We start from the raw sequence: 144,179 nt of genomic DNA, 5'->3' as shown, positions 1-144,179 counted from the left end.
GAATTTGATAATCCTTCAAAACTCGTCAAATATTACTGAAAAAAAATTTCTTCTGCCGCAACTCATGTATTAGTTTTGGCGATAATTTCCAGTTTTCTGACTATTTGATTTTTTTTTATATACTCAAATTATTTCAAATAGAAACGAGTAAATCATATTCATGAAAATAATAAAATTATGCCTTTGTATTCATTTTACTTTGTTAAAATAAAAATCAATAGATATATATATTTATTTAGAAAAATATAAAGAGTAGCAGAATTAACTTCAAAAAATTTATTATGCAAAATTTTAAATTTGAAAAAGAAATTCAAAAGTAAAAATTAAAAAAAAAACATTTTAAAAATTTAAAGAGTTACTTAAGATGCATTTTCCATTTTTCAAACTTTTACTTTGAAGTATTATTATCCACGTTTATCTTATATTCTAATTTTTGATGCCTTAGATTAACAGAAGAAATTGCAATTTTTTTTAATAAATTACCAAACAAAAACGCTTTGTTTATTTTTTAAATTTATTTTCCGTAAGACAATTAACAAAGTCTAACTTAATTGAGGAATTTTTTACGGAACAATACTAAGCCACATAGACACTTGCAATGATGTTTCTTACACTTTCTGGTCGCTGTGGAGCTTTCACAGCGAAAAACATTTTAGGTCCCATTTTTACCAAGAATGTTTAATAAAAACAGATTCCATTGTCAGTTTTTGCACTTTCCAAAAAAAAATTATATTTTTTATAAGATGGGATTGATTTATGATTGGTACTATTGTTTTATGACAATTTGGAGATGAGTTAAAGCAATACACATGATGATTTTAAACTTCCTTGTCTTTTGATTTTTTGGGACACGTTTAAGGAAATTTTAACTTCTTTAGAAAACTTTTTGTTTATATTCATATTATTTCAAACAGAAATGAATAAATTACGAATAATGAATTTGTGTCCTTTTATCTTTATTTTTTTTAGCTTAGTTAAAATCAAAAATATAAACTTTTGGAGAAAAAGAAGAAAAAAAAAGACTAAAATACCTTTATTGTTCAACTTTTAAAAAATGAAAGTGTTTTGTAAAATTTTAAATTTAAAAGTAAAAAAAAAAATGAAAACTACATTTTCTTTTTTAATTTTTGAGTGGAAAGATAGCACATAGATGTTTTTCCTTTTCTTTTCAACATCCTTAAAAACATTATAATTTTAGTTTGAAATAATAGTGGCATTTAGTTGAAATAATAGTGGCCCTCAGGTACATTATGCTTAGATTTTAACATACAATTTTCTAAATAAAAAAGGGCAAATAGAATACCTTTAAAATAAATTACTAATCAAAGACGCTCTGTTTATTTTTTAATGAATTTTCTGAATTCTATCACCAGTAACAATTTCAAATTTAGTTGAGAAATTTTAATTTAAAAAATTTCGTCAAACAGATGTATCACTTGCAGGATCTATGTTTAACAGATTGATGGTCGATAGAGAACCTTCTAAATGAGAAATATTTTATGGCTCAATTTTCCACAATTCCATTTAAAATGTACTCAGTTGTCTATCTCTGCATTTCCCAAAATCTATAGCATTTTTTTATCATTTAAAGGTGATGAATTAATTTCATCCTATTTATTGCCAACATCAGCAAAAGCTGCTGTCGATACTGCTACTTTCAGTGGAGGCGGGGTGGTCGGCTGTACACAAGAAGAAAAAGAAGCATCAGCAAAAGCAAAAAGGTTTTTAAGAAGATACTTTTTTTCATTACAACTTTCGTCCTTTTTTGGAATCTGATTCTTTAATTTTATATACTATAAATAGAAATTCTTTATCTTATAACAAAAGATACTAATTTTAAAGATCAGTCAGTGAAACAGAAAGAAGTAATTTTTTATTAATACATAAGGTTCAAAACGCAGAGAAGTGCATGTTGCACAAACTTCAAACCTTCTTCAAGGGGAAAAAAAAGAAAAAAGAAGGGTAGGTGCAACAAGTGTATTTTGTCAGTGAATTAAATAAAAAAAAAAAAAAAAAAAGGAATATACAAATATAGATTTAATGGAATATAAACTTTCAATAACCAAATAACATGATTCCATGAATGAAAAGAGTTTATCACTTCGAAGATCAAGTTGTTTCAATAATCAAATTATGTGTTTCAAAGATTTATTGCTGATATTGAAGCTTACTTGCTATTATCAATCTGTCAAGCTGTTTACGACTTTTAATACTGCTTATTATTCATACTACTGATATTATTGTATAATTTATGTGCCATGAAATTTCCTTGTTGTACATTTTATCTGATGTATTGTTTCTTATTTTTTTTATTAAATACATTGTCAAAGAACTCAATGTTACACCTCACTTCCATTTGAGTTTTGCACCCCATGCAAAAGTAACTTGTTTCCATACACTTTATCTACACTTAACTTTGTTTGCCTAAGATATATTCTAAGGATATAATTTTTATTACGATGTAACTGTTCAGTATTCCTTACAGTTATGTACTTGAATTATTTGATCAATTATGCTACTAACATTATAATAACATAATTCAGTGTATCAGAGTTCCCATTTATTTTTATTGGGAATATTCAACTTTTTGAATAGTAACTTATTCAATAAAAAAAAACACCTTAAAAGCTTTTCCCTCTTTAATTTTTGAATATAATAGAGCATTTTCCGGTATTTTCTGTACAATTTAATGACAAATAAAAATTATTTCAAATTAATCTTCAATTATTATTCTGAGAAGTTAATAATGTGTTTTAGATCTGTAGACTAAGAAAGGATTAAGGACAAACTTGCAGTTAGAAAACATTCTACTAAACGTTTACAAAGTAAAAGTCTGCGCTGTAACAGATTTGCTTTAAATAATTAAAACAAATGTTATGTTAGGCTTAAATTTTAAAACTAAAATTAGAACTTTAGTTTTCTTTCATACTTTCATAATTCTAAACTGAAAAATAAGAAATAAATCATTTTTTATAATATGAACTAGACAGCAAACAAACTAAATTTGAGAGAGAAAAGTTTTGTGCGTTGTATTAAAAACTGTTCGATATTGTGAACTGAATGTCTGCTTTAAATGTTTATAATTTACTGAAAACATTGTGAACGTGCTTTTAGAATCGCAGTATGCTTTAATCTTAGTTAAGCAGTGGTGTAAATGTCAATGCACAACAAGAATATACTGCAAAAATAAGATATTCGGAGTAAAGAGAAAAAAATTATATCTGAGTATTAATGACATAGAATTATTATTTCGTTTGAACTTTATACCATTCTCTGGGATAGAGTTAAGCCTTTAATTTTTTTTAAAATTGTAAATGCTCATCTCTAAGCATTCTAAACCATCATTAATAGATGAAGCAGGAATTAACATATGCACTAATAAAAAAAATAAGACAGTTTCATATTTCTTCAATTGCAATTAAAACCAAAATATCTCAGATGTGTAACGGGAAGAATTTTTTTTAAATAATTAATTTATATTTAGAAATTAGATTTTCATTCATAATTTCACGTATTATTTCATATTCAAGCTATTTTTACAATCATTTACATTATTACTGGCAAAAAAGAAGCTCCCAAGCATTATTATATTTAGCGTGCTTATTTAATACAGTTAACTTGTTGTGCAATAAGCAAAAATGACATATTTGCTGTAATTTCTCGTACGCTTATTTAAATTATGAAGTCAGGTTTTATAAAGTATATTTAAATTTAGAATTAATTAAAAAATTAGAATTAGGTTTAGTAAATGATTATAAAATATCTTTGAACCCTTCCAACAAAAAATTTTCAAAAATATTATTAATCCTTATTTATAAAACTAGATCAATTTAAATCACCTGAGATTCTATAATTGTACTTTTACCATTTCAATAATGTGTAGATAGGTCTTCATATTATATATCAAATGATTGCATGATACTAAAAATTAAATTAATATCACAGCCTATTAATCTTATAATTTGAATTGCACCACTACATCAGAGTTGTTTGATCGATATTTTTAAAGAAAATTTCTATTTTTCTCTCCTTACAAGGAAATGGACATTTTTTCAATATAATGAAACATAGCCATGGTTTATACTATTTAATAAATGCCTTAAGCCATCTATCTCACTAACAGATTAAAAAAATGCCTTAAAATATCTTGAGTAAAATGCAAGCATATTCTTTGCTTCAACAGAACTGGATAAGTATACTTAAGTAATATTCTTTAAAAATAATACATTAATTAAGAAAAATATATAAAAAATATCGATTATATTTAAAACAAAGAATCTTTGATATACCTATATTTAACCATGTAACATTTTTTTTTCATTTTTATTAAAGTTCAATTACATAATTAATAATAATTTTCAGAGGAAAAGCGTAATAGTTGATTGCATTTATGAAAAGCAAGTATTTATAAAATTCTCACTTTCATTTACAAATTTTCTTAAATAATTTCTTATCTCACTTTTTTTTTTTTTTTACTAATGAGCTTTGCTTTATTTCAAATCTTCCTTTATTAAAAGTATTCACTTTATCAATGAACAATTTCATTAAGAATTCATACTATTAATGCATAAAACTCATAATTCAATTTTTGTATTTTTTATTTTAAAAAATTGTTATTAAAATCTTCAGTGCTTACCTTCTGATTTCTAACTTGCAGGAGATGCACTTGGCAACAGCAAATGACAACCATGGGCTCGGAGTGAAAGTCGCAAAAGTGGCCCTCTCAATTTTCAGGAATATTTGAGGACCGCCCACAGACCAATCCCTACACCTGAAGGAATCCTCATTAAAGATTCAATACTGGTAGCCTCACCCCGGTGAAATAACTGCAGAGATAACGTTCCTCTCATGATATATATCCGCGTCCGACCGACGTGAGAGGGGCTGGTTTCCATTTACAAGCACAAGGGAAGGTCTAATCCGAAAATTGCAGCTCTGGAACTTTAATGGCCAATCGAGATATTGCTATCAGATCCTTGATTAAAGTAGAGGCTTCTAATGGCTTTCTTATGTTCCGAGCTCGGAATTTAGATGATAATTTTTGTGAAGCGAAGCACAATTTATGTTTTTGACTTTCAGTGCAAAAACCATCGTCTATCAATACATTTTTACTACAAAATGAAATTCAAATCTCATAAGTTAATCTGTCTTATTACTATTTTTCTTTCACAATTATTCCCTTGGATCTCAAAAAAAAAAAAAAAAAAAAAAAAAAAAAAAAAAATCTTAAATTATTATTATTGCTATTACAAGAGGAACTCAATATATTAATTTCAGGTTTGAAATTAAAGTTCTAAAATGTCACTGACATATAAGGGACCTGATTTGGGATCCATAAATGAAATTTGGTCCAGATATTTCGATCTGAGGCGTTTGGCATTTCAAAACTAGCGCGTTTATCTAACTTTTTAAGAAGAATTTCATAATTTATTATGTAGCACAATATTTAAGAAAACAAAATAAATAAATAAATATAAATAAATTTCATAAATACACAAGAAAGTATCTAGTATAATTAGATATTCCAATGTAATTTTGCAGCCAATCAAACAAAATAAGCAGTTTCTTCCATTGCTTTTTCTTTCATTAAATTCTTACTGGAATTTTTAAAAAAATGCTATACAAGCTTTAAATTCCGAAATGATAAGATTTCAGAATAGATTTCAAATATATTTACAAAAGGTATCATAACTTTAATTAGAATGATTCTATGTTAGCTACACGAATAGGAAAATATTTGAACATACTGCTGCAAATACTTTTAGTTTCCATCCTTATACATAAACTTAATTAGGATAGTGATCTTAACACAGAAATATTTTTTCGGATCTTTTTCTTGGAAATTTAACTGAAATAAAAGATTTAAAATGGAAAATTTGACCTGACCTTAACTCAATGTATGAAACACATTATTTTTATTATTATTTCACGTCGGTGGTGAGATTTCAATTAATTTAATGAAACCAAAATCATTACACAAAGGAATCAAAGAATAAAACAAGAAAAGCTATCTTTAATATTAGATATGGAAAAATTTCTATTTTAATCACATATATTTTGAGAAAAATGGGTCAAAATATGATAAGAATTTCGAGACAATATTTACCAAAATATATAACAATGGCAAAAGTCACGGAATTTGGGTTAAATATTTATGAGACATGGGAAAATTTGCATATAAAAGTCATTTATTATTTTTTAGATTTGAAAATTTAGTTATTAATTCTCAGCTTCTCATACTGTTTACTTAGAAGTTATCTTACTTTTGTTTTCATTTTATTTGTATATTTAATTGAAAATTCTGAACGCCGTTAATGTTTAACTTCCTTAGTTTAACACACAGCATTCACATTTAATCATAATTTATTTCAGTTATGAAATAAAACACCCTAACATAAAAATTAGAACAGCAGTTTGAATGTCGATGATATATTTTGGAAGTTAATTTTTTTAATATTTAAGAAACTATTTAAAAGTATTAGAAACCTGAAAATATGAATTGTTACTTTTTTTAATTCTCAATTGCGTATTTTTTGAAGTCATTGGTAGAAATGAATTTGAAATTTCAATTGACTACTGTGGGGACATATTTAGAGTTGAATTCAAAATATCAAAAGTGAAATTTGTCATAGAAAATTTATTTTATCAGTGATAAATCTCTGATTCTTCACTTTAGAAGGAATAACTTATATGAAAATTAATTTTGCCTCATAATTTTTTTTCATTCAAAATATTTCGCTATCTTATTTTCATTTGTACTACAATAAATACACTTTTCTGAGAGCCTAATTAATTAAGTAATTATTCTGATGACGACCACTTATGGTTGGGATTCAAATTTGGAATAATTCAAATTTCAAATTTAGAAGTGTTATCATTCGATAAATTCGGATTGAAATTATATAGGGTGTTCATTAATTATTGTCGGGGTTTCCGTACCTCATAACTTTCGAATAAAAAATATGACGCAATAACCGATTACGTATTCGTAAATTACAACTCAAAGAATTTTATTAATGATATTAAAGTGTAAAGCTTGCCCAATTTGCACTTTGTAGGCATTCAGCGGAAGGCGATTATGTATTCGTAAATTCGCTGAACAAATTTTGACTTTTGATAATCGTGCGGGTTCTCCGAGCCCCATATTCTACAGTTATGTTTATTCACTTTTTCTGACACATGAAAAGTGGATTCGTCACTGAAGAACCATTTCCGAAGTTAATTTTCATCATCCTCAATTCGAGTCAAAATTTGTTCAGCGAATTTACGAATACATAATCGCCTTCCGCTGAATGCCTACAAAGTGCAAATTGGGCAAGCTTTACACTTTAATATCATTAATAAAATTCTTTGAGTTGTAATTTACGAATACGTAATCGGTTATTGCGTCATATTTTTTATTCGAAAGTTATGAGGTACGGAAACCCCGACAATAATTAATGAACACCCTATATTTTATATAACAAACTAGCATTTAAAGAAATAAATAAGTATTTAATATATTAAAAAAAAATCTTTACAACTATAATAGTAACGTAGCCAATTTCCACATGAATGGCAACATCATTACGAAGTTTTATGATTATGATGGCTTTAAATTAATTTTTGATTCATTTGACAATGAGATGCGAAATATACATGACAGAGTTTCAAATGTTTTATCATCAGTATGCATCAATTATTTTTTATCGTTAACAACGAACACGTTCTTTTTTTATCATCAATTTATTTTATTTACGTTTAAAAGAGTCAATCAAAGCAATCTTCTTATGGAAACTAACCATAATAAAAACTATTTGCAATAATAATAATAATTTGAAGATATTATTTCTAAAAATGCCATTTATTTATCTTTCAGAAATCTTCATATGGAAAGTGAAGTTACTAGGAATCTAACAAAAATATCCTAAGCATGAATTTGCAGAGTGAGAGTATTAAGAAAATTCAAGTAAGATTTACTTTTAAATTATTTCTTTGTGACTTACATATGTCGCGGAAGAAAAATATTAATAAAATGATAGAATCGCAACGTAATGAAAACTCTAGTGGACTGAAATTTTTATAAATGTAAAAGGTATTGTTACAAGCATACAAACAAATATTTCTTAAATGGTAAAAATAAAACCCACAATAAAGTTGACATTATTTCAAATTATATTTCTGAGATGCAAGATGTATTACAGAGAAAGTTATTTGTTTTAAAATTTGGTATTTGAGAAATTTTGTATGCGTTATGACATTTCACAGGCAAATATAGTTCGAATGGCTTTATTAATGCCACTCGTCGTAATTGAAATACGTTTCAAATAGCATCTAATAATATTTTGCATTTTTAGCAATGAGAATAAAAGAAAGAAGAAATATTTTATATTGAAAATATTGCATTTGGTTTTGAGATGTTTATCATCCTCAAACTTAAATATCAAATAGTATTTCAATTTTCAGAGAAAATTTACGGTCATATTAAAGTTTTCTGAAACATGAATATAAAAATGTCACTAATTGCCTATTTTAATTTTAATCTTTATCTGCGACAATACGCTGCCCATTTACTGAGATTGATCCATTTGTCTTCTTGATGCTGACTACTACCGAAAAGATTCCTAAATCTCATTTTTTTAATTAATTTTTTTTTCCTAATACATAACTTTTTGGTATGAAAATGTATACAGAAAAAAAAATTTTTAATTTTTTTTATACATTTCCAACAAATTTTAAGAGAAAATATTTGAATTTCGAGACAAACTTTTAGTATTTGAGACATTGAATTTTAAGACAAAATATTTTCTTTTTGGCATATCTTTTCTTTTTTTCTTTTGGCATATTTTTCTTTTCAAAATATAACTAAATGTAAACACAGCGGGAAGATTAAAATACAATAAAAAGTGCAGAAGTTAATGCCATTTGTTTTAGTTCTGGGTGAAAGCAAATTAAATACAATTCATATCTTATAGGAAGGTGGAAACTGATTTTAAAAGCACCGATTGTTTATGTTCAAAAATTATATTGGATCCTAATTCAATTGCCTTTTTTTTTTTTTTTTTTTTTTTTCTTTTTTTTTCTTTTCTTGGCATTAATAAAAAATAAGTTTATTTTGTGAGAGTATATATATATATGTGTGTGGGTCATGGTTATGACACAAATTAACATTAAGGAATATTTCAATTAAATTTCTTCGAAAATAATAACATTATAATATAAATATCAGATTCTCTTATCTGCTACCACACTCATTAAATATATTTAAGAACATTAATTAATTTAATTAAAGCATTCTTAGATGTTCCTGATTTTCCTTGTTCTGTATTTTTTAAGAATATTTTTCTCCCCTCAACGGCGAAAAACTTTCAACCATGTTTACTATTTTTATATGACAGAGCACGAAATTTAGTGACATCTTTATTGAAGTACTACAATTTGGTACTGCGTACCTATTTTTTCACCATTAAATAATTCTTCAGTTCACTCAATAACGACATTTTACAATCTTTCGCATAGACACACATCAGGGTTAGTTGGGCAGGTGGTTCTTCAAGTCTTCGCATCAAAAAAATTGACTCTAATGCCAACTTTGTCAACTTTTTTTGAAAAATTAGGTGATTATTAACAAACAAAAAAACTATTAAAACACAAATCTATTTTCGACACTGGTATCACAAACATCGATTGATAGACACTCCTATAAAAGAGATTCCATTGCATTTAATCAAATAGTATCGTTTTCATAATATGAGTTTATTAGATTTCTAACAAAAAAAAAAAAAAATAGATGTCAAAAATTTCTCAAGGTTTCAGAATTTTTTTTAATTGGTTAGTTTTCTGAAGTGTTTATATATTTAGAAGCATAGAAATGCATGATATATGCAATGATATTTTGACACAATTTTCAATCTGAAGATTGCTTTCGAAATTCATAAAAGCTCAGAATTTTCGAGCTTCAACTATATTCAATGCATATTCATGCTGGATGAAAATAACATTTGTACCATTCCGCAAACAAAGTAATTTTAACAACAGATTTTACTTGTACAATAAAAGGCTGAGGCATTTTAAGGCTGAGTCAATTTTCTCGTGAAAATTAAAATCATTATAATCAATAATTACATTAAAAATATCGTTATATATATTTTTTTTCTTAATGTATATAGTAAGCTTCCTTCATTACTTGGATTAAGACATTGAAGAACTTTTAATTTCGGAAGATAAAGTTATTTATTTAACTATTAGCCTTTCCTCCCATTTTCGTCCTTCAAATCATTTAATTATTTATACCTATTATAAAAAAACCCAATAAAGTGCAGAATTCCTCTATTATTTTATTGATTCCATTCTCTCTCTATTATTTTGTTATTTCTTAAATTTTGTTATCTCTTAATATTAAATTGAAGTTATGAACAATTTTAAACAAAAAAATAATATACTTGTTTATGATTCGAGCATGATCCATTGATATATTTTAATGATTTCAAACTCTTTAGAAATATCTATCTGAATGCTACTCTTGAATAACAATACAAAAAAAATGAAACTGTATTAATCATAATTCTAGAAATCTGTATAAATTTTAGCAATAAAATCAAAGTTAAAGAATTGTTTGTAAACAAAAATTAACCCTATCCAAATAATAGCGAAGCAGATGTTGGAGCAATGACATATTCATTGTTTTAAAATAATTCCAACTCAAATTTCGGTTCATTTTCCTTAATTGAAATTGCTGTAATTTACCGTTTGGTATAAGCAAATGTAAGGAAAGAAACCAAAGCAATCGCTTCCACTTTTATATTGTTAAATGTAAAGAAGTTTTATGTGAGTTGACGAACATTTAAAAATTTAAAGGAGAACCGAACTTGTCTAAAACATCGCAGTATGATAATTTTTAGCATTAAATCATTCTTTTATTTTCTTTTATAGTAGCGATAACGTGCACACAAAAATCTTTAATTAATATTTTCACTGTGCTCATAAATGCAAGTCCAATAATTAAAATAACAAAAAATATTGCTGTAAAATATATTTAAAATCTCTGTAAAAATTCGTTAAAATTAAAGTAAGAAATAATACTGAAAAAATGGTACCACTGAAAAACTTTTCTTTTTTAATTTTGAGGTAGTGTAAAAATGATTTTTAATTTTAATATGCTCCAAAGATATTGAAGACAAATGTTAAAGTTTTATTTAATTTTTAATTGAAAATCTAAGTAAATAGTAAAAAATAACCTTTCTGATTAAATATCTACTACGCAAGAATAACTGCGTGAATAATTTTGTAGCTCTATGCCCTCTAATTTTTTTATTTTTCATCATGCATATGGCAATTTGTAGAATACCATGCTCAAAACATCATCATGTTAAAATCAGTCTAACTATCTGAGATATATGTGCAAAATTTAATCCACAAATTTTTTTTATTTAAGTAAAAAAAAAAAAAGATATAATTAACAAGCTTTGTTAAACTGATAAGTTGCTTGATTCAACATATAAGTTACGATGCTATGGTATCTAACAAGAGAGAGAAATATTATAAACAAACTTGAGAGAAATAAATAATTTTTTAAAAATACTTCCAAAAGAGCAGTTTTAGTAATTTTAATTATATTGTTGTTTTTTATTTTTATCATGCAAAGTTGTTTTAAAATTATATTTTTATCATAAAATAAATCTATACTCAAATAAGGGTTATGCAAATTAAGAAAGAGAATAAAAACAGAGTATAAACTTATCTGAAAAATACTAAGTGGTTAATATTTTTTGACTTCATCAATTTTTTATTACTCCGTTATTACTCCATTTATTTATAATACTCCATTCATTTACTTAGTAACAGTTCTTAAAACAATTGTGTTTAACAAACCATAATAAAAACATAAACTTTCGTTCCAATTTGTTTGGACTCGCTCTCACATCGGCAAATTAGAGGAAAGTCCCTAGACGGTATCCTGTTCTTTTATATGAATACAAAGGGAGACCGCCATCATTTAATGAAATAGCTTACGAAATTTTGAAAGCAGTTTTGACCAAAGATGCTTCCAGAACAGGCCATTTTACCTGTCAGAAAGTTGATTCACGACTGCAAGAACGACAGTAGAATGAAAAACAGTCTCTTTCTTTTATTCCTCGCAAGAAATTTATAGCGCTACAGATTTGTAGTTTTTAGAAGAGTATTGAGTTTCACTCTTTGCTTAGACTCAGAAACAGATATAAAATTTTAATGACCTATAAAAATAAATCTTTTGAAAGTTATATTTTTGTTGTTGTTGTTGTTACGTTTTGGATTTGATTCACTTTTAAATGGGCGAGTATCTTGTTTTTGTTGCCTTTATTTGAACTTGGTTAACTTTTAAATTGAATAGGTTTCTGGAGCAAAGATGGCTGATGTGAAGAATTCATGAAAAATATTTAAATAAGTTGGCAAGCTTAATTTCTTCTTCACTTTAACAAGGATTGTAAATTTAAAGCAGTATCTATATCAACAAAAGGTTGTGTTTCTCCGTGCGTATGCTGAATCTGAAGAAATCTATCGTATTTATAGTCATAAAATTTAGTGCACAAATAATCATAATTATGACTTTTTTTAGTGTCCGTGCGTGTTTATGTGTGGTTGTTTTGAAATATAAGGTTTATGCCATCACTCCTGTGACTACCCATTCCCTGAAAGAGGAAATTGAGTGCCGTATCAATGAAATTCAGCCACATTTATACAAAACGATAAATTGAAAGAAAAAAAAAAGAAAGAAAGAAAGTCCAACAGAATTAAGTCGCATGATCTATCCAGCCGATTCTGACCCCAGAATTATACAGACAAGAAATTATACACGCCCTAATTAAATTGATTCTCGGGGAATATTGCAAGTAGCACCGATCATGTTTTGTACGAAAATTGCGAACAGTAGCTCCCAAACCTTCATTGTTCTTAAAATATTGCTCTACAATGAAAACGTGCTATTCTTTCATACAGCGTTTCATTTTTAATAACTCTGAAAAGAAAGTTGAAAAACTTTCTTGCCGAAATGTTTGCTCACTCTTTATTTGTGGAAAAGTAAGATACGAACAGTGCTTTCGGTTAAAACACAAGATTTACTTTGTATTGTCATTTCTAACTTTGTATAAATAGAATGGGACGGAATGATTTTAATAATCTCCAAATTTAGCTTTTTTGTTAATCAAACAATTGAGTCACGTTAGTAATATATTTCAAGAACATTTTAAAACTATTACAAACCCAGTAGGAAATTTTTGTTTTAAATAACATTTCAATTTTTATGTTACGATTACAAAAATACGAAAAAAAAAATGCTTGAACTAAAAATCCATTATTATGCAATCTTTTAAACAATAATTTTGATAGATATGATCCATAAATTTAAAAAAAAATCCAAGTTCATGTAAGAAAATAAATTCATATCATTCTGTTACGATCATTTTTTAAAAACCACCCAAAAGTAAATTTTAAACGAAATTATTGTTTTAAATGCAAGAGAGACAATATTACATCGCATTATCTTTCGCACTGAAACCTTTCCATTTCATAGAAAGCTCTATAGGTTTGGTCTGATTAGTTCATCCAAATGTCCTGTTTGTAATGAAATTGAAGATATAGAACATATTCCATTTCGTTGTAAAAATATTTAAGCTTTCATGAACAACTCTGGAAGCGAAAAGAAATTAGTCCACCTTCTTTCTCTCGCTCTTTGATTTAACAGAAGATGCAGCTCGGAAAACAAGTGACATCATCAAATTTCTTCAGAAGTTTTACTATTTATTTTTTTATATTGTCATGGTTTTCAGGAATTTAGCTTTACGTTTCTCCTCGTTCCTTTTTTATCGTTTTAAGTTTAGTTTTGAGCCATCTTTTCCGTTATAAAATATATGTCAAGCTTCTACTCAACACAACATTTCTTATTAGCAGACGAAAAACATGGAAATAAAGCGGCCGAATGGTAAACATAAATTTCAAAGCACTACTGAACTAAACATCGCATTAGATTTTTTTAGGATTTGTATTTGTATCATTATTTATTAACACAATATTTATAAATATACAGACACACACACAGACGCTATATACACACAAACACGCTATTAAATATTTGATAAAATAATGAAAACGGTTTCAATTGCAGAGCAACAATGTTATCTGTCGTTGTGCATTAGAAAATAAATAAATAATTAAACAATTGCCAAAATTCAACAGAAGTCTGCATTACTACTAAATTGGTATCATTAAAAAAAGATTTTTTTTAAAATTTTTAACGATGTAAGATTCATTTTTGTGCTATAATATTTTCGGAAGTTATCGCGGAATACCATCAAAATTCAATCTAATTTTAATTTATTAAAATTCTAATTTCAAAAAGTTGTTCCGCGGGGCACATTTCTATCCTCCAAGGTATATTTGGGCCAAATTTTGTAGCTATTGCTAAAATGGTCTGGCCAGTAATGCGCTATTTCGTACACATGCTCACATTCTAACTCATATACATGCTTCGAATAACTTCTTTGAGACAGTCAATGGAGTAATCTAAAATTGAGCGTTTTTATAAGATAGTAATGTTCAAATTTTCATAACTCACTCAGTTTTCGTTTCAAAAAAGTGAACTTTTCTTTTTCTTTAATATGGTGGGGTCTCAAGAATATTTTATTAAATATAATTCACAGAAACGAAGATGTTTATTCAAAACAATAACTCTTAAAGTGAATCGTTATTTATTTGAACATTTATTGGCTCCAACTGCATAAAATCGAATTTTTTACTTCATTTCAATCATTTTTTCCATTAGATGTATATGCCTAATACTAACTGTTTATAAATTGGATGTTGCGACCCGATTAGAGTGGACATCCTGTGTATATATAAACCATGTTTATTTTAAATACTACAGAATTATTAAATTAATAATATAGATATCTTAAAAGTTAACATAAACCTTCTTGTACTTATCTTTTTAGAAAATATCATGTTTCATGTTCATTTCATTTTTTATAAACATGTACTGAAAATCATGTTTCTAGATTTAATTTGCAATGAGAATTAGCTTCTTAATCTTTTAATTCGATTTTTTATCATGATGGGATCATGTTAATAAAAGTAAATTTTTCCCTTGCAAGCATGACATACTCTTGGAGGCCAAATTATATTTTCATGTTATGTAAAATATATTGTTGGAAAATATGCTTAAAATGGTTTATATAACTTGATTTAAAATGTAAAGTTAATTTATGTATAAAAATTGTTTTATTTGAAAATTTTAAGATGATGAAAAAAAATCATTTTTGTGCTATTATATTTTCGGATGTTATCTCGAAAAAATGGCAAAATATTACTTAATTTTTAGTTAATTAAACTAAATAAAATTTCAAAAAAAAATTGCTCAGAGGTGCTTGTTTCACCCTCCATAGTACGTATGTAACAAATTTTCGAATCTCTAGGTCAAAAGTTTATTCTGTAAAGCATCAATATACATACATATTAATCATTTTCAAAAGCTTATTTTGTAAAGCGCCAATACACATTCATCTTCATTTTCAAAAGTTTATTCTCTAAAATACTACAGAATAATAATGAATTAAATTCATGCAATGATTACATAGAAGATCATTGCATGATCTTCTATGTTGGTTCACTTGATTGGTTAGTTTTTTCCCGACAAATTAGATATTTTGTATTTTAAAAGATATTTTGTATTTCTGTTTTGTTTTTATTGAGAACCCATAGAACCCTTGATATGCTTATGATTTCCACTTTTTGAATCAAATTAAAACATTTATAAAAAGTGAAAACGTTCTTTCTTTTATTAATAGTTTAAAAAATATAACTCAATTAAGGTCCGATTAGTGCGCAAAATAATCTGGCTAATAATGATTACAATAAATAAACTCCGGTTTATGTGTATATTAGACGATAATGTGTAAATTAAGACTTAATTTTTGAAGATATTATTAATTTTTAATCATTTTAAATCCTATACAAGCTTTGATTGATTTAAATAATTTTCATTCAATAGTGCTTACAAATATCCCCAAATCCCTTTTCATTTCATGGGTTTGAATACTTTACATTTTAATGTTTTAAGCTGTTAGCTGTTCGAATCATAATCCAAATGACACTTTTGATGGATCTTTAAAATGGGTAGTGAGACGGGGCCGTTTGGATTTTGATGGGCCATCTTGAAAAGTCATAAAGAGGTCTGCACAACGAAATGTGCCTAATAATTACTTAAGAGGGAAAGATTAAACAGTTTTATGGAACTCTGTATAACAATCTTTCAAAAGTGAGCTCTCAGTCGGGCCCTGAGTTTTGGAAGCACGAGATGCTTGATTGTTCTCAAGATGCTCTAAAAGACCCAGTGCGTGAGTTTTTGGATTTCGAATAGATATTCATACTCTATCCGGGCTACAATCTTCTCTCTGCTGAGTTTAGTGTATTTATATCAATATTCAGTTTTGAAATTACAAAAGGAACTTTTCGGACAAAAGTTATAATTTTAAACAGTGGTCAGAAAATGAGGACGGCAGTTGAATTTGTATCTCTTTCAACTCCAGACAAAAATAGTATACTCTACTCTTGACAAATTTCATAAATATCAGGTCTATTTACATAGCTAATCTTCCGTGGAATATCGTATCTCGAACCCATTACCTTTCGATAATGAAGCCGAGGATGCCACAAAGTCAAAAAAGTATTGCTTTCTTCAGAATCGCAAGTCATTTTAAGACTAGCTAGCGGAAGCCAAGAAAATAATTCAATTTTTGTAATGAAATCTGGGATGTTTGTGAAGATATTGTTTTCCATCAAATTAGTGTTACCAGCACCTTTACTTTTTTCACTATTTTGAACATCTTTGTGTTATAAATAAAGAATGCCCTTGATATTGGAATATAGTAAGATCAAATTTAAAGTTTATAGAAATATTTGACATGATGGATTTTACATAGATGGATTTTGTGGATGATGGATTTTACAGTGTTACTTATGTAAAGTGTTTGCATATTAATTTGGATGTAATTCAAGTGATCTAATATCAAATTTATCTCAAAATTTTTTTTATATTTTTGTTGATAATATTAGCTGCTAATTTACCAATTTTGGATTACATTTATATCAAAGGAAAAGCAGATAAGTTATGCAACTGTTGTCTCCTTTTTAGGATTATGAACATTCTCAACATGGTGAAGTTTGAATGCTCATAAGATCTATTCAATATCCAAAATAACATATCCAGATCTTCTAAAAATTGTTTCTATCTTTTTACGAGAACGTACTTCCATTTATTAGTTACCAAAACTACTAGTAAAGCCTCACCAATGAAAAAAAAAATGTTATGTAAGTATTTGAATTGGGGGAAAAAATTTTAAAAGTAAGTATATGAATTGAAAGGAGAAACTGTGCTAAAATTTATAATAGAATATTAGTTTTTGATATAGTAAATTTCCTCGCATTCAAAATATTGATGAGAAAGTGTGATATCTGGATTGGAAACTGTCTAATCCATCCATTGATACATTCTTTTCATTCTTAAAGGACATTTTTTAGCATTAATCTTTAATCAATTTTAATTCTCTTAATATGGCACTTAATTTATATTAAGTTTCATTTCCAAAAATTAAATCTTAATCACATTTTTTTTTCAGAAAGTAGAGGTATGTATTTATTCTCAGATATTAAACCACTGATTAAAAAATTTAGTGTATATAAATTGACGATAAGACTAATACAACAAAACTGTGATGATTCCAGAAAATTTCAGTTTTACTATTCAATTTTAATTTTCCTCATTCTTCAAAGCTATTCTTATTTGTCATCTGACAATTCTGAAAGTGAAAATTTAGTTACGATGAATTTTTCTATTAATATTATTCAATTAAGTATATAAGAGTTGCTATATATATATATATATATATATATATATATATATATATATATATATATATATATATATATATATATATATATATATATATATATATATATATATATATATATATATATATATATATATATATATATATATATATATATATATATATATATATATATATATATATATATATATATATATATATATATGTATATATATATATATATATATATATCTTTTGAATCTATGTAAAAATTTGTTTGTATATCTTTTGTTCAAATCTATAGCTTTAATCCGATCGCGATGAAATTTGACACGTCTGCTCTTCAAGACAAAAATTAATTAAAGTATAAATTAATTAAAAATATAGTAAGTTTTTGGAATTTCTCAGCTGTATCTTCCAAATATAATATCTCTCCCAAAAGTAATTTTTGCGCTAATTTAAAACACAAAAAATACACATTTTTAATTATGTCAATTTCATTCTCTAATTTTAATACAGTTTCTTTATTTAATTTGATTCACAATCTGTAACAATGTTTTTATTGTTGCAACGAAATTCAAACTAATGTCATTGCTTCGTCAAATCTTTCCGTTATGAGCTTCTTCCACTGTCAAAATTAGATTTTTTTAAAAATGCTTTTGTTTTTCGATAAGTACGGTTTCGCTGCTATTTTCATTTTGTAGTATATATACTTCCTAATATAAGTCCGCAGTTATCTGTAGTAGACTGATTCTATTCATATTTTTCAATCTTACAAAATTACACACACACACACACACACAAAAAAAAATCAAATATATGCTCTCTTTATAATTGATACAATTGTCATGAAACTTAATATTCCTAGCAAACAAGTTAGTTGCCGAAGGCGACTATATTTACATAAAGCAGAATCTTTCTCCCTCTCTTTTTATGCTCCTTATCCAAATAAATATTTTTGTCTAATTTTGATAAAATTTAACATGTGTACTCTTCAGAACAAGAAAAAGGTTGCTTTTAACTTTTCCGAGATAAAAAGATAATTAATATATTGTTTTTATTAAAAAATAAGTGAACCACTTATTCGGAAAATATTATCTCATAATCATAAAAATAAGTTTTGCAATTACCTAAAATTTGAAAAATTAACTCTTCGAACTTTATTTTATGCATTACTTATAACAATATTTTCATTATGAGAAATTTAAACTTATTTCTTTGTTTTAGCAAATCATTTGATAGGGTAGTTTTGCCAAGTTATGATGAAAAAAAAATGCTTTCTTCAGATATAAAATCAAAAGAAATATTTTCATTACTGCTTTTACTTCTACTATACGCACTTTTAAATATGCAGTCGCAGTAATTTAGCTTTTAACCACTGTATTTTAAAAATTAATTAATTTCTTCTGTTATTCAACTTATAACTTATACTGTCAGCATTCCAAAAATAGGTATTCTTTTATATTAATATAGAAAATTAGCAAGATAAGAAGGAATTAAGTGGAGTGGATTCGTGGAGTGGGGATTAGTGAAATAAGTGGGTATTTACATTTCTAATGATAAATTATGAACTCAAGAACATAAGAATAAATGTAGATTGATTTAGAAAATAAAAATGTGATTTAATTTGAACTTCTAGGTGAAACTTGTAGAAATTTTTAGTTAGATTCGTTTATTGTTATTTTCTAAAATTTACTCTTAATTAGATAATAGCGATAACATATACATAAAAAAATATGTTTCATATCATCACAACGTATATGAGCATAAATCCAATAACTAAAATGGTTAAAATATTGTAAAATATGCTTACAAATATTTCTCAAATGTATTCATATCAGATAAAAAAAAAGTGCATAAAAATAAAATCGGTATCATATCATTGAAAAGCTTTTAATTTTTAAAGTGATGTAAAAATTATTTTAGTGCAATTATATATTTCGAAATTAATATAAAAAAGTAAAAAAAAAGTTGAAAGATTTTTAACTAAAACAATTAAAATTTTGAGTAATCCTTTCTTAAATTTAGAATAACCATTTCTTAGTAAACATCTACAGTTCGTGAAGAATTATTTGTAGGATTTAATGATTTGCTCTGTTGGAAATTTGAGCGATAATTACATACTGCATGTCGTATGACACAATTTAAAGATAGTATGCCAAATTGTAAATTTAATTAAGTGAATTAGATTGTTATATAAGAAAGCGAAACTAAGTAGGTACTGTAAAAAAAAGGTACAGGTAAGGTACTGTATAAAAAAATTGTGTTCATTATTATGTAATTTTTTTTTATAATTTTTCTTTAAACTAACATGAAAGGAAGAATATTATGAATATGCTGCAAAAGAGATTATTGATTTAATTTCTAATGATAAAGTTTTCTTAATTGATTGTCATTTCAATTAATCAAAATTATCAAACAAATTTTGTATTCCAATTCTTTAAAATGGATATTCAGTTAGATTTTAAAATGATTTCTTGAAAATTGTCCATATCTTCATTATTTGAAATTAAGAATGTTTTTTATTAGAGCATCGTTTTATTTTTGTCTTTCAAATAATAATATCTTCTCTATTAGTATTTAATACCTTTCCGTAAAAAGAATTCTTTTATTTGAATAGTATATAATTCTTATTTTTATGTTACAAAAGTTTTGACGATTTCATTGAAATTGCTTTCGCTATTACTTCAGCTGATACTTCGTAAATTTATAGAGAATAATTGTTTCGCTAAATAAAAATTTAATTATTTATATAATGTATAAAGGATAGTCGTAATATAATATTTTTTCACAGAGTAATTATAAAACAATATTATGTAAAGAAAACAGAAATTATTAACTATTCTAATCAAATTTTTCAAGGAAATAACAGTAACAGCTATAAAAATAATTGTAATATTTCTCAATTATTCCTTTGATTTGTCGAAAAAAGTCTAATAGTCACAGAGATAATAGATGTATCGCCAACACAATATCCATATTAAGAAGAATCAAGTTATTAAAATTATAATATAAAACAAAAATTTTGAAGCAAGCATATATCATGGAATAAAATCTTACAGATAATTTTTGAGTACTAAATTATTCAGTTTTCAAAGTATTGTTAGGAGTAAAATTATCTTCATTTTCGATAAGTTTATTGACATGTTTCTGTACAATAAAATCTTAATTACTTCAGAATTCATTAAATAAATTCAAATAATATTGTTTATTCTCCGAAAAATTCTAGAAAATTCTGTTTAGAATTGTAAAGTTATTCTAGAGTTATTATTGTAGAATTGTAGAGTTATGATATAATTAAGAAAATTATTTATATTTAAAAGTCTAAATGACAGTTATTATTTTGAAATTCCTATTTAAATTAATATTTTATCTTCGATTCTAAACTAGATAAGTTCTAGACAGAAAAATTACGAAATGATTGTCAGGTAATTCCTACAATAGTTTTCGATAATTTAGTAGAAAATTTTATGGAATTTCGAAGTCAGTTGAAATCCTTCCCTGCTATATTAGGAATTCTATTAAATATGTAATTCTAAAGTGCAAATAAAAGTACAGATAATTCAAATAAATTTGTAAAATAGTGATAAACCATTTTTAAAATATCAAAGACAGATTTTTTATTTCGTTTGATCAATTTCTAAATGCAGTAATTCGAAAATTTATTTTTGCTTCTCTAAGTGTAATAAGGAAACGATTTCAAAACATTTTGAGCTGTAAGTTGTTTTCACAAGGATATGTATAAAAAATTAAAATGCTGATTTCCCCCAATCAATTATTGCTTTATCAATAAGCTTTTGTGCAACTGATTACAATTTGATTTAAGTAGTAATACGCTTTTCAGTACAATTTAAATAATAAATTTTAAATCAATAAAAATTCCTAATCCTAAAATTATGCCCAAAAGAAAGAAAAATTTATTTACTTAAAAATAGTGACGGCTTGACTCTTTAATAGTTACGGCTCTCTCTTTTTCTTTTTTCTTTAGAAATTAGTCAATTAATTGGGATCTGAAGACTGCAGTTCTTCTTTACAATGTATCGTACATTTCGAAAATTGATAGTTTCTTTTAAAAACTTCGTCAATTATCTTCTACTACCTAGCAAATTTTCAATTTTTAATTAGTTAAAACTTTTACAATCAGTATGTTTGCTGTTTCTGCTGATTGCGGTTTATTTCATGCTATTTTTGAATGTATTTTTAATTACATCGAAATGAATTCTCGATTCTTAAAATTTATTAGCATGAAGGATATGAAATTTAAAACCCGATTCGAAAAATGATTTTTATTTATTAGTTTTACCATTCTACCCAAACTAGAAATATCTTTAACTAAATTGCAGCAATATAGATAATAGTCTTAATTCTTATATTATATAACTAAAAAGCCTTAGGTAACCAACTGATTCGCAGGGAATATTTCTTATATTTGATTTCAGATAAAACTCTTTAAAATATAATTTCATATTCATGATATCATGAAATTATCTCACATTAAAGTTATGTTGTTGTAATTGTCTTACATGAAATGTAATTGTATATATTGTAATTACTCACCTGAATCTTTACTTAACTTTTCACCTGAATCACCATTTTAAAAATGTAAATATGTGTTTCAATATTGCTATCCGTCTCTTAAACTACACAGATATTAAACAGAATCCTTCTTCTTTAGCTTTCAACAATAGAAGAAAACTATATTATTAAATATTTGATGAAAAAATGAAAACAGTCTGAATTTAAGGGAAACAATGTAATAGTTATCTATTGTTGGAAAACAGGCAAAAAAAAAAAAAAATACTTTAAAAAAATTGTCAACATTTAGCACAAATTTGAACGATTAATAAATCAGTCTCATTAACAAGACTAATTTTAAAAATTGAAACAGTGTAAACATCATTTTTTGTGGAAATATTTTCTGAAGTCATCATTTAAAAATGACTAAATTCAGCTTAATTTTTAATCAATTAAAATTTCAAAAAAAAAATCGCTCCAAGCACATTTCTTCTCTCCTGTGTATATATATATATATATATGCCAAATTTTGAAGCTCTAGATCAAACGGTCTAGCTTGTAGGATGTCCACACATACACATTCATCTATTTTTATTAGCATAGATAAAGATATATCCAGGAAATTTTAAAAGATGATAAAATTATTATCCCATCCTTTAGAAATGAATGATGGTTCCTATTTTAAATATTTGTTAAGGCTGTCATATTGCTAACTGAGTCATTATTTCTTTCGCTGTTAACGAAGAATGTCAGTAATAAAAAAAAAGTAAAGGAAAAGAAGTAACAATAATTATAGTCAATATTATGTTCAGCTTCATTAAGCAAATTTTTAGTCGAAAATCTTTAATGTTCGCTATATAAACCATTAACTGATTAAAATATTGTTAAAGAAATTATTTTAAGCATAACTGTCCAGGTACATTATTGTCTAGCCGCACTTTATCTTATGGGGTTCTGCAATTTCAATTTCATATTACAATCTAAACTGCGCAGAAAATAACACAGAATCTTTCTTTCTGTTTTCAACTGAAGAAGAAACTAGCATTAATAAATTAAATGTTTGATGAAATAATAAAAATGGAATGAATATGAATTTAACTACAACGATAAATGAAAAGTATTGAAAGTTTTATAAACTATCAATAAAAAATATTGGAAATTTTTAAAAATTAACAAAATCTATTGAGACGTTGTACAACTAAATTGATATTATAAAAAAAAAAATTTTTAATTCTAAAATTCTATAACTATTATTTTTGAGTAGTAATAGTAGAATTGCAGGAAAATACCCAAATCTCGCTTAATGTTTAGTTAATTAAAAATAGAATAACAAAAATCACTCCAAGGTGCATATTTCTATTCTTCGAAGTTCATTTTTTGCGAAATCTAGTAGCTCCAGGTCAAATGGCCAGACTTTTAGAGTACCAACACACATATTCTATTTTATCATTAGTACACATAAAGTATATAATATTCTATTTTATTCAAATTTTTCATACTTTTACAAATATTTTTTTTATATTTTTCAACAGCGGTTTATATTTCTCGATTTATATGAGTATATCACGTAAAAGTCTGTAATTTGACTACAAAAACAATAACTCAGCATATGTGCGTAAAAGTTTTATTTAAATTATATTCTGTTCAGAAGGGAAGTGTGACGGCCATTTGAAATAAACTTCGAAATTCTAAATCAATTTTATTGCAATAATGACTGTTGTATATGTTAAATCCCTCATTCATTCACTTGTTTTTGTCTCTTCACACTTCGTGACCTAAAATAGAAATTTGAAAAATTAGTTTAAATAAAACCTCTAAATCAGCTAAATATGTATGCAAGCTCAAAACAATATTCAGATGAAATAATAAATCAATTATTAGTTTGAATATATATCAGGATAATATGGTCATTCTTATTTCATTCTAAAATAGCGATAGTGTGGTAATGACGAAAAAAATAAAAAATACCTGATAATTAGTGTTATCTTTCTTAAAGATTTTTAAATAATTTTTATTTTCTCTCTTGTTTTTCATTTACAAATTCAAAATTCTGGAGAATTCTTTTTTTAAAGGATTATGTGACTATTTTCCTATTGTTTTTCAATAAATCCATTCCCGTAGAATTTTATTTCAAACGAGTAAATAAAGCAATGATAAAAAATCAGAACACGAAAAGAACTCACAAATTTTTTAAAAATAATTCGAAAGTAAAAAAAAAAAGGTCAAAATGCTGTACAAATTCAAGTGGAAGGTTGTCATGTCAGAGAACACCTTACATGGCACTGGCGAACAATACTTACGAATTATTAACTTTTGATGTGGTTTAAGCATTTCTATCTTCACAACTGAATCTATCGTGTGATACTTGGTGATATTTTTGGTGATTAATGAATGGCATGCATTAATAATATCCAAAAATCGAATTTCTGTTCTAGACATGCTTTTCTCAACCAATTTAAACAAAAATTTTGACACAAAACTGCAGTAGTAGACACAAATTCTCATACCAAATTTGATATATTTAAATCATGGCGTTTTTGAATTATCGCCTTTACAAACGCAGAAACAAATAATTCACACGGAGCTACAATTGTAGTCACAAAATTGCATACCAAATTTGATAAATTTAAAGCATTGCGTTTTTGGGTTATCGCATTTATATATTTCTGAAAGTACAGACCGACAGACAGTCAACATGTAATTTAGATTTGATTCAAAATTTGACAGGCGTCTACACTATAGATGTTCAATCTGTGTAGCAAATATTATCTATCTAGTTCTCTTCGTTTTGTAGTTACCGTGTTAATTTATATTCGAATTATCTTTGTTATGGACCTACGGACATTTTCCAAAAATGTGTTTTTTGAACTCAGAGTGTTCCAAAACGTGGAGATTTTTCAAAATCTCGAGTTCGAATTTTTTGAAAATTACTTTACTTTCTATATATTACGCATACGAGAAAGCAAAAATCTTGAATTTTGAATAAATAACAAATGTAGGTATTACAACCACAGTGGCTTTATTTCTCTATAGCCATGTATAAGAAATATTTTGTTATTGATGCTAGAACCATAATTATTTTCGACAGGCAGATATATTAAAAATCTTTTACTGGATGCAAGAGCCATTACTTTTTCAGATAGATATAAGAAATATTTTGTGACTGATGCAAGAACCCCGCTTATTTTGGGAAAATATATCATCATAATCATTGAAATTCATAAAAAATCCTAACTCGATCTAAAAACTCCAATTCTACGTTTCTTCAGTAATTACAGAAAAAGGTGTTAGCATGTGAAATCGAAATAGAAACAACCGTTCTGGAAGAGAAAGAAAAGATATTACAGTACATAAAATTTGAGGTCAAATAAAGCCGCTCATTTAAATTATCTCAAAAATCTTTTTTTTTTTTTTTTTTTTTTTTTTTTAACTTTCTTCGTTTGATTCTTAAAGTTCTAGTTCGACATATTGTAATGCTACATTTTAGGAATACCTTGATTTTAAATTAAGTATTATTGGCATAAGTTCTGCTTTATTTATTTTCCTAAATTCTTACTTCAATGAATAAAGAAAAGATAGAATAAACCACTAAAACCCAATTTGCGTTAAGAAAAAGGAGAAAAAGTCCTGTTCAAAAGCAATATTCAAGAAATACCTAAGTGCATCGTACAAGATCAAAATTTAGCTCCAAGTAAATGGAACAGCAATTTTAAAAAGGCTATAAAATGACTTTTTTTTTTTTTTTAATATTTTGATCATGCATTTTACCAATCTCCAATTTAAATGAAATAGATGTTGGAACATCGTAACAATTTTAAAATTTACGGTGAAATATAATAAATTAACTAATAATTGTCAAAAATGTGTCTCACTAACAGAAATATTTATTATTATTATTTGATTATCAATTTTGTACTCATTTAAGCATTTAATTTCTATCTTTTCACGTGAACTTATTTCTATCAAATATAATGCCTTTTAACTGTTATAATGAAAATAATATTAATTCGGAACTTTTATTTATTTTTAATGTTACAAACTCTGATTGCAGACTTGTGAATGCTTTTTTTTTTTCTTTTTGCTGAAATAAAATAATATATTTTAATGAACTTTATTTTTAACATTTATTTCTATTTCATTACGCAAACCTATGAAATAAAGTTACGGGCTTAAAGAGCCCCCCCCCCCCATCCAATACAACAGTTATTATAATATCATTCAACTGTTTTCAGTATCCTGTATGATAAGAAATAATACAGATTTGACAACAGTACTTTAAATAACCATTAAGGACACGTAGTTTAATTATGTCTGAATTACTTAAGTATACAAATCAGTAAATTACCCAATAAAAAATAATTTACTGATGAAAAAAATGGACAATGTTTTAAATACTTTAATTCCAATTTGAAAATTGCAATTTTATCCAATTTTCCTGCAACTATGCTATGTCATATTAAAAGGAATTTTATTTCAGAAAAAAATACCTTTATAAAATATTATAAATGGTATTGCTTTAAATGTATTAAACGAGTTTCTTTACACAATTTTTTCTGCCTCCTTACACTATACACCACAGACAGCATTTCATTTGCTATTGCGATAGATTTCACTTATGGTTGGTTACTACAGCTCCATAATACATTGATCCCAAGTAAGTCATCCAATAGGAAAGCAGAATCCATGTTTATGCAAGACGAATGTTAGAACCGAACCTCGCAGTCTTCCAGCATTCCAAGCTTAACGATTCACCCCAAAGAGAAGTCGTAAAATGGTATTTAAGTTCCTTTTTTTATGGCGCTTTGTGGCGCGTCGAGATCCATTAGGAAGATTTCGGGGCCCCCAACCATACAATTTGCACGACATAAATTGATTTATTTTATTTCTGCAACAAATTGCTTACCTGAGGCTTTCTGCTTTCAGTTTTTATGAGGGAAGGGAACACTCTGTAAATAACTGACGTTTGTGTGCGTTCCTTTATGTAAGCAGCAGTGACTGAGCAACATCATTGCAGCCAAAAGTAAAAAACATTTTCTATCAGTAAAAATATTAGATGTTCTTTAGGTGTAGGGAGGAAGAATTAATAGCTACAACAAAAATTGTAAAATATTTCAGTTGCATAAAAGATAGGAAATTGAATTCGGTTCTTTTACCCTATATTAGTATTCAAATATAAAACAGCGTCACATTCCATGATACAGTATATCTTGAACTTCATGTCGCAACTCAAACAGCAGAAGTCTTACTTTCAGCATTTCTCTCTCTCTCTTCTCTCCCTCTCTCTCTCTCGCTCAGTATTTTCGAGTACAAAATCGTTTTTCATTTAATTAGTAGTTCAGTTTGGTCTGCATTATTTTTTCCCTTCATCATCGCGGTGGTAAGGTGTCGATTTTTGAACCAGAGGGCTTCATGCTCGAGACTTGATTCCCCGAAGAACTGTTGTGTAATCGAGTCTGGGGCACATTAAATCCGTCGGTGCCAAACGTCCTCACTCTGGTGTGATGCGGAAGTTTGGAGAGAGGGGTGCCAGCTCAGGTGTCATCCTTGTCATCTGACCGTGATTCAAAATTACAAGGTCCGTCGCAAAATAGCCCTAGTGTTGCTTTGAAACGGAACGTTAATATAAATGAATTGAACTGAGCTTCTCCATCCTTATTTTCAGCATAATAGGAAAAAAGAATTAATCTAATGAAGTTCCAATCTTGTTTAATTAAAATCAGCGTCTACAGGATTGTTTTTGAGAACAATTAGTGGATAAATTTGCATGAAAAACGCTTTGATGCAGACAAAACACTTTCATCAAATAGAAAATGTTGTTTGCAAAATATTTAAAATATTTGCACCTCCAAGTTAATAATATCGGAATATCTTTTGTATTGATATTCTATAAAAAAAGAAAATAATAAATGCAACAGTTGCCAAAAACAAAAGCAATCTCATTCTATATTTTCAGGCCAAAAAATTCGTTTTTAAATAATTTAGGAGTTTAATTTTGTCTGCGTTATTTTCTTTCACTATCATCATTTCCAGCATAATAGAAGAAAAAAGAGAGGGAGTTTGTAAAATTTTAATCTTGCTAATTGAAATCAGCGTCTAAAAATTATTTTTGCGAGCATTATTGAAGAGCTTGAAGGAAAAACTCGCTTTAGAACAGATAAAACATTTTGAATCAAATAAGAAAAAGTTATTTGCAAAATATTCAAAATATTTACACCTCCAAATTAATAATATAGAAATATCTACTGTATTGATATTCTATAAAAAAAAGATAATAATAAATGCAACAGTTGCCAAAAACAAAAGCAATCTCTATCTCATTCAATATTTTCGGGTAAAAAAAAATTGTTTTCATTTAAATAGTAGTTCAATTTTGTCAGCATTATTTTCTTTCTCCATCATCATTTTCAGCATAATACGGAAAAGGAAGGGTGTAAGTAAAATTTCAATCTTGTTAATTGAAATCAGAGTCTACATGATTGTTTTTAAGAACACTGAGTGGAGGAACTTGCAGGAAAAACACTTTGAGTCAAATAAGAAAATGTAAATTGTAAAATATTTAAAATATTTGCAGTCTCGCCACCAAATAACAATATCTAAATATCTTCTGTATTGATATTCTATAAAAAAAAGATAATAATAAATGCAACAATCTCCAAAAGCAAAAAGAAAGTAGCAGAAAAAAATATTAAAATTAAAACATATTCTGAGTAGCCAATTTCTCTTACTTTTATATCAATATTTCGAGAATCTTGAACATTCTCGTCAAGTCGCTATAAAGTCGCTATGGGATTGTTCAAGAATTCTAAGTTTTTCAGACTTGCAATTTTTTTTCCATATAATTACAATCGATAAGTATTGGTTCTCACTTAAAGCATTCATAATTTTTCGAAAAAAGAAAAAAAAAGATTATGTATAGTTGTTTCCAATAATGTAGAGATTGTAGAATAGAAAAAGTGGAATTGGGATGTATTCCAGTTCTCCTAGATATAAATCAGATGTATTTTATAATTTCATTTGAATTATAGGCTACATCTGGAACACTAGACCAAGTATTCTCTAATTCTTTTTCTACTTATCATTCTTTTCCAGAAAGCAAAAACTTTCGATGATTCCATCTCCTTCAAAAAAAGTGCACCGTATTTCCTAAGTTGGAAAATAAATAAGAAAATCAAGTTCAAGAGTTAAAAATTTAATAATTTAACACTATTAATCATGTAATTACACCTGATCACATAGGCATTCATTTAAAATGCTTATGCTCCTTCAAATAAGCCACATATGCTGCAGATAAATTGTTCCCAACAGCACGGAAATCATAGAATGACTGATTCAGTGCCAGTTCTATTAATGTATCTGATAGAAATTTTTAAAAATATATTGTTATCTAATATACAGTGGCATATATCCAGTTAGGCAAGCTAGGCAGCGGCATAATGCAGCTAAATTGAAAAGGCACTGTAAATAGGTCGGTAAAAAAAAACTTTATTATAAAAAAAATTTATTTTCCGATTCAAACTTAACAAAATATTAACTTTAAATATATATTCAGAATGTTAAAAAATGTGCTGAAATTAAATTGATCATTTCTTTAAAAGAGAGACTTCATAATGTGCACTGCCTAAGACTGCAAATTATTTAAAACCTAATTTGTTAATTTGTATTTATTTCTATTGGTGCATGGTTCACTGCCTGTAAAAGAAAGGAGTATTAGCATATATCAATTGTAATATTAATAGTAATAAAAATTCGATAAAAGTTCTACTGAGAGGAAATGAAATGAAATAAAACATCAATTAAATGTAATGAAAAAAATGCTGAAATTTGTATTAAACTTCGGAATTAATTCAAATTTGTCTAATATTTAAGACTTAACAAGGAGAGAAAAAAAAATACACAATCAAAAATTAAATAAGTTCTAGTTCTATTTACTATCATAATATATGCATCAATAACTGTTAAATTTTCATTTTAAACTATTTGATTTCATAATCAAAAAATGCTTTTTTAATTAATTATGGAGCTACATGATTTCTCGCAAACTTCTAAGAATTCAAAAATTTTAATTACTTCAGTAAAAGTATCCAATACCTCTTCTTATTTCATTGAACTTTTTTAAAAGAAAAACTGAATATTTAAATTTTGTAAATTTGCTAAATATTTCAAAAACATTTCGAAGATATATCTTGAACAAACACAAAATTATTATTATTATTATTGGAAACTTAAGAACTACATTGATTGGCATCTTCCAAGTGCAATTCAAACTTAAATTCTGATTAAATTTGTTTGATTTTCTTTTTTTATAACTATTAAAATCGGGCTGATATTACCCAAGCGTTTTTTGCATGTTCAAATCACGTCCGGGTCACCAACGTGGAATAGAAACTGGGACCTTACAGTTAGCAGCCGAGTAACAAGACCACAAGACAAAAGTAATAACTCGCGTCTCGTAACTGTTAGCTGGCTAAACTTCACCACAAACTAAATTTTAAATTTCAAAAATCAACGATGAATTTTTATTCATTTTACTGATGAACTATTTTAAACACATATTAATAACAATCGGATTTTAAACAAGAAATAAAATTGTTGTGATGCTGTCCATCATCGTTAATTCTTCATAGCCTTAGTATTATGATGTCCACTAAACCGAATCTCCCAGGTATATGCAAAATATCCAGCGTCTGAAATGATGAGATCAAAAGGCTTTAGTGTCTGTCATTACTATTTTAGATTCAAGAATTTTATTCATTGACTCTTATTGAAATACTTGAAAAATTTTTAACAATCATTGATGAAAGTCATTGCATGCGTAGAATATTCAAAATTTAAAGTCAAAAACTTTCTTCAAATAATTAAATATTTCTCTCTATAACTTCCTGGAATACGAATATCTTTTCAATACAAGTCCTATGTGTTTTACCTCCAAAAGATCTTGCTCAGTATCAACATCGTTAAAAATATTCTAAAAGTATTTTATTTAATAAAAAAGTCTTTTCCAATGATGGATAATACTTTTCGGACGCGTCAAAATTTCAAATATTTTCTAGTAATAACCTCGGAACTATCATACGACGAAACAGAATTACCTATTCAGAAATTATAATTTCCTTGCCATGTCTTTTCCTTTCTACTAAATAGAGTATACAAAAAGAAAGTTTAGTTGCCAAAAAATTCGAACTGTAGATTTCGACGTATCTTTTCTTTTCAAATTTCTCTAAATACGAAAAACAAATATTTGGAATTCACATTTGATACTAATATACTCTGAAAAATAGGAATATGCGCTTCGAAAAAGTTTTTTTTTTTTTTTTTTTTTTTTTTTACTATTGCACAGAAATTATTTTATTTTTACATGATTTTAAAGATAAAAAAATTATTCTTTTAATGATATCAGTATTACATTTAACGTAATAATAATTATAATTTAAAATTAATTTAATAATTTTTAAAATGTAATCTCTATGGATAGCTTTAATATACAAACAGCATAGAGTAATAGTGAATATAACAATTACACAAAAATATTAAATACTTGTCCCTTATGAAATTAGCGATGTGCGGGGAGTAGTATCGGTTATGCTCATATTCAATTAAATCTCTTATATTGCCTAACATAATGCTCATGATCTACAAGAAAATATTTTTATGCATCAAATTGTGACAGATATAAAAGCTATGTTAAATAAAATAATTTTGATGAATTGCATCTTATCAAAACAAAGCATTATTTGAAAATATGATTCATAATAATCATATTTTCAAGTTGTTGTTGTTTTATTATTATTATTTTAATAGAGCATTCTGAATGGTTAACTATGTTTACATTGCAGCTATGTCGCGAAATTAATAGGCTTCAAAACTAGGAGAAATTGGTCCAGTTCTTGTGTTGGGAGCTTTGTTAAAGTATTAATTTGCAAATGTAGGTGGAAAAGACAGACAACCTTTGATGACGTATTTAGGAATTGTGAGCTTTCATATAAAAAAAAAGGTTGAAATCGGTGTATTAGATATTTTATTTAGTGAAAGGGGTTGAGAAACTCTCCAGGTCTCAAAGTTTTTCTCCACAGAGAATTGCACATTGATATATATTTCTGAGATTTCTCAGAAAATGGATAGAGGATAAAAGTAAGTGAACACTGATGACATATCTAGATGTCATTAATTTTCATATGAAATAAAAATTGGCGAAATCAATGTTTCTTTTATGTTGACAAAATATTTTTAATATGTAACTGCTGAATGAACTGACACTTACCTTTCATATAGACAAATATATCATATACTATATGTTACTTACCACTACTTTCAAAGATTTTTTTCTAGCTTGCTTTTGTTGAAAATTGAATAAATAAGCAATGCACATTTTTGGAACGAAATCTTTGGAAAGCGACTTTCTGGAATTAAATTATTATATAACGGTTTCATCGATTCTTGATGCTTTCGAATGCCTAGAACAATTTCTTTAAAAAATTCATTCATTATTTATAACCAGAAAAATACTTAATACGATTATAATCATTGAACTTCCATTTTCAAATTTATTTTATATCTTTTATGAAAATATGCAATATGATATTTATTTATTTAATTGTTCCTCATTTTTGGTTTGAAAAATATTAAAAATCGTTAATAATTTTTATAATTCTACAGTAATAATCTAATGAATATTTGCAATATAATATTATATAAATTTCAAGTGAAAAAATATGATTATATCAGAAGTATTCATTAAATCTCATTCAAAGCTTTCTTTTTACAAAGAAAATGGCCAGCAAAAGTTGATTAAAGTGCGAAGATGTAATTAAAATCAATAGTAAAGTAAGATTAACTAGTGCGTCTAACTATTTCATCCTTTAGTTTTATTCTTCGTTTTCTAATTTTAAAAACGTAAAGTAAATCCAAAAACATTGTGTTATAGAAATTCTCAAAGACTAGAAACCAGGGCATCCATAACCTCCCGCCTCCTTCATAGCTCCGCTCTACCTTACTGAAATGTACTGCATGTATTACATTAATGTCTGCATGAATGAAATATATAAGAAAATTAAATTTGGAATTTAAGAATGTTTTTAATGACTTATGTTACATGAAAATTCAGATTTTCCAGTGAACCTTTGATTAAATTATGATATCTTAGTCTAAGTCCTTGCCAGATAATCAATAAACAATAAAAACAATCAGTTATTTCTTTAAAATATAATAAAAATTCACTAAGAAACTATTAAATCAATACATGAAAAATTTCGCAATCAAATAGTGCATTTTAGCATTACCTCCGATATAGTATATATTTTATTTATGGGAGGTGATGATATGATCCCTATTCTGTATTTTTTGACAAAAACACTTCGCAGATAGAAGACATTTCTCAAAAAGAATCAGTGGACAACGGAACGAAACTACGTCTGTAATATATGTGGGAAAAAGAAAAAAAAAAAAACTTTTTACTTATGGAAGTAAATTTAGATCTAATATTTCAGCACACGGCGATCAAGAAGATTATGCTTGAAATAAATATGGAAAAACGTTTGTGCTGAAAAGATCACCAATTAGACATTTTTTTTTGATAGACACTTTGATCTAAATCCTTATGTATGTGAAATATGCAAAATACGTTTCAGAGTCAAGAGTAATCGTATGTTACATTGTGTTTGCCATCCATAGTGATGAATAATTTTATAGATGCGAATTTTATAGAATCAGCATTCCTCTAACCACTCTGCAGAAAGGCCATAAAAAATAACATTTGCAGAAAAAAGTTTCTGCAAATATCACATTCTTATTAAGTACATTCAAATGAAGATCACGGGCATGCAATGTTTATGGAAAACATTTTGGTTACAAATGTAGTCTCGGTCTTCGTTATCACATTCATACTGGTGTAAAGCCTTATGTTTGTGAGATATACAATAAGCGTTTTGATCAAAATTCTCATTTATAAGCATATATCATTACATATTTTGGAGAAAAACCATATTCTTATAAAGTTTGCCGGAAATCTTTCAATTTCAAATCTGCCCTCTTGCGCCATATTCTTACCCACATCTATTAAGAAACCATATGCTTGTGACCAATGCGGCAAAAACTGTCGAAAAAAATCATTAAATAACCATATACTCAGTCATACTGAAACTAAACTTTTGGTGTGTGAAATAAGTACTGAAATCTTCCAGAATAAGAAAAGTTTGAATTTGCATAATTCTTGCAAAATTTATACATTTAGGGGATAGAGATGCGCGAGGATAGAACCTGGGACCTTGTAGTTCGCAGTCCAGTAACATAACCAGGATACAAAAGCATATGCTCGTGTAGCGTAGTTGTTAACTGGCTTATATGCTATTTACCACAGACTCTCCCTCCAGTGAGTTGGAGGTGAGACGAACGATATGGATGTTGAGTGGTGATGTATTTAGCTGTTGTCTAATGGACATGTACCCAGTTGAGTAGCACCAAGCGTTATGGCGATCGTGTATGAGTGAGTGGTTGCTGATGCTGCGTCAAGTGAGTGTTACGACTTTGATTTGCTGTGGGTAGATGGCGCCACAAGAGCTGTACAGAGGTTAAAGGTTCATAGTCGGAAGTCACCAATTTAGGATATTGATATGAGTGAGGATTGGGAATGAGCGAAGATAGCACCTGGTACCTTGTGGTTCGCAGTCCATAACATAACCAGGATACAAAAGCATATGCTCGTGTAGCGTAGTTGTTAACTGGCTTATATGCTATTCACCACATACATAATAATGCATATTCATATAATTAAACACCCAGTAAAATAGTTTACTGTATACAATATTTATGAATATGTAACTGAAGATGTCAGAACGATCTTCTGCATTAAAATATTCACTTAAGAGCTCACTCGGTTATACTTACAAGCTCAAACAACTCATAAGTGTATGAGCAATCTGCATTTGTGTATTAACCGCATGCGCATTTTTTAAATACACACACAAAAAAAGATATCATGTTTAAAGCAATTACCACTTAATTTTTAATCATAGCTAAAATCTGACTATGTTCACGAATGACAGGCATTTAAGCCGAAAATTCATGAAGGTATACACAAGTACCAAGCAATCAAACTAGGACAGAAATAAAGGAGGAAAAAAATTGATTTAAATAATATATACTTGTGACAATTACGGTTTTCAAATATCTTTTTCAAGTAATTAGGAAGCAGATATTAAATACATTTGTAATCAAGAAATGCATGAAATCAGTTTATCTTAATAAAGATATAAATGTATTAGTTTGAAACTATGGGATAAAATAAGAAATGAATGGAAGAAAAAAATATTAATAATGAAGATTTTAATATGAAATTGCGAACAATAGCAACAGTTCCTTGTAAATGTATTTTAAAAAGCACTTGTTTTAGTGTTTTATTAGATTTATTAAAATTTCATATTTAAAATTAGTTTAATCAATCAATTCATTAAACTAGTTTTTAATGGCAATAATTATTGAATATGCTTCATTCATCTAGTATTTAAAAAGGCCTTTTCTTCTTCTTCTTTTTTAAATAAAAGGTTGATTTTAAAAACAAACAATTTGTTAAAGATGCAAGTGTTTAATTAAAATAAGATATAAATGGAATGAAAATTTTTTTTGGATTACAATGTTTGAAATTCATCAAGAGAAATTATTTTTTGATTCATAAAGATGAGAATATAAACTATATAAATTATCAAAGAATAATAGAACACAAATGTGAAGAAAGGATTATTTTGAAAAAAAAAAATTTGATAAAATTACTACTTCATAAGAGTTTATGAAAAATTAATTTACTCAGAATATATCTACAATTTTAATTTCCATTTTACGAGCATCAGCTTTCTTGTAATTAGAAATAACAGAGTTAAAAATAAAGAGATGCAATTTCTTTTAAGAAATTTACTTTTGTTTAAAACAACATTAAAAGAAATATCAAAATAAAAAGACAATACTTGGGTCATATTCTTTTTTTCCTTTTGTAAAATTAAAACCTATCCTAAAACAAGTTTTTTTTTTTTTTTTTATAAAATTGAAACTTAAAAAAATTCTCATTAAATTCACTTATCATGTTATTTGCCAATAAAGTGACACATTAATGATAAATATTTATTATTGAAATTTTTTAACATTATGCAGTATGTATTAAATAAATTGTTTCAATACTTATCACTTTCTTGATAAATTTATATCACATAATTATTTAACATACATTTAAAAATTAATTTTAAATTGTGAAATTTCCTATAAAGTTACATTTTAAAAAATGTACATTAACATCTTGTGAATCTTTGTATACAAAACCACACACAATTTCACTTTCAGAATTAGAAAGATCCAGTATTAAGATATATTGACAAATGATGGCCAACAGGAATTTTCAGTACACTCCATAAATGATTTAAATGTAATGTCTTGAATTCTACAATTTCAGTTATATTTTTTTATAAAACAAACATTTTTAGATTTTCATTTTTACAAAAAAATATCAATTTAATTTAAAGAACTAGATTTTAATGAGTTTCTTTTAAATTATGTTAGAAACATCATGATAAATATGATTTTAAAAACTCCAATGATTTTTTTAAAAGTATCAAAGTAATTCTTAACATATCTTTTCTTGTAGATATGCACTGAAGTGTTTAAAAATATAATATAAAAGAAAATTATTATTTTGAACTTTTTTGCATTATTTCAAAATAATAATCCTTTGGTTTCAAAATTGTACAAGTTGAAAATAGTTTAATACATGTTGATTTGTCATCCACAGTAGAAAAGAAACAATGGAATTAGTTTATGTTAGGTTTAGGAAATTAGGCATGAATGAGTTTAAAGAATAAAAAGTTGAATCCAATGACTAAAGTAATAACATTTACTTTTGTGCGTGAAAAAATATATTACAATGCGAAAAAAAAATCTCAAAACAATTGTGAACAAATTTAAGAGAATGAGGTAAAATTAGCATTGAAATAATTTTTATTCAACATACCCGTATACTCATATCTCAGAGAAACATTTGTACCTATTGCAGTTTTGTAAGGGACTGATAACTTATAATAAATCAAAATTTGCATTCATTATATACTTTTAATTAGCACTATAATGCGATATCCATGAAATGGATAGGTAATTAAAAATCCATTACAAATTTTTACTCATCTACAATTATTACTCATATTTAGTTTTACTAAATTTAAAATCTTACTTTCATGTTATTAAAACTGCTAACTAATGCTGCTATTAAATTTCATTGTTAATGCTGTACCTGATTGAACTGTAAAATAAAAAAAATTCAACAAAATAGAAGCAAATTATCACAGTATCCTTCTAGTTTGCACTTCAAATTAGCTTTTTATCCACCTTGCTTGAGAAAATTTCACAAATAATTTATTAATTGCTAAAATGCAAGTTTATGAACTTTTATTTTGAATATTTACGACTAAATTGTTCAAATCTATTGTTTTAATGAATCGTAATATATGATTTTAATTAATAACAAAATATTAAATATCAAGAATTTTAAATAATTTGTTAACAAGCCTCACAAAATTTGCAAAAAATGAGTTGCAATATGCTAAATAATTGAATAAAAAATGAAAAGTCTGAAACTTATTGAAGCAAAAACTGATTATATTCAATTAATTTTCAAATATGTTCATTAAGATTCATGTTTTTAAAAACAATACTTCATTTTACAAATTGTTTTAAAGTTAACATCTGCTATTATATTACTATTGTCCAAAAATCTATTCATTACTGCAAAACCATCTCAGTTTATAAACTCAAACTTCTTTCAAAGTTACTTACTCAGTCAAAACATACTATTTCATAAATGTATAGAAAAATATTTGGAATCAGATTTTAATTAATGTAAACTTTATGTAGCTTTTATTTCAAAATATTTAATTTCAAATCTAGTATGGACTATAAAAGATTTAACAATTAACCTCCCAACCATGAATGAACTATTTGCAATTTCCAAGATAAGCATTTATGCTACAACCATTATCCCTCCCCCTATTCACATTAATTTTGAAGCAAAGATTTTGGAATACTTTTTCATTAAATCATCAGAATAATTAAAAGTTTGATTTCAAATTACAAAACACTTTATTAAAATGAATACAAATAAAAAATGAGTTTTTTTACAGTTGAAAGAAACAAAAAAAATACTATAATGCATGTTTATGGTTTCTGGATAGGAATTGGATTTCTCAAGACCATTATTACAGAGTCCCCTCGGAGAAACATTTTTGAAATATAACGGTCTTTGTTGACGGGCTTCACTCTCTTTTTTCCTTTATCAGTCCTTGGAACCTCAGTCCACATTTCCTTCACATTTTCCAAAACCATATTGCAGTGCCTAATTAGAAAGAAACAAAATTTGAAAAACAATAAATATACAGTAAAACTCTGGATTATCCATCATGAATGTGAAAATCTGGTTAACTATTAAATTTAATCATTAAAGAGCAGGTATAGTATTTTAAAAACAATGTTTAATTTTTGATAAATCTAAAAAAAAAATTAAAAAAAAGAATTATTTCAAAAATCATCAATTTTTTTTTGTTTAATCATGTGAGCAATAAGATGGAACCCTACCTATCAAATGCTTTGACTCTCCCCAAAATCTTTTTATTGTTGCGACAATTGATAAGTACTTGAGTATTATTCTTGACAGATTGGGTAAGAACCGACAGAGGACCAGTGTTGAATTCCTCTTCCTCCCTTTTAGCCAGTTCTTCTGGTGTCATTTCACTCTTAGGCTTTTGCAGCAATCTGTAAAATATTAATAAATTAATATCAAATTAAATATAACTAATCTTGAGTGAACTGTATTTATTAAAGATGCTCTTGTAACCAAAATTCAAATAAAAATTTTATGGTAATTATATAGAATGTATGATAAATTTTTATAAGGTAACAATGATTTAAATCTACTTTCTGATCCATTCATAATTAAGTGCCTCTAATCCTTTCTGTCAAATATAAACTCATTCAGTATTCTAAAGTGGCGTATAAAATAATTTAAGAGAAACTGTTCATTTCCAAAATCCATAAAAATCTGTCATTGCATTTTTAAAAAGTAGGGGAAAGTGGGACACATTTCAGCATAGAGCACATTACAACAGTTAGAATTTCTCGCTATTTTGGAAATGCTATTTCCATGGGTCAATCAAGTTTCAGAAAAGGACATCTGATGGCAACAGACTTCCTTAAAATTTCAGCATATGCGTTTATTATTAAATGATCTGTATTTTACAGCCTGCTAAATAAAAACTGAAATTTATTTTTATTATTGAATTTTTTCTTAGACTTAATTCAATGAGGTAGATTAAACTTCCTCATCAAATTAACTAAATATTTCCAGATCTAAAAATACTATTGGCAATTAGAAATTCCTTTAAAATGAGAACTATAAATTCACTCATCAAATTAACTAAGATAAGAATTAAATTTACTCCTCAAATTAACTAAAAATTTATGCATCTAAAATTACTATTAGCAACTAGAAATTACTTCAGATGCAACCCTAAAGAGGTTAAACTTATTGGCTGCATGTTGGAATATTTCAATAAATACCTAGAAAGTAGAGTTTCAATGCTGTTGAAATATAACCTCTTGCATTAAGGAGTATTAACTAAGGTTCCTTTCAAATCCCCGCTCCCCCCCCCCATATATATCAAAAGCAAAATAAATCATAAAGGACATGCAAACACTTTTAAAAATGGAGTATCTTTCAAAACACTGCAGATTTAAACGATAAGCTCTATTCTGTATTATTTTACAGTATTCTGTATTTACTTCTTTTTAAAGTAAAACAGTTGATTCTGATCACAACTAAGCATTGGAAGAAAAAAAAAAAAAAACTACTTTAACTTCAATAAATCCATGTAGTGAAAGAGAAGTTCCTTCACAAGACTGTCATACATTAGAATTTGAATTATGAAAATATGGATTTTAATAGCTTAATATTAGAAATAAATGATTTTGTACTTAATTTACTGGAGAGAATAAAGTAATTTTAATAGACCAAACAAGGCTACAAAAAAAAAAAAAAAAAAAAAAAAAACAATTACAGAGTAAAATTTATGCAAAGGAAGAGACCTTTTTGGATATTTTCTGTTTAGAAATATATGATATTAATTATAATTGAAAAAGATGAACATTTTTCTGTCAAGCAGAGAAAAAAGAATTTCTCAAGCTATTTCTTTTCTTACATTGCACCCCCCCTTTTTTTCCTTGCTTATAAAATAATGTAAAATCTTTATAATCATCCCCCAATATCTTTATATTTTTAATGAAAAAAGTTCGTGAAAAGCAGATACTTTTTGATAACACATTGTATTTTCATTTCACGTGTTATATTTCAAGAAAATTTATGTTCATTTAAGTGAAAATAATTACATAGTTAAGCTACCCCAAACACTATTGAAATGTGCCACACTTTTGGGATATATTTAGCAAATTTAAATTTCCTTTCAAATGCATAATTTGACATTTTATTTATGATCAGGAAATATAAATTGGCAAGTTGCCTAAAATTTTGTTTTAACCAATGGTGATAAACACCGTAATAAAAAAATAAACTTTTTCTGCAAAAATGAGATTGTATGAAAAACTCCTTCCCCATATGTGCCCCCTTCTCCCCAACTATTATAAATTATTACCTTCCTTATTCCTACATGTTTGGATAGTACCTATCATTTTTAATGATGTTTTCTTGGCACTTACTTAATTTTTAAAGAACATTTGCAAATACAAGAGGGTGATTACCTCTTTGTCTTTGCTACTAATAAAAATGAATGTATTGTCTTCTAATACTTTACAGAATAAGACTGTATGATCAAGAGTAACTATACTTGACAGAAATATATTTTCAAAAATGAAAGTATAAGCCCCCCAAAATTTTTTTTTCAAAAGTTTGCTAAATTTTCTAAAATTATTATAGTATAAGGATTTTTATGCTATCCTAACATTCTTTCTAATAGTATAAATTTAGTTGCTGTGAATTTTCGCTTAATTTTAAAAGATGATTGTTATATGCATTTTTAAATATTATTTTTAACTATATTTATCAAATTTTCAAAATAAATTTCTTGTAATAAAAAAATTACACAACTTATACTTTTTTCAATTAAGAATTACAATTTACACTTAAGCTAAAAAAAAAAAGAGTAAGTTTTTAATTGCTCACAAATTACACAATTTTATGTACAAGATAATTTTAATTTCTGGATTAGACTTTTCCTATGACTAAGGTATACATAAATTATTTCATTTTCACCTTCAACCCCATAAAGATGAGTGCACTTGCTAAGTCAGATGGAAAGCAAGACATGGGGAAAATTTCAGATCAGAAATAAATATGATGATGACATCACCTAACAAACCAAACTGTCTAATATTTTATGTTTACTTCTTACGATGAACAAATAACTTAAATACATAATTTTTAATAGTAACTGGAGTTATACATGAATTTACCAATTAAAAAAAAATACCATATATCCAATACATTTTTGACAAGAAATTCTCATTCTAAGATTGTTCTCAACATAAGAATATTATAGAGCTTTTTTTTTTTTTTTTTTGTAGTTGTTGCTGCTGTGTATGGTACCACAAGCATACAGTAATTTACTATAATGTTCAATTATATATATATTTTTTTATATATATGCATCCTATGTATTTAATATCATATGCTTGCAATATATTTCATGGGCTGATGAAAAATGTTCAACATTTATTTATTTATTTTTAACATTTGAAAGCAATTTTACACAAGATAAGAATATATGTAGCAACCCATTTATTATTCATTTTTGTTTTATAATTAACTTAAATAAGTTAATTAGCTAAATAAATGTTTTAAATTAGCTAAATAAATGTATAACAGAATAACATATGACTAAAATAAATACTCTTAATTACCTCTCAAATAGTAATTCTGTTTATAACAATTGAATATAAGGAACATATAAATGAAATCATGAACTTCATTAATTGTAAATTATTCAGTACATTTTTAAAACGTTAAATCTAAATTTAGTTCAAATATTAATAATTTTTTAGATTACTGATCTCGACTTCACATTTTTCAAAGAATAAGCAATTCCAGTTTGTAATAAATAAGTTGAATAATTTAAATTTGAAATAAAAGTGGTTTGTTCTAATAGTATAAATTTAATTTAAATAATAGTATAACTTAATTAATATTTTTATTGTAATGCATGAATCAACTGGTTGCTGAAGGCTATTATATATACATATATGTTATAAAGGAGAAAATTTAGCAGAAATATTAAAATTATATTTAGATGACGATTTAAAAACAAAAAACAGTTAACTTACAAATATAAATAACATTTTAATACAAGATCGTGCACTTCTTAAATGGCATACTTTTTTAGTTATAAAACAGTATAAGCCTTGCAATTGATAGCTAATAAGAATTGTTAATATTGTTCCAAAACTAATTATAACATATCTTATTCCAGTATGAAAAAGTTCTTTAAAATTAAATAAATCACATAATTAAATAACTATAAAAATAAAGCAAAAAAAAAAGAAAGAATGACGGGGATTTGGGAATTTTAGGCAATTTCCTATTTGGCCCCTTTAATAACCCGGCCCTCCTCGTATTTACAATCTTACAGCATTATAATGATATATTTATCTTTTGGTTCCATTATAAGCAAATATAGTAACAACATGAATAGGGGAGGAAAAAACGGCATGACATGCAATGATTGGACTAATAAACACCAATATGACGTTCGTTGGTTTACATTCCAATATATAACGTTAACAATAGAACTGTTTAATTCAGAGGATAATTAATATATAAAAGAACATCTATATACTTACGAACTCATTGTGGATAGTAAACGAACTTTTTTCCAGCAGAACAAAATAAAAATTGATATAAGTACTACCAACCGGCACAAATCTTCGCCACTTTTTCAGACAATAAATTGTTCAATTCAGTTCAGTGCAAATCCCAAAATATTTTTGGAAAGAAGATGTAATTTAATATCAACAGTTCAATAAAACATAATAGATTAAATTAATTAATTTCAAACAATTCTGAAGTTTAAAAATATTGTAGTATAGTAATGATTGTTATATATCTTTATGATATAAGTTCGTTTGGTTGACATGGCAGTTCAGAATCGATCGAAACCTTAAATATTTTTTGTGACCGTAACTAAGAAAACTATAAAGTGATTTTTCAAAAATGTTTACGTTTTGTAAACTATGAAGTTTGAACGATGACTGTCACCGATCTGTTTGGAGCTTCTTATGTCGATTTGCTGTTTTAGAAACTAGGAATGTTTAGAAACTGTGAATAGGAAATTTTAGCAATCGGAGAATGACTGCTAAAAAGATTCCTTTCTGTACAGATGATGAACTTCTGGCTGAGTTAAAAAAATTAGGTTATAATGATGTTTCTCCAGATGTACTTGAAATAATGAAAGATGATTTGTCACAGCTGATTTCTAAGGATCAGTATCACTCAAAAAGATCAATACCCGGAAATGAAAAAGAATCAACTAGCAATAGCGATACCATTAAACATCGCTATTCGCAAAAACAGTTTCATAGAATAGCTAGAAATGTAATTGAACCAGAAAAACCTTTGTTATCTAATGTCGCATTTGAGCGTGAAAATAAATATTCTGACGTTCTCACATCCGATGGTGAAATTTCAAAAACTTCATCAATCGCAAAGTATAAAAATACTCTTAAAAGCTATAAAATTGGCAACTATCGAAAACACGAAAGTTTATCAGTTGGTAATATTGAAAAATTATCTACTGAAATTTTAGACGAACCCAACTCTGAAGCGCATTACCATGAAGAACAACACGGGGTTACTGATGAACTGTACGAAACTAAGAGTCTGCAATCAAAGAATGAAAAGGAATCCTATTCAACTCTGAAACAAAGTTGTTCTCAAAGGCAGATTCCTAGATTGCAAAGAAATTTCTCTGATTCAAATAAATCTCCAATGTCAGATATAAGTTTTGACAATAAATTTTCTGATGTTCTTTCTTCCAGTGATGATATCTCCAGAGCTTCTGCTTTTGATAGATATAAAAATACTTTTCAGAGTTATAAAAGAAATACCTATGCTAAAAAACATGAAGATTTATTACCTGAATGTCTGGTAAAACAAAAGGATTTGACTGGAAGTAATGAAAACACCATTTCTGAAACAGAATATCAGTCTTCAAAAAGTTTAATTTCTTTAGATTCAAATAAAATGAAGAGAAAAGTATTAAGACATAGAGATGGAAAATCTGTGATTACTGAAGAATTTCTTGATATTCCAAGTATTTTCAACTCGTCATATCCAGAAACTCAAACGCTTGATAGTAGTAAATCATTTTCTAGTGATGATTTATCTTGGAAATCTAATGGTTCAACTGGCAGTATTTCTGCTATAAGTCCAGATGCTTCAATTACACCTCGATCAACTTTTTCTTTATCTTCAACACGTTCCTTGCATTCTCGTTTTGGGAACCCTCGTAAGAAGAAGAATGATCCTGTGGCGATGTATAATTATTATAAGAAATTCTGGAATGAATTCAAACCTCCTGGAGAGAAAACCCATGATAAAATAAGATGGGCAGTTCGAGATAAAATGTTGGATTATAATTTGTGAAATGATAGTTCTTCGCTGATCTTCTCTTATTTGTAAATATGAAACTCATGAAATTCCATACTATTATATAGATGTAGTATTGTATTTCGATTTTAAATATTGTTAATTAATTTTCAGTAATATTATTCCTATTGAATTCAAATATAGAAAATAGTTAAGCATTAATGTTAGACACTATGTACTGTTACTGTATCACATTTTTTTATTTATTTGTGAACTAATTTGTAAATATACGCTTATTGTTTTAGGATGTTATTTAGTAAATTTTATGGCTCTTTAAAAAAATAAAAATCTTTGGATTGGCAGATCTTATCTTTATCGTATCTTAAATAAATGAAGTTTGTGTCATATGAACAAAATATCTCTAGTTAGGTAAATATATATTCTTAATAAGATTAACAAACTAGCTATTTATTCATATAGCATTTTAAGAGTTTAATAATTTAAAGGGGGTTTCTCCCCCCCCCCCTTATAAAATCAAAGTTCTTGTTAGTGTAGTTTCCAGATGCATTGTTGTGTCTGTAATGATGCCAATAAAAATTATGGGAAGGTGAGTTACAGTAAAAAAAGTGGATAAAGCAGAAATATCTCAGTCTTTAAGAGTATTAATTTAGTTAAGATGTTTAAAAAAATGAGATACTGATGTAAAAATGGGGGTTTGCAGCAAAAAAATCAGTCATAGATTTCAATCATGTGTCGCAGATTTTCCTTTTGCAAGAGCAATCAATACAGTTTACTTCCATTTCTTTTTAAATATATCATTGATAATTAATAAACATGGTCATAATTAGATTCATGACTAGTAGCTTATATTTTCTTATGAAGCATGAATCAATATTTTATATTATTAATTTTTCTTATATACTGTATGATTTATAGTAATATTTGATTAGCTGTTGCTTCAGCTAGTACAAATGCTATTCCTATAGTGTGGTTTTGAAACTTTGGAAAAAGAGACAATTGTTATTATGCTTCATTGTAGTTTCAAAGGTTATCAAAGATGTTTTAAATTTTCCTTATTCTGCATTTGAATTTTATTCTATTTCATTTTAGGGAGTTAATTTATAAAAGATTAAAGTAATTTTGTTTGTAAAAATTGTCTGGAATATCTAAACCTTAGTGTACTACTTCTCAGACAATCAAATGATAATCATGTTTTTATTTTGTTTGCCTCAATATGATTAATAAAAATCAAACATAGATTATCCAAATATCAATAAGTTTTTTTTAGCATGTAAGTATTGTTAAAATTTTATTTAAAGTGAAGAAGTGATCGACAGATTTTGATAAGAATTTTAGGTTTTTATGTATAAAATTTTAGCACATTATATCACTTTTTATTGTACTTCTGATTTTGATTGATTAGCTGAAAATAAAGGGTTTATTCATTTATAATATATTTATTTCAAGTAATATAAGAAAGAACGAGATATTCCTCTGTTCTTTTTATTTATATAAGCCTCTCTATATCAAATAAAATATTTTATATACAGAATTAGTGATGTAATATTCTGTTTTAAAGGAAATAATGAATAATTCCTTATTAAAAATTATTTAACAAAAGTTAAAATGTTATTAAAATCCAAAGAGCTACTGAAATATAAAATGTTTTTATAATTCAGTGTATTTTTAGTAGTAGATCTGTTAGTTTCTGCAACTTTATTCAAAATAAATTTAATGTTAATTAGTGAAAAATAATGTAGTTTGTTAAAATATATTGTTGAAAACTGTGCCAAAAGATTTTTTTTAAAAAAAATATCGTAATTCAACACAAAAAATTATGTGACAAATAAATTGGTTTTCATTAAAAATATAATTTTAAAACAGTGTAAAACTCAATTTTATGCAATAATAATTCCAAAAATTTCTCCAGACAAATAACAGAATCTTCTTTAATTTTCTTTGGGTTAAATTTAACAAAGCTCTTTCGAGATGCACATTCCCTTTCTCCAATTTGGGTTGCTCTTGTACAAGTAGTCTGTGGAGAGCCAATACACACATGTGTTCTCTCTCTCTCTTTTAATTATTATTATTATTGATGATATTTAAAATTAAAGCACTTATAGAAAAAAAAATTGTTAAAATTACAGAATAAAGCAAAAATTTATAATGTATAAAATCTTATGTAGATTACAAAATTTGATTCAAACTTTTCATTTACTTGATTCAAAATTTAAATCCTATTTTATTTCTTGAGAAATTGTATGAAAAATAATTTCTTTATCTTCTGTCATGATTGAAAACTAATGTTGCACAGATTTTAAACAGTAAAGGTGAAAATTCTTTTAGAATATTTTTTTAATTTAATTTTTATTCCTGAAGATTTAACATAGGAAATAGTAAAGGAAAGTTCAGTAAAACCTCAATTATCTATTGAAACCACTATTGCTTGGAACATTGAATAGTCGAAAACTCATTTAATGGAGACTAAAATTTAAATTTCAACTTTCTTCGATCTATTAACAGCGGAAATGTTAGTCAATGTATCAGTTAAAACCCTCAAAACTTTTATCAGTTTCGCCCAATATTTAGCTGTGATCCTTTAATATTAAAATGATGTATGATTTGAGATGAAACTCTTCATTAATCTGATAAAAAAATTAATATCCGGGGAACGTGTAGCGTTAATAGAGGAACCAGGTTGCATCATGTAGCTTTAACTGCTGGTGAAAATGCAAAGGAAATAGTTCAAAATGTTACCAAATTTACAAAAATGTTTAATTTGAGTTTACAAAACCTATCGGTTAATAGATGTAATGAAATAAATGTGAATACGGGATGGAAAGGCGGAGTAATATATTTGCTCGAGACATACCCTGGAAGATCATTTCATTGGGATACGTGTACGCTAATAGCATTAGGTTGCCACTGAAACACCTTTTCTAGAAATGAACGATTGTACAAAGGGACAACATTCATATTCAGGACCTATTGGCCTGTTTTTAAAAGACTGTGAGGGAAAAACCTTGTATTCAAATTTGATTGAATTGTCTGCACTTTTCAGTCTCTAAATTTGAAAAATATCAAACAACTAAGTACTGACCAATAATACTTGTATTGCATCTGTCTTACCATAAAAGGTTGTATTTGCTCATCCAGCTTGACTGCTTATAACCCAAATGATTCAGACATGCACTATGGTTAAACATCGCAAACCGTTCATTGCAATTATACATTGACACCCCAAGTCCATCACTGATTCTTAAAATACTCGTAAAATATGTAATGCTGATTTATGCTCCAATGTGGTTTAAGATAAAAATGAAATTGAATTGCCAGTATAGTGGCCAACATTGCTGGAAAATGATTTTCTTTGCAAAGCAGCTTCTAGGCAGTGTTAAGTACATTATTTGCAAAATATATATATATGTATATTTTAAAATCATATTTTGTGTATTCTGAATACCAATCATTAGCAATACTGCATGATTCTAGGAAACATCAGGGGATTCACAAGTAGGCGTTTCCCGGCGCCAGATACGAAGTCAACGAATTCGGGGGATTTGATTTTTTTCAAGTTTCCTAAATTCAATTCCGAAGTAGCCGTTTTATTTGATTGGTTAAACTGTGTTGTAACAGTTATTTCCTACAATGCATATAAAGAACAAATATTTGAAAGAAATGTTCAAAAAACATTTTCCAATTCTAACTTTTGAAGCATTTCTATGTCAGGCACAATCTGTTGAACGACGTGTTAAATTAATATCTGAAGCTACTGTGAAAGTATGTGCAGAGACAGCAAGAGATGGATGGATGGATATACCTATTGGATGGATGTCAAACTTCAAGCAAAGAAAGAACTTCCAACGTTTGACAACAAGGATCATTATTATTTTAAATCTAAGGTTCAATATTTATGAAGTATTATTAGATATAAGCATTCCAGATTTGTATATTTTTGTTCTAATTTATATTCTGTCTGCGTGTAATTAAAAAAAAAATATGCTACTAATAATTTTATTAAAAAAAATTGAAAACATTCTTAAACTGCGTAATAAATATAAAATTATTATTATTTAAAGTATTTTTAATTAATCAATTAATATGAATGGTAATTTTGAAAAATAATGTTCATGGACTTTTTTTTTAAACTTTTTTTTTTTCAATTTTTGATGTTAGACGGGTGCAGTCAAATACATTCAAACCTCGAATAACGAGCAAAACAAAATATAAGAGTGACTGACTTAACGAGCGATATTTCGCAGAAACGGGTGGCGAGGAGATACTGTGACATCACCCGCTAGATTAGCTTGTATCAGTCTGTGCTGAATGCTTGTTTGAAGAGAGCTATTATATCTACATGAAAAAAGTTTTAGTGGAATAGTGTTGTCGAACGCGATTCCAAGAAGTGTAAGTTTGTGCCTGTGGAGCCTTGATTGACGAGGTTTTGTCTCTGCCTAAGATTGTGAAGCTAGAGGTGGATAGCAACTACATCGATGAACTGGAAGATAAATATAGCCAGAATTACCAAAGGACTTATGTATTCTGTATCCAGCAAAGAGTTGCGGATTAGATTTAGCCAGGGAAGGAAAAAAATAATAAACGTAATAGAGAAATAACTTTCCACTGAAAATATGAGAAATTATTACATCACATGCTGAGAATCATCAAACCTGATAAGGCAGTAGTTATGCGCGTAAAAAATTTATTTAACGATAATGTTGTGTTGTATTTTCGCAAAATCCTGAAGCGAAATCAAAGACAAATGTCTTTAGACAATTTTCTTTTTTCAAAAGGAAAGCGTTATAAATAATACATTATATTATTATAAATTCGTTTAAGGGCTTTTTTTTAAGAGAAGTCTTATCCTATTTAACATGGATTCCTATGGAAAAAATTATTTCTCTTAGCGAGTGATTTGCTTAACAAGTAAGACTCGGGAAAAATTATGCTTGTTAAGCGAGTTTTCACTATATTGAGTATTAAGAGAAATTGATATATATATATATATATATTATTTCTAATTGATCAGTTTTGTAAAAAAAAAAAAAAAAACTATAATGTTTACTGGTTGATATATTATCAGCAAGTTCCCATATGAATAATGCAAAAAAAAAAAAAAAAAAAAAAAAAAAAAACATTTAAAATATTGTACAAAGTAGATTATTGGGGGCCTAGACTTATATTTGACTGGCCTGTTATTTGGAAAATCTATTACTTCTTGTGTAACAGGTGTTCGCTCAGAAAGGTGTGATTAAAATTTAAGTTTCTCTGACAACAGTTTCAGACCATACTGGAAGATACTTTATAAAATCATTTTCAAACCACTTAAAAATTCAAAAAAATAGCTTTTTACTGACATCAATTTTATTTCTCTCAGATTACGTCACCCAAATTAAATAAGTTATTAAAAATATTTTTAAGTACATTTTATTAGAATCATTTTCATTGCTTTAGTTTCAACTCAGGCGCATTGCGATGATATTAAAACACTTTTTTTTTTTTGTCTGCAGATAATAGCTGCTTTCTAATTAAAAATAAACTTTAAAACTAGGATAAAGACAGACGAATCATCTGAAATATTACAATGCTACGATGTTTCAAACTAGAGGTTCGAATTACCTATAATCTTTAGTTAAAATTTTTCTACCTACCAATTTTTGTTGATTCTTATGCTTTCTTCAAGGAATGTTCTTAAATTTGATCTAGTGGGTTTCCCCCCAAATATTTTATCCATACTCTCTTATAAAGGTATTATCTAGAGAACACCTTGCATGCACTCTATTGGTTCAAATATTGTGTTCAATACTATATACAATTAAGTACAAAATAATAAACTTTGGCTTGAATTTAGTATTTTTACTGAATCTACCGTGCGATCATTGGTGGAGTTTTTGGTAATTAATCCCTGTTATGCAATTAATAGTATCCGAAAATTGAATTTGTGTTTTAGACGCGTTTTTCCCAACTGACTGAAACAAAAGTTTGACATAAAACTATACTTGTAGTCATATAATTGAATACCAAATTTGATACTTTTAAACAATTGCATTTTGCAGTGATTGCTTTTAGTTTATGAAAGTACAAACAGACAGCCGGTCAACCCCTTGTTCGATTTTATCAAAATTTTACAGGCATCTACACTACAAATGCTAAATCTATTTCTAACTTTTATCTATCTAGCTCTCTTTATTTGAAGTTATTAAATTAATGTATACTCAGACAACCGGACTTCCTCTGAGTGGATTTTGCACAAAATTTGATGGAAAGCTAAAAATTTGGTGTTAAGACCGTATATCAAATTTGATTTGAAGGAAATTTAGCCCATGGCGTTTTTGAGATATCTTTGTAGCAGACAGGCAAACAGACATTTTCCAAAAATGTGTTTTTGTGAACTCCGAACACAAGCAATTTATTTCTAAATTGTCAGAAGTAAAGTCTGACATATAGATATTTAATAAAAATTGAGCTGAATATGAAATAAAATTCTGAGAAATTGTGCGAGATTTTAATTTTCAAATATGATATAATTTAACTATGATAATCTCGGAAACTGCTTTGCTCCAAAATATAGAACCTTTCTCAATACCATGTATCGTTTAGAGGACGCTTTTTTCCCTCCATCTTCATCTATTAATAGTATCTCTTTTTTAACATTCTTATTCCTTCTTTTACAATCATGAAAGAATTGGTTTCTCTGATATCGATTTTTTCAGAAAAAGGTCAACCTTAATCTCCTATTGAACATGGAAAAAAAAAAAAAAAAAAAAAAAAAAAAAAAAAAGAATACCCCCCCCCCTGCTCCTTACAATGTCTAACGTGTAATTCAGAAACTATCCATTTCCCTTATGTAACTTTGATATGAAAAAAAAAAGACAATTAAAAAGAAAAGAAAGAAAAAGCAGTCGAAACAATGTAATTCTTGGAATCAGAAGTAATTGAAGTAGGCTAACTTCATTACTCGTTTCCATGACGAATCTAATGTATAAAATATAAATGACTAAGAAATATTTACTTTTATATAACGTCTGATAAGAATTAATTGAAGAAATAATGTGTCTCCAAGGTTCTTTTATTATTATTATTATTATTTCTTTATAATGAGATTTCTAGACGGCTAGAGAATTCTAAATTAGTTATGGCTCGTCTGCTCAGAATTTTTCAGAAATACTGAAAAACATTTTTCTAATGTAATATTATTGGAATACAACTTATAAAAATTACTTCTGAGTAACCCAAAATATTGAATTGTGATTATATGAATTGTATTTAGGAAAATCATTGACTCACCTTTTTATTTTCTCGTATAAGTAGTATAAAGTATTGTAATCATCAAAAAATTCGAATTTGAGATTTTGACGAAACTGCTCATTTCAGATCTCCCTGAATCCGAAAAATACATTTTTATAACTATGCCTATCTGAGAATACGTTAACTCAAAAACTCTATGAGCTAGATGGATGAAATTTGGCATATTTGTCTTAACACAAAATTTATAGATTTCTATCAGATTTTAAACGAGACCCATTCAGAAGAACTCTTTCTGTTTAGTTGTTCGAATACAAGGTAACATAATAACTATCAAACTAAAAGAGCTAGATAGATAAAATTTGCTATATAGTTATTGCATGTAAAATGTAAATTCTTTTCAAATTTTGAAGCAGATCTGTCAAAGGGTTGACTGCACTGTACAGTTTTATCTATGCTGTACAGTACTTACAGTCTGAAAGTACAGACAGTTGGTCTGTACTTTCGTATATATATAATCGCAATATCTCATAAACGCAGTGATATATATAAATGAAATTCGGTATGTGATAATGTGATTACAATTTTAGTTTCATGTCAAGTTTTGATTTCAATACTTCGGAGAAAAAGTGCCTAAAACATATAGTCGCATGATAGATTTAGAAAAATTGTTAAATTCACACCAAAGATCTATATTTTTTTAAGTATCGTTCACCAATGCTGTTATAGGGAGCGGGTGATAAAATTTTATTTGGAGAGAGCGTGAGAAAATTTTAGGGAACTTAGTTTAAATATGTAATTTGTAACCAAAGAAAACGAATATGAACTAAATAGATGTGCTTATGTGGAGGAAGGGTATGAAAATAGAACTAAAACCTTAAATATAGAACGAGAGAAAGCCGGGAAAATAAATTAAGCCAATGCATTAAGTTTCAATTTATAAGAGAATAGTTGACCAATGTTTCAACCTATAAATTAAGATACTATTTGTAATCAAATTTTATAAAGCATTTTACACATATTTTTCAAAAAGTTATTTCACACAAAATAATACCGGGTTTGCATTCTGCCAGTAAGGTGCATGCATAGAAAGGATCAATAGGCAGGATTCACCAATGAAATTATTATGACATTATTTTCAAAATGTGCAGGAACTAATTTAATTATGAAAAAATGAGTACACATAGAAATTGTTTATTTGACATTTCCTTCAAATCAACTACCTTATGCATTTTTGCTTTCATTCATAAAAAGATGTGAATCAGGTTGCCGATCTCCTTTAGTTACATTCTCCAGTGTCTTTATCGTTACACTTCAGAACGCCGGCGTCCTGACATAGGGGTTGCGCGTCTTCGCCGTGATCTGAGCATCCCGGTTTGGGCATGGTTGTTCTTCTAAAAAGATAAATCATACTCTTGGCCCTAGTTGGAGCTACTGAAAAAACAAGAGACGCTCACTCGGCTTAAATCGCTGATAAATAACAGTCAGCGGGCTTGTAAAGTGCCATAAGTCACGACACAACAACTTCTTCAGAACATGCAACCCTCGAAAGCAAATTATTCAGATAAAAGAGTAGGGATCACTTTAGACAACATTGTGCGATTAAGGTGGTTGTAGAAATAGTTGGATGCGATCTTTTGATAGGAAATTTGACACCAAGAAGGACTTCTGAGTGGTGCATTATCGTGATGAAGCACTCACGACGAGTTCCATACATTAGTCATTCGAGTCTGTGCGAATCATATACCAGGAAACTGCAGCTCACTTGAAGACACTCTATCTGGTACGCTGCAATTTTTGTTTAAGTATTACATTTATATATTGTATAGAGTTAATGCCAAAAGAAATAGATGGATTAAAAGTTTCAGGTGAGCAGCTCGGCGCGGAAAAGTTCATGCAAAAAGATGTCTTATTTCAGACGTTTACAACAACATATTCTACAATTTCGGCAATAAATTTTTAACGGGATTTTTCTCTATTTAGTTGACAGTGGCAACTTGTTCATTCATCGTGGATGGTAATAGTCCACTTAAACTCTTATCATACTCGGTACTCTGTCGATTCATAATTATTATTCATAAACTACATTTCACCATGCGCAGATATAATCACCCGATTTTCTATATAGCAATAAATAAAAAATAAAAACTAGAATGATATTCACAATTTTTTTAAGCAACGGGCAGTTTTGAATGCTTGCAACCATGAGCTAAGATTGATTGATGCAAAGTTAAAAGAACAAAATGAAAATAGAAATTAAATATTACGCCTGAAATTGATGTCAAGTAAAAATGAAAATATATTAACATGGTAAAGTTCGCCAATTATATCTTTCAGATTTGGATAATCTCTTCCGAAATATTTTATTCTTAGAAAGTGGTACTTAAGGCATTCACATATGATATGTCGAACCGAAATTGTGGTACTACATCTTGCACAAATTGGAGCTGTATCCGAATGAAGTAAATGCTTGCGAGTAAAATAAGCACGGCCTATGCGAAGTCTTCTTAACATGATACTCATTCTACGGCTGAGGAAGTCAGCCTTAAAACCATGGAATGCACTTTATTATTAAGTTACAAATCCCAGATATGTTACCATATACGGAACGAACACTGCTTTAAAATTTCATCATGAAACCTTTTTCTCATACAATTGCCCATAAATCGGATTCACGATTCTGTCACATATAGGATGAGGTGGACTTTGATTTATTTAAGAAAAATATTTGAGAGGAAATCCTTGGCGCTGTAATTGTAAACCTGGTTCTTTAGTTATTACGTATAAGCTCTGAACAGGAGAAGTTCTAATAGCCCCTGATGGTGTATCGTGTCAAGCTGCTGAAGAATAAACTTTGCCGCTGAGTCGTAAATTACGCTACTGTAATCTTGTTTTGATAAAATTACACTTTTGTAAATTTTTAAGAGTTGAAGTATTACAGCCCCACATTGTATTTGATAAAATTTTAAGGATATTTAAAGACTGAGCACATTTTTTTCTTTGGATGAAAAAAAATTGAGAATGGAATGTTAGTTGGCATCAAATAAGAAGCCTAAAAATTTAACGACAGTCACAATGGGGATGGCTGTGCCACTCGACAAAAATGAGTACATTTTGTTTTTTAAAAAAGAAAGAACGAAACTTTTTTAGCAGCCCATTTCGTTATAGATTTGGCAGTGGTTTGCAATTGTCGTCCATTAAAGGGCATGTGAGTACTTGAGCAATGGATTTGAAAATCGGCGACAAATGATGACCCATTAACATATGATGGTCGTTTTTGCATGATTCCATTAATTTTAATAATAAATAAACACTTAAAATATTACCTTGCGATACCCCTTCATTTTGAATAAAATCATCAAATCATTAATACGAACATTAAAAATTCTTTCAAAAATTTTTGAATAAAAAACAGCAGTTTTCCACAAAAACTCATATTATGTAAATCTTTTAAAATGCCATGCCGCCAAGTACGAGCATATACTTTCTCCATGAAAAAAAAAATGCACTAGGTGTTTTTTTTTGCAATGAACGCTTCCCTGGTGGACGTTTCTAAGATTAGCATATTATCTAAAGTACTGCGATCCGTGTCTGAATCCATTTTGAAATTTGGAGATCAGTTTCTTTTCTTCTAGAACATGCATTAATCTAGCATTGATCATTCTTCCCAAAGTCTTACACAGACAACTGGTAAGGGCTATAGGCCTGTAGCTCGATGGAAGCTCTGGACTTTTAACGGGTTTTAGAATGGGAATAATCGTTGCTCGACTCCAGGACACTAGAAACACATGTTCATTCCATATTCTATTGAATAAAACTAGAAGCGAATTTAACGAATTTGAACTCAAATTTTTTTTTTTTTTATCATGTTATGATATCAGGTCCAGGTGCTGTAGGCTGCGAGTTTTTGTTCTTGTTCCATGAGCTATAAGCGTGTGTAGATCATATGAACTGGATGAAACCGGTATTGAGTAGTCGATCACATGCTATCCTTTACTTATCCATCCGAAAAAGTTAAAATACATTTAGAAAATATGTGACGAGTTATACTAGAACATTTTGAACACAGCATTTTGCTGTAGATGATTTTCTTGTAAAACAATCTGTAGAATTGTTTTCAACTGACTATTTATGATTACAGGATGTAACCAGCCCAATTGCTTGCAGTGGTTTTGATATGGAAATATTCATAGGCTAGCATTATTTGTAAATTGCATGACACATGATTAAAAATTGTCCAAAATATTCTATATGGCAGACTTTTGGGCTACCAAAATTATGTAATTATTTCTTGGGTTATATGTGATTGCTGAAAATTTTTTTAATTTTAATAAAAAAGCAATCAAAAATTTCCCTTAATAATTTCAGAGCATATTATTGCACATTATTTTTTAACAAAATTTTAAAATTCAAAAATATCATATCAGAGCTAGTATACAACAAAAATAAAAAACTGTGAATAACCATCGTGGATATTTTATTAGCTCCAAAGCAAAAATAAATTATATTTTGAAGTTTATTTTTAAACTTTAACATATTCCCAAATCATTGCTGCTTTTTTATATAATATAAAACAATGTTCTTAAGTGGACATTTTTTTTTTTCTTCTGTAAAATGCATGATCTAGAAATTGTTCTGCACAGAACGCAATACCTGGTGCACTTATATATATATATATATATATATATATATATATATATATATATAACCATGTTTTAGAGTAGAAGTTTAACTTTCTATTGATCATTTAATTTAAGAGATAATATTTATAATAGATAAATAATTACTCATTATTATTAATTACTAGAAATTACAAAAGTCATAAAAAATAAAATTATTTTAACAATAAAACATTGTTTTGACAGCTTGAATTAATGCACAAAAGCATTAAATAGTCTGGTTTATAGGCACTGAAAATGAAACAATGTTTACACTTCACTTTTAATAATCAAGAAATTAAATAGCTGAAATAAAATTTTATCTCAATATCGTCATTAAGTGGTTAATTATGCAATCTTTAACATAAAGAAATAAAAATTGCAAACATATTTCAAAAATCATAAACAGATAGAAGCGTTTAGATGCTATGCTATCTGAAAAAAAATAATAATAAGATCATTTAAATTCATATTTACATGCAGGTATGTAAGATTACTTCTTATCTATTAATTTTGCATTTAAAGAAATAATTTTTAAAAAAACCTGGAATTTTTAGTATTTCTTCTGTCACATCAATTCAAAAGAATTAAAAATTACTGAAATAAAATTTTAAAAAAAGGTTGATTGTTATATTTTTTTCTGAAGACCATTAATATATATTATATATATAAATATACATTGATTTTTTTGAGTCTATATAATTACTGTTCCACTTGCTGAAATGAATCATAACAATAAAAATAGTTGATTTTCTATACTGGTTATTTGCAGTTGAATTAGCAATAATATTCAGTTTACAAATAAAGATACCACAAACAGACGAGAGTTTAAAGACATTTATTTAAAGTGAACAATCAAAAATATTTAATAAATCAACTAAACTGAATAATTATTTAAGAAAGAAAGAAAAGTAATATCATGTGAAATTTCTTCCACTATTTTTTAGAAAATTAGGAATGGGAGTCATATTCACACACACACCCAAATTTATGTTACTCAAAAAATATTACAAGTCCATTAAAAAAAATTACTAAACAATGAAATAAAAATAACTACATTTTTTAAAAAATCTTTTGCACTTTTATAATTATGACTAAATAAATATATCTTTCAAATTAATACAATTCATAATTAGTATTTGACTAATAAAGGAATGTTTATTTTTACAATCACAATATTTAAAGACAAAGAAATAAGTCAGTGAAAAAATTCAATTACATGAAAGCAAAATCATGAACTAGAAGGAATTCTTTATAAATAACAATAAATTGATAAAATCTGAAAAAATTATTAAATTTCTACAACTACATATACAAAACATTTGTCCTACAATGATCCTCTCACGAGTGAAGAAATATTTCTATATTTATCACAATACGAAGTGATATTCAGTACAACACATATCAGCAAAAATGCAGCTAAATTTTTATCAAAATAGAGCATTAAACTATTTACCAAATGAAGCAGAGAATCAAGCTATTATTTGTTTTGAAGAAGCAAAATCTATTATGATAGAGTAGCAGTATATCACACTTCAAAATTTCATAGAAATATCTATAAAATGATTTATTGCAATAAAGGTATAAAAAAATTATCTAAATAACACATAACTGAAAAAAAAAAGGCTATTAATAAGTATGAAATAATTTCCTCTACTTTTCAAGTTCACAGCATTATTTATTCCATTATTATTTTTTACAGCAAATTTGAATTATTTTATCAAAGTGTTTATTAAAATTAGCTATTCTATTTTTCACAAAGTCAGTTTGTCTTTAAATTAATTAAAATACCAGAGTAAACAATTTCTATTTATAAAGCAATAAAAAACCCACCAGATATTTAAAATTTACCATAGATTAATAAATAGTATTAGAATATAAACATTAAAACAGCCCTTTAAATTCATTATGATGCAAGTATATAATATAATATTTAAATATTGTAAATTCTAAGGCATGAGTAAGACATTTTTAAATTAAAAACTGACTTTTTACAAGATAAATTCATTTGATTGCTTGACATACATTGCTATAAAAATGTATTGTCTAAATTTATTTCAATAAATCAAAACAACCATTCTCTACAATTATCTTTAAAAATTATAGAAATGAGGTAAATATAAAGAAGATAAATTATAAAAGCATTTATTCAGTTTTTTTTTTTTCAAAAGTGATAATTTAAATAATGTACTAAAGTAATTATTGAAATGAAAGAAAATCTATTTTTAAATAGATAAGAACATCATATTAGCAACTGAAAATTATTAATCCAAATAAAGTTATATAAATAAGAATATTCTTTTTTTTTATATTTATAAAATATTTCAATTACTCAAAACAATTTGAATTAGAAAAGTGGATAATATATAAAACAAAATAAGTCTCATATATATCTATGATGTAAAAAGGTTAAATTAATTTCACAAAAACAAAAAGGGCAAATAAATAATAATATTTACTTTCATGACACTTTTAATTTTTTATTAATTGCATTCATTTGATCACAATAGAAAGAAATAAAAGATACAAATAAATATGTAAAGACATTGCATTATTTAAGTAAAAAAGAATGTGGCATTTTTTAAAATTTATATAATTTAAACATAGATAGAAATACATAAACATTATTACTCACTTACAAGGAGCAATATTCAATTTGAGCAATGTATTTAACAATGAGTTTTAAGTAGAAAAATGATAGATGCAAAACTTTGTCATTTGTGGAAATAATGAGTTATCACAAAAATGTTTAAATAAACTGGTTTACACAAAGTTACTCTCATATTTATTATAGAGTAATAATCAAAATTGCTCAAACTCAAACTAATAGGAAATATAATTTTTTCATTAAACTTTAAAATTTACAAAATATGCACTTATCAAAATGTAACAAATTCTGAGTCTCTAAAAAAACAACTATTAAAGTATTAATTTGGGGGGGAAAACCATAAACCAGTTACAAAAATAAGGGTAACCAATTTTAAATAATTTTACATGGCAGGATTGCTTGCCTTGAACATTGGTGCTAGCAAATACATAATTGCTGGCATTTTCATTCATTTTTCTTGTGTAACAATTTCAGATTGATGAAGTCTGTGTTTCTGTGCATCTCTAAATAGTGACACTGATCCTTTTCATTCAACTATGATAATTCTAATCATATCATTCAGTTTTGAATCATAATTTGCTAAGTGATAAAATTTAAGTATTTTATGACAGTGTGAAGAAAAACTAATGGAAAAACGCTTTACTATCAAAGTTCAGATTTCCTTTCAATTTTTATCAGTTCCACTTCAAATACAAGAGTAGCATCACCTGAAAAATTACATATAGCTTAATATATATAATCTTAAACATATATAGTATAGCTTTAAAACATTTTCGATCTATACTACTAATAAAGATGATTATATGTGTGTTGGTGCTCTACAGGATCATTTGACCTACATCTACCAAATTTAACACATATATGCCTTGGAAAGTGGGAATGTGGACCTGGGAATGATTTTCCAATGATTCAAAGTTTTAATTAGAATTTTAATTAAGTAAAATTTAAACTGAATTTTGGCATTTTTCTGCCAAAAATGTTATTTCTTCCAAAAATATTATTACACAAAAATACATTTATAAATTGTCTTTTTAATGACATCAATACAAAAGGCATACACATTTTTGCTAAATGTTGTCTTTTTTTTTTTTTTTTTTTGCTTAATTTTCAGCAATAGATCCCTGAAACTCAAACCATTTTCATTATTTAATCAAATACTTAATTGCATGATTTTCACCCATTGTTGAAAAGTTAAAGAGGATTTTCTTTAATATATATGTAGTTTACAAAACAAAAAAGTGAAGTTGAGATATTGCAATGATGTTATGGGCTTGTCTCCATCAGACAGATTCATGTATACAATAAATAGAACTTAAATAAGGCAATTAAAATTGCACAGCTTTAATGTCAAACAATTTGATGGAATTATGAACATAAAGTTATATAAAATGATTAATTTGAAATTTAAATATAAATAACATTTCCAGTAAAACAGTTGATCACCTGAGGCGACTAGTATATAATATAAAAAGAAACATACAAATAAAAAAATAACAACCAAATAAAGTAATACCAAAAGTATGAAGCCGAGTAGTATAAAAGAAAAATGCAAAGAATACTAAACGAAAGAAATTGTAACAAAAATGAATGAAGATGTATAACATATCAATAGAATATGAATAAAATTATGGATCAATAACAAACAGAAATACTAAAGGTACAAAAATAGCCCCCAAAATACTTCAGAATGAGAAATTAAAGTGAACAACATAAGGGAGAGGGGTGTAATACCATTTTCTATAACAATATATACCAACAAAGTGAAAAGATAGCTGTTTCCATCCCAAATGTAATTAATAATAGATCACAGTGAATAGGAATTAGAAATTAAAAGAGTGCTTACCACAAAAAAGCAATACCAAGTCAAAGGACATATTTATAATGGACAAAAAAAAAAAAAAAAAAAAAAAAAAAAAAAATTAGATTTAGGTATTTTGTACCTCAAGATTGTGCATGTTATAAAAACAAGGGGGGGGGGGTGCTTAAATCCATTTAGTTTTACATTTCAACATATATTTTTCATTAAAATATTTTATTATTTATTTCAGAAACTTTATAGAAATGCATGTTAATATTTATTTATTATGACTCATGACTATCGTCCCATTTGCATTCAATAATATTTTAATAACCACATACTACTGTATATCAATTGAATTGAATAATATAAACTGGATCTGATTAACAACATTTAATAAAATACTAATACTATTTTTATAACTCAAAGAATTCAGATTTTTAGAGTTTGTACTTGTATTTATTACAATATTTTATTGAACATTATATGTTTAACATTATATCATGTTAAAAATATCAGTAATCTAATTTTTTAAATTCTAATAATTCTCAATTTTTTTTCATTACATTTCACAATATCCCATATGAAACATTTAACTTTCTAATGCAGAAGATGTACATTCATGTTTAACCATTTATAACTATACTAATATTTTTTTGGACCCAAGAAATTACATCATTTATTTACTGTCATGCTTTAACTAATCTGAAGAGGAATTTCTATTCCCTAGTTAGTTTTTGTTTGTATATCTAAAGAATTTATTTATTCCTTCATATAATTTTAGATTTTTTAGCTAAGATTAAACAAATTTTATACATTATAATTAAGTACAAAAATTACATAAACATCTCAAATATTCCACGAAATCTTAGATGAATCAATACATTCCCAAAACAGAAGATGCTTATCTAATTAGATAGCAAGAATAGTTTACTGCATTGAAGATAAAAGATAATAATCAATTAAAAAAAACACCTTTGTATTGTATCATGTTTGGAGAAATGTAACAAACTGGCTTCATACATTTTTACACAGCATAATTTTGAATGGGATCAACGAATCAATTTGATCAACAGTGAATGTGTTAATATTACTAAGATAAGATATTTTTATATGATTTATACTTAATTGGAGATATCCTTTATTTGAATTTTATATTTAATTTACAATTTTGAATGACTATATTTCTTAGATTCATTTAATCTATGATCAATTTTCTTAAACACACACTTTTCTATAATAATTATATAAAATTTTCTTCAGAACTTTTTGATTGTAATGAGAAAAAAAGAAAAAAATTATTTAATGAATAAAATATAATATACAGTGCTGGCCAAAAGTGTGGACATTTTTTGAAAGTTTCATGTTTTTCAACTTTGCGTGCTTGTAGAATATATTAATTTTCACTTAAATACAAATGTTTATATATCAAATTGAAGGTAATTTAATGTAGGATTTAATAACAAAAACAGTATTACAATATCTGTATTACAAACAAAGTTGCGCTAATTTTAGTAAGATGTATCTTAGATTTGCATTTTTTTAAAGTGATACTTACACAATCAATACTTAGTAGGATAACCCTTATTTTTTAAGACAGCTTCACAGCGTATTTTCATCGAGTGAACGAGTGTTCTATTGGCAGTAGCACTTGTGCATTTTTTTCGGCCTGATTTGGCCTTATTTCCCACTGATTTCGTTTTTTCGTAACGTAAACAGAACTTTCGTACACCAGAACAAGTCACTGAACCACCAACTTGTCTTGCAATTTCAGCATAAGAGAGGCCATTTTCTCTCAATATGACAATTCGGCTTCTTTTTGTATATGTCCAATCAGTTCTTCTTGTTGGTGACATTGTTTAAAATTAGTTTAACTAAAAAAAAGGACTTAAAATATTAAAAAACAGCATTTCAATCAACAAGAGAGCATAATGTTTTACCTTCTAAGACTTTCTGCCTGATATTATCACAAGATTTTTCAAAGAAAACCAAAAGTTCTAAAATGCATAACTATACAAAATGGATTTCATTCATTAAAAAACAGCAGCTCTATTTAATTGTACTAGTATGCATCATTCCGCAAAATATTTCCACAACAATAACTCTTTTACCATCCAAATAATCTAAACTATAGTTACAGACATTTGATTGGTCCTCAGAAAAGTTTTGTGATTGGCTAGTACGCTTTTATTACAAAACATGTCATAATTCAAAACGATTTGTGTTTGTTTGTTCTACTAAAATAAGTGTAACTTTTTTTGTAATACAGATATTGTAATACTGTTTTTGTTATTAAATTCTACATTAAATTACCTTCAATTTGATATATAAACATTTTTATTTAAGTGAAAATTAATATATTCTACAAGCACGCAAAGTTGAAAAACATGAAACTTTCAAAAAATGTCCACACTTTTGGCCACCACTGTGTATATATATATATATATATATATATATATATATATATATATATATATATATATATATATATATATATATATATATATATATATATTTCATGAATGAAATATATAATAATGGTAATTTTTTAACTCTAAATTTATGTTAACATTAAGTTAAATCATTAATGTATGAAAAATCAAATTTCTATAATTCATTAATCCATGCTTGGATTTTTTTTTCTTTTTGATAAAATTATGCTTCACAATTTTGAAAATATAATAAATGTAATATTTTTTTTGGCTTTAAAGGGAAAGCATGACAATATGTTTTTCATTGTAACTTACAACATATGCATATAAAAAGAAATTCTAAAACTATATCAATTCTATACAAAGAAAGAATACAAGCTAAGAGGAAGAAAAAAATGTTACATCATTTGAACAAAATTGATACTTATTTTTATTTAATGTATTAAAGGAGTTCAAATGCTGATTAAATTATAAATTAGAATGAATAAACTACTATTATTAAAATATTTTAATGACTTACATCTTTATTTTAAAAAAATCTTGTCTGAATAATGTATCACAAAAAATGATTTGTATGATGCCATTCCAAACTACTGTGCATACAAAATTTAAATTTCATTTAAATAATCACAATGAAATAAGAATTAAAACATATTCAACAAATATTGCTAAATATTTAGATAAGCAAGGATTAACTAATGATTTTGGAAGCATAAATGTGGCAGATAATAAATAATTTGATTATTTTGGAAATATCAATCAACAAGAGAGCATAATGTTTTACCCTCTAAGACTTTCTGCCTGATATTATCACAAGATTTTTCAAAGAAAACCAAAAGTTCTAAAATGCATAACTATACAAAATGGACACGCATGCATGAGACTGAATTCACTTGTGGCTATTCAGAAACTATCTAAGGGTTTCACTAAAAACATTACACAAAACCTATAATTACATACTTTAGTAAGAAGGCACTATTAGAGAAATTGTAAATGTATTTGTTGTTTTTAGGAAACTTCAAAAATGAGATATTAGCCCCCTTTTTCTTTTAAATTTAGTGATTTAATTCAGTTGAAGCTTGATAGGTCTTGTATCAATTAAAATAGGCTTTTAATTTTAGAAGTAACAGACTTTAATGAGGAATGTATTCTAGCTAAGTAAGAAATAAAAAATGTCAATTTGTTATTTGCACGAGATGCGGGGGGGGGGGGTATTTTATGTGGTTTTATTAGTTTATGAAACCATCACATGGATATAACTTCATTTTCTGAAATTCTTTTATTTTAATGCTTAATTTATATTGATACAGAAACAATTTTTTATTATATATTTTTAATCTAAACAGTTGTTTTCCAAAACATTACCTATAATTATTTATAAACCGCATTCATTTACATGCAAAGTTAGGCCTCAAATTATTCATTTTTTTTTTGTTGTTGCTGATACTTATAACTTAAGGTTATTATTGTATTTAAAAGATTTAAGAACAAACTAATTGGGACATCAATCAAAACATTATCACTTTACAAATATTACACAATTGCTCAAGAATGCTAGAACATCAAGAAGTATTATATGTCAATTGATGTTTGAATTTTTAAAGCATAATTTGTATATAAAAATTGAATAAAAGAAAAAAAAAGTCTTCAAATATAACTTTAAACAAAAATAAATAACAATAATTGAAAAAAAAAATCTATGAGAAAACATTCAAAATATCAAATGCAATAGAACCTTGCTTAACAAGCATAATTTGTTTCTGTACCTTACTCATAATGCAAAGCACTCATTAAATGAAGCAATCCCCCCCCCCCCATAAGATCAAGGTACAATAGAAATGTTCCATTGCTTCCCACCATTTTGGTGGGAACATTCTCAAATAAAAAAATAATAATAATAGAATTTATTATTTATAATGCATGTTTTTTCATGAGGAAGTTGTTTAAAGATACTTGTTTTTTACCTATGCTTCAAAATTTGCCAAAATGAGACAATATTATTGTTAAATGAATTTATAGAACACGTAGCTACTGCCTCAATAAGGAGATGTTTCTGAATGTATAATGCAATAAAATTCCCAGCTTGAAACATCTTTTTCATTTCTCTGGAAGATTGATGGAATACTGATGATGCTATCTCCTCTTCTTTTGATCAAATCTCACCTGAAACTTCTCACTATGAGACAGAATGCAACTCCTGACTAAGCTTGTATTTGTGCTGACATATTGTTGAAACACTTCTCTGTCATATTGCATTGTGAAACCTTGATGCTTACCAAAGTGTCTTACATTTTATTAATTTCAATTAATCATATATTTCATAACTCTGCTTTTAACAGTTAAAAAAACATCCACAAACAAGTACTAAACATAGACTGGTAGCTAAAGAGTACAGGCAGTATCTTGAACATGAAATTTTCAGGTTTTAAAACTAAAATTACAAAAAATTAGAAAAACAATATGCTACTAATTTTTAAAAATAGCTGGAAATATTTCTTTTGTCAAATTTAAATATACTATAATTATAAAATTTAAAACTAACTATCAATACTAAGAAGAAGTGAGCAACAAGTATATTATGTTATTTAAATTCATTTAGAAATCTAAAAAAAAAATAAATACATATATAGACAAAATATTAAAATAATAAGGATATCAAAGAAAAATATACCAGGTATTGTAGGAGGTGCCCCAGCTGAACCATATCCAAGATCGGGAGGAACAACCAATTTTCTTTTCTCACCTTCACACATTCTAGAAGAAAGTTTGTAACATTTAATACAAAGCAAATAAATGGATATGTGTGTGCATATTTCAAATTATTGTATGAATTGCTCATATCAAACTGATTACATAATAATGTTATTTTCAATAGCAATGAATTCAGCAAAAATATTTATTTCAATTTACAGAGAACAATGTACATGTTAAAAAAAATAAGGCCTACTAAGATTTATGTTTTTTATTCAGAAATATATTAATATCTCATGTTGAAACAATATAGAAGTTATTTGGATGGTATTTTAAAACACAATTAGATGTCATCTAAGCAGGCAATTTCTTTTCTAAAACTCTTTGCTGTACTAGCAAAAGAACACATGACTGCTGTCAGATTTAACATGCAGCAAATTTAAAAACATGGCAGTTATTTGGTGGAATTGAGTTTCAAAGATCAAAGTCTCTGGTTCAGAATCAAAACCTGGCCACTGGGGATCAAGATTTCTATGAAAATAAATTAGCAGAAATTGAGACGTATTAAAGCACAATAAAAATTCAATGTTATAAAAATCATCATCTGATATAATTTCATCTGATCAGAAATTAAAATACATGAAGTAGGAAAAGAGAATAGACAGGTTATATCTATTATGGTTTTATTTTCATTTTTTTCGAAAATCAATTTTTACAAATACATTAAAAAATGAAATTTCTAAACACTATAATCTTTTTAAGAAAGCATCTGATGAATCATAACTAAGATTTAGAGTAACTGAATACTTTGATACTAAAGCTAAAATTTAAAGAATCTGAAATTGAATGTTTTAATATTAATTTTGTAAAACATTTCTGAAACCTTGTTTTTATTTAAATTAAAACCTTTTAACAACAAACCACAACCTTTTAATCCTAAAACTATAAAAACATAAGAAATTATATACTTGAGAAGTCCTTGATCCCATCCACGTATTACTTGACCCGATCCTAATGTAAAAGAAAGAGGTTCACCACGTTTATAGCTATTGTCAAATTCAGTTCCATCTTCTAATGTACCCTAAAACAAACAAAATTGTACATTGGTTTATACACAAAACATATTTTTAAAATCTTAGATGATTATGACAGCACTGAAAATCACACACACACACAAAAAAAAAAATAAAGAATCATTAATGTTATGAAACACAATTAAATATTAAAGAAACATTTTAGTGCATTCAAATAATTTTGTTCCGATTTCTAATGTCAGGGTTGTAGACAATTTTTTCTTAATTATTCAATAGCTAATATATTAAAAAACTTTAAATATTTGTACCGTATAAAATCAGAAAATGGAAATATTATAATACCATTAAAAACTTCTTAAATAATCTGAAAAAACATTTTTAATTAAAGGTGCTTTCTTTCTACTATAGGAATTTACCTAGTTTAACCCCATAAAAAAAAATTGTTAAAATTTTTTAGTAATATATCATATGCTTTGTGTCCTGCCCCATTTTCTGAAGAAAAAATATTTTTTTTTAAGGTAAATGAAATATATATATATATATAATGTCACTAATTTATTTATCATCATGTAAGTAATATATGAAATTATTTTTCCTGCTTAAAAATAAAATTATAATTCAATATTTATTTTTAAGGGGGGGGGCACTTTTAATCTTTATAATCTCTTCTCTTTTAATCTTTTTAAGGGGGGGGGTCTCTTTTAAAAACATTCATTTTTGATTGATAAAAGAGTTGCATATTAATCAAAACTGTTTGCAATTTTATTTAACTAATTTTTAAAAAATGCATCTACAGTAGACTCCCGATTATCCGCGCCTGCCGCACTAAGTTTTTTTTTTTTTTTTTTTTTTTTGCTTCCAAGCAAAGTGAAAATGCTTCCAAAGCAAGAAGCAAACACAAATGACTGATTTCTTTAAAAAAGGTGTAGTTTTACAGTTATGCTTTTGTAATTACATAATACATTACAGTATTAAAACAGTACATATGTGCTAATTTTTCTGTGTATCCTTGACGCCTCTCGTAAGTACAAAGCACTTTTCTGTTTTCATTAACAAAATGTATTTTAGGTTAGTTTTGAGTGATATACTAAAATATTAAGCATTAGTTAACCATTTCCTGCTGTTTATTTTACGTTTTATTGTACATAACACGATTTTTTAAAGTTGGAATGAATGTTTTCTGTTTTGCTATACCCGTTTTTAGCTTTTTTCGGATTATCCGCGGCGGCCGCGCCACCCAATTCCGTGGATAATCAGGAGTGTACTGTATATCTCAATTTTTTTTAATTATAATTCAGGTATTACATTTATTTTTCCATATAAAAATCAGTATCATATTAATTGAAATTACCTTTAAAATTTTAATTTAATATAAGTAATTCTGAATATTTAAAAAAAAAATTCCGTCACTTATAATCATTTTTCTTCTAAAAATAAAATTGTAACTTACATATCAAGAGAATAAATATTTTTGCATAAAAAATGAAAAACATATTAATTAAAAGTGTTTGTAAATTGTTAAATTAATTTGAAATAAAAAAAAAAAAGCAGAAAAAATGCTACTCCAGGATCGAACTCCAATCTCCTATTTGCTACACCAGTGTCTTTGCCACTAAACTATTCACGCCTCGGCAATGATGAAACATTATTAGTATATAAGCTATGCAAAAAATTTGAGGGCCACTGTGTTTTAATATTTTCATGAATGAACATTCCAAATGTATATTACCTTTATACTAAATCTCATCCCGAACTGAATTTTCAACCTTGTACCTCCCCTTGTCAGACACCAAACTGCATTGAATCCATATATGGATTGAAATGGATATGCTTTAGAAAATAGAATATTTACATACAAGTGGTAGCATAGATGCTAAATTTCCAATACATAGATTTCATCACAACTCTGATAGAAAGCTACAATTTTAATGTTATGACAACATATCAAATTTCATCTGCCTAACTTGTAATATTTTTTTAATTACAGCATCCAAACCCAGATATAATCTTAAATGTGTGTGAATGTTTTTTTTTTCCCCATTTGCAGAAGTCTAGAATTTTTTTTTTTTTTTTCAAATCCCTATGTAAAAATTTTTAATGGCTTTCATTGTTTTACTTTATACACCAGAAAGTGAAAAGTCAATTTTTATCTCTCTCTCTCTATATATATATATATTTATGATGAATATTTAATAAATAATATATAAATCTACATTTAAATGAAATTTATGATTATAAATAATGTACATATTATTTTAATAAAATCCTTTCAGAAAACTACTAAAGTCTAAAAAAATAAACTTATAATATGGAAAAGTTTGTAGCAGAGACATCACTAAAGCATGGCATAGTTTGTGTTTTTGTGAATCTTGGGATTACCCTCAAACCTCAGCAACAATTCTTAAAAGAATGCCAACAGGATCATTCAATACTTCACTTTTAAAATAGGAAGAGGTGGACAGATGGATTAAGTCTCCCCCTCCCCCCCCTTCTTTTCCTTTTCATACAGCATTAAGTACATTCTTTATTCATTATCAATCAAAAATCGAAAGACTGACAGAAAAAAACAACAATTTAAATAAATATGTGACAAAGTATTTAAATATATGTAGGTAAAAATTCTTCTCAATACATATATCTTCATAAAAATTATCTAAAATCTGTAGGTAGTAAATCTTATCAGTAAGCAGTACAAAAATTAATATCATTGCCCGAAATTTATTGACAGCAAATTTAGTAAAAACCAAATATTGCAATATTTACAAGTTCAGTCTATTGTTTTTGAAAACAATACAAAACTGTGAAAACATTGTCAATATTAACAAATTTAGATTCCATCTTTAAAATTTAGTTAATGAATAATTAATAAGTTTATTTCAATTATGAAATGCACAAAAGTTAGTGGAACTTTTAGATCAGACTGTAAAACCAATTTCTGGTGTCTAAAGCATACAATTAATTCTCTTATAAATTAAAATGCTATTATAACTATACAGTTTATGACCATGAAAATTCAATACATGCAAGCTTTCCAAAGAAAACACGTAATTATAAATTTATGTAAAATTAACAAAATTACGTAAAGAAATGATTAACAAACTTACTTTATAATGCATATGTAACACATCTCCTTTTTTAGATTTTGTTTCACATGATTCTACTCTCTTTTTTACACCAATTTGTAATTTCTTAACTTTAGGTGCACTTTTAGTATCTTCATTAGTGACAAAATTTATCAAAGAAAAAAACGTCCCAGCAAATATTAAAATATAAACAATATATTTAACTAAAGAAGCCATCTGAAAATAAATAGGAAAATGAATTAATAAACAGTATCAATATGTAATGAAATCCGAACGATTAATCTGACAATATTTTTAGACTAAAATCTAAAAGTCATAATTTTTTGAAAATTTCAACTCAATATTACTTACTTTTTTATTTTTATTTTTTACACAGTAGAAAATTCTATCTCGTTTGCATTTTTTCGAATTTTAACGAAAATGCCGACAAATGCATGCGATAGCGAAAAGTTCCTTGCTGCCAAGTTTTCAGTTTAAATTTCTTTTTTATTTTTAAGTCGAAAGCAAGAAAGCTCTTTTATTATAATCAGAAAATAACAGATCTGAATTGTTGGAATTTATCGAAATGTTACAGAATAACAAATTTTAAAAAATAAATAATTTTAATATCTACAAGGGAATTGTTGTTAGAAATATTTATTATTCTCTTTTTTTTTTTTTTGCATCTTGTTCTGTTCTAGAATTATAACGGTTTCAATATTATTCAAATTTGAGATTTGCAATTCTAAAATTTTTAAAGTATATTAGTTGTGCATTCCAAATTTATGCTGTTAAAATTAAAAAGTACATTGGCATTGATTATTGTTTCATAGTTACTTTTCTTTCACTGGCAACTTAGTTGTCACTGTTTAGTTCAGGTAGTGAGGAGAGAACAGATTTTGCGATCTGGTCATTATTGTAGTTTGTAGTCTGACAGCGCTAGAGGCCGTGTGAGCATCTATTCTGATGTTTTCATTTTGAGTAAAACAGTATGCGAAGGATTGCTTACATATATTTATTATAAAAATCAAATGGCTTCTGTGGAAGAAAAATTCAAGGCTGCCGTCGAAATTATAAAGGGTCTTCCAAAATCAGGTACGTCTTAAGATATATGTTTAATATTATTGCAGTTTTATCTTGTCTTAATTACTTTTTAATAAAAATAGTAACTCAAAAGTAAAATTGATTATTTGCAATAAATTTATCTGATTTTAGAACTTTACAACTTTTTAAAGTGTTGTAAAGATCATGTAAGGTTTTCAATGATCAGTTTGTAAAAATAATTTTACAGTTATTTTTCCCACCCTTCTGACAATTACAAATTAAATGACTAATTTTTTCAGAGTATTTAATACACACAAAGTTTTTATTCTAAAAATTAAATGTTCTGACATGGTATATCTAACTGTTTAGAAGTCTTTTATTCCATTTACTAAGTCAAGATATTAAGAAGAAATGTCTTGAAAATATTTTATTTGTTTATATCTGGCTGACTTTAAAATTTTGAATGAAATCTACAACTGTAAAGTAATTGTAATTAGTAAAATTTCTTAATTTCAACCATATTGTGATTTTTAGATAAGAATTGCTTTTAGAAAAAATACGATTTTAATAAATCAATGAAAAGAAAAATTATATATGTGTGTGTGTGTGTGTGCGACTCTCTAAAAATTTTGAAAAGGAGAAAATTATTCAACCAAATGCATTAACTTTTTTATTTATTATTTACAACAGATAAATAATCAATGCAACATTTAAAAAAATTACTAACTTATCATAAAAAGTCTCAATATTTAAAATTCATATTCTGTATATTTTATATAAGTTTTACTTACATCATTCTATATATTTGAAGCCTGATTTGCTATTTGGATTGATTTCCTTCCAGTATGGGCTATTTAATTGTAATCCAACTATAAATTTATACATTCCTCCACTCTTTTTTTTTAAGTATAAACAAATTCCTTCATCCACACTGTCATAAAATAAATTACATTAATAAAAGTGGAATTGATGAATAATTTGTATATTATAAAAATCCAAACAACTGAAGAAAGTAACTTTTTCTTGTTTGCTCCTATTTTTCTAGTCTTGTGCTCCTAAATTTTTTTATGTGGAGTTGGCAGCTCTGCATTTCTGAAAGAAAATGTATTTTAATCCTAATAACTAGGCCTCACATAACATTTTCTTACTCTAATAATCACTCTATAAATAATTCACTCTAAAATTTTGTTGCACATTCTACAGTTCTTTTAAAAATAAATTTAAACAAAGTTTTTTTAAAAGATATTTTATATATGAACATTAGATCTGTGGCTTTTATAATTGTGAATGCAGACTGTGTCCACACAGTCAATCATAAATGCTCTAAAAATTCAATTCCAAATGATAATATTTAAAAAATGGATTAATATTGTAACATGTAAAAACATTTGTAAAATTTTAACAATAAAAGCAATTATTTTTTGTGCCATGTTTGAGAGTGTACATTTCCAGAGTAGTGCTTTTTTTCAGAAATGAACTAAAATGACCAGGTATTAATCATGAATCTTTTTACATGCATTTTTTCTAGCTTTTAGAAAGATTCAGAACTAAGCTTTGCATTAGATCAAATAAAAAGTTATTATTATTTTTTGTGTGTGTATGATATTCTTCAATTAGGAAGCAGTTTTTTTAAACAAAATTTTATCATGAACATAGATATTTTAGAGCCGTGCAAAATTCAGATATTGTTTATAAACATAGAATATTTTGTAATTAGGAAATGCTTCCCTTATAATTGAATATTTTTTAACTTACAGAAGCTTTTATCTCTCTATTAAAATGATAGTAATCAGGAATACTGTCATTAACATTCAATTTAGATAAGGAGTCATTCTGTGCTTCCTTTAAAAAGAAATTGAAAATATATTTTCACAACTTTGCATTGTTTTTAACAATTTTTTGTATCTGAATTTTTAAAATAGCATGATAATTCAAAAAGATAAGCATAAATTTATTTTTTCCCAGTGCAATTTTTTCTTTCTTTTCTTTTTTTTTTTAAAGGACAAACTTCGAATCATTAATTTCCAGATTAACTTTTTATGGATAAAAAAAGAATTTTTAGAAAACAAGTGATTTAAAATAAACATTTGAGCTCCATTAATCATAAGAAATTTAAATAAAAGAATTCACAATGAAGAGTTATGTTGAATTACATAAAAGTGGCCATTTTTATTATCTTCTAATATCTATTTTAGTCACTTAAATTTTTTAAAGATTATGGCGAAATACGAATAAAACGAATACGAATTAAAAGCATATACACACGATTTGAAAAAAAAAAAAAAAAAAAATCGAAATTTTTGTCATCTATTGAGTAACAAATAAAACCTCTATCTGGGTCACTAATTGATTATTAAATGAAATCATTCTTCTAAATTTAAATTTTTTTTCGTGCTATAAATTGTTTACAGTCACTGAAATTTTGCACTCAACATCGGTTTGATATGTACTTCAAATTTATATATTTATAATGCCAGATCATGTATCTTTATATATTTTTTAAAAAAAGGGAGAAAATTGATAATTCATTTTCTTTTCCCCCATGAATGCTTATTAATCTAATTTTATATGTCGGCAGAATATTCGATTTAAAAAAAAATCAAAACGAGATAAATTCCAAAAACATTTCTGCCTGTGTTGCAATTTGTGCATCTCTTACTTAATAAATTTCTCAGTTTTCTCTGTTTTTAAGGTATTTAGTTTCGCCAAATGGTTTAAAAGTGATGCATAATTAACATTTCATAAGAATCTTTTCAACCTTTTAAAAATTCACTTTGGCTATTCTTGCAATAAGTATAAAACGATAATTGATAATAGAAGACTGATTTCTAAAATGATAAGAATTTTTGCATCAGCAAGCAAATTGCAAAAATGCAGCACTGCGTCCCATATTATCGAGAAGCATTTTATATTTCATGTAAATAATTTTTAATTTTTATTCGTGGATGACTGGGTGATTGAGCTGATTATTATTTTTTAGAAATAGATTCTACAGATTTTAACTAATATTCGTCATTTCCATTGATAAACATTTATTCATCCTTAATATTATTTTTTTATTGTCCTTGTATATAGTTGAAGTTCATGTATAAATTTCAGTTCTTTTAAGTTTTAAAATTTTTGTTCACTAGCAATCTAAGGCAAAAAGTATCTAAAAGCCATATCTGTCCTACAAATTTCATTTTCGATATTGCTCTAAAATTAAGCAAGCTCTGTATACATAGATTAATTCAGTAATAAAGCTATAATACAATATTGTTAGCGACGCAATAAATGTTAAACATTTTTTATGACATTGTGCGAAAAATAAGCGTATTTTAAAAGTGATTAATTTTTTCTTTGATTGAAACTTTTAGTCATATGGGTGATTCCAACTGCTTTAATCAAAAATATAACTGAATCCGCTCACTGTAATTGAACTGTATCCGCTCACTATTCAAGTTCATAATTTATAGAATTGTTGATAACGATAAGAATTATGATGTCCTTCGATGTGTTTACGTCTGGTGTATGTATTCTTTTATTAAATTAATACGTATCGCAATTAAAAGAAAGAAGAAAAATTTATTACACAGTAAAGAAAAAACGGTGCAAAAGAAATATATTTTAGTTTATAGAAGCATTTTTTTTTTTTTGTAGATGTGCAATGAAAATTTCATTATAGAAATGGAATAAGGATCGTAAATATCAATTCCTAATTCTGTAGAAATCTTCTCAGTCAGTTTCCATTTAATTATTGTGTTTGGTTTCACCTTTTCCTTTTATAAGTGTTCTTTTTTTTTTTTTTTTTTTTTTTTTAATTGAAAACTGTTTAAACCTTTGAATTTTTATGATTGAAATTCTTTTTCTTTTTGCATTTATTCTATCCTTTTGCTCTTCTTAATTCAGTGATTTTATGCCGATATAATTTATTATTCCACAGGTTCATAATTTCGAAAATATATTATTATCTTATACCTTTAAATGAACAATTCTTGTGTACTATATATAAAATTGTTTCGTGTATCTCAGAAACGGCTCTAACGATTTGGACCAAATTTTATTGTTAGATTTTCAGTTTGTCTTTCCTGAAAAAACGCGATTTTTGACACACAGGCGACAATTTTTTTTATAACTAAATATTGACCTGCATAAACATATCAGAGATGGAGTAGTTGTTCGGACTCCCATGCATTTTTTCTCATGTTCGATCCCACATTTGCAATTCAGTTAGATTTCGCTTATAACTTAATAGCTATAGAATAATATTTTATTTACAATTAAAAAAAAATTGCCGAACGAAGCTTGGATACTCTGGTACTCTTATTTATATGCACATATCAGTATTGTTACAAATTTTAATGAATGTTGCTTGTACAGAAAATGCGCTAATAAAATGGACGTATAATAAAGTAGTTTAAATGTAAAATCAAGAAAAACAGCAAACCATGAGACCTATTTTAAATGGATCTAAAGTAACAAAACGTATCAGTACAAATATGTCCAATTTAGGCTAGTCCATTCCCGGAAGAAAATTATAACTTAATTTCTGGTGGGTTATTTTATTTTTATTTGAATGCCAAATGTTTGCAGAAGTGGAGTTTCATTTCAATTTGAATATGCCAACTTTCAAAAATTCCATTTGAAAAACGCCACAATAGGCCAGTATTGGCTGTAGAACATATAATCGTCGTAACTTAAGATATTGCAGTATATTTTGTCCAGCTTTGCGTTTCCATGTTAAAGGAAATTATGTTCGAGTACTTCCTATGTTTCCATATCGCTTTGATTAAGCTTATCCGTACATCCTGTTTTAAATGAAGCTATCTCATTCTGGCTACAGTGTACTATAGCATTATGTTCCATACTGCTTAAGGATAATACAGAGGTTATTTACATATGAAATAATAGAATTTATGAATATGATAGAAGCTAATTAGTAAATGGACTAAATTCTGATAGTGGTGAATATAGTTTATAATGTTTGTTCACAATGGGATATTTATCTTTTCCTTTCCATGATATATATTATATCGTATATTGGTTTTAGGACTGCATTTCATCAATGTTGTTATTTATGGAAATATGTATTTGCTAATATGTATGTACGAATACACATACACTACTTACGGATTAAAGTGCTGTTTCTAGGTTTTTGCGAAATTCTTATTTCTGTAGGGATTTCTAATTATTCTTTTAAGCGTTAATTTCGTACTTATTATATCCATTTTGCTATAGACAATATATTTGCTGATTTTTTTTCAATGATAAAAATTGAACTTCTTGGTATGTCAAATAAAAAAAGATTCCAATCATGATTAATTCCTTAAATCCAAAAGATGTTTGACGAAATTTTAAACCACGCTTTGTAAATATCAGATATCCGAAGTCATTTGTTTAAATTTATCTATAACGCCGTTGATAAAAAGAGAAATTTTCATTAAAAAAATTCAGAATTGACCATGGTTAAAAATCTGAATAAATTCGGTAATCAACAAAGGAAATTAAATTATCTCATACCATTTTGTACTTAAAATGATGGAGTGTCTGCTGACTAATCTTAAGGCTTTAGGATCAATTCTAGTAAGTACATTGAACATCCCACCCATAATTGTACGACTTACATGAATCTTTACTAATTATTTTAAGAATGAAACCTATAAAATTCAAGATTTTATTCAGTTACGAACTTTTCTGTTTTAATGAATTTTTTTAACTTTATGCTTAATACTTACATGTGTTCTAAATTTAAAAAGATATAAATATTTGTTTCGAAGTATTTTCAGTTATTTTTCAATAAAGGAAAAACTAAATTGGGCTAAATAAATTGGTACCTGTAAAGAATGTTTTGTGCCAAGTTACAGCATCTGCAAATCACATTTTCCAAAAAAATAAATAACTTCTCCTTACCACAGTTTTAATATATTAAAAATAAACTATTTATTTATAATAATAATGGAAACGATTTGAATTTAGCCCAAGAATAAAAATACTGTTTAGAATTATTTTTAAATATCCTTCCCTCTATTTACAAGTAGAAAACACTGGTTAGGTTTCTACGTATTTCTTCTTTCTAATAACAGTATTTTTTAATGTGTTTTTTCTAGCTTAAAAAAATAATTTTTGTCAATAGTGGGACTTCTATTATTAACTCCAATCTTATATAACGAGTACGGTTTTTAACGAAAATCTTGCTATTATGAAATATTTGCAATGGGTAAACATTAAATACATAAATGAATGCGTTTGCGACAAGTAAAAATTATGTAAACTTTCGCTATAACGTTAGCAAGAGTATCAGGGAAAACATATTTTTCCTATTCCCTGTTCAATAACTGCGTAGGAGGACTAAAACCAGGCATTTTTTTTTATCCATTTTTTTTTTCTATTGAAAGTCTTATGGTATGCATTTTAATGACAATAGTTCTAAATATAAGATGATGAAGAGGCTAATGTGCCTATTTTAGATGCAATATTCTTTTTGGTGTATTTTATTCTATTATAATTTGCCTATGACTAGGTCTGTCATAACCCAACTAGGCATTGTCATTATAACGGGTTTGATTGCATGTTTATAGGATATATATATATTTTTCATTTTCTGAAGTATAATGTATCAATCAATTTTTAGACTGATGAAGTGTACAAATGGTATTGTACTTCTGTATCACAATCATTTCGTCACCACGTAATATATTTTAAATGCACCTCGCCGCTTTAATTTTGGAATTCATTACACTGGTACTGCAGGTAAAAGGTGTACGTGCGTGTGTGTAAAAAACATATTTTTAAGTAGTTTCGTGGCAGAAGAGGGAGAAGACATTGAATTTTTAACCTCGCTTTATTCTATCCCGGGAGGCATAATGTATGTACTAACAAGAAGCGAAGAGGTGTGTCAATCACAAAACAAGAGCGAAAATATAAAAGAGCGAACGAAATATTTATCCCAATGATTATATACTGTGAGATTCTGATAGGGACGATTTAGGCAAGGGAACTATAGGGATCTTTTAAAAGAATTTGTTTAGATCTACGAATTTTTATGCTTTCACTCGGCGTGTGGGAACTTGTCGATTTCAGCAATTTTACAGAGCTTCTGTTGCATTAATGAAATAAAAAAAAGGTGCATTTGGATCAGGAAATAAGAGAACATTTTAGAATGAAGTTAATATGGGCTTAATTAAGATAAAAATTAGGAAATTAATTAGGATTTAATTTAGATTTAGAGATATCATTACATATATAGTATGAGAATTCAGTTTCATCAAATAATTGCTATGTAAGTAGGCCTAAGTATATTAAATCCACCGAAATCAAATCTCTGTACTTTAGTGTGGCTTGGAAGTTTGAAGAAGTAATGATGTCTCAGATCTCATTCTAGCTATCTTACTTCGGCTCAAAATTGATATAAAAAAATAAGTTAAATTCCACTATCATCAGTGTTGTCTCGTATCGGAGATATATTAGTTTTAAAATTGATCGGCTGCTCTGAAAAATTATATATTTGTATTTGAAAGTTTTCCAAGGCTTCTCCTATTTCCTGTGCGATTCATTAGACGAACAATCAATTTTGCATTGTTGTTGTTGTATAAGAATACTGTCATTTCAAGATAGTAAACAATTGACTCCGATAAAAATAATTGGTTGATATGTATGAATGATACGTCTGTTGCATTCGTGATTATCATAATAAATGAGTTTCTGCCTTAGATTTTATCCTATTGCTTCTAGTGAGATATCATTCACTATCGCAATCAAGATAACATTGTAAAAGCACGTCATAGAGTAGACGATGCCTTAAATTCGAAAGATGTTACTTTAAATTAAATGAAAAATTTCAAGTTAATATTGTTTGTTAGAATGCAAACACCCAGTCTTCAGAATGTTTTCCTTTATACATATTATATTTTAACACATGGTTGCTTGTAAGCTATGAAATTTCATCTGGAATGAAGTCTGCATCTCCAGGTTGCGAATTTTCCGCAAACGATGAATATTATAAATAAAAAAAAACAGCCATTTGTCTTTATTTACCGGTTATATATATATATATATATATATATATATATATATATATATATATATATATATAAACCCTACAAAAGGGGAGCATTCGATGAAGGGATACAAGCTTCAACTCATGTTAAGATAATGCTTCAATGAACTTTTTTTTTCTCTACTTTTTTCAACGCCAAACTGGTTGCAAATCGAAAATCATTTGAACTTCTTTTACATTTAGTTTTCTAAATAACAAAGAATTAATTTTAGTTATGCCTGATAACTTTGTTTAACCCTTTAGGTGCTCATAAAGACTAAGCAGATTAGCTTCTGTCGGCGAAAAAATAAGAACAAAGTATTTTACGTAAAAGAAATAGATACATCATAAATGGGGAGAAGCCTGGAAAGTTTGCATTAATTGTGATAGTAATAGAAGGATTTTATTAGTAACAGCTTTCAAATCTGACTTCTGTTATAGTATTTTGATGGATGTCGTCCTATTTGAAAGCTTCAGAAAGACACAAGCTATTCGCATTCCTTCAGTAAAATCTTACCCATCTCCTGGGTTTTTTAGAACGGGAGAAACAAATTCATAGTCAGTCACATGCGTTTGGAATTCAGCTCCGATAAAGAAACCAGAAAATAGTCAGTTACTTTTCATATGTAAATTTTTTTTTTAATTGTGTATATAAAAAAATAAAAACAATATTAAGACACTGTGATTGTGTAAAATTATTGTGATTAAAATCTATCAGCTTTATCTGGTATTAATAAATTAAGTTTCCTGAACTAATACGTGATTGGTAATTGATTGATTATAGTTCTTTTGTATAATTAACCTTTATGTTCATTTTGTATAGTATACCATACACACAACTTTATAAAAATATACTACCACTATAAAATAATTTTAAGTTTTATATCATATCATATCACGATTTATTTATTTATTTTTTGATGTTTTTTATAGTGTAAAGAAGCTACCTATATACATTTTTTTTTTTGCTTTTCTTCAAAAAAGCAATCTTGCCACTATAAGGGTTAACATAGATTTTTTTTCGCCTAATGTTTTGTGAAAACAATTTTGTACACCCATTTTTGTCCAATTTACCAATTATTTCAATCTTGAATGTTTATAGCATATATTGATTCTATGCAATTTGCTGTTAATTCAAATTTTCTGAATTTCTTTATATTAATTATTGCATAGAATAATGCTGCCAATTTAAATAAGTGATGAGGTTAGATTCAACATCTAAACAAAGTTATATCCATTTTTAGAATTCTCATATCAGATTGGAATATTTCGATTAAAATCTGAAAAGTTGTTTTTCATCAAAGATTAAAATTAAAAAGATAATTAGTTTTTTAAAATATTTTTAAAAAATTCTATAAAAACTGTAATTTATTATAAGATAGAAAAAATCCTATGCGTAGAAAATTCTTGAGTTTATGTATTTGTATTCATGCATGTACGAAAATGCTTAATTTTTTTCGCTTAAGTGCTTAAAAAGTGCTTAATTTTTGCATCCATTTCACATTATAGACCTTGATCTCCGCAAACGAATTTGTACTATAAAATTTAATTTTTTATCTGTCGAAAAGAACAAGCATTTTTTATTTCAATTTAGGTCATAGCACTGAAGGAAAAATTGTGAAAAATTGTATTTGAAATTATTTTAAAATCTGAATGCGGTTGTTCAGTTCTTCATTTGGGCCATTTTATTTGGATTGTTTTCTGATACGTGAATACTTTTTGTAAATTGCTTGATGCTACAGGTATGATGCAGAAATTGTTCGAAGTTTTTTACAGGTCTCACCGGTGTGTTTAAAGCTACCAAATTTGACACATAATTGCTTCTCATTAAAGAAAAGGTATAATTTATATTCTTTATGAATTTTTAATTAAGAATTGTCTACCCGATTGAAAACGATTGAATGTTATCGTTAATTTAAATTTAAACGATTGAATGTTAGAAAACGATTGAATATTATCGTTTTTCCTTAATATTTTTGAAACAGAATATCGTAACACTATTTTTACACCACGCGTGAACACTATTTTTACATCACGTCAGTATTTCTTTTTAGTTATATTAATTTTATTTCCTTGCAGTTTTTACTTAAGTTCAATTAAATATTATTTAAGTTTAGTAAATTTTTGATAAAATTTTTCAAATAATTTGGTCTTAAAGGTTTTAGCGAAATATTTTTAAGCTTCAAATTTTGATCGATTTATCGAATATTGTATTGTACTGGTATTTTAGAAGCCTTATTTGTTCTGTTTATTTTACTCTGCATTTCCCTTATTTATTGTCAACTCTCCTGAAATTCTTAAAAAAAAATCTATATTCTTTGCTATTTCTTGCCTTTTAATATTGCAGCCTCATTTCTAACCTAAAATAATGCAAAAAGCAGCAATTTTTTTTAATAATAGTATTTTAAATATAAATCTTTTATAGATTCTCCCCAGTAAATATATCGTTTGCTTTCCTGAAATCCGCTTTGCTCATAATGATTTGTGTTAGGACAGGATGGCATTCTAATTGTGAAAAAAATCACGAAAAATATCTGAAACTTTAGTTGCTTTTTATCAGTAATTTTACGTTTTTCAAAAGAAAAAAAATGAATTGTGTTACCGTTTGTTATACATCTAATATTCCTACGATTCTTGTAGCTTATACTTAAAATATTTTTTAAAAATTAATTACATGTTTAAAAAATATTTATAAGGCAAAACAATTGGTCTCGTTGAAAAGATAACTTTTGAACGTAAAACATTTTTATATTGTGGTATTTTTAGAAGTTGTTGCAGGTAAACGCCGAAATTTTGCTTAATTTTTATTTGAATTCTAATTTTAAAAAATTTTAAAACGGTCCGATTTACATATTCCCACTCTCTAAAGTATACATGTGCCAAGTTTGATAAATCCAGGTCAACGGTTGAGCGCAAATACACACACAAACATACATTCGTTTCATTATAAAGATTTAAATTGCAACTTAAAAGAAATTTAATTCCATATTCTTTAAAATCATTTGAACTTCATCATTTACACAAGTAAAATCTGCACAAAGCTATTGGAAATGCGTTGTCAAAGATTCGGCAAATGAAGTTAAATACACATTTGAAAGCAGCTGTCTTTTACTTACTTTATCAGATACACACTTTCATCTTTATTATTAGAAGAGATTAAATTCTAAAAACAAATATTGATTTTACTCATTTTCTTGAGCGAATCTTGTATTTATTGTTACATTTTCGGTTTTCATTTGTTTTTATTATTTTTCTTTTCTATTTTTCATTTTGTATTAAACTCCCATTGTGATAAATAACTAAAAATTAATAAATAAGATTTTAAAATAATTTCAAATTGTACTGAAGTTCCGCATCGGAGTAAAACTCGGAACCGGATAGCAGTGCAATTGATTGCATCGGGCACTTATTATGGGATTTAAATATGCGAGATCAATCAAGTCCATCATATCTTGAATTAAGAGGCAATTTTTTGAAAGAAAAAGAAGAAACCGGAACTTACAAAAATAATGTTTGTCATGATAATCTTTTTAAATTGACGTTGGTGCAAATATCGCAACTTCAGTTTTTTTTTTTTTTTTTTTTATAGAAATTTTCTAAGATAAAATAGCAAAGTGATTTCTTATCGAAATTTACTTTTTATGCATTTGATTTCTTTAAAAAGCCGCTACTTCTTTTTCATAGTGGAAAACCCCTTGAGGAAACTTTTGATAATTCTTTATTTATGCTGGCGTGATGTCTGCTCAATCGCGGAATTCGGCACTTACTTCAAATTGGGGAAGCGTCAGATATAACAACGGAGATAATCGCTGAAATGCTTCAAATGCATTTAATGTTCGTAATCGAAATATTTTTGTCTGGCATCCATTTTATCTAATCTTTTAACAGTACTGACACATGCCTGTGTTACAGGTATTTGCCTGACAAGTGAAAATAGATAAAAACAAATCCATCGAGAACTGTGATGGACTCTAAATAAAACCCTGGAATGCATCCCCCTTTCAATACTCCCCCTTAAAAATTGTGAAATATGCATTCATTTTCGTGTCTTGGAACATCAAGATCTTTACCTGAGCCTAAACTCTGTGCATTGAGGCTGTAACACCAAATGTATGGTTATAAATTCATCTGTAGAAATATAAATGCGTGTGTTTATGTGCGTAAACATATTTTAACAATGCTTGACCGAAACGATGGAACTTTTGGTATTTTAACTTCGATTTATTTTAACCCGGTAGGCATAATTTATACAGAGGAAAAGTGGTAAGAAATACGTCGGTCTACATCGCGACGCAAGAGAAAAAGAGATGACGTCCCATGATGATTTTATTATGAGATTTTGATATGGATTTCTCTTACACGTGTCATCTTAGGAAAGGGAATCTTGAGTATTTTTAAAAGAATGTTGTAAGCGTTAGGGATTGTTATCCTTTAACGCGGAGCGTGTGGAAATGCCGTACTTATGTAGGTGAAAGAGAAAGATAGAGAAAGGAAAAGGTATAATGATGGTACAACAGACTTACGGTGTATCTGAAGATTGCAGCAGGTTAAATACTTGTAGATTTTTATGTGCGATATATTCTCATATGTTAAAAGGACTTGTTGATTCTTAGTATAAGAATCTAGTGTTGCACAATGAACAACTTAATGTATGTAATGGAAATTTGAATTTTTATTCCATTAAAACTTCCTTGCTATGCATTGACCATTAATTCAGAATATCGTTAGATCAAGTTTCAAAATTGCGTGCTTTTCTTATCCATTTCTTTATTGTTTATATTTTATTACATCTCTGTTCAAGAAAATAAATCTTGCAAATCAATCAATCGACTATTTTATTTTTTCAATTTGCATCTTTTCAAAAAGAAAAAGAATGTTTCAAATGAATAAAAACCATTTTTAAATTGGGGTTTAAAGGTTGTGTTATGGTCTAATTTATTTAACTCGACTTGTTTTATGTTATTAAAAATGAAATTGTATCCGATTTTTATTCGCTTCTTAGTATATCTGAGTTTTTGTATTAGTATATCTGAGTATATAATGAGTATATCTGAGTATTAGTATATCTATATTAGTATATTCGCTTCTTAGTATATCTGAAATTTTGTATACTTGTTACTTTTTCGTATACGAAGTATAGAGAAGGTGTAGTAATCGTCGAAAAATTCGAACTCAAAGTTTTGAAGAATCATAACGTTTTATACCTCCTTAAGTTCGGAAGACCATTTTTGGAAAATGTCCATCTGTTTGTCTGTGAAAAAAAAATTACTCAATAATACTTTGAGGTAGACGGGTGAAATTTGGTATACGATCTTAATACCAAATTTGTAGATTGATATCAAATTTTGAGCAAATTTCGTTCAGAGGAAGCCTGCCTGTCCATTTGTTCAAATATAAATTAACATGATAACTATAAAACGAAGAGGGCGAGATAGATAAAATTCGGTTCACAGATTTAACACCTATAGTGTAGATACCTTTTCAAATTTTGAACCAAATCCAACCAGAGGTTCACCGTCTATCGGTATGTACTTACAGAAACATGTATACGTGGTAACTCAAACAGAATGATTTTAATATATCAAATGGTAATGTATTTTGGTATATATGGTATGGTATTTTGTGACTGCAAGTGTAGTTTTATGTTCAATTTTTGTTTAAATTGGTTGCGAGAAACAAGTCTAAAATGCAAATTCGGATTTCGAATACTATTAACAGCATGCCATGGATTAATTGAGAAAGCATTCGCCATTAGATTCCGCACCATAGATTCAGCAAAAATGCTAAATTCTCGCCAAAGATTAATATTTCGTTACTGTTGTTCGTCAGTGCCATGCAAAGAATTCTTTGGGATAAAAACTTCTTTACTGAGCATGTGAGAAAGTTTTGGGAGGACCATTGCATCTGTTGTATTGTTGATGACAGCAAACTATTTTAATATTTTCAGAAACTAAGTATTAATTGATTAGTAAATACTATTGAATCTGAAGAATATGCATATCATGACTTCATAATAATTGTAACATTACATGATATATTAAGAATTAAATATAGAAAATTATTAACTAATAACAGTATGATTTTGAAGTCTGTATCAAATTAAATAACATTTGTTAATTATATTTGAGTCACTTGAGAAACATCTTACCGCGCGTTATTTCATCATGTGCATTGGCATTTTACTATATCTGTTATGAAAGGTACATTTGGACTTTTTAATTCTAATTTTTGGATGATCATCGCACAGACGATACTCACAAATACAAAATAACCCATGCTCTTATACCAAGAACATTAAAATAAGAATCGACAAAATGTTCCGTGCGAAACATGCTTCTGGAAAACCATTATGACTGGTCAACATCATCGAACGTTTGCCTTGCTTTGTCTCTGGCTCCACGATTCACTGTCACATGCACACTGTAGTTCCTTTAATCACCAGGTGACGTATTTGTTTTGACTTTGAGTTAATATTTACCGATCTTCTTTTAATTCAAAATTCATCATAAGAAAGATTCTCTTTATATTCTCACGATTGTCACCTGTGTAGACTAGTGATCTAAACCACTACGCTACTGTCTAATTGAAACAAAAAAATCTTTCATTTTTCTAAGCCCAGCTTAGAAAACTTAACGTTGTGATGCCAAAATATTGCTCAAAATAAAGAATCCGTGACATGAATAATGAAAATTATGGAGCTTTTCTAAGAACGAAGACATGATATCATCTTTGACTACAAATGACTTTAATGCCTTCATCAGCCGTTAAAACAATCATTGTGGACTTTTTTCCCAGTACACATCGTTATGTTAATCTCCTGTTTTTCTCTTCTTCATTCATTTTAACCATTTGTATCTTAGATTTTTTTTTTTTTCCGCTTAAAGTCTATTATGTAACTCTAAATCTTATCAGGTCAGTTCCTCCTGACAGTTTAGTAATCAAAATATTACTTTTATATTCATATAATAATTGTAAAATTGTAGATGTAACAATAATATACTTGCAGTTGAAATTATGATGAATTTGTGTATCTTTAATAAATAGAAATTAAGGTTTACGAATTTGCTTATGCCTTTTAATTCATTCTGCATGAACTTATTGGCCTTGAATCTTAAAGGAAAAGTTTTCTTACGGTTTATTTATCGATTCTCCTCTTTGTATCATGCTTCATTTGCTTTCTGATATATTTTCCTCTAAGTATTTATATTGACTTCTTAATGGCGAGCGCGTAGTTTTTCAAAAAGGAGATAAAAAGGGGGAAGAAAACAAAAAAGAAACAAAGAAACGTTGTTTCATAAAGCGCATAAAAAAAAAAAAAAAAAAAAAGGAGCACTTATCTCTAGTTAAATCAATTCTGTGGTTGTTTACAAACAAATCTCTAAAAATGTAACTAAAAAGAAGTGTCCAGAACATTTTTTTCTGTAGAGTTTTAATCTGAAGGTGACTTTCATTTTTTAATCGTTTTGAAGAGATAATAAATTTGTTACAACAGAATCGCTAAAGAGAGCTCTAATAGGGGATTTCTTTGATTTATTTATTAATCTCTTCGTTTCCGAATTTCTTTATCTATGTATGTATAAATTGTAACTTTAAATATCTAATATGCTAATCTAGTTTTTATCCAATCTTGTTGAAACGCCACAGACTTGCTCTTCAAATGGAAGTCCATTATCATCTTTTCAAAGCCCAACAGTTTATTTCTAATTAACTTTTTATTTTAACTAAGAAAGTTTTTTGTATTAAGGAATTTTTATTCGAAAATATTACCTCGTAAAAATAATTTTTACACTATCTTAAAATTAAAAAAAAAACACATCTTATTAATTAATATTGTTTTCAATTTCGTACAATTTTTTCTTCCATTTTAAGACTTTTTAAAAAAAATATAATTTGATATAAATCTGTTATTTTTTTTATTCCCATGATTAAATTGAAACTAATTCCATTATTCTATCAAATTATTAAATCAGATACTTCTGTCAATGTAAAAAATTATTTAAAAACTTTTTTCTTTTGACTTTAAAATAGAAGTGAGCGGGCATCCTGGCACAGGGGAACTGCGTCTTCTCCGTGATCTGGGTGTCCCGGTTCAGGCATGGTTGTTCTTCATCTGTGTTCTGTCTATGAGGTGTGTGAATGTGCCCCCTGTAAAAAGGGGTTGTGCAAGCGAATGTGACGCATAAGTAGCTAAGACGTACTCTTGGCCCTAGATGGCGCTATTGAAAAACGAGAGACGCTCTCTCGGCTTAAAATCGCTGACTTAGTCAGCGGGCTTATCTATAGCAAGTGCCATAAGAAACAACTACAAACAGAAGTGAAATTATCACTTTCGCTATTATTTGACAATATATATAAACTTTTAAAATTTATTATTATTGTTGTTGTTGTTGTTTGCTAATATTCCGGAAAGACAAGCTGGTTGTTAAAGACTCGAGTTTCTTATAAATGTTTTCCATATATCGTTGCTGTTATAAAAACTTCACAATGCTGAACTTAAGAAGTTTTGTGAAATAATCTAGAGCCGTTAGTGACTTATGGTATTTTGTGGCAGCATACAATAGTGTCATATACCACATACTACAACTTGAGGGCAAATTTAGCTAATATGTGCTATTTTGCATGTATAAAATGTTCCCTAGATTTGATATAATGATAATATTTAAGTGAAATTTTATTTTTATAGAAGGGAAACAAATATTGCCTTTTTACGTTTTTTTGATCCAACCTGCCAGATTTGAAAGCTCGCTGATTATTTTGATAATTTTTAGAAGGAATTATTAGTTTGTTTTTAATATTACCTTTTAAATATTTAAGAGAAATGTATCATTTTTCGTACTTCTCACACAGAATATATAAATAAATAACTACTATAAAAATGAATTGATATAGTACGTTAAGAGTGTAAAATGGACCGGCAAAATTTTTAAAGGCTGTGTCTGAAAACAGGGCTATAACCGCCGAAAGCAAGTTGGATTTCGGTAAAATAAATGAGGTAATAGTATTTTTTTTTTTTGTCTAAATCTCAAGTTAGTCAGTCAATGAATGGTTTATTTTAGTCTCTGATATTCTTTTGTCTGTATTCATATGGTATCTCTTAATTTGATCTAACTAACTCCGCCTAACTTTTCTGGTGAAGACTTTTTCTTTTTTTAAATCTTTCAGTGAATGAAAAGATCTAATCCCAAGAAGGATAAAATTAATGCATAGTTTTCTATCTGAAAACAATGCAGCGTCTCCTGTTATTATGAGAAATGTAGACATTATTTTCTTTCATTTTCTAATATATTGTAATAGTAATCTTATGATGATAGCGTATAGTCAGTCAGAGAATTCTCTATTGATATTTTATCGGAATAGAAAAATTTCGAGTATTGTGTAGTGTCGTTGTAAGATAAATTTATAAAAGTGATTTCCAATAATTCTTTGAACAATTCCTTTGTTTAATAACGATTTCGACCGTGTCTGAATTACATTATTACATTCAAATACTATTATTTTGTCCCACTTTTCCGCATTTATTGCTTCCTTGGACGTGATGAGCACTGTTTATTATTATGAAGTTGTACGAAAAATTCAAGATAAACTCGAAAAAGGATTAGATCTGGCAACCGATCTGGCGTTTTGTGTTCCACTGATTTAGCTGTTTGATTGTAGGCAAGTCCAATCCTGGTCAGCATGCGCAATATCCTTATCTTCGGAGCACTAATATTTTATTAGTGTTGGTAAATTAAGAAAGTCTTGAATCATATCCTTCATTGGCAAAAACTTTTGGAAGTCTAAGTAAGAAATTGTTTCGACAAATCTGAAAATCTTGCAGTAATAAAATAAATAAATAAAAACGTATACAATAAAATTCAGATTCTACATAATAAAATTTTGGGTATCCTGAAAAATGCGCCATAGTCCATAAAAAAATGTCACAAATAACATCTAACATATTGATGTAATTAAAGATTATATTTAAAAGCTATGTGAGTACTTCGTCAACTGAAGCAAGAGTCATTCTAATCCAATAATCAGTTGCCGAACATTCTTCACCCACAATAAAATGAAACATGCATTCCCATAAAGTGTCCCTTTCACTTAAATCACTGTAATTTGTGACAGTCTGAGCTGATTTCTTTTTTATACAGCAACTGGAAAATTAGTCAAAGCTTTTCCAATTTAATCCTAAGCTTTTTAAGTTGCTTCTATATTTGTAAAATTCTCTTTAGCTAAATGTCTAAGCAGGGCCTGACTAAGGCTGGGGTATTCGTTGCAGTTGCCCCGGGCCCCCATATCAGAGGGGGCCCTCAATTCAAATAGTAAGTTTATTTTACGTTTCCTTCCTCAATGAACTTTTTTTAAACAAAATATCAGTATAGTGTAAAATCCGTCAGTTTTATGTTAGCTTCTTCATTAATCGTATGAACACTTCATTAATCGTATGAACACTTCATTAATCGTATGAACACAGACACACACACACAAAAATCTATATTTCGTAAAATCTATGGCTTTCTAGGGTGGAATTCAGCTAAATTTTAACAATTACGCTGGACAAATTTGGTCAATCAAAAGCCTGTATTTTTGAATACATATATATATAGAAAATAGTATTTTTAAATATTATATTAGAAAGCTTTCTAATATAAATCTTGCCATAGCATTTTGTCAGATTGCATTTTAAATTCAATGGTTAAATGTGGTTCTTCGAGTTAAGACTAAGAGTGTTTTAAGTTTAAATGTGTGATCTGATTCGATCAATTTCCTTATCGAAGAAACGATTAACATCATTCTCTTAACCTGCATTTAAATACATTCAAAAACTGTTTTTTTTGGGGGGGGGTGCATTGCATTATTGATCCTTTCCCTGCATTTTTCTGGAATTCTAAAATTATTATTTTATTTCTTAATACAGAGAAAAATGACTCTCATAGCAGAACTCAAATAATTTTCCGTTCTTTTTACCATATAATCTATAATATTTCTATTTTAATTCAACGTAATTTTGACTCGATTTTCATAATCAAACGGAATTCTTTAAGCTCTGTATTCATTGTTACTGTATATGATTATGATAAGAATTAAAAAAAACTAAAATGATTGCAACTTTCAGCTGAATTTTTGCATTAGTATATTTAGACACTAATTTTTCAATCATTTGTCTCTCCGTGTTATCATTAAGTATTTGTTTCAGTACGTTCGGATAGGATCTTCAAACAGTAACAACCTTGAAATAGATTGGTTTACTTTTTTGTATACTTTGACCACTTTGCTGCAGGCTATCTTTGCAATTCTATGTATTTGAGTTGCATTGCGAAATATGACATAAAACAAGATGAGAGCTACCTTGTGTTTATCTTGTGTCGAAAGAACATTAAATGAACTGTCTGTTGCTGGTCGCTATTTTCCGTGTTTCGAAACCTGTTTGGTCTGTTCTGTTCCGTTATTGGGGCGAGTCCTATATTTGTTAATTGTGTCTTAACCTGTCAGATGGATTTAATAAAAGAATTCATTTTAATGACAGGCAGTAATTCTCTACGAGATATTTTGATTTGTTTTTATTAAAATACAACCATAGTATTCGTTTGAACAATGATTCTCTGTGTTTTATATTTTGCCTACTATCTATAAATCACAACATTGTTGCTTCTCAACTTCCTAAAGTAAATGTATAGAAGGAAATATGGTATATTTAAAGAAATTTCTTTTCAGTTGCATATGTCGATAAATGCAAAAAAAAAAAAAAAAAAAAAAAAAAATCTTATTTTAAGTAATGATTTTGACCATGTTAAATTAGTTCAACATTAATAATGTGTATTCCCTAGAAATATTTCTATTCAAAACTAAGAGGTTTCGTCTTCTTTTCGCTTTCGCTTGCCAATCCCGTTGTTGTTCGGTAATGTAGATGGCCGATGTTCGTCAATTCAAGTTAGTTGTGGTGCAGCGAAGAAGCAAAAAAACAATTTATTATTGAACTTAGAAGTTGTGTAACAGCTCAACTATACCTTGTTTATTGGCTTGTATTCTAAAGATTTGAAATACGCATTAGCCTACCTCTGTTAATCTACGATCGATATATTTAAACGTTTTAAAATGTAAATTAAATGTTTATGTCGTCTTACTTTGGTTTGAATTACTTTAACAAGAACACACCAGATGTATGACAGCACGACTTCTTCAGTTTCGCTTTAGTCATACCATATCTGGTGACCCGGACGTCCGGATCACCAATGTAGCGGATTGGTATGAGCGAGGATAGAACCTGGGACCTTGTGGTTCGCAGCCGAATAACATGACCACAATACAAAAGCAATTGCATGTGTAGCGTAGCTGTTAACTGGCTTATAAGCTTTCACCACAAAGTTTTTAAAATCTACTGACCATTTTTTCAACGTTGGAAGCTTAATATTATCAACATACATTTGCCGACCAGCCTACTTCCAATTCAAAACTCAAAGACCCACAATGCGAACATTGTTTTCTTATATCTCCAATATCTAAATATTGAATCAGTTTTTCACGTTTTGCCGCTAACGTAGCAGTTTCACGATCAGCTTTTCTTGTAAATTGGCAGATTCTCGATTGGTCTTCCTTCGCATCCCCCCCCCTTTATCTGATATCGCTGTACACCCCATTATTATTTTTTTAAAAACAATGCAGAATTAATATGCATATTGCTTAGGGATTTAGACAATTGCTAGGCAAGAGACGAAAAATTCCCGTTGCTCGAAAAAAAATGAGCAAACTGGAAATTCTATTCCTTAGTGTTGCTATAAACAGTGTGTCTAAAAACAGGATGAACAAATAATATTGTTTTAAACGTATTAAATTTGGTGTGAATTTCGTGTTAAAATTTTACTTTTTCTATTTTGTCACCATTTCACCATAAAGTACTATATAAATAATAATATTCATTAAATATTTCAAACAATATTGGCAAAACAAACCTCAAATGTCATGGGTCAGGTGACTCCTTATCTACCAATTAGAAAGCGAAAAAAACGTAATGTTTACTTCTAAGAATTATAGTAATTGAAAGATAAGAAAATTAGTGTGCGCACCCGATATTCATTGCATTACATGTCATATTTTTCTTTTGAATTGTTAATTGGCTTCTTTTTATAGCATAGGAGCTAGGTTTGATTTCGCTGTATAATTGTTAATTAGATATGATAAAACAGTCTATAAAAAACTTGTACAAGTCAACGCAAATGTTTTCTTTAAAAGTTAATTACATGATCATAAACCTCTGTTATTAATAAAAGGAGGAAAGGGAACTAAAGGAAGATTCGAATCTGTAGTCCGGAATATCGTAACATAATAATGCTTTAGGCTCCATATTTCTATCTATTTATTTCTAAATTTTCTTTTAATTATATAATGCCAACAGAGAAGGAATATTTTAGTCGCAACTTCGTATATATAAATACAATTACTAATGAAAGAAAAAAAAAGTATTGTTGTAAATTGTACTGAAAATATTTTTAAGAATTTATTAAAATTAAAGAAAAAAATTATATGAAAATAAAGTTGATGGTAATGAAAGATTTTTTATGGATTTTTAATTAGTGTAAATACCCTTTTTGTTGTACAATAATACGCTTCGAATTTAATGAGCAAAAAATATGAAAATTTCATTTTTTTAGATTAAAATTTTTAAAATTATTTCTTAGTTAGAAATTAGTATTCAAGAAGTGATTACGTGCTACATTTGGTACCTTTAGCAGCTGCACCGTAGAATGTTTTGAATGAATTTTTGCACCAACCATATCATATGACGCTGTTTACAGATAGTGTGTAAGTATCATCAAAATATTCAGACTCTCGATTCCAGCGGGGCGGTTTGGGGCGGTTTGAGAATACACCCTATAACATCCACGTGGGGCGGTTTGGGGCGGCTGTTATCCGTTTTAGGGGAGATGGGTATTAAAAGAGGCTACTCTACTGAACACTCCAGGAGGTCCTCGTTATCTTCAACAATCGCGGCTTTTTCACAGTAGTTTCCCCTCTGCCTTAGGGCGGTAGGGGTTGAGGAGGAATTCACTAAATAGGTTGTTGGCGTACATTTTGTATTTTGAAAGGGTTTTAGTTTCTATTTTCACGTGTTGTTAGCTCAAAATTGGAAAGATTTTATGGCCATTTATAAAAGAAATTTTCCACTGAAGTTCTCTGGTAACGATGAATGATATATAAGGATACCGACACGTTGTTTATTTTTCGGACAAGCATCAGAAGCCCTTTTCAGTAGTAAGACTATTGTAATGATATAAAGACAAACCATTGCATTGTCAATGCGACCTATTCACATCGTAGTTTTCTCACAAAATGGGTAGCGACACTTGTTACTATGAAAGGAAGTCGTTTTACACTCCAAGCATCTTATTCTTTCATCAAAGGACTGTCGGAAATTCTGAGGCCGTGTACAAACTACCGCTTTTAAAATAGAATTAAAAAAAAAAAAAAAGATTGGGAGTATTTTTTATCGTTCTCTTCAAAGAGTGAGATAAGTTATATAAATACTGAGTTCCTTTTTAGAATGCCATTCTGAAAATTTCTCTTCAGTTGTGAATTTCTACTCTTTATTTTATGTACTGTGAATCGGGTGTTTGGATTATCAGAGTAATTTTTCTGTTGAAACGCTTATTATTTCTTCATTATGAGTAAAAGAAATCGTGAACACACTGAAGAAGAAATTAAAGCAATTTTACTTGATTCTGATGAAAGTGACAGTGATCTATCAGCGAAGATGATGGTTGGCCAAAAAATGATACTTTAGCTGATCTCTCATTTATTCTAAGCAAAGAAGAAGGAGATGAAACTAACGAGTGTCAGGTGAAAGAGAGAGATAGAGATGAGAAGTAAAAAAATGTTATATAATGTATATATTATCAAAAATTTGCAAATGATTCCCTCGTGTGTAAATTTGGGGAAGTTTAATATGAAGCTTTCGTTCAAAAATTTATCTTGTCTTAACAATACTATAGAAAACTTCACATAACATTTTAAAATCAGAAATTCAGCTTGAAAAATTCAACATGACAGTTCATACTAAAAAAGTAATATTTATGATTAATGTAATTTTAATTGTGTTAAATCTTCATATTTAGTTTATGAAGAATGTAATGTTTTAGTAAAATGTTCAGGCTGAAAACTGAAGGAATGTATTTTCGAAATATATTTCGCTGAGTAATTTTTCCCCAGAATTTTATTTCATAAACTTTTGTATTTCATTATTAAATGAAGTTTTAAAAATATGTTATCTCATCTATCGAATTGTTTCGATAGATGAGATAACATATTTTTAAAACTTCATTTAATAGATGAGATATATAACGTTTGACGTAATATATTCCCTTGGTTAGAAAAAAATTTTAATAGTTATATTTTAAAAGATTAGTAAAAATGAGTGGCAAAATGAAGATATTTTTGGAATTTATATTTACCCTACATTCTTTTTCGATTATTTAATGTAAAAGCAAGAATGCGTAAGGTTTTGGAAAAAAAAAAAAAAAATGTGAAAACTTCTTTAAAAATTTAATTAAAGTTCTAAAACTTTTCTCTTAGTATCACTATCGAAAATGAAAAATATTTTATATTTAAAAATTCAATAAAGATAATCGTTTATACTCAAAAAAAAAAAAATGCTAAAGACAATAAATCTTAGCTGAGTGTTGAAAGAACATATTATTTTCGAAACATCTTTCAAAAAGAGCAATAACATTTTTTTTATCCAACGATTGTTTTTATTTCGGTATTAAATGAAGATTTAAAACATTATCTAGTTTATCACTTAAAAGCATTGACATCTATACTATGTAAAAAAATGTACTAATTGCATTGATATATGTATAATGTATGTTTTACATTACAATGTAAAAATTTTTTACATGGTAATATATGACACATTATTTAATTTTGGCAACAAAAAAATGTAAAAGCCTATTGAGAATTAAATGAAACATAAAGATGTTTTTGAAATTGCTAGTAAAGCCAGTTTTTATTTAAATGGTTTGGAAGCCTAACATGAAACTTACAAAAAAAGCAAAAAAACTATTTTCTAAATTATAGAATAAATTTCAAATTTTTTGTAAAAAAAAAAAAAAAATACCCCACAAAGATGATGAGCGAAACACTTCACACTAAAAAATATAAATACATTAGAATAAAACTCTTAAGCTGATGGAAAAAGAATCTCGTTGCCGAAAACCGCAAGGCAATTATTCAAGGTAGAGCGTCGACAGTTTTATTACTTCAGAGTGCGGGGGATAACTGCCCCTCAGCTAGGAAGAGTCCATGTCTTTCAGAGACACGCTGAGAAAGTCTGGATGTTAAAGGGAGTGCCACTTGAAAAGTGCTTGGATGTTAAAGAGTTAAGCATCACAATAACATTTATTAATTCAATAAACATGCACCCTTAACTTTATTTGAACTTCAGCGTACTTAATTTCCCAAAGTGGAAGATTTTTTAATGTTTGATTTTAGATTTTAAGACTGCAAGAAGCATTTTTAAGCTGACACAAAGAAACAGAAATTACATTTAAAGTACATAGTGTTGTTTATACGACAATGAATGATTCAATCAAAAGAATGTATTATTGAAACACTGACCCTTGATCCTAAATTCCATATTTTCTAATCTAAAGTAATACAAGCAATACTATGACAAACTGTTCCAGTGTGTTCGTTCATGTTGAAATGTTTCATGATGTTTATAAATAGGAAATTGTATTATTCCGAATCAACTTAGAAATATTCACATCCTTTGAGAATGTGGTAACTATTGAGAATAATAAATTTAATCCGTTTCTTATTAGATTCGTAATTTGAATTTAGAAGAAATGGATTCGTAATAAGCGAAGTTTTCGTAATTTTTTTAAAAATTTTTTTACTGTATAATTTTTTAAATATTTTATAATTATTGTTTTTAACCTACGGCTATAGTCAAACACAGAATTCATAAATAAAACCTTACAGCAAAGTTTACAATCCTAAAAACTACGTTAAAATTTTAGTTCCGCTATTATTGTCACTGTTTACACTGTGGAGATTCTACAATAGTAAGTTCTTAGCGAACCATCTCGAGCAAATAAATGGTGCGAGAAGAGTTGGAGGAGGAAGATTTCCTGGTTGTTACGCTTCGTTCTCAGTCGCGGTTATCTACTTACCTCCGGTAAAAATGCTTCCAAGAACTGGTTTGTAGCGTGTTGCTTACGGCCTCCATTGCGCATTTTAAGGTGACATGTTGTCCAGGTTAATTAAATGAATGGCCTCTGGAGAATGGCTCTTTCACTTTCGAAACTTAGTTTGTAGAATCCACTGCGAATGTTCAATTAGATTTGAACTTCTGGTACACGGCCTGATTCTTGTTTCTATCAGTAGTGTAAACAATCTAAAGAAACTTCAAGATGTTTGCAGGCAGAGGAGGAATTTATTTCTTACTCGGGATGTATCCTTGGTGATTTTTCTGGTTATACACTAGATATTTAGGTTCAGGAATTTTATGTTTAATTCCTCTAGTTCTGCTGCTTATTTGAGAGAATTAGTTGAAGGAATGGGTGTTATATTTTTCAATTTAAAAAAAAATTCATTTGGGATATCTATGGATGATCTTCTTGATGAGGACTTTTCTTTAAAATTATTTACTTGTTGAAAAATTAAGATTCGCAACAATACTGAAAATAATTCTAATAAATGCATTTAAAGTTTTTCCATACGAACTACGTATCTGTCCATTTCGTTTGCTACCTATACTTAAAAAAGTAAGTGTTTATAAGTATATATATATATATATATGTGTGTATTTCTGCACTCTACGTGTTAGAAGATTTGTCCTGGAATGTTAAAATTCGGCACAGAAATACTTTAGAAGTTGAGAAGATGCAATATGAAGTGAATATTTTAAAATTTTAATTAAATTTTGATGTTCTTTCGTCATAACTTCCGAAAATATTGCACGAATTTTATTTTTGCACCATTTAAAAATTTTTCTTTCTAATAATATCAACTTAATTACTGTGTCATTTTTACATTCTCGTATATGAAATATATAGAAAATATTATAATTATCAAAAAAAAATGGATTCGAGAGTCTGACGGTTCTCTGTTTCAGATCTCTCCAAGTCCGAAAAAAAAATGACATTAAGTCTTTCTGTGAATGTGAACTTTCAAAAATGTTTTGAGCTAGAATAATAAAATTTGGTATATGGTCTTTGCACCAAATTTGTCGATTTCTGTCAAATTTTGAGTGAAATCCATTCACAGAAATTCTGCCTGTCCGGCTGTCAGAATATAAGTTATCACGATAACTACAAAACGAAGAGAGCTAGATGGATAAAATTTAGTATGTAGGTTCAGTATTTGAAGTGTAGATACTATCAAATTTGGAACAGAATCTGTGAAAGTGTTGGCTGTGTGTTGATTTGTACTTTAGCATGCATGTAAACGCAGTGGCTTGAATAAATAAAACAATTAAAAAAAAATCTGATGTGTTCTCTTATGACTACTATTATAACTTCGCATCAAATATTTTTTTCTGTCGGTCGAGTAAAAAGTGTACAAAATACAAAGTTGCAAGATAGATTCAATAAAAGTTAGATTCATGGCAAAAATCTATATTTCATAACTGTAGTTCGCCAATGCCATGCAATGCATCATTTACGGCCTTATCCATTATCTCCAATTTTATGCAAGGATAGGGAATAACACTTTTATTAGAAAATATGTGAGAAAATTTGAGGCAGATCTTTTTTGCTGGTTTTTCCTAAATTTTAAATACTTCATTAAAAAAAGTATGATTTCCAACAATAAATTTTCACGAATTTCATTGGACACAAATAATATTCCGGGCTAACTGGCTTTTCGCCAAATGTTGAAAGTATTTAATAAAGAAAAAAATGTGTTGAGAAAGACTGAGAAATCGCTTATCAGTTTTTGTGATAAATCTGATTAACGTGAAACAATCAAAGTTGTTGATATTTCTCTAGAGATAGCGGCTGATCATCGCAACTAGTTTCTTTTTTACCTTATTTTTTTCCATTGAACTTTTCTCCTTTCATTTCTTTGGCTCCTTTAATTTTGTACTTCGAACCATGGTTGCGTAGTTGTAATTTCGGCTTCTTGCTTGGCTGACCGTCGGTTCGAGGCCCTATTTTACGAAGATTCTCCTTATTTATAGACATGGTGCACTTTGCGGAATCAGCCATCCTTTGCTAGTGTTGAGTGAAAGTTTTTTTATTTTTTTTTTGTGGGGGGGGGAATAAGAGCTTCAAATTTGATGTTATGCTTAAATTCCAAAAAAAGAAAAAAGAAGGAAAAAAAAAAAACTGAATTGGAAATTAAAAGTTCAAAATTAAATTTAATAAATCGGAAAGGAAATTTCTCGAACATAAAAGGAAGTTTGAAGTGAAAGATAAGTTATTTGCTGACCTTTACAACCAATAAAATCTAAGTAAAACTAAATCAAATGTTTCCGTCACTAAATCAAACGTAGATTTCTTCCCTTATGATTTTTTTTGAAGACTTATTCTTTTATTTTTTTGATTTGTTGTAAAGAATAAACTTTTTAAAGCAAAACTTAAAGGGAATCTACGTTTAACTTAATTTCGTTTAAAATGCGCAGTATCCCCCCACCTTTTTTTTTTTCTGTTTTTGAAATAACAGCATTTTTGGTGTAAATTATTAAAACAGCTAATAAAATGTTTGAAATGAAGTATAATCTCTCACACTTGTTCATTGTTAAATAAGTTTTGAATGCTAGAAAAAATAATTCTGTTTTTGCTATTCGCTTTTTATTTATAGAAAATAAGGAAATTTGTGATACTGAAAACTCTATTATCCTTTGTACTTAATTCCGTAATGGAATCGGTTTGTGCTCGTGATATTCATAAGTTCGTGTTATCACTAATTGTATATGTATTATAATGATGTGTATTATAATGATATTTTCGAACTTTATTTTCCTGCTTCCGCATGATGTAACGATATAGTTCGTTTTCCTCTTAATGTCTTTTTCTTAAGACTACGTTTGATATTTCGGTGGAGGAAGAAGAATAAGGTGATGAAAGCAAATAAAAACATCAAAGACTTTTTCTTGCGGAAATGTTTGATTTTATTTGTTATAAAGGTCAGAAAATGATTATCTGTGACTTCAAACTTTCTTTTCTGGTTGGGAAAATTCTCTTCCGATTTTGTTATTTATTAGGTAAATTCCTGTAAGAGGACTATCTGTTGCAATGGTTCTCGGGTTCTTCAGCTCTTCACCGATCATAGTCTCTAGAACCCAAAACTACCCTTCGTTCAAAAGTTTATATATATAAACATAATTTTTGAAGCAGAGTCGTGGCCGAAGACAGGAAAGACATTTTAAATTTTCAACTCCGTTTTATTCCATTCCGGGAGGCACGATTTATGTACAAGCAGAAGTGGCGAGCACAACACAAAATGAAATGAGGAAAAACTGATGAAAAATGTATCCCTGTGATTGTATACTGTGAGATTTTGATAGGGGTTTCCTACACTTGTCAATTACGGGCAAGGAAATCATAGGGATCTTTTAGAAGAATTTGTTTAGGTCAACAATTTTTTAATCCTTCATTCGGAGCGTGGGAACCTCAGACGAAAGCATTTTTACAGAGCTGTCTGTTACATTAATTAAATATAACAAGTGGCATGGGATCAAGAAATAAGAGAACATTTTAGAATGAAGTTAATATATATATATATATATATATATATATAGTCACAAGCCTGTAAAGTTGCTTCCCAGCGCGGTTAGTTCTATCACCAGAAAGACTGATTTACAATAATCTGTATTGGATGCTGCTCGGGACCGAGCCAGTGATCCCAGAGCTTGGCGACAAAATAGATAATGCTGGAAACTTCGAGAATTTTAATGATCCGTCCATTAGGTACCGAGATACTCCTGATTGGCTCAGACCCGCTTCCCGGGAATTATAAAAGGCCGGCAGTCTCAAGCTACAGTGAACCAGAATGGAATCGTAGACAAGTAACGAGTCTTCGAGAGGATAGCGAATCAACGGCGGAATGCCAGCGTGTGTGGAGCCCAAGCTATTGCTGAACTGGGCTGTGTGGCGAGTCCTGTTGTCTATTGTGGAAGCAGCATCAAGTTGTGTGTGGAGTAGCCAGTCTTGTGGTAGTAATAAACATCGTTGTTGTTTTCTACTGAGGCCTGCTGATTGTGTTTTCACACCATACACCCACTACAAGCGAACCTGGTGATCCGTAACATTTCCCGGAAATTTCCAGCATTATCTGTTTTGTCACCAAGCTCTGGGATCACTGGTTCGGCACCCAAGCAGCATCCAATACAGATGATTGTAAATCAGTCCTTCTGGTGATAGAACTAACTGTGCTGGGAAGCAACTGTACAGGCTTGTAACAATATAAACCCTTTGCCCATGTTATCTTGTGAAAAGGTTTAATAGAGTAATTTTGTTTCGATTTTAACAGGGTTGGAATATGTTAGAAATGTAAAACTCTCGGACGAATTCGTAAATGGCCGATCTAGCTTAAATAAGATGGAAATGGTGATGGTGAGGGTATGGAAATTTTCATTTCGTTATAAATTTTTTAATATCGAAAGTAGAAAAATAAATCCAATTAGTGCTTCATTAAGATGAACAACTTTTGTATTTTAAAGTTTTTCGATAACTGCATTATCTTAGAAGTTCGAGTCTGGAAAGTGATTTTCACGCCTCAATTTTGACTGTTTGTAACATCAACAATTTATATTGCCAAATAATAATTCATTGTAAAGGAATCTGTCTTTGCCTTCCAACTTACCGAGAGGAATATTTTTTAAAAATTTAATTTTGAACTTTTAAGAAACTTTGGTATCTTTTTAAATTCTTTGGGTTTTTTTAGTACTACCAGATTATTTTTCTACAAGATTTAACGCATTTGAGTTTGAGAATTTTGATTTTTTTAGAAAACAAATTCATTTATATCATTCCAAGTTTTTTCCCTTCTTCTTTCACCGATTGTGCCTCCAGTGATGTATCAACCTTTTCAGTACCGGGCATCATGATCGAAAAATTATGAATTTCGTCAAAGATCCATCAGTGATATAGTGAATTTGATGAACGTTAAAAGTATCATGAAACAAATTTCCTCTCGCTGGTATGGTGCGGAAATTGTGTGAGTCACCAAGAAAGTCGGTCACTGCGAGGATCAAATTTGCATCGGTATTGCTTGGAAACGGGATAACTTGAAATGTCAAGGTGTTCGTACTGTGACCTTTTGGTTTTCCCTTCTTTGAAATTTCTGTCTGGAGTGTATTCTGAACTTCCTGGAATATCTTCCTGGAAGTATTTATTAGTGTTTGCGTTTTTGTCTTACTATACTCATCCTGTATAATTAAAGGATGACATTTCCGAGAATGATTTTTAAAAAAATGGTGATTAAAAAAATATTTGAAAAGTTTAGGGGGAAAAAAGGTTAATTCTTGTAGTATCTGTTCCATTGTAATAACAGAACCTTTAATAGATATTTACTGCCTGTAGGTTAGTGATTTAATTAGTAAATCTGTATTCAAAATCAAGCATTAAAAAAACTCTATAAGACGTGAGACGAAATATTGCAACCATGTATGTTAACTATTTAAATGAAATATCTCTGCTGTTGAACATTTTTATTTTAAAACTTTGCATCATTTAGTATGAATTATTAAAATAGGAATTTTAATAATGAGTGTGTGGTGAACCTTATAAGCCAGATAACCGCTATGAAACACAGGCACTTCCTTTTGTATTGTGTCTTGTTACTCGGCTGCGAACCACAAGGTCCCAGGTTCTATCCTCGCTCATAACAAAGCGCCACATTGGTGACCCGAGAAGCAAATGGAAATCATTTCCGATTTTGAAAAATAATTATGAAGTCATCAAAAAATTCTACAAAGATGGCGAACCTGATTGTGTAACGTAAAAAAAACGTTATCTATCGCTCTTACTCGAAGCTTTCGAAATCCATCATCATCAAAATCCTCCGTACTCCATCGCCAAAAATTATACGTAATAAAAAAGAAGAATTTTTTCTGCTTACGATGGTGAGAATATTTTGAAATTCCGTCCAATAATTCAAAAGTTATAACCGATTAAAAATCTTCATAGACAGTAATTAGAACACTCTCCATTAGAGCAATTCAAGTAAAAAACTGGGAAATACAATAAGACTTTTTCATCACTCAAAACCTCTCTACATCAAATGAAAACAATATGTAAGTTGCCTTTTATCAAAAATTAGGAAGAATTATAACTATTTTTAGTGTTTTCTGATCTTATTTAATCTTTAACAGTAGTCCTATGAAACCTTCAAAAGTCGCCCTATAGCGCCAATGGAAAGCAGGTCCACCACAAGTGTAACATAAGAAAATTCTTTCACTTCATTAAGCATAGTTATTAAAAAGCATCCTGAAAAAGACTTGTTAATTTTTATTATATTTATAATTACATTATTATTGTTAATAAAAATTATTTAAAAATATATCTGTTTCATTTTTAAGGCTACGACATATTCAAAGCTCGCCTTTTTTTATCTTTTTTTCTGTTACATACGTGTTATAGATACTAAATTTGCATTTGATGAATAGAATTTTTTTGTATTAAAACTAAAAAACTACTTGTAGTTCTTGTACCTACTGTTTCTCATCCTGTTAAAAAAAATTGATAGATATCAGGTTTTTGATACACAAATCAAATAATAAAGCAATTTAATTCTTATCATCTCATTCATCTGTTGTTCCACTTTCTTTATCGGTTTTTGTTGTTGTTGTTGCTATCTAGATGACTCTTTCAACAAAAGTGATTGATTTACTCTTCACACTTTAGATACAGATGTTTGGTTTCTTAAGTTTCTAGTTGAAAAATTTGTTAAATCTATTTTTTGTTCTAGAAATTAGTTAAGTTTAGCGAAATAAGTTTTCGGTTTATTCTCAGCTTGTTGGGATTATATGCCAGTAGTATTACAGGAACAGGGGATTTTTTAAAACTGCTTTTTCACATATCATCACGTATATTCGCAATCATCAGAAAGGTTTTGAAAATATGAACGAGCTTTAAACGAGGGCAAATTTAACAATCAGTCATGTGCGATGCATTTCTTGAGCAATTTGCGACTATACATTTTTAAGAACGTATTTGCATTTCCTTAAATGCATTAATTTAATTATTTGAACTCATTTCTTTAATGCCAGTTGGCAGCAACGAAATAAATTCTGCTGCTAATAATCATCTGCTTTCAATAATCAGTAGACACCATCACGTGCACCCATATTGCGTTGGCATATTCCCGGAAATCAACATGATTTTTTAACATGATATATTCTGTAAATTGTTTTTGACTTTCAAATTAGAACTTGCCCTGGTGAGAGTTAAATGATATACAGCAATATATGAGATAATGATAAGACAAAATAATAGAGGGAAACAGTTTCAAACTATAAAAATTCAAATAAAATATTACTTATTTACTTTATCTAACCAGTCTGCATGTCTTTTTTTAAGGAAGTTCCTTTACTTATAGCCTGATATCAATATGTCAGGTTATTTTATCTTACTAATTTAATCTTAATAGAAATTTATTATTTAAAATTCAAAGGAAATTTTCCTATAGAATTTTGCAATATCAACTATGTAACAATTGAACAATAAACAATGATCAGAATATTAGAATTTCGTTCATCAATTGTTCATTTCCTTCATCATTTTGTACATACACTCATGTCCATAAATTAAGAATAATTCAGAATCACACGGAAATCGGACTCTAAAGTAAAAATTTCACCTGTAGAATTATCACACACATCTTCAAGAATAATATTCAAACCACAAGATGACGCCGATAGCATGTCACAGTGCCGAGATTATAAGAAAAGAGTATATAATGGTGGCAGTGGAAGAAGTAAAATTGTTCACAAGTGTTCTGTAAGCCGCTCATTGCCATCACCGGATAGTTATGACACAGAGTATGCATTTGGATGATTTTTTACTTGATAGAATTTTCGGTCGTCTGGAATGTGGGCGTACACAGATGGAGGTATCCGAGGAACTTGAAATCGCCTATAGTGTCATCTCTAGGCATTTGCAACGATTCCAAGATGATGGAAATATTCAGTAGACGTTACAGTACAGGTCGCTCCCCGTGTTACAACGCCGAATGACGACCGGTTTTTTGCAGCTACTGCGAAAAGAAACAGCCGGAGCACAACATCAGACCTATCTCATTAGCTATCTTCAGCCACGGGTGCGACAATTTCAAGGAAAACCGTATACAGACGTTTGGGCCATATTGATCTATATCAGAGGTTCCCAAACTTTTTTTTTCTCGTTCCCCCTGCTGCTACATTTCTACTGTATTCCCAAAACTCCTAAAAAATATCACCCTAAATTGGGGGTGTTAAGAAGAAAAAAAAAGTAGCACATTTTCTTGTGTCCTATTTATTAAAATAATACTTGTGGTTATACAAAATTATAAACATTTATTATTACAAACAATCAACAATTGAAAAAAAATCAACAATGAACTCTGAAATGTAAATCAACAATAAAAAATAATCATATTTTTAATGAGACGGATGTACTTGATGAATTGGCAGCAAATTATCAATATTGCACTTTGCAAGTCTCGACATGTTGTGTACACTTGTACTATTATCTATTGTTCTATTCAATTCTGTGTTTGAACTGAGTCTCGAATAATTTTGAGTATTTACTTAGTGAATGATGCTACCTGCCTACGTTGATAGGTAAATCCAAGCCAAAATTTTTGTTCTTTATTATGAAAACCAGAAAATTTTTCGTGGACCTCTACTTACAACTTGTGAACTCCTGTTTTCTTTTCACGTCTTATGTGGACCCCCGTGTGGTCTCCTATGGACCTCTGGGGGTCCACCTAGACCACTTTGGGAACCTATGATCTATATGCTTGCAGGTTTGTCAGATGTGTTACGCTCACGGCAACTCACTGTCACCAATGATTTCCCTGGAGTAGAGAACATGCAATGTAGACATCGTTATAATGGGCTTGTATGATGTTTTTCGACGAGTCTTGGTTTGGTTTGCAGTCTGATTCACGTCGTACTTTAATACGGAGAATGTCATATACCCGTTACCACCAACATAATATCACTGAACGACTGTTACGGTGGTGCAGGAGTGCTTATTTGGAGTGGAATTATACTGGGCTCCAGAACAGATCTGCATGTTCAAATCGGGACCATGGAAGGTCAGATTCATCGAGACAATCATGCTGGAACAAAATATACGTTTGTTTAAGGTTGCCATGGCCACAAATTTGAGTTTATGGATTACAACACCCGTCCTCACCTTGCAAATATCATAAATGAATATCTTCACCCGTATGTAATGGCCAGCATTCTCACCTGACTGGAATCCGATAGAGCATGTGTAGGACATGCTTGGCCAGCGAATTGAAGCCCGTCAAGTACCTCCTACATGTGTACCGGAACTTGAGAGAGAATTTCTTGCTGAGTGGAGTGATCTTCCAGAAGATAAGCTCGATAATTTAATATTCAGCATGCCTAGGCGTTGTACGAACTATATTTTATCATCTGTGAAACATACAATGCATAAACATCATACCAACCATGTAAAGTTAAGTTTTTGTTAGAGAGATAGTTTTTGTAATTGCCCAGAGAGCAAAAATCGTAGTTTTTCTAAATGGCATACATATACCACTTTTTTTGTTTTTCATCTTTTGTTTAATAAATGGGCTTTAGAAATAAGTCACGTTTATTTTGTTTCTGAACTTTTATTTATCGGAGCTACCATTATCCTTAATTTATGGACATGAGTGTATAATATTCTTACCGTTATATAAAGTAGTCATGAAATAATAGATGTTTTAAAAAAATTTTATAAACTATTTAGTTTAAAATGCGTGAGTTAAAATTTGATAGCTCCAAATTATTATCGAATTTAGTAATTATTGAATCTAGCATTTTAATTCTACCATTGTGCTATGTTTCTGAAATGTATCGCTATTTTGGGTGCATAAGAAATGCTGTTCTTATGCACGCTGACGCGTATTTGCAAGAACTACTACTTTCCAACATAATTGTATGTATATATTCCAAATAGTTTTCTTATATTTTTTTTAAAATCAAACGTTAATGTCAAGAACAAACTTGAATTCATGAAACTTAAGTCTCATGACAAATACAGCTGCGAATGTCTTTTAAAGCTAGGTTTATATTAAGACATCCCCATCAATCCGGTAAGACTGGGTATGCGTAGAAATGCACAGCAGCAAGCTCTAGTTATTTCTATTTTTTCAATGCAAACTTTTTTTTTTTTTTTTTGAATAAGAGTATTTTTCCTGCAATGTCAGTACTGTCTTAATATAAACCCACTTTAATATCCGATTACACGTTAACTTATTTTGTGCTGTGAATTTATGCTGCTGTTATTTTGTGCATCTAAGCACTGCATTGTCAATAAATTAGTTTATTGGTAAATTGGGAATTTAGTTGTTACCAGTAATTCTACATTACAGCCAGTATTTCGATGTATCAATGGCATAAATGTTATACTTGTTTTTCTTTCTTTTTTTCAACGCGGTTGCTGCGTTATTCGATAATAATAGAATAATTTGATTCTAATACAAAATAATAAAAATTCCTCTCGCTTAACTGAAAGGGAATTGTAGATTCCTTATCATCTAAATTAATATTTTCAAAGAACGAGAAAGTAAAAATGTAACTTCTATTTAAAAAAAAAGAAAAAACTTGTATATTTAGTGCGATTGCCGCATCTTTTTTACTTTATACAAATGAATTTGAAATTTTATTTTGGTTGAATTCTCGGATAATAAATAGTTATTTATCGTAACCTTATTTAAGCAGTTCTATTCTTGATGGCAGATTTCGTGTATGCGTCGAAAGATAAAATTCCATGTATTAATTCAGTTTTTAATCGTGCAGTATGATGAAAGGCTATTTAAATGACTAAAGCGATGATCCTGCATAAAAATACGTATGATGATGAAATATTATTTAAATGAGTAAAATGATGATCCTGCATAAAAAATGCAGGATAGTGATTAAAGTTGTTTAACTTGTGAACTTTAAACTTACTTTGAATGTAATAATTAATATGTTTTCGTCCTATGTTGTAAGCTTTTTAATTAACGGAAATAAATGTAATTTCAAGCTGTTTTCCGCAGCGATGTCTAAATGTTAAAAGTTAATTATAGGATAGTATTTATAGGCTAGCAGTCTGTTTCTGTATTGCAATATGTAATTTATAACGTATATTTATAAAAAAAAAAAAGTAAAAAGACTTTTAAAATGCCGTACAGAGCAAATGGTTAGAACTTTGGCGCGGAATTTCTTGTTGAGTACAAAATAAGTGCTCATTGAAAAGAATTTTTAAAAATTTTTAATTACATTTTTAATTAAATCAATCGAAATTTTCATGTTTTTCTTAATAGTCATGTTGCATATTATCGCAAAATTATTTTTTCGCTAATTTAAATACATTTTTAAAAATAAGTTTATAAATTTAAACGAACAATTCTAGTATGTATATAAATTTATTTCGTGTATCTCTAACGATTTGGATCGAATTTTATATTTAGATAACTTTTTGCTTTTTAAGTTTATTTATATAAATGTCTTTCATGAAAATACATACACACGAAAAAAAAAAATTGTTACTAACTATTAGAGCCTTTTTCTATCTGCTCTCATGCTGACAGTGTCATATAGCGCCATCTTGTAAATTTTTGTGGTACTGCATTGTTGCCAAAGGATGATAACCTACTGGTACCTCAGAATTTTGTAAGATGGTGCTGATGTATGTGAGATGAGATAGGATTGAAAAATATTCATTTGTAATCAGTATTTGATTCGTATCTAAATATTTTCTCCGAAAAGACACAATTTTACAAAAATTAAATTAAAAATAAAAACTGCGAAGCGAAGTTGGTGTCCCAGATATTAAATTTTACTAACAATATTTTCATAGTTTTTGTCACTAGATTTATACTCACGCACGTTTTATGGTATTCGAGGTTTAATCAAGAATAAAACATTATCATGTTACAACGTTTCAAACGAGACCTTTGATTTTTTTTATTTCCTCCAAAAATTTCAAAACTGAGCTTTACTTTTCTTCTTCTGTAAAAACCACAATAAAAATTAACCAATTCATCACTGTTGCCTTATTGTTCATGCATGACTCAAATGGAACAATCGTCATATGGCTATTACTCATGATCTATCCTGTTGTTTTTCTTCGCGGAACAAAAGCTATTCTCTTGAAATATCGATTCTAATTACCTAACATGTTTTTCTGCTGCTCTGTGTCGCAGCCGCCTGTTGATCTAATAGATTTAGAATGAAATTTACACCTACTAACGAGTGAAATTCTGCGGTCGTATTTGAAGATGCTACCTATATACTGTAAACAAATTTATCTAACTTCGAATCAACGTACGGAATTTGACTATGTATTCGTATAGTAATCCTTTGCCTCCCATTTAACTTTAACTCATTCCTTTTAATGTGTAGTTGTGTTTGTGCGTATACGCGTGTTCACATGTTTAATTGCACATTAGGCTTTTATGTTCGCACTAATTGTTATACCCGATGCTGCTGTGAATTTAAATACTTTCTTGTATAATATTTTTAATTCAACAATTAACTAAATAATGTTGCATAAAATATTATAATATATATAATCCTTTTATTGTATCATCTTACTTGATTGATTGTCTGGAGCATTAAGCAAAATTAAATAACTATTTGAAACTAATAAAAAAGGTCCCAAAAGTTATTAAACTGTTGTAAAATGGGTCAGAGTCTTATTGCTATTGTATTTCTAAACCGTCTGTGTTAAATTTTGAAAAAAATTAATCGACGAAAAAAAAATTGCACAGTTAAGAATATGGTTATCACTGAAAAGGTAAAATTTTGAATTTTAAGATGGTATTAAAATGTAAAATAATTTGCTCTGAACTTACTGCAGAAAAACAGCAAAATCGCAGTTAATTTCTAATTTATTTAACTAACTTTTAGATTCTTTTTATTGTCCTTAAAAATGAGTGTATAAAATTTGGTAAAAATAGGAAAAGATGTGACACATGCATGGCTACGATGACTTTTATTAAAATTAAACCTTACTATTTTAAATTTTGATATCCCACAATTATAAATGTCATTTATTCATAATATAAGAGATTTCCAACTTTACTTATATCCTTTCGCTCTAGTAGTTCATTAACTCGAGGGTATTGGTATGGATTTATTGGCGCAAGAACCAACTTCAGGTAAACTGCGTCACATTAAATCGAGAATTTTTACTGTAAATGACCCTTATTTTCAAATCATATTAGGATTATTCCTACAGTTATATTGCGTAGTTTAGAGAAATCTTCTTTCCATGATGAGATTCACCTGTATTTAATCAGAGTAAGACAAAGTAACTACGATTTAAATATCATCGTAAAACATTCGCCGCATTCCGAGCTTAAATCTTTCGTAATTAGTACTTAACAATGAAATGTAAAAGATTAGAGCATGTGTCCAGCACATCATTGTATGCTATTTTTATGGGCGTGAATCATTTATCTTTATCTTATTTTTGAAATGTATTGATAACGTGCACACTAAGAATGCATTTTATATCATCTCAACATACATGCGTATCGTACGTTAAATCCAGTTATTAAAACAATAAAAAATATTGCTGTAAAATATGATTAAACGTATTTTTAAAAATTATTTAATTAGAGAAAAGTAGGTAAGTATTTGCATAGCTGGCATAGCTGAAAATCTTATTTCTTCTAAATGATGTAAAAAAAATTTTAATGTGATAATATGCATCGAAATTGAAAAAAAATAATACAATTTCAATTTATTTTTTAATTAAAAATTAATTTAAAAGTGTGAGAAACATTGAAACATTCTTAATGGGAGCTTACTACCCAATAAGTAACTACATGTTAAATTTAGCAGTTCTAGATCCAACAGTCTGCCATGTAACCTTTTTCTGCTTCTTTTTTTTTCTTCTTTTTTTTTTTTTTTTTTTTTTTTTTTTTTCCTTTTTTGTCATATATATTGCTTCACGCTTGTCTCCTGATGCGGTACAGATAGTATGACAACCGATAAACATTATCATGTTTATAAAAAAGGGCATCATTCTTGTTCTTCTGGTAAAATTTAAAGGAAGAAGGTCTATTGTCCATTTTCGGATTCTGAAATCCTCCGCGCTTTTGCTTATGCGTCAGGCGGAGTTCATTTCATCAGAAAAAAGTTGAGAGGAAAGATTAAAGGAGATGTTTACTTTTAGCAATAGGGCGAATTCTAATTATTGCGTAATAACTGCTCATGATTATGAGGATGCGTAATAACTGCTCATCTTTCTACGTTTCACCCCTTAGCGAAGTACAATCGTCGAAAAGTGCTAGTTTCAGAATTCTGAAACCAACAGTGTACGAAACCTAAAATAGAGAGATCCGTATTTCGGAGTTCATGAGTATATTCGCTTGTGCTTAATGGGGGAGAGGAAATAAATTGGCATCGTATCTTAGTATTGCCATCCTACATTTCGTGCGCTATATCAGAAGATATTAAAAATGTAATAAATATTGATATTTTAAAGAAATAGAGCTTCCAGAATAACTAACAGCATTTAAATTCAACGGAAAGGACGAAAAAATAAATTTTCAAGTCATTACAAATTTTGTTAAAAAAGAAACTGTAAAACAATAAACGATTTTCTTCAAATAACTGCAATACTAATGCTATTCTTAACGATTGGTACAGATATAAAGTATTATGATTTCATTTATCCCATTGAGAAAAATGTTGATAATCTCGCTCCATAATCATATCAGTGGGCGAGGTTTCTCCAAAACTTTGTCGTATACTCTAATAAAAGTATTATCTTCCTTTCCCCGCATAATTTAATAAAGCCGTGAATGTCCTCACATAACATTAGAGAACAGTAGTTATGAATTATAGATCCTTGACATAAATCTAGCATTTTTACTAAATCTATCATGTGATCATGATAGATATAGTATCACTTTCTAAATTTGTATCATATTTTGAACCAAATCAGTCAAATATTTAACCATCTATCGGTTTGTACTTCCATAATAAACGAGATAGCCCCAAAACCGCAATGACTTAAATATATGAAATTTGTCATGCGAATTTGTAACCCACAAATTATACACAATTATATAAGTATTATATCCAATTTTGGTTTCAATCGATTCGAAAAAAAGAATTGTTATTAATACAATACATATTCGGTATTCTAGTTATTTTGAATTAACTGCATCCCTGTGATTAATCGCAAAAAATATCGAAGATTACGTGTTAATAAGCTTCTTCATAACTGCTATTCGCCAGTGGCACGTGGTTAATAATACCAGCTACATTTATTGATATACGAGAAATTTTCTATTGCACCACTCGCGCTGGTTTGTTTTACCTCCATATGTTATTGTGAAAAGTGCTGCATATTATCCGCCGTCTGAGCAAAATTCTACCATCGCGCAAATAAAATCGAATTTCCGAGGTTTTTTACTGAATCAACAGACTGCCGTTTCTCTTTCTGATTCTGCAGTTTATTCACTTTAACCTTTTTTTTTTTTTTTTTTTCTGTCTTTTAACGGAAAATGTTTGCGTAATTATTTCTGACTTGTATAATTATTTTTGCTTTGTAGTTATCCTCGAATGTAATGTAACTATCTTAGTATTTCCCTTACAGAAATGGAATGAATTTTATTTTTGTGTTTGTCGTTCATTGCAATCAACACTGATAATTTCTCCGTGCATTATTAACGTTCGATGGTTTTCGTCTTCCAGGAAAATAAATGATTTTTATAAATCTTATCATTTATTGCATTTGATTTACCAATTCGTAACTGAATAGATAGTACTAATAATTTTGAACAGATATCAATAAAAAATAAATGTCCTCGAAATTCTGAACTCCTCCATTGGGTAGTTTTTAACGCATGCTGTCTCTTTGTATCAAAACTATATCGCTTTATGTATAAAACATCTTTGGTTAACTTCGTCGGGAATATTGGTTGTATTAAATTTAAGGTAAACCACTTGTACATAATTTCATGCTCATTAAAGAAAGAGTTTACTGAGGAAATAGTTCCATAATATCATAGTGTAATTAGAAATTTAAGTGTCTGAATAATCTATTTCAAATTACATGTTTTTGTCTTTCCTTTCAATAATGTAATTTCACTTTCTTATTCCTCTTGTAAACTATTCTGGCAATTAGCAAAATCTTTTTTCCTAATTATTTTCCAACACCTAGTTAGACATTTAATGAGACTATGGAAATGGCTTGAATTTCACTGGAACGATGAAATCTATTGCTAGAAATCATGCAATATATATATATATATATATATATATATATATATATATATATATATATATATATATATAAAATTGTCAAAACTCACAAAAAATTAGTATTAATAAAAATGCAAATTTTAAAATACTAATTAGTATTTTAGGGAGTTCTGGCCGATAAATACCATTTTTAAAATTTGTTAAATAGCGCGCGTATGTAAAAAAAAAAAAAAAAAAAAAAGCGGAAATTGGTATTATTGAAAATGTAATTTTTAATTAAAAAAATCCAATTTCGAAAAAACTTTTTTTAGTAACTACCTGCGAATTTATTAGCTATAAGTTCAACATTCTGCCTGTAGAATGTTTTGAAACATTTATTTGTCATGTACATCGAATATCGCAGTTTACAGATAATATGCTAATGTTTAAACATAGCCATATTAATATTTCTGCTTTTAGAAACTTATATTTTGTTGAATATAGTTGGTGCTGTATATAATGTGCACAAGTTCCTTCTTTTATTGTTTGAATAAAATTTGCTTTTTTACTGAGGGGAAAAAAAACGATTTACCGTATATTTTTATTAAGTCTCATTGTTCTTTTGACTTCAATTTGCTGTAAAATTATGGTATAACTAAATTTGAAGGATTATATAAGCTATGTGTAAAGACATATTCGTTGCAAGGAGTGCCGTTGCATTGTAAATATTGTAATCATTCAGAGATAAGATACCATGATCAGTTGTAAGGTGTAAAAGAATAGCATTCATCTTACTATTTTTGGACGTCTTATTATGACTTTTTGGTTATAATTCAGATAGAGAAAATTGTATTTTTATTTGGATAAGAGACGGCATATATTATAATGTCATTTTCAAATTCATCCTAGAAAAATTATTCATTTTATTTGTGCAGAACTAACAGAAATGTTTATCTATTATTATCGCTCTCATCTCAAGAGTGAACAACTTATTCTTGAAGATTTAAAAAAAAAAAAAAAAAATATGCCGATATTTCATGTTTACTTTTATCTTACAAGTGTTTTGCTTTTTTGACTTACTGAGACGATTGTAAGATTGAAGTTTTCTTGAATTGTAATACTAGAAAAATTTGCTTATACCTCATAAAATGAAAAATGATCAATCGAATAATCATTCACTTTGAGATAACACTGCTTTTTGCTGAACCCATATTTATTCGCATAATTTTTGTTGTAGTTTTTATATGGTGAATACATCTATGGTTAAAATAATTATATTCTGCTATTTTGCTTACCTAGAAAATAACAATTTTTAAAATGTGTATTTTTTAAAAGTGAATTATTATTTTTAAACAGATATAATATAAAGCATTTGCTTCAGTTTGGAACCATTTGTTCGTGACCTTAGGATTATAAGTTGTGCTATTTAATTGTCACCTAATGCTAAAATAAGAAACGGAATTAACAGTTTGAAGGAAGCTAGCTCAAGAAATCTATATACAAAACATGGGTTACGCTCATTACTAGCTGTAAAAAAGGAGTGAAAGTTACTATTGGCGAAAAAAAAAAAAAAAATTAAAACTACTACTGGTGTAAGGAATTTCTTATAAAAGCATGATTAAGAAGCAATAAGAAAATTTGGGATGGTTATATTTATCCCCGGAAATATAGTTTTTAAATTCCTTCCCTTATTCTAACTACCGATGCAATTACAGCTAAACATAGTGTTGATCAAATATATAACACACTCCTAAGTTATGCTCATAAAATAACAAAGGCAATGATAAATCTCAGAAAAGAGAAACAGAACCCTTTGGTCAGTAGCTCTCACTTCAGCTCAGAAATAAATAGAGATGCAAAGAATTTTTTGAACTGAATATAAATAAAATGTTTCTTTTAAAAAAAGAGTAGAAAAAAAAACATTACTTCTGATTAAGCCAAAGTTTTTAATTGTGATAATTTAAATTGCATTTACGAAAATTATGATGTACTTGTTTTCAATGAGTCTAATGATTTGAAAACTTATAATAAAAGTATACTTGTAATGAAAGCTAGGGCCGCAGTGGCCTGGATACTGGTAAGATCTTGGCCTCGGAACCGGAGGGTTTCAGGTTCGAGGTCTGGTGCGCGTTAAATCCGTCGGGATTAAACATCCTCCCGTTGGTTTGTTGTGGAAGTTTGGAGAGGGGATGCCAGCTCTGGTATCGTCCTCGTCATCTGACCGTGGTTCAAACGTACGAGGTTTGTTCCAAAATAGACTTAGTGTTGCTTTCAAACGGGACGTTAATGTAATTGAACTTAAATAAACTAAACAAATGAAAGCTAAAGTTATTCTGTCAGCGAAATATGAAAGCAGAATCGAAACCATAAAACAGCAAACGAGCGAAAGCGAAAGAAAAAAAAAAAAAAAGCGTCAATTCGACTTTGGATACGAGGGAACAATTGGTCGCCCTCCACACCTGGTCTACAGAAACCACTGTTTAATTCAATGGGAGAAAAGCAACTTTCGTTTGAACTCCAATCTATTGTTTCACAATTCGCTTGTGCGGATTTTCATGCCGTCGACAGCAAATTGCCATGTGTCTTCAGCTTGTGTATCTTCTACACGTTAATTCAGTTTCTGCATTCATTCTTCAATTTGTTGTTCTTTATTTATTTATCAGTTTCGGTTTTTATCTAAATCTCAGTTAAATTTAGATAACTGAGATTAAAACTGAATGAGTTAACTGAGATTAAAAATGAAAAGGCAAGATTTAAAAGTAATATAAGGAAAGACCGCAGCTTTAATGTAGAACTCTTGTACCTTTAATATTAATCTTTCTTCGGTTAATTTTATGCTTGGGAGTTATTGGCACTATCAACGTCATATTTTTGTCGTCAAATTATATGTATGAAAATTCTTAATTCTTTCATTTTGTTTAAAAGGAAGAAATTATTATTGCATTGAGAATATGATGTTTCTATCATTAATCACGCAATTTAATATTACAGGCAGCATACAGCCTTCTAATGATACGAAGTTGAAGTTTTACTCTTACTTCAAGCAAGCGACTGAGGGACCTTGTGAATTGCCCAAGCCAGGTTTCTGGGATGTGGTCAACCGAGCAAAATGGTGTGTATTTTCATATGCTTCTAATATTTTTTTTGTTTTTTTGAAATAACAAAAGAGTGGTTTTTAAAAATGTGAATCCTAATTATAGTGTATGTGATAACATTTCAATTTAAGTTCATTTTTCTGAATTTTCTGTTATTATAGGGACGCATGGAGTAAATTGGGGAACATGTCCAAAGAAGAAGCAATGCAAAATTATGTACAAGAATTTGTAGGGGTGTGTATCTATCTATTAAATAATATTATATATTTTAGAGCTTTTAATTTTCTCATATTTTCTGTTTGTTTTGATGAGTTTCCATGATAAAAATTGATGCTTGTTTGTGGCCAATAAATTGAGATAAATATTTGTAAAAATAATTTATGGATGACGATTAAATTTTACCTATTAAATTTCTTTCATATATTTGAATAATAATTATTATGCAGACTGTCCACTAAAGTTCTTTCCCACAAATTAATTTCAGAGTGACGATATTTATGTTCATAAGAGTGTTCCACAGGACAATTCGATAGAACCGCTTACAGATTTGCCTAACCGCAAACTTCTTAATTCGCTTCCGATCTAAAAAAAACGGTACCGGATTGCCAGAAAAATCAACTATGTTGTAGAAGATTAGCAATTTAGTAGGTGGGGGGACACTGGGAATTTTAGTGGTAAAAATGAAACTCGTAAAAGTCGTATTTGCTACATTTTCTAAACTGTGATCGTGGGAGTGGGCTGTTTGTCTTTCATGCAAAATCATCTTGCTTGATGACCCAAATCAACTTCAGTTTGTGTCTTCCCAATTTGCATTTTGGATGTAAATAGTTTAGAATTCTTATGTTAAGTAAATAAATAAGGAAAGCCATATATGTTCGCCAGAAACAATTATTAAAAATGCAGTTTCAAAGAGTTTATTCGTTAATTCTCGTCTTATGAAAAAAATGGTCTAATAATGAATAAAGAGAAATGGTTCTAATTTACGAAGAATGTTAATGGCAATCTGTGTAGAAGCTTGATATCAAAGACATCGACATTTAATGTTAGATGCCGAATTTTCAATAACAGTGCGGCTATAACTATTCCAAGTAAAGGATGAGACTCCCGAGAAAGTAACAAAAATAATTAAGATTGGAAAAAACTGTGATAGAGGCCAATTATCTTCACCCGAAAAGCTTGTCTTACTATTTATATTAACGGGCGCACGACACTTAAAGTTTACGCAGGATTTAATATCTTGCATTTCCTCAATTCTGTAGGTTAAACTTCATAAAACGTCTCTCCACTGAAGACATCAAACATAAGACAATACTTGGTGGACGCTTTCCAGCCAAAAGTTATCAGGAATGATTGTTGCAGTGAGCAACTTTGCATTCTCCTAAATAAATCTCATTGTATTTTTCCTTTTCGGATTATTTCTCGAGTGGCAGATGTATATAATATCTTCACCAACATTACAGGACCTTCGAGGGTGTATTATTTACGCCATTACCAAATGCAGTTTCCCATATTGCTCAATATAAGGAATTGTAGTCTATAATGGTTGAGCAAAAGGACATAGACATGAAGAGAAAATGAACCGAATGACAGATAATTGCTCTTCTCTTCCAAAGATTTTTCTTGCTATCATAGATGCAGAAATCACTACCAAAGAATTTTATGATCATGTGCGATATTGTATATGGACTAAATCAAATGATAGTCTGTAATTTGGTAGCTATTTTTTCTTTTTTCCTTTTTCTTCCCGAATCTCATTTTCAAAACACAAAAACTGACTCCAAGTTTTGTCCCTAAATTACGTTGTTGTTGTTTCATTTTAGCATATAAGCAATGTTTTTAAGACTACAGTAGTCATCATTCTCTGGACCAGATTAATGTATAAAAGCCTTCGGGTAATATAAGATTCATGGCATTCTTTCCCTACTTAAAGGCCAAAACTATTTTTTATTGTATTAATTTAGTCTTTGTATAGGAAAATTTAAAGTATCAAATATTATAACGAATTTAAATAAACAAAACTTTTTAATTATAGAGCATCTTCAAAAGAATTGGGTTCAGTGTTTTGCATGTAAAAATAATTTAAATTTAAAAATTGCAAATAAGAAACTAAAACAACCACAAAAATTTTTTTACACCACATATACATTTCAATAGAAAGTTTACCAGAGCTGTTGAGTTGTGAGTAAGTCATTCATTTACAAAAATAAAGTTGACAAATAAGGTGGCACGGTATAGACATAAAAAAAATTACCATATACCACATTTGAATTATTATTTTAATATTTAAAAAAATTGTAAGAAAATAATACTTTTATTTTCAATATAATTTATTTTTATTTAATTTTTTCTTAAATTTCAATTATCTCTTAGTTTAATTAGAATAAGTGTAAATGTATTATTTTTATAAATGAAAAGAAAATGCAAAATTTAATTGCCATGAAAGTAATCCAAAAAATTATCTGAGTCCATTCCAAAATTGCAGTCCCTTAGACATTTTACCTATTTGTTCATCAGATCTTTGTCTTTTTGAAGTTAAAGTGAGGGGCTAGGATGTTAATGGCATTTATTACTGTTTATTGTTTTGAATGTACTGTATATTCTTTCATAATTGTGATATAATTAATTTAAATTAGTATATTTTCCTCTATGCTTAGCTATAGAATTATTTGCATGTGTTATGTATTATTTATTTATTATGGAACTTTTAAAGGTCTTGCAAAAGTATTCTTTGGATGATATAGATGATCCCAGTGAAATATACAATTATTCTAATTTAATGGGACCATACATAGAATATGCACCTAAGCAAGTGCAAGAAACTTACAAACAGATGAATGGCAAGTTGCCATTGAATAACAACTCGGAAGGTAATATTCTTTACAATTATCTTCTTTTTTTTTTTTTTTACACAAATTTCAAATTTTTTTTAATAATTTGTGTCTGATGAATATTGTTTAACTAAAGAATTAGATTTCTTAAATTAATTAAACCAGTGAAAGAAATCCTTTGAATGAAAATTTCGATTATGGTGAAATTTTGTTTTTATGCAAAATTATGAACATATTTTGTCATGCAAAAGATAATAAGTTATAATAGTTTAAGCTTCTTTTAGTTATAATATATGCTTTTATAAGCTACTGTATTTTCTAAATACTTTTAAATACTTACTCATAAAAACCAAGAACTTTTAGAATACGCTTTGAATCAAGAATCTTCAGAATCAAGTCTTTTAGAATCCACCTTGCAGATGTTCTGCTAATAAAAATGTAATTAAGACTAAAAATTTATTTTTAAAATTAACTGAGTTTTTGTGTTGAAGTACATCTTTATATGCTTTTAATAATTTGTTTTAAAAATTGTATTTAAGGTAATTGCTTCCTAGGTCCTGTTTCCCATAAACTTATTTTTTGATGAAATTTGAAATATATCTGTTTTTATAAAAGATGTTATTATCAGTTTTTTTCATTTTGTCATAAATTGGAATTTTATACTAAGTTTAAAATTCTGCAAGAAATAAATTTCTGAGTTTCTGTAAATTAGTCTTATATTTTGATTTTGAATCTTTACATGTATTGAATATAATATTATGGTTAGAACATTCTTATTTTTATGCAGTACATGTATTTTTTAAATTAAATAACAATTTTTTAATATTAATTTTATTAACTTTGGAAGTTTATTTTTTTTATATGTTATAAATAAAAAAATTCAATGTATAATGAACTGTTGCCTAGAGTATAATTAATAATAAAAATTAATAATAATAATTTAATAGAATTACTCTAATCATTCATACTTGATATAGCATGATGAAATGTTTTATTTTGATATCTTTGTTCGTTTATTTTATAGTCAAATTCAAAAACTTCTCTATTAATTTTTAAAAAAATTAATGAAATAAATTGTTAGAAATGTTATAAAGTTTGTAAAACTTTAAATATTATTTAAATATTTTTAAAAGATCCTTTTTAAATTTATACATCACTTATTACAGATCATATGGAAGCCAATCATTCTTCTGACTATGCAAATTCATCTAATGATTACAAGCCTGAAATTTCAAATGACTCAGGTAATAATCTCTCATTTTTTTAATTCCTTGATTGAATTGTGGTGAAAATTAAAAGCATTGCTACTAAGTTTTTGCTGCTAATGTTATATTTTTCATTTAGTTTGTCTTTTTTAGTCTTTAATCTTATACAGTCTTTAGTCTTTTAGTCTTTAAACTTATATTTTAAAATAAATTTGTTTAAATTTTCTATTAATAAATGAATTGTTAATTTGACAATTTTATCATGGTTCTAGATTCTAAATGAATGACAATTTTATGCAGTTTTCTTACATTTTTTTAACCTATTTCCTGATTATTCATCTATTTCCATCAGAAGTAAAGCCAATAAATAACAAAAGATAGCATTACATTGAACTTGTTTTTTTACTTATCTTCTTATCAGTTTCACAATTTCTGATAAAATAAATGCATGTGTGTAAACTATCATATGATGAGAAAATGCAATAATATTCTGTTTTTTATTTTTAAATTTTATAAAAATTTCTTTCCATGCCACTGATTATATTAAATTCCAACAACATTCTAGATATGCATGTATGAAAATATACTGAGTCTCATGGTACTTCAAAATTTTATTTCTTGAATATTATTAATTCTATGAAACAGTATTTGACACACAATTAAATGAAACCCAATTTTTAAAATTTAAATCATTTTAATTCCATGGTGTAATAGACAACAGTATTTCAGTATTTGGTATGATTAGAAACTTTAACTAAAGTAAATAATAAACTTAAAATTATTATTAACTGCTACATGTCCACATTTTTCTTCTAAGAAGCATCATCATCCTACCCCCCCCCCCAATAAATGATTTAAATAATTTTGGGGGCATTTTTCTAAACATTTTAATATATTTAATACAAATTACCACATTATTTAAGGAAATTTATAATTGAAATTGGATTTTGAAATTGTAAAGGTTTCCTTTAATTAAAAAATTTTGCTTTATTTCTTTATATCTAATATATATTTGATCCATATATTATAAATAACATATTTAATCCAATAATAAATATGACATTTAAGCAATTTTTAATTTAACAAAAAGAAGTATTTAAATTTTTTTATTCAAATATATAGAAAAGTAGTAAATATATCAACAAATTCAGCTGCCATCTGAGAAATTTTGATATGCTTTTAAATAACTTAATATAAGTTTTTATGTTAGAAGATTTCTTTAAACTGGCTGAGTTCAAATAATCGGTCACCCTGCTGCTACCATTTATCTGATTTCTATATGCATCATCATTGAACATCTTCACTCTATTACCTTTTATTTTTTAGAGAAATTTTAAATGTAATATTTCACTGTACATTCTATATGGAGGGTGAGGGAACCTTGACAATCCCCCACCTGTTACCTATGTACTGATTCACCAATTTTCATTTCATAAAATATTTATAATCCCTAGACACATTATCAATCATAACCTTTTTAAATTTCAGAACATACCAGAAAATAAAACTTTCCCAAAATCCTCACCATTCAAAATAAATCTTTTTTTTAAGAGATGTAGCACATCACACAATTAACTTAATACTGGTAATTTCACACATGAACAGCTAGTTGCTGAAGGTAGCTGCTGATAATTTTCGGTGTTGCCTAGTTATTTTAATTCTTGTTGTCCTATTAAATTAAATTATATTGTTTCCTTTATAGGAAAAATTTAATTAAATTTATTATTTCATCAGTTAATGAAATGATAAATTCCTTTAATCCTTTCTTTTAAATTTTTATATTATCTAATGAAGATTTTTCATGGAACTAAATACATTTTATCTAGAAGCAACATTTTTTTTTTTTTAACTCTTAAATATCTCAGATTACATATTTTTCTCAGTTGTATTTTACTATTGTGAACGTAATGTGATAGGATTGGAAATGATATTCTTTTTTATAACTCATAGTTGGGGGAGTGAAATATATGAACATTAAAGCACAATATACTTATTAAAAAGTTTCTTTATTCCTCTTATTCTTTTTTAGAATATTAATTTTATAATTTAAAGTATGGTCAAAGCAACTTATAAGAAGTTTTATCGTTTTGCTTGTAGGGTTTTTTTTCCCCCTCGCCTCCAGTTTTATGTAAGAATTACTCAACCAACTATATTTTCTTTTTTTTATTTAATGGTAATAATTTAAATATATTGTTGATTTTTATAGCATCATTTTACTCTATTAGTGGGTCTGTGCACTCTCAAAATAATTGTGAATTCTGTAGAATGAGTGATATTTTCAGAATTAAAAATTTTATTAATGTCTATTATGTAAAGAAAAAATTAAATCACTTGCCACTCTTCCTTTTTAATATAAACTTTATTATACATTACCCTGATCTATTAATATCATGTGTTAATTATTAGGATTTCATTTTTAGGTATTTATCGCACTCCTGTTAATGGTCACAATTTAAATGGTAATAATGATAGTGACAGTGATGAATTTTCTGATACTCTTGACAGAGTAAATGAGGTTTGTTCTATTTCATTATTATGTTTTGCTTTGAAATGCCAATTTTAAATCTTATTAAACTTAATAAATTTTCATTGAACTATCATATGGGATTTAGATAATTTATTTTTCATTATAATGCTAATATTGATTATTTTACATTACATGTAATATTTATTTAATTTAATTGCAATTGATTAAAAATATTTTACATGAGCCAATATTTTTCTATGAATTCTTTTATTTGTTTATTATAGATTATCTTTTAAAATTTTTCTTTGTTAAAACATATTTTATGTTTAACATAAAATTTTGCTAAAATGAAATTTTAAAAATTGAATATTTGCTACATTAATTTATTTCTTAGTTTAATATTACATTAATATGTAGATCATTGTGTGTATATATAAAATATATATATATATAATCTTGCATTTGGAGTTAAGATTTCATTCTTGAGTATTCTTCATTCTTTTTTGTATCTAACTTTTAAATGATAATGCAATTAAAAACATTAAAGCATTCAGTCAAGTTTATTTTAACTTTAATTATGGCAGTACATTTTTTTATAAATATGAAAAAAATCTGTGCAAGAAGAATTCTATCCGTTATGATCTATATTGTACAATATTAAGTTGCAAGTGTAAATGTAAATAAGTATAAATATGAACAAGAAACGTAGGAAAAAATTTCTTTTAAAAAATTGTACTTAAAATTTTGAGTTAAACTGTATTTTAAGTAAATTTCCTCTTTCATTTCAAAATAGTTATAAAGATTATTGTATTATAATTAAATATGAAATGATTCTAAAGCTAATTAAAAAATAACGAAATTGTTTTTAATGCAAATATGTATAGTTGCTCGAAGTTGGAAAAATACCCAATAAAATGAAAAGGAAGGAGTTGTACGATGTATGAGATTGCAGATTTATTTTCATTTTTTAGGGCATGATTAGATTTGATTATATTGTAATTTTTGCAAAAAAAAAAAAAAAAAAAAAAACACTTAGCTGTTTTTAGTTTAGTATTTTCTAAAATTTGGTAGAAGATTTCATTACTGAGAATTGTGATACTGATTGTTCTCAAAATAAAAACTTGACGCAATTTCTAAAAGTGAGTTTAAAATTTACTTTTCATCCTCTTATTTCAGGATGATGAACAAGAGGTTCCTCTGTCGCATGTTAATTCTGAGTCTGAAAATAATCCTCTTACTAACAAAGGCCCTAATATTGTGACTACCCGTGGTGGTGGAGATCACAGTGTTGGTGGTAAAGAAGGAGGATCTCCTGCTGGTGGTCCCTCAGGCAGCAGAGGGGACAGAATTGCTCGCCAACCCAGAAGTATGTTTACCTTTCTACATTCTACCCCCCCCCCCCCTTTTTTTTTTTACTAAGATTCTTAGTAATATATTTGTTTGTAAAGGTTTTGTTTTAACTTATCTAAAACATTTTGTGTGATTGTATATCCCTTTATAAACTGTTTGCAAAAGTGAAATTTGATAATCAATTTTTTACTGATTATCTAATGTGTCAGGATGGTTTTGCTGATTGATGATTTTATAAATTGATGTATTCATGGTAATTATTTTAATGATTTTTAGAAAATGTCAGTTAACAGATTGATTTGAATAAATTTTGTTTCCTTATCTGTAGCACCACCTGGTAGTGAGTTAGAAAACAATTAAAATTGGAAAATAGTTTAAATAAAAAAAATCCTGCTGATGTCTAACTTTGCCACTAATAAATGTATGCTTTTAATTCAATCTCTTTTATGTTTGATGTATTTTTATCAAATTCTTCCCCCCTCCTTCTTTTATAAAACTACAAAAATCTTCTTTGCAAACTTTCACAATAGGTCAGTATGCACAATACAAAAGGTTGCATACAAAACATTAAATTTGATGAAATCCATTAACATACTCCTTCATATCACCAACTTTTCCATGTGTTATGTTTGCTTTCCATTATTGGCATTAATGATATGAAAGGTTTCTAGCTAGTGGGTTTAAACTGAATATAATTTTTTATATACAAGCTTTTGCATTCAAAAAGACGATTTGAAGAATTTTTTATAAAAATTATTTCTAACTAAATATATTCAATAGATAAATGGTAAACAAACAGCCTTTTTGTTCTTTCTTGCATCCTTTTAAGTATGCTTTGTATAGCTTATCATAACTTTATGAGTGTTAGTTGTTATTATTTTGTGTAGAGTTGCTTCTACCTTTATATGGTTGAATCAGTTAACATTTTTGTTGATTTTCTAAAAAAGAAAAAAAAAACTTTGGCTTGTTTAATTTAATATTCTTTTCTATTTAATTTGATTCATTTTAAGTATAACTCAATTAAGTATTATTATTTTATTTTTGGAATTAAATTTTTATCTTGTTTCAGTAGCTAATGATTGATGAATGATAAAGTTAAATTTGCATTCCGTTCATTATGATTTGCAATTCTTTTTGAATTGATGATTGGTTTTGCTTTTAAAAACTGGCAATTAAATTAAATGTCACACTAAATCTGTTTCATTGTATATTTCTTGAGCTAGTGACATATAACCAACTGTTTCATAAAATCTGGCTGGCTATTTAAATCTGGCTATTTATTTAATTATTATAATGAATTGCTTAATCAGGAATATTGGTTGTATTTCTTAATAATTAAATCTCCTATGCATATTGTGATGACATTGATTCCTTTAGAAAAGTGTTTTTAAACATCAAATTATGATAGAACATTAAAACCATGCTAGTTTAATAAACTTTTAATCTATTCTATTTGTTATGTATCATATTCCATGATGTCACAACTCCTGTTAAAGCTTAAATATCCTATTCATGTCTTCTAATTTTTATGGAATTCAAACATTTATTATTAATTCCTTATATAAACTATACACATATTAAGCAAAATCTCTGTTCCTTGAATTTCAATAATCAAAGAAAACCATAAAATTGAATATTTAAAGAAAATCTGAAATTCCTTGCAACAATGAAATCTTGTTAACAATTGAATAAAGAAATATTTTAAAATATTCCCAAAATTCCAAAAAATTTGTATGCAATTAACTTGATATCAGTAAAAAAAATGTTTTAAACTATAGAATATTGTGAAATTTATCTTCTTGCTGCAATATTTTCGGAAGTTATTGCAAAAACAAACAAACAAAAAAAAAAAAAAAAAATTATTTTTAATTAAAATTTCAAAAGAAAAAAATCCTCCAAGGTGTATGTTTCCACTTTCCAAAATATATTTATGCCAAATTTGGTGGCTCTAGATCTATTTGTCTATTCTGTTGAACACCAACATACAAATTAGTAGAGCTTACTTAGTGACAATTCTGTGATTTCAGATCAAAGTCATGTCTGTATATTCAATCTACATTGTCTTCTGGTAATTTTTTTTATTTTTGAAACTAATTTTTTTTTTTTTTTTTTTTTTTAAAGACATTTATGTATGCCAGAAAAAAGGAAGAATTGTAACATTAAATGCCTACAAGGCATGTTGAATATGTCATTAAGACAGGAAAAACAAAGGCCCATAATATTGAGCATATAATTTGGTGATTTAATGTTATTCATATTCAACTCAATTATGAATGAAATAACTCTAAACGTATATATTTTTGTATTTGTATTTTTTTAATTATATCTTAATTTTTTATCATTCTGTAATTTCTATTATCCTGATGTGAAAATATATATAAGTGCAAAGTCTTGGTGTAAAATATGCATATACTTGAGTGTCAAAATATATATAATTATAAATTTTATTTTATAGTTTTTATATCTCGTATATTTTTCAGGTTCCGATTATCCTCTTCCCTCTGGATCAAGTAATAGACTCTTAGGAGGTGCAGGGGGAAGCAGGCGTGGTGGTGATGAAATGTTTTCAGAAATCTCCCTAGAAATAGGCGAGACATTGACTAGAGCTGTAATACAATTACAACAGTCAATGGAACAGGTTGCAGTTCGTTTAGATTCACTAGAAGCACTGCTTAAGAGATCCAATATTCAACCACAGGTATAAATTGAATAATTAAACTTTCTTTGTAATAAAATTTTTCTATTGCATTTTTGGTACCAATGACAAAACTATTAAATGTTATTTAAATTATGTTTCTTATCATAATAGAAAAAAAACCATTGGGTATGATTTAGAGCTATATTACAATTTAGTACTATAAGATTTTGCATTTTATAATGTTTATGATATTATTGTGAAGCTTCTGTATAGTAATATATATGTGTTCTAATAATACTTTTTAAAAAATGCTGCAGTTGCATTTTTTGTAACAATGTTTTATCAATCATAATTGAGATAAATATGATTTGCAGCATTTACTTCTTATTACAAATTGCTGAAATCATTGATAGTTATTTTTTTTAATTTAATGTATCTTTATTATGTAAAAAAAAAAAAACCAAAAATTATTAGTCATTGTCTTGTTAAATTTTTAATATTTTGTGGTGAACAAAACAAAAAATTTAAAATTAATAAGTGTCTGACTGTGTTTATAGATTATTATTATTGTATGCAGAGATTACCGTGTGTTGTTTTATATGGTGGATATAATTTAGAATAATGTTAAAAGCATTTTGATTGTTCCTAATTTGATAAAACAATACAATTTATTTAACTGTCAAATCAAGTACAACAATTTTGGATTTAATTTTATTTGAATAATCTTCTATTGCTAATAATGTTTAAAAATTATCTTTATTCCATCTAAAATTAATTTATTTGAATTTAGGCATTTTTGAAAAACAGTATTTCAAAAAGAAAAATTTTGAAAATTAATTTTGGTATCACCTGTTTGTTTTATGGAAGCTCTCGTTGCAAAAGAATAAAAAATAATAAGATTTTTTATTTTTTTATTATTATATTGAACACACAAAAAAAACTGAAATATGTATATGTAAAACTATGAATTAGTTGGTATCTTGTCCACTAATTGATGAATATCTTATAGGTATTAATATAAGGGGCTATTTAGATTGCATACATGAATTCATTTTTATACAGATAGCACTTAATGTCTTTACTATGTAACTAAATTTGAAACTCTTGTACTGTTGTCTGTTTGCTCATTGGTAGTGTTAAATAATTTGTTTATATATATATATAATATACTAGCTGACCCGGCAAACATTGTTCTGCCATATAAATTATTTGTAGTGAATATTTTGGTGTTTAATTAAAAAATAACGAATTTTTTGTAAGTGTATGGGGATGGGATCTATGACAGAAAGAGGAATGTAGCGCTGTAGACGATGATCGCCGATAAAAACAAAAAGCACCAACCATCATTTTTCAATGCAATGTATTAACGTAATGAACATATACATTGTTTGATCTCTTAAAAGTTAAATGAAATAAAGAAAATCAATATTCATTTCGAAGAGCAATTGGGTGTACGATGTTTTTTGTCAGTCTGTCTTTAGGCAACACAAATAAGCTCGATGATTTGCCTACGCTAGAACATGCCACGTGTGAAAAACGTGGTTTGCCCAAATCTAAGCCACAAACAGACATCGCTTGGCCTTGCGACTTATTGATTGTCATTGCGAATGCCAATTGAATAGGGAATTAAACGCGTTTAAATTCAATTGGCACGTCTGTGAGAATCATTGGAATTTGTGGCAACAGAACATTTTTGACTAGGTATTTGCCATTCAAAATGCTGGCTGCGATAACGTTTTTCATCAATTTTTTAATGACCAATCACGTGCCATTGCACAGCCATGGTGGGTTCAAATTCCGAAGTAAAATAACCGGAGATCCAACTTTCAATCATAGAAGGTGTGGTAACATGCCTGGCAAATCCAGTGAGTTCAAAAACTCTGTCCTGTAAAAGTTTATTTTTTATTTATTCAAAACAGTCTTTCATAATGCATGCACAGTATGAGTATAGATGGCACCTTATTGTCATTCTTAAGGTTTCAAACTAAAAGTAGAAATATCTATTAATGACAAGTCCTGCTGGCTCTTTTGGTACAGAATTTGACTGAGAATCTGAAGGTCTCGGGATAATTTTGATTGATAGCTTGTTTTAATTAAAAAGAAGAAGAAAAAATTAAGTTTTCTATGCATCTGAAACATTTAAAGTTAAAATACACACAGAATTTTCAACTTTTGCTAAAAAGTACTATGAAGCATTAAGATGGTTTTTATCATCATTAATTAAATAATTAATTTTTTAATATTTAAAAACTGTGTTGTATGTGGAAAAAAAGATTTTTATCTTTAATAGTGTTATTTTTATAGAATGAAAATGTTATAATTATTTTAAATCTTCTTACTTGCTTGCGTCTGAATTGCTACTCATAATGCTTAGGTAATAATTTGTCAAATAATAAATTTGATCATTTTTTGCTTACATAAATTTATATCATTTTTTTAAGAATTATTAATAATTAATGAAGAAAAGTAGCTTTCAGTGGATTTTTTGGGGAAAAAATATTTCAGCCCTTTTGGACAACTGGTATTCTCTTTTTTAATTTTAAAAAAGTATCATAGGATGCAAGGATTTTGTGTATTATAATATTTAAAATAAAAAGAATAACCTTAAATGATAAATATTAGACATGGAAGTATTTTTAGCCTAAGTTACAAAAAGTGTTCCACAGTTATTAAATGCTTCAATTTTTGGGGTAAATAGTTTGTTACTATTTATTTCCATTGTATTTTACTTTTTTTTTTTTTCAATGAACGAATGGAAATTAATTGACTTTTTTCATTCTAGGTCCCTGTCAGAAGTTCTTCTAAATGGTCTGTCTTTGGCATCTCTCCAAAATTAGCTATCATCATTATAGCTTGGCCTTTTATCGCTCAGTGGATAATGTATTTGATTAGGAGACGACAGAGATATTATCTTCGCTGAAACCCATTTTTAAAATTTCCTTTTGATTGTAATGCTCTATTTTCTTATACATAGTCTTAAGAAGTCTCATTGAAGACCAAAAATTATATCTAGACTTGTATGAATGCATTATTACTTTCCCTGTACTTACTTTTAAAATGTTTTATTTTTGTGGATCATACAATTATTGACAAGATCAAATTTTATGTCAAAATATGTTTTTATTTCACAGTGTTTCTCTAAAAAGAATCCTAATGAGCAATTTATGTGGCCATGTAAAACACTGGTTTGATGTTAATGAAATATCTCATTATATGAAGTTTATAATACAACATTTACTCTATTGGTACAATACTTACTTTTCATAAACATTTTGTCATTTCTTAAGAATATTCTTTTAAAGGTGGAAGAAGTCGTTTTGAATTAAATTCTGAGATTCTTTCTATTATAATTCTTTTGTGTGTGTTCATGATGTTTTTAATTTTGTACTTTTTAAAAGTAGAAAGTGTATTTTTTTTTTTAAATTCATTCTTTGACATGTAATTGTGAAATTGTCACAGTGGAATCAAAATTTTATGAATAGGAAGATTTTTTAGTTAATTAAAAATTTGTTTAATTCAATTCATAACATCTGTGTCAGTTTATCAGGAAATAAATACATACATTAAAATTAAATTTCAATCTGAAAACAATCTGAATATTGTATCTAAAAAAGTAATCTGGTAATTAAATTTCAGTATTTTAACTAACATTCTTGATTTCCATTTAAAAATGAGTTTTCAGGGCATTATTTAAATTTTCATTGGATGCAAGCATTAAAATTGTGGATGTTTAATAAAGTTCAGTGTCAACATTAGCTACAGTTTTCTATTAATATGGTCATTTTAAAACCAAAATAGTTTCAGGATTTCAAAATGTGGAGGTTGAAACTGCAAGTTGTTTTGAATTCTATATGATAAATAAACAATAAAATAATAAAATAATAATTTGATAGAAGAAAGAGAAAATAAAAACCATCAGCATTTTCATCAATTTATAATATCATATAATATTTAACATGTTTTTAAGATACCATTTTTTGAAAATTTCAGTTTTTGATTTATTTCTATTTTTAAATTCAATTTTTATTTTTCTAAATGCTTACAAGGAACATTATCTTTTAAGTTAGATTTTCCATTATGCGGGTCCTTCTGAATTTAAAATCATGGTTACTGAAATGGAATCAAAAGAAATATTAGTCTGCTATAAGAGATCACATAATTTACACCCTTTCATCTATCAAGAATTAATTTCCTCTTAAAATTAATTGGTTTAATTCTATCTTTAAAAATCTTAATAAAAATTTGTAATTATTACATTGTTGCTATTTTAGAAAATTTGGTATTAATTTGTACCTATATTATAATTTATTTTTTAATAATCAGTGTATATTCAGTCAGTGAAAGCATCTAAAGTAATATTTTAAAAAATCTAAAGAAGTATTGAATATATTAAAATTAAACACCAAATAAAATTTTGAGAGATATTTGTGGGAAATTATTTGTTTAAATATAAATTACCACACTCTATTTTCTTTTGTCTTATTTATTATTATATTACTTTTGCTCTTCATTTTTGAATGCAATGGGACCATTAATGACTTTTTCCCTTGTATGTGTTTTTTATTGTTAACACATTCAATTGATACAAAAAGTCAATAACTAAATTAAAATGGTAATTATAATTGTTATTAATATTTTATTATAATACTGCAGTTTGTTTTTAAACAATCTTTAGTCTACAATGATTCTCATTACATTTTATTTGCATCATGTTTTTGTTAATGATTCAGTATTTCACCATAGCAAAAAATCAACTGTGAATTATTTTTGACCTATGAAAAGATTCTCCAGTTGTCATCACATAAATGTCTTCACAGTTATTATTTGTTTATTTAATATTTTCGAGATATTGTTGTCTTGCGTCTATTATTTTAAAATATTTTAGAATTTACTGATACTTACTGAACACTCTTTGTGCCTACTGCTTTATTTAAATGCTGTCAATTATTGAAGGCACCCAGTTTATATACTTAGATCAGAGATGGGCTTGAATGCACCTGTTTCAGTCCACTGCACCAATAATCTTGTTTTTGAGCAAATTTGTTTGAGTATTAAAAAGACTGAAATTGCATTAAAGATGAATGAAAAAGGATCAAGCTTTGAAATATTAAAAATGTCTTTGAAATGTGACAATAGCCAAAAGGTTTGGGAGAGAAGTCGTGTTAGACTAAGTGATTTTGGAGGGTGGAGGATTTAGTTTTAAACATTTTACATTTAATAAATTAATGAAATTCAATTGTACCTTTTTTGCTAAAGTTCAAAATCACTAACTTATAATTATCTAAAAATTTTGATAGAATTGAATAACACAAGTATTGATAGTTTTTTCTAAACTGTTTATTTGTGCCAGTTACCAGTTTTATATGATAAAAATTGAACATGTTTTATGTGATTGCAATGCAAATTGACCTTTCTCTTATAATGATTTTCAATTCCTATAGTCATATTGCATCTTTTCAATTATTATGGTGCAAGTTGATAAATTCAAAAAACTCAGGAATTAATTTTTTGTTGACATTTTACCTTAATAAGTTTTAAAATGTAATGTCAATTTTTAAAAAAAGGCTTATAAGCTTTTTATTTTGAAGTGTGTTCCTTGATTTTATTGAATAAATGTGCTTAAATTGTAGATGTTTGGAGTTAGTGTGAATCCAAAAATCCATTCCTAATATTCATTTCTGAGAAAATAAGTCTATAACTGTTCTTGCTATCTAGTGCCTATAAAATGGACTTCAATCATTTATTGAAAAATATATTTATAATATTTTTTCTCTAGTGTGAATAATGTTAATGGAAGATGAACAAAAGCAGATTAAAATTTTGTTCACTTTAATTTTAAATAATCCATTTCGTCTTCACTAACTTGAAAATAGGAGCTTTAATTATTCAAAGTTTCCAGGTGAATAGCAGTTTTCACAAAGTTAGCAATAATCTGAAAGCAATAATTATCTCTATTATTAATTGTTATTCATGAATAAAAATTATAAAACATGTTAAAATAAACATTATTTTATTATGTTTATTTTAACATAATATATTTTATTAACAATAATAACCCTAAGCCATAATCATCTTCTATCTGCTCATCATTTAGAGTATGCTTTCTGTTGATGAATACGAAGCATTTCTTGTATCAAATGATGACTGTTATATTGTATCTTATTTTCATTGTACTAAATTTTTGAATTATTTTGAATAGAAAATAACACACACATAGATAAATTTATGTATATAGATAGCTAAGTAATTTTTTTTATTGAGGAAATCAGACGTTGATACTATTATTACAGAACTTAATGCAATTTATTTTGATTAATAGAAGAATTGAGATGTTTGGTAGCTATATTGAAGCTTAAGATATTTTTTTATTCCAAATCGAACAAGAAATTACTGTGTTATTTTATATAAATCTTAATCCATTTTTAAGGTTGCTGTTTGCTTATAAAAAAATAATTCTTTATTTAATTTCTTGCAAGAGTATGTTAAATTGTTAAACAGAATATTAACAAAAATTATATTTTTAAATCGATGAAATGAATTCAGGCTTTAATAGTTCATTGCAAATTTGTATAATAAGCCAATGTGCAATTAAAACAGAAAACAAGTGCTTTAATTATTCAAATATTTCCTTATGTTTTTCATTCAAATGCTTTCTCCTCCTCCATTCATTAGACAGTTGTGAAACATGTGGAAATGATAAATGTTTTATGCTGATATTTTTATGAGATTCTAGTGTGAGAATATAAAGAAAGAAAAAATACTATCTGAACTTTTTTATTGATCTCATCATTATGTTTCTTGATTATTTAATCAGGTAATGATTTTTTTTAATAATCCTTTTGGATTCATTCTGTATTAATTTAGTACATGAAATTATTTTTTTATACTTGGGAAAAGTAAATTTATGTTGTATGTTGTGCATATCTTTGGTATGAGGATGTCTGATGTCATGTAAAAATGTAATATATGTATATTTTTATGTATATTATGAATAAAATCCTCTTCTTGTTGACTTAGTGCTTGCCTTATCTCTTAATAGTGCATTTAATCCTGGAATGTTTGTGCAGAGTTATTTTGTTATTTCTTCCTACTGAAAATAAGATTCTGCTACTTCCATTCAGAGAGGACATTGCAATAATAGTAAACATTTTTCCTTACAAGAAGACTTAATGTGCATGGAAGCAATATTATAAATTCATAACATTTTGAGTCCTTTTTAAAAAAAAATCAAAGCATTATAAATTTTAGAAATCCCATTATTTATTTAATCCATAATATTATGATGACTTTTAATGTCACTCTATTTGTATGATAATATAATAATATTGTTACAAATGTATCATATCATACTTTATATCACTGATTCTCCGACCCGTCCGAAGGCACACGGATAAAGAAAACTGAATGACCGGACCGCCGCAACAGCAACATTAGCGGGAACTGTAGTTGAGTCCTAAGGGCCATCACCGGCCACGGTACAACCCTTACCGAAAAAATTACGTCCCGTCATCATTGGAGATCCCCCATCTTTTTGTGTACCATCCAGGGTGGCGAGATCCAGCTACCATACCGGAAGCATTTCATCCTCTTTTCGAGGTGCCCCTCGGGGGTTCATGCCATACTTTACTGCTTTACCCCATAGTTTTTACCATTTTTTTTTTAATTTCATTAATTTACAATACTTGAAGACTAACAATATAATAGTTAGATTTTTGGTGACTTGTTTTATTTTAATGATATTTTTGGGGTTTAAAAATTTGTGTGGTTGCTTTAAAAAAATAGAAAGTTTTCTTTATTATACTTTTTCTATCATTTTATAATCGAAAATATAGACATATAAAAGACAACAGCAAGACAGATAAAATTCGATACACATAATTAACATCTTTACTCTAGACAGTTTTCAGATGTTAGCCAAATCCAAAAAGACATTGATTGTCGGTCTGTACTCTCAGAAACATATAAACGTGAAAACTCAAAGACGAAATGACTTAAATATATCAAATTTGGTATTGCGTTTTGTGTCTACAATTGTAGTCCTGCATCAAATTTTTGTTTCAATCGTTTGGGGAAAATGCGTCTCAAAGCACAAATTCGGTTGCTATTATCCGTATGTTGGGGATTAATCGCCAAATAACTCGGCAAGGATGACATGATAGATGAGCAATATTGCTATATATCACGCCAAAGATTAATATTTCATAACTATTGTATGCCAGTGCCATGCAGGGCATTTTCTGAAATATTATCTTTATTAGAAATTATGCTAAAGTTTTGCACTTCTAACAAATATGGTGGAAATTACCAACTGCCAATGCTATTTTTCTCTTGTGGTGCAGGTAAAGTGAAGAGACATCTGTTTCATTCTGTCATAATGTTTCAGGTAAAGAATATTAATTTTAACTAAATGATTTTAGCTGATAATGTGACTAGCTTACATTAATATCGGGAATTAAATAGGATTACTTTTACCTCGTGCAGTCTTTATATTGTTACGAATCTATGATGCGGCTTCCCAGCATAGTTGGTTCCATCATCAGAAAGACAGTTTTATAGTCATCTGTATTAGACGGAGTCCGGTGTCGCGTCGGAGGTCCATGAACTTGGCGACTTTGGCGCCAAAATAGATTATACCCGAAACATCGAGAATTTTCTCGATCCGTCCATTAGGAACCGAGATACGCCTCGAACGTTCCTGATTGGTTGAGAGGCTTCTAGCCCCGCCTCCTGAGACCTATAAAAGGAGGCAGCTGCAGCAGCCAGAGTAGTCGTAGTCGGAAGCGACAGAGAAAAGTAGTCGGAATCGACGGTGGAGAGTGGTCGGAATCGAAGTGAAGAGTAGTCGGAAGTGACAGAGAAGAGTAGTCGGAATCGACGGTGAAGAACGAGTCTTCCAGAGATTAGCAAAGCAGCGACGGAGTCAAGCTAGTGCTGAACTTAGCTGTGCGCTACTGTCTGCAGTAGAGTCTTTGTGCTGTCCTGTGTGTCTTCGTGTCAAGAAACGTCGTTGTTTCTTTTTCTACCGCCGCCTGCTGATTGAGCGTTCTCTACACTATATAACTTCCACTATCCAAACGAACCCGGAAATTTCGCAACAATATTGAATTCCTTAAGATCTTAGGCTCTAATTAATATTATCCAATTGATTACTATTCTAAAAATTTGGCAAATGTGTTTAAAGATTGCTTGAAGTTCCCATTCTGGAATTTAGTAACGTATAATTAGTCATGTAAGGAACATGGTATTTTTAGTTTTATTATGGCTTTTTTTAGAGGTGAAATTTTAACTTGAAAGAGGACAACTTAAAAGACTCTTTGGTTATTAGTACTTGATATTTCTAATATCGGTAGTTGATGGATATGACATTAAAAAAAGAACTGCAGAATTCAGATATTGCGGAAGTAAATAATTCTTACTGAGTAAGATTCAATGCGATATCTATGATACTATTTTCTGAGAATTGTATTGTGTTTTATAAGTAAACATATATTTCTAAAACAGTTATATTTATTCACATCCATCAAAAATATGCACTAACGTCCGTTTATCAGTCCAGTAAATCATCCACAGCAAAAATATACTCTTATGAAAATTTTTAACGTCTTAAATTGTACTAACGTCCACAGAATATCGAAGATTTGACGGGATTTGCTAGGGATATCACGAGAAAGGTCGCGCCCTAAAAATGTGGGAAAAGGCAACGACCAGCGTTAATACGAAAATATATTTATTAAGATTACAAGGACGAAACATTACTCAATTAATATAAAACACAGAAAAAGATGTGTAAGCGGTACATCTCACCATCAAGCTCTCGTCTGCCAATAAAGGCAGGAAAGCAACATGGCGTCATACAAGATATGAGAACTGATAGCAGCTCCCACATTTATTTGGAAATATTTCCAACATTGTGTAGATTTTATAATCCGCATTCAAATCCTTTTTATTTTAAAAGCTTTTGATATCCAAATTTTCCGTAATGTTTTGTCAAATATTCAGATTCCAGTATTTCGATTTTGAAAAGTAGAAAGGGAGGAGTAGGCTGAACTCCAAATACTGTTAATTTAAAAGAGGTCAAGGATATGTAGAAAATGCAAAGCTAATAAATGATATCTAATTGACACATTTTAAAAGGTATAACTTTGGAATCGGTGCGGTAATCTATATAATAATGCAATAAAAACCTAAATGAAATAAAATCAACCATTATCAAGCTTAAAAACACTTTAAAAAAGATAAGATATACCAATTGGACACTTTTAAATGTGCTAAAATATATTTTGAAAAAAAATTTGGTCAAACAGTTAAAGAAATTGCAAAATTGTTAAAGTATAATGTCTGAAGGTAAATTGTTTATTCTACGTAATAAAAGCAAAAGTGAAAATATTTTAATAAAACTGAACTTTAACATTGACAAAGACATACGAATGATAAATGGGATTAAACAGTGAAATAGGTTTAATATTTCTTTAAACCAGCGGAGATTTTCTTTCCCAAACTTTCTCGCATAATTTCTCATAAAAGTGTCATCCGTGAAAACGCCTTACATGGCTTTGCTGTGCAATTGTAACGAAAATTTAACCTTTGGCGTGGATTTAGTATTTTGACTGAATCTTTGGTGTCATCCTTGGCAAATGTTTTTGGTGACATGCGGTTAATAGTTTCCAAAAACCAAATTGTGTTTTAGACACATTTTTCTCAACGGAAGTGAAACCAAAATTTGGCACAAAATTGCACTTGTAGTTTCAAAATCCCGTACCAATCTCCTGCATTTGTTTCATTGAGTTGTGTTTACATATTTCTGAAAGTATAGACAGACAGGCGATCAATTCTTTGTTGGATTTGGCTCAAAACTTGATAGGTATAGATTAACTCTATAGATTCGTGTACCAAATTTAATCTATATAGCTCTTTTCGTTTTGTAATTATCAAATTAACTTATATTCGAACAGCTGGATAGACGGACTTCCTCAAATCTTACACAAAATTTGATTCAAATCTGCAAATTTGGAGTGAAGACCGTATACCGAATTTCAACCTTCTAGCTCACTGCGTTTTTTAGTTATCTTTGTCACAGACATACAGAGACATTTTCCAAAAATGTGTTTTTCGAATTCAGGGATGTATAAAACATAGAGATTCGTCAAAGTCTCGACTTCGAATTTTTTGATAATTACTGTACTTTTTCTATACTACGTAAATAAACAAAAGGAATTGATTCAAACTGTGTTTAAATTAATTATGAAAAATTATACGGAAATAAAATCGGTATTACAGAAAAAATAATTTATTACGCTTTAATATGTATGCATTTAAACTAGTTTTTGTTAATTTCAAAATTCAGAAGACATGGAGGAAAATTCTAACGTGTTTCACTCTTTTTAGGAAGGGGGAGGGAGGTAACAATTTGTTGATCTTTCTAAATGCTAAGAAATGTACTCTCCAAATTTCGTACGAACCCGTTAAGGTTTGTAGAATTATATAAGGTTCAAATAAACAGACAGATTTTCAACTTTGTATATTTAGATAACAGAGGAGTGTGTTCGGATTAAAAAATATACAAGAATGAACCCTTTTAAAGTTTAAAATAATGTTTTTAAAAAATGTCAAATTCTAATTCAAAAAATAAAATTATATTTTTGTAATAAAATACGATTTATATTGGCAAACTAATATAATAATCGTCGAAGACAATAATATGCACCTTAAAGACTGTTGGGATATTTAAGAATTATGTCTTGAAACATAAAAATCATGTCATCCCTAGACAGCAAATTTTAAGAGATCTGTGAAATATTTATTATCCTTCATACTTATTTACTTATCGAACCAATGAAAAGTGATGTCATTCTTTTCATTCTTATTGTATAGCATTTAATACAATTTTATCTACGTTAAGTGTACATAGATTAACAATCGCATTTCTAGGCATATAAAATGGAAATATTTAATAAATAACATCATAAGAAATAAAGCAACCTTGAAAATTCATATTGCTTATCACTTAACCAAGTTAAATCCGGTATCGAAGTGCTGCTGTGTAAATATATCTTTTACTTTCTCGTATACGTAGAATAGAGAAAGTATAAAAATCATCAAAAAATTCTAACTCGAAATTTTAATGAATCTTCATGTTTTAAACCTCCTTGAGTTCGAAACACACATTTTTTTTGGAAAATGTCCATCTATTTGGGGCAAATATAACTCAAAAAGATTTGAGCTACATGGTGGAAATTTTATACACGGTCTTTATACCAAATTTGTAGATTTCTGTCAAATTTTGTGCAAATTCTGTGTGAGAGGAAGTCCGTCTGACAGGCTGTTCGAATTTTAAGTTAACACGTTTATAATATAAGATCATTACAAAACGAAGAGAGCTAAGAACATAAAACACAGATTTAACATCTATAGTATAGACACCTGCCAGATTTTGCGGAAAATACAACCATGGATTGACTGTCTGTCGGTCAACTGTCAACCATGGGTTGACTGTCTGTACTCTCAAAAAACATATAAAGGCGATAGTTCAAAAACGCAATGACTTAAATGTATCAAATTTGGAATGGGATTTTGTGACTGCAAAGGAAGTTTTATGTCAAACTTTTGTTTCAATCGGGTGAGAAAAAACTCATCTAAAATAAAAATTCGATTGTCGGATACTGTTAATGGCATGCCAGGAATTGGCGGAAAATGCTAATTTTCCGACAAGCGGGAGATCACTCCCGCTAGTATTTACTTTTACAGTATCCAGTTTTGTAGGTTACTGGTGACTCAATTTTCCGTTGCTTTATAATGGATTCATGTGTTATGCTCTTCCTGAGATTTTAGATTTTTGCACATGATGATTTATTGGTTTTAATGACGGTAGAGCCATGTTTATTTATACTATTCCAAGCGTATATTTGAAATGAGCGCTGATAATAAAAATTTCATGATAAAATTTTAAAAATTGATTAAAGATTCTCTAATGAATCTGGTTTTAAGAATAAAAGCAGAGATGAAATATGTGATGTAATAACAAAATATTTATATTTATAAAAGGGAATGTTTGTTTGTTATGTGTATGTTTACTGTGCAAACAAATCGGTTGTACTTACAGCCATGAAATGAGGCACACTTGTAATAGTAGTGGAGATTTAATGCACTCCAAGTTCAAATTTTAAAATTTATAACAGAATTTGTTTTATTTAATGTTTTAAGTTATTTCAGGCCGTTTTTCATATGTATTTGCTATATTATCGTTTCTAACAATTGCAGGAAAAATATTTGTGAGGAGAGAGCAAATAATAGCCACTTTAAAAAACTTTTTTTACATCTCTGATGCAAGTTATTATATTAAAAAAGAAATATTTAATTATATTTATTTATTTGAAAAATTTAAGAATTAAAACTAAAATTCCTTCATTCAACATTCTAACTCCATTATCTTTATTTCATAAAGTCGTTTTTGAGGTGATTATTCGCATATTTCTTTCCTTTTGCCTTTTGATAGTGTTGGAAATATAAATTTAATGAACTTTGGCATGGCATTTATACGAAAAAGAATGTATTTTTTCTCATATTTACTTTCAAAATAATGCATTTTAAGATTGTAAATTAAATGTCAACATATTACCAAATTTGATTCTAAAAAGAAATAAGTTATTTAATTCTAAAAAATTAACAGCAAAGCATATATATAATTAAAGATGTTAAATACAGTAGAGTAGCAAGGATAAGCAGCGCCTGGTGCAGCAGCGAAAGGTATAATCTTTTTGCTCTTAATCGCCATTAACGACTTAGCTAGGGTAAATGGTTCCCAGGATATTATATTATTTTTTCACTCCTTCATCATATTTGTCTAAAAAGTGATATAAAATGATTAATGTTTTATCCATATGGCAATCATAGGCAAGCGTCAGAAGCATTTATAAATCCTCGATTGCTACTGCTCTGAATAAATTAAAAAAAAATATATTATGAAGTTTTGAAAAACAAAACGAAATAATCTGACCAAAAGTAAACCCAAAAAAACCAAAACCAAAAGAACCAAACCTAAAAAAAACCAAATTGATAAAAAAATTATTGAAATTAAAAAAATTAAAAATAAGAAAATAATTTTTTTTAAAAAATTTTATTTTAAAAAACTATTTGTCAAATTTCCTAAAAAAATAAATTTTGTAAAAAGTAAAAATTTTTTTTCATTTTTTTTTTACGGAGTCAAAATGTTTAAATGAAAAGAAAGTCGAATTATAATGATTGCGAAATGAATTACAACACAACTAGAGAGCAACGTAATCAGTGGGAGTGGTCTGCCCAAAGCTTTTTCGCTTACTCTCGAATCAAAGGTTATCTTGGAGGATGTCTTCCATACGACTTAGGAGTCCAACAGTCATGAAACATTAGCCTTAACACAAAATTACAACTGTACTCACAAAATGATATACCAAATTTGATATATTTAAGTTAATGTATTTTTGAGTTATCGCGTTAACATGCTTCTGAAAGTACAGGCAGACAGACTGCCAACTCTTGCTGAATTGGTCCGAAATTTAACAGGCATCTGCACTATAGATGTTAAATTTGTGTACCAATTTAGCTCTCTTCGTTTTATAGTTGTCAAGTTAACTTCTATTCGAACAGACGAATTTCCTCAGAAGGAATTTTGTTCGAAATTTGATAGAAATCTACAAATTTGACATAAAAATTATATATAAAAGCTAATCCGTCTAACTCAAATTGTTTTTGAATTATCTTTGTCACAGATAGACGGACATTTTCCAAAGATTGTATTTCGAACTCAGAGAGGTCTAAAACGTAAAGATTCGTCAAATCTCGAGTTCGAATTTTTTTACTATAACAATATTTTCTCTACACTTCATATACAAGAAAGTAAATGTGTATTATCGCATTTGTAAATGAAGTTGATGCCAAGAAATATTTCCCAATAAAAAAAAATTATCAAGCGAATCAAAACACTTCTTTCTGAGTTGAGAAACATAGTTTCAAAAGTGTAGAGCATCAAACTGAACGTCAGTAAAAGTTTGCTTTGGAGTTAATGTATCAAAGAATACAAACTTCTTTTACCATAATTTGAACAATGGCGAAAGATAATGCGATTAAATGATTTATAAAACAATGAAATTAGTTTGATTTTATTATATCAGTTAATCAAATCTTAAATTTTTTTTTTAAATTAATGAAAATTATGGGGAAAAAATGTCAGACAATCAAAACAATATTATTGATTTTTTTTTTTTTTGCTATATAAAAAATTATGAAGTTAATATTTTTAAGGTAATATTTTAAAAATATCTCAGATAATATCGCAGAATCGAATAATTTTCATTGAGCAAACACATAATTGCAATTATGTTTTCATTGCAAAAACATCATTGTACCGGCGACTGACAAGCAAACGATGAATGATGGTTCTCATTTCGTCTTGCATTCCCGTGTCTCGTGCTTGTAGATTATGAAAATAGCCCCAACGAATCTCGCGAATGTTTACGAACCATTTGGCTAACAAGTGTGTACGCTCCTTAAGAAATGCAGACACGAAAAACTTGGCCATTCCGATGTATGTGATTTAAGATTTACCTCCGATCTTAGTTATTTAGGTTGACTGTTTTTGGTCAGTCAAAGGCTGACTAATATTATCATAGCGATGTATTCTTAGTAGATCTCAAGAAATCCCAATAGAACCGCTTCTCATCAGCACACCGTAGTGAAATTTTTTAAAATCAGTTTTTAAATCAATCTTTACATTTCAGATCTCCCTGATTCCAAAAATAAATTTAAAAAAAAAAAACCTATTTGGAATTATGTCTGTTTGAGAATACGATAACGCAAAAATTGTTTCAACTGAACACATGAAAATCGTTAAATGGTCTTGATTCCGTATTTCTAAATTTCCGTCAAATTTTTAACGAAATCAATTATGAAAAAGTCTGTATCTCCGTCAGTCTGACTGCAAGTGGACTCAATAAATACAAAAAAAAAGAGCTAAATGGATAACATTTGGTGCGCAAATGTAACATATAAAATGTAGTTGTATCACATCAAAAATGCAGAACATTCACAAGCATGTAAACGCGATAATTCAAAGATGCAAAGACTTAAATTTATAAAATCCGTTAAGTGATTTTGTGACAATAGTTGTAGTTCTATGCCGAATTTTGGTTTTAATCTGTAAAAAAAATTGCGTCCAAAATATATTCGATTACCTTATATTTGTCTTAACTAGCGATTAATTGCCAAAAATAGTCTTCTAATAGGTTCTTTCGTGACTTTTGTTTTCCAATGACATGCGTTTAATAATACACAGAAGTATTTTTCTTGCAGAGGATATAAAAAAATTTCAAAGTATCCACTTCCACTAGTTTTGGAAATAATTTTCAGTAAAAATAAATCACATAAATCACATTTCTGGAACGATGACGAGAAGTTGTTGAAAATGTGTTATTACTCTTAATTATTTATTTTTAGAATGACAACGGTATTAAAATGTGGAATAAATGAAGTTTAATGTAATTCTATTGGGATTTATATATATATATATATTAATTTAGAAAGCAAAAGGAACTGTTGTTTTTTCCTTAGGTAGCTTTAATAGAAATAGCGTGCACCGGAGTGGTTTATGTGTTAAGATTAAAGTCTCAAATTATTATTTGTAAAGAAAATTACTGAAATTTTAACTAAAAATGTATTTTTCCTAAAATTAGTTTTTAAGTATGAGTTTCTCCTTTTCAGATATTTCATGATTGAAAAATCAATGATAAATTCTAATATACACCCAAATGAGTAGTGAAGCATAGATCTAAAATTTTTCTATCATAAAATGTTATTCCATGCATTTAATTGAAAGAATAATTTAAGTTTAAAATGCTGTAAAAACGTTTAATTCTTGTCGACTGACGCAAACTTTTGGTCTTTGCTTAAAAACTTCAATACTTTTTAATAACATTTATGACAAGCCTATATTTGTAAGTTATTTTTTTAATATTTGTTCCTTTAATATTATTTAATTTGCAATATTAAATATTGAATTGTGTGATAGCAATGAAATCATTATGCAAGGTGTCTCAAAAACCTTGACCCGGCTTTTATTCCTTAAATATTGATCATATACATATACTGTATATTACAAAGTTGTGTAAAAAAGGGTACAAAATTTTATGAAATCAATTAAAATTCTCTGGGGATTAAACTTAAAAAAATACAAAATTTAATTTTTTATAAGGGGCCCTGTACAAAAAAATTCTCAATGAGTAAATGTGCCCATCCTTTAATAAGGTCATGTGCAAAATTTCAGAATTTTATCATGAATACTCTTAAAGATATGTTAAAACAAAGTTAGTGAAGGGTCAATCACAAATTAAAATGCTAATATTTACAGCTTCAGTGCAGATGAAGAGATGCAGGAATGCATCATAAGGAAATAAAATATGCTTGGTATCTTTAGTTTTAAATACAAATTTTAAAATCTATGCTTCCTGAAAAATACTTTAAAATTTTATATCATGAATTACAGAATATAACTTAAAGATAGCAAAGTCAATGAACTTGTAAAAAAACTTATGTAATCTTTCCTTTAAGTAATATTTCCTTTAAGTCATGTAATCTTTCCTTTAAGTTATTATTTCTACAAATTTTTAATTCTTTTGAACCAATAAATAGTAAAATTATTATTTATTTATTCAATCGTTACTTTCCTTGTTAATTTGTGTATGACCCCTA

At 27.8% G+C, this 144,179-nt stretch overlaps 4 protein-coding genes across 4 annotated transcripts; 2 read left to right on the top strand and 2 right to left on the bottom strand.

Moving 5' to 3' along the window:
• Positions 1 to 38,435: 38,435 nt before the first annotated feature.
• On the bottom strand, positions 38,436 to 43,340 carry LOC129981542 (small nuclear ribonucleoprotein Sm D2). The gene is made up of 3 exons (XM_056092414.1): positions 43,221 to 43,340; positions 38,952 to 39,128; positions 38,436 to 38,712 (listed from the first exon to the last, which is right to left on the bottom strand). The coding sequence occupies exons 1-3, from the start codon at positions 43,226 to 43,228 to the stop codon at positions 38,535 to 38,537; spliced, it is 363 nt and encodes a 120-aa protein (XP_055948389.1). The 5' UTR covers positions 43,229 to 43,340; the 3' UTR covers positions 38,436 to 38,534.
• Positions 43,341 to 43,582: 242 nt separating this feature from the next.
• Positions 43,583 to 46,313, top strand: LOC129980513 (uncharacterized). The gene has a single exon (XM_056090845.1). The coding sequence runs from the start codon at positions 43,726 to 43,728 to the stop codon at positions 45,019 to 45,021; it is 1,296 nt and encodes a 431-aa protein (XP_055946820.1). The 5' UTR covers positions 43,583 to 43,725; the 3' UTR covers positions 45,022 to 46,313.
• Positions 46,314 to 59,406: 13,093 nt separating this feature from the next.
• Positions 59,407 to 70,978, bottom strand: LOC129981273 (peptidyl-prolyl cis-trans isomerase FKBP2-like). Its single transcript, XM_056092044.1, has 5 exons — positions 70,865 to 70,978; positions 70,535 to 70,729; positions 67,365 to 67,477; positions 66,377 to 66,459; positions 59,407 to 60,182 (listed from the first exon to the last, which is right to left on the bottom strand). Exons 2-5 carry the CDS (start codon positions 70,727 to 70,729, stop codon positions 60,121 to 60,123), a joined length of 453 nt encoding a protein of 150 aa, XP_055948019.1. The 5' UTR covers positions 70,865 to 70,978; the 3' UTR covers positions 59,407 to 60,120.
• Positions 70,979 to 71,365: 387 nt separating this feature from the next.
• Positions 71,366 to 133,473, top strand: LOC129981322 (acyl-CoA-binding domain-containing protein 5-like). The gene is made up of 9 exons (XM_056092113.1): positions 71,366 to 71,587; positions 115,870 to 115,990; positions 116,135 to 116,207; positions 118,684 to 118,840; positions 119,968 to 120,045; positions 122,427 to 122,521; positions 123,650 to 123,839; positions 126,304 to 126,521; positions 129,244 to 133,473. Exons 1-9 carry the CDS (start codon positions 71,524 to 71,526, stop codon positions 129,379 to 129,381), a joined length of 1,134 nt encoding a protein of 377 aa, XP_055948088.1. The 5' UTR covers positions 71,366 to 71,523; the 3' UTR covers positions 129,382 to 133,473.
• The last annotated feature ends 10,706 nt before the right edge of the window (positions 133,474 to 144,179 follow it).

The sequence above is a fragment of the Argiope bruennichi genome, chromosome 8 (genome assembly GCF_947563725.1).
Source record: "Argiope bruennichi chromosome 8, qqArgBrue1.1, whole genome shotgun sequence".
In the NCBI taxonomy this organism is placed as follows: domain Eukaryota; kingdom Metazoa; phylum Arthropoda; class Arachnida; order Araneae; family Araneidae; genus Argiope; species Argiope bruennichi.
The sequence above is the reverse complement of the archived record's forward strand: the minus strand, read 5'-3'. Positions and strand labels throughout refer to the sequence as shown.

Coding starts and splice junctions, on each gene's coding strand:
- LOC129981322 (XM_056092113.1), top strand. CDS start 71,524: ATGGCTTCTGTGGAAGAAAAATTCAAGGCTGCCGTCGAAATTATAAAG. Junction 120,046..122,426: donor TGAAATTTCAAATGACTCAG/GTAATAATCTCT, acceptor TTTCATTTTTAG/GTATTTATCGCACTCCTGTT. Junction 123,840..126,303: donor AATTGCTCGCCAACCCAGAA/GTATGTTTACCT, acceptor TATATTTTTCAG/GTTCCGATTATCCTCTTCCC.
- LOC129981273 (XM_056092044.1), bottom strand. CDS start 70,729: ATGGCTTCTTTAGTTAAATATATTGTTTATATTTTAATATTTGCTGGG. Junction 67,478..70,534: donor TGTTACATATGCATTATAAA/GTAAGTTTGTTA, acceptor TGTTTGTTTTAG/GGTACATTAGAAGATGGAAC. Junction 66,460..67,364: donor TGGGATCAAGGACTTCTCAA/GTATATAATTTC, acceptor ACTTTCTTCTAG/AATGTGTGAAGGTGAGAAAA.
- LOC129980513 (XM_056090845.1), top strand. CDS start 43,726: ATGACTGCTAAAAAGATTCCTTTCTGTACAGATGATGAACTTCTGGCT.
- LOC129981542 (XM_056092414.1), bottom strand. Junction 38,713..38,951: donor AGAGTCAAAGCATTTGATAG/GTAGGGTTCCAT, acceptor CTTTCTAATTAG/GCACTGCAATATGGTTTTGG.